The sequence below is a fragment of the Drosophila guanche genome, unplaced genomic scaffold (assembly GCF_900245975.1).
Source record: "Drosophila guanche unplaced genomic scaffold, DGUA_6, whole genome shotgun sequence".
NCBI classification, from domain to species: domain Eukaryota; kingdom Metazoa; phylum Arthropoda; class Insecta; order Diptera; family Drosophilidae; genus Drosophila; species Drosophila guanche.
Genome location: NW_022995747.1, coordinates 3219843 through 3342233, shown reverse-complemented (window position 1 = coordinate 3342233; position 122391 = coordinate 3219843). Strand labels below are relative to the sequence as shown.

General features: G+C 45.4%; 13 protein-coding genes across 19 annotated transcripts; 7 read left to right on the top strand and 6 right to left on the bottom strand.

Moving 5' to 3' along the window:
• Positions 1–14637: 14637 nt before the first annotated feature.
• Positions 14638–16789, bottom strand: LOC117583336 (ubiquitin-conjugating enzyme E2 J2). Its single transcript, XM_034271597.1, has 4 exons — positions 16290–16789; positions 15775–16125; positions 15643–15713; positions 14638–15577 (listed from the first exon to the last, which is right to left on the bottom strand). The coding sequence occupies exons 2-4, from the start codon at positions 16073–16075 to the stop codon at positions 15083–15085; spliced, it is 867 nt and encodes a 288-aa protein (XP_034127488.1). The 5' UTR covers positions 16076–16125; positions 16290–16789; the 3' UTR covers positions 14638–15082.
• An 880-nt stretch (positions 16790–17669) lies between these two features.
• Positions 17670–18758, top strand: LOC117583052 (pyrroline-5-carboxylate reductase 1, mitochondrial). The gene is made up of 3 exons (XM_034271214.1): positions 17670–17808; positions 17867–18532; positions 18609–18758. Exons 1-3 carry the CDS (start codon positions 17730–17732, stop codon positions 18683–18685), a joined length of 822 nt encoding a protein of 273 aa, XP_034127105.1. The 5' UTR covers positions 17670–17729; the 3' UTR covers positions 18686–18758.
• On the bottom strand, positions 18687–21513 carry LOC117583051 (nucleolar protein 14 homolog). The gene is made up of 3 exons (XM_034271213.1): positions 20934–21513; positions 18942–20874; positions 18687–18876 (listed from the first exon to the last, which is right to left on the bottom strand). Exons 1-3 carry the CDS (start codon positions 21433–21435, stop codon positions 18774–18776), a joined length of 2538 nt encoding a protein of 845 aa, XP_034127104.1. The 5' UTR covers positions 21436–21513; the 3' UTR covers positions 18687–18773.
• A 245-nt stretch (positions 21514–21758) lies between these two features.
• Positions 21759–43723, top strand: LOC117583556 (serine/threonine-protein phosphatase 2A 56 kDa regulatory subunit epsilon isoform). 3 transcript variants are annotated; one of them, XR_004573801.1, is made up of 10 exons: positions 21759–21982; positions 37269–37582; positions 37650–38514; positions 38586–38785; positions 38851–39045; positions 39112–39302; positions 39368–39701; positions 39768–39997; positions 40064–40547; positions 42586–43723. XR_004573801.1 is itself a non-coding variant. In XM_034271919.1 (7 exons), the coding sequence occupies exons 1-7, from the start codon at positions 38373–38375 to the stop codon at positions 40380–40382; spliced, it is 1611 nt and encodes a 536-aa protein (XP_034127810.1). In that variant the 5' UTR covers positions 37650–38372; the 3' UTR covers positions 40383–41654. The 3 variants fall into 3 exon arrangements, 1 of the variants encoding a protein (XP_034127810.1); XR_004573800.1 differs by lacking the exons at positions 21759–21982; positions 37269–37582 and having other exon boundaries at positions 37650–37910; positions 37983–38514; XM_034271919.1 differs by lacking the exons at positions 21759–21982; positions 37269–37582; positions 42586–43723 and having other exon boundaries at positions 40064–41654.
• A 1289-nt stretch (positions 43724–45012) lies between these two features.
• Positions 45013–46623, top strand: LOC117583557 (solute carrier family 25 member 45). 2 transcript variants are annotated; one of them, XM_034271920.1, is made up of 5 exons: positions 45013–45161; positions 45497–45609; positions 45660–45900; positions 45960–46074; positions 46129–46623. In XM_034271920.1, exons 1-5 carry the CDS (start codon positions 45116–45118, stop codon positions 46535–46537), a joined length of 924 nt encoding a protein of 307 aa, XP_034127811.1. In that variant the 5' UTR covers positions 45013–45115; the 3' UTR covers positions 46538–46623. The 2 variants fall into 2 exon arrangements, with proteins under 2 accessions (XP_034127811.1, XP_034127813.1); XM_034271922.1 differs by lacking the exon at positions 45013–45161 and having other exon boundaries at positions 45677–45900.
• Positions 46624–47365: 742 nt separating this feature from the next.
• LOC117583554 (kinesin-like protein Klp98A) lies at positions 47366–58216 on the top strand. 4 transcript variants are annotated; one of them, XM_034271916.1, is made up of 12 exons: positions 47368–48163; positions 50963–51186; positions 53356–53669; positions 53738–53907; positions 53984–54413; positions 54466–55197; positions 55260–55433; positions 55630–55752; positions 55871–55984; positions 56042–57095; positions 57169–57344; positions 57408–58216. In XM_034271916.1, exons 1-12 carry the CDS (start codon positions 48117–48119, stop codon positions 57648–57650), a joined length of 3801 nt encoding a protein of 1266 aa, XP_034127807.1. In that variant the 5' UTR covers positions 47368–48116; the 3' UTR covers positions 57651–58216. The 4 variants fall into 4 exon arrangements, with proteins under 4 accessions (XP_034127809.1, XP_034127808.1, XP_034127807.1 ...); XM_034271915.1 differs by having other exon boundaries at positions 57166–57344; XM_034271918.1 differs by lacking the exon at positions 55630–55752 and having other exon boundaries at positions 47366–48163.
• Positions 58217–58867: 651 nt separating this feature from the next.
• LOC117583164 (putative gustatory receptor 98b) lies at positions 58868–60876 on the bottom strand. Its single transcript, XM_034271359.1, has 5 exons — positions 60816–60876; positions 59405–60295; positions 59270–59346; positions 59043–59210; positions 58868–58984 (listed from the first exon to the last, which is right to left on the bottom strand). The coding sequence occupies exons 1-5, from the start codon at positions 60874–60876 to the stop codon at positions 58868–58870; spliced, it is 1314 nt and encodes a 437-aa protein (XP_034127250.1).
• A 7157-nt stretch (positions 60877–68033) lies between these two features.
• LOC117583503 (ecdysone-induced protein 74EF) lies at positions 68034–71870 on the bottom strand. The gene is made up of 4 exons (XM_034271845.1): positions 71732–71870; positions 71493–71555; positions 71235–71397; positions 68034–71147 (listed from the first exon to the last, which is right to left on the bottom strand). Exons 1-4 carry the CDS (start codon positions 71800–71802, stop codon positions 68457–68459), a joined length of 2988 nt encoding a protein of 995 aa, XP_034127736.1. The 5' UTR covers positions 71803–71870; the 3' UTR covers positions 68034–68456.
• Positions 71871–75104: 3234 nt separating this feature from the next.
• Positions 75105–76383, top strand: LOC117583163 (dynein regulatory complex protein 9). Its single transcript, XM_034271358.1, has one exon. The coding sequence runs from the start codon at positions 75105–75107 to the stop codon at positions 76224–76226; it is 1122 nt and encodes a 373-aa protein (XP_034127249.1). The 3' UTR covers positions 76227–76383.
• Positions 76384–89282: 12899 nt separating this feature from the next.
• Positions 89283–90131, top strand: LOC117582924. Its single transcript, XM_034271022.1, has 2 exons — positions 89283–89626; positions 89699–90131. The coding sequence occupies exons 1-2, from the start codon at positions 89330–89332 to the stop codon at positions 90011–90013; spliced, it is 612 nt and encodes a 203-aa protein (XP_034126913.1). The 5' UTR covers positions 89283–89329; the 3' UTR covers positions 90014–90131.
• An 80-nt stretch (positions 90132–90211) lies between these two features.
• LOC117582925 lies at positions 90212–90800 on the top strand. Its single transcript, XM_034271023.1, has 2 exons — positions 90212–90475; positions 90529–90800. Exons 1-2 carry the CDS (start codon positions 90274–90276, stop codon positions 90663–90665), a joined length of 339 nt encoding a protein of 112 aa, XP_034126914.1. The 5' UTR covers positions 90212–90273; the 3' UTR covers positions 90666–90800.
• Positions 90801–102281: 11481 nt separating this feature from the next.
• On the bottom strand, positions 102282–103559 carry LOC117583162 (putative gustatory receptor 98a). The gene is made up of 3 exons (XM_034271357.1): positions 102743–103559; positions 102446–102681; positions 102282–102392 (listed from the first exon to the last, which is right to left on the bottom strand). Exons 1-3 carry the CDS (start codon positions 103557–103559, stop codon positions 102282–102284), a joined length of 1164 nt encoding a protein of 387 aa, XP_034127248.1.
• Positions 103560–117908: 14349 nt separating this feature from the next.
• LOC117583161 (kelch repeat and BTB domain-containing protein 8-like) lies at positions 117909–119006 on the bottom strand. Its single transcript, XM_034271356.1, has one exon. The coding sequence runs from the start codon at positions 119004–119006 to the stop codon at positions 117909–117911; it is 1098 nt and encodes a 365-aa protein (XP_034127247.1).
• Between the last annotated feature and the right edge of the window lie 3385 nt (positions 119007–122391).

The following is a 122391-nucleotide window of genomic DNA, read 5'->3' as shown; positions in this document are numbered from 1 at the left end:
GCTAATACAAGCTCCGCCTCTTGGGTGATTATCCTCCGCTCCTCTCTCTGGGGCCGAGAGCCATGGATACCCTGAACTTTCTCTAGCCGCAACAACTGCAACAACAATAACTATAAGAGCAGCAGCAGCCGGAACAGCAGAGGAGCACAGCAGGCGGAGGAAAAAGTGTTTGGCAGTACACGAAAAGTTTTCACAGAGGTTGCAAGGGTGTGAGAGAGGAGCCCTGGGTGGCAGGTCTGCAATGCTTGTTGAGTGGTGCAGACCGCAACACTCTGGCCCCCAAAGAGGGCGACGGTGATGGTGCCGATGATGATGCCAGTCCCCGGTCTCTGGCCTGCCGGTGCCGGTGCTGCTGGTGCCAACAAAAAGCCATAACAAGACCGCATCATTATCATGAAGGCAAGAAATAGAGCAACGGTGCCAGCAGCCAGCAGCCAGCAGGAGCCAACAGCCAACTGCCAGATGAAGAACGAATCGGAAGCGTGGTGCTGCTGTGGCAAACCCTGGGCAGCAATTTTGTGGCTGGGACTTTTGCTCAGCTTGTTATAGCAGCGGCAAAATTTAATAAGCGTTTTATTATATTACAACAGCAGCAACAACAACCATAGTCAGTCTGGCAGTCAGTAGGGTAGCCAGTGGGTGAATCATAGGGCAAAGTTCGCTGAAAATCTGGCCCAGAAGCAACACTTTGCTTTGGCGCTAACTCTACGCCCATTGGGCGAATCTGTAAATTTTTGAACTCACCAACGATTAATGTATTAGTGATTCTAAACTCGTAAATAGTCGATAAAATTTGTCATCAATTTCATGGCCAGCGTATATCCTGTGCTTGGGTCAGAGAAAACTTTTACTGGGCTTGAAAAGTTTTTAGCAGCTTCTCCTTCATCTATTGTAATATTAATAGTTTTTGGCAGATTCTGTGGGTTCGTTGAGTTGGATAATTGTGCGGCGTTTTGGCAAAAACCAGGAGAACAACTCCATTGCGGCTTGTGGATGGTTGGATGCTGCTGGTGGCTCTGGTTCGCCATCATCACGCCTCATCGCCCCATCTTAGGCAATGGCAATCGAGGTTCATTTGCCACACTTCATTGGGTTTTATTTAAGCACTGAAAATACGAGTGTTGCGGCCGGCTATTATTTTACTTACCTGTGCGCATTGATAAGTGGGTGGCAAATTGTTTAAGCCATAAATCATTTAAGCCAACGTTTAATATGAGACCCAGCCAGACAGGGGATTAATTAAATGGCCATCGAGTCAAGAGCGGGCTTGGCCAGAGTTCGTCCGAAAAATGTTTGTTAATGAAAGTGCAATAATTTATGCATGCCCTCGGATTTTAATGCATTTTTGTGGCATTTAAATTACTTGACTACAGCATGAATGCAGCTGCAGTGGTTACGCATACGCAACGTTCGCCCCGTCTGGTTTGGCCTGGGCCTGGCAATTATTGACATCGACTTGTTGGCGGCATGCAATTTCCGTTGATGCGTGGCAATGCAATTATGAAAATTATGCGGCAGTCAACTCTTCCGTCGTCTCTCCCTCAACTTCCCAGGCAAATCACTCAGTGTCCGTAGATAATGTCAATCTCCCAGGCTTGCGAGGAAGCGAGCAAAATCCCTATAGTCGGTATGCCAAGTGAAAAATACTCAGCAGAGGCGATGCAACATTACACGTGGTAGTAAAAAAATGTCTCTCCGCCTGGCCATCGTAAATATTTCATTATTCCGTGATGTGTGCATCTTCATAATTGATTTTGCAAACGTTTTTGGGTGTTCAACAATAAGCTCGAATAAGTGAATTTGTTCGAGTTCGTTATACCCTTGTGGCGTTCGAATACCTCGCATAAAAAGATAGAAAATTTCACCGCACACACCCGGCCACAAGTCTGCTATACATAGGCGGGGCAGACTCGAAGCGAGCTGTCAGCGTCTACTGACAGGGCTTTTGTGTAGTTGACTTAAGTTCATCCTCAGCGCCCATACCCATTTGCTCGTATGTGTGTGTGGGTTTGACAGAGAGAAAGACACAGAGAGAGAGAGAAAGAGAGAAAGAGTGTAGGGAAAGAGAAAGAGAGTAGTGCGGGCACGGGTCTGTTGCGCCAGCATTACTTGTCAAGTGAGCTTCAATTTCAATGACATTTAAGTGTGCCGTCGACTTCTTGGTCGTCCTGCCCCCCAGCTTCTATTTCTGCCACTGCCACTGTCATTGTGGCTGCTGCTGCTGCTACTGCTGCTGCGGCTGTGTTGCATTTGACACATAAGTGGCCTTTAATGATATCAAACTTCATGTTTCTGCTGTTTCCACTGCCTGCGTCGTCCTTAGTTTGCATGCCTAACTTTTTCATTGAGTTGTCATTGCGACCCTTTCATTTGTCGAGTTATACGCCAGATAAGGATGCTCCAGGGTACTGGTTACTGGGATTGGGGCAAGCCAAAGCAAGCAGACAGCACAGCCACTGTCGTTGTCCTTGTCGTTGTCGCTGCCAGCAGCTTGGGGGTTCCGCTGATGAGGGCTCCTCATGGATCAAGTGTCATCAGTGACAAATTTCCTCAGAGCTCCGAGATGACTTACAACAACGAGTCGCAAGGTTGTAACGATTTACGGGCTACATTCTTGAGCAGCACTGGGCGTCAGCATTAACTAAAATCAAAGTGGAAATAATATTATTATAAAAGTTAATGTAAACCAGAGGAACGGATACAAAATACAGGCTAAAAATGTAATCTTTTTTGGTACAATGTAGACAGACTTCTGTGTTGTACTTCCTTCCCCATGTGCCACTGAAAATCTATGGTCGAAACACTCCTTCTAGGCCTATCATTCTTACTTGTCCTTCCATGTAAATTCTCGCACCTTAATTCTGTAGATTGTACAATCATTAGCCTCTGGCCAGCTGTGTTTTAGGTGACGCCTCCGAATGTTCGTTTTCTTGCAATTATAATGATACAACTTTACAGCCCAACCTCCAGAGAGTTGCTCACAGCCATGAAAACCATCGAAATCAAATGAAAAAAAAGAGAAGAAAAACGAAAGACGAAACGAAACGGAAGCTCGTCCGCGGTTTGTGGTCTGTGGCTCCGAGGACAGGGACAGGGACAGCGGCTGACGGTGGTGTTGGCGTTGGCGGCGACCCTTGTGAATGTGGAAAGTGCTTAGCCGTGACAAAACCTTTTTTCCATTTAGAAGACGCGAGGCGGGATGTTGCTGGCCAGGACCGGACTGGACAGGACAGCACCGGAATGAGTGCGGGTAGCCGGCAGAGCGTGGCAGTTCGCGCCCCCCAATCGCATTATGGCATAGAGCCCCGCCTGGCAGCTACTTTCTATGGCACTTTCATGCGCTCGTCTCAACTTTTCCTTTTGGTGCTGCTCGCTCGCCTTTTCAATAATGAAAGCAAAAAAATACGAGCTTTGAATTTCCAAATGATACACGAGTCCAGCAAAAGAGGAGTGTTCGGGGGGAGTGCCAGACAGACAGACAGTTGGATGGCGGGGCAGGGTTTGAGGAGGCGGACAACTAAAGTCGCAAAGGAAGTGGCGAAAGCAAAGTTTGAAAAGTGGACGTCGAAGTGGAAAAGGCAAATTAAATTATTTCTCATGAAAATGCAAGACGCGGACAACGGTTGAGGGGGAGTCGGAGGGCCAGCTGCTGGCTGGCTGGAGGGAAAATTGAAAAAAGCGTTAACGGAAATAAAACTAAAATGCGTGGCGCGTCGAAAATTACAATTAAATTGACTTTGCAGGCGAAGCGATAAAAGTAAATTAGCATAATTCAAAGTCCCGCCAATCGAGTTTGAAAGGAAGCAAAGCGAGGAACCAAAACTGAGCAAAAAAGAATAAGAGAAAATACGGCACACTTTCAGGTGCGCTGCTCGGCTGCTTATCCCTATCTGAGATGGCTTTTGTTATTAATGCCACTCGACAGGTTTTGCACTGTCCACTTCAATCCCTGAAGTGGCAAAGTCGTCCGCAGCACCTCCACCCACTGGGTTGCATCTTACACTTTTGTAGGGATAATAAAGTGCAGCGGCAGCAGCAGCAGCAGGAGCAGGCAGTCAGGTCAGGCAGGGCCAGGCCACGACTGTTTTGGGGCAGCAACAAAGCGTAAAATGTGAATAGACTGAAGAACTGTACAACTGTCGCTGTAGAGTCGAGTGCAGTGGAGTGGCATGGCATGGAGAGCAGAGCGGAGAGCGGAGAGCGGTCTGGGACGCTTTGGGGGCGTGACGGGCATGCAAAAAACAAAAGGCAGCCAGCGTGTCCTGACTGGGTAATTGAAAGCAACTTTGCGACGTTGCCCGCATGGAATTGGCTACAGTTTTTTTTTTTTTGCTGCTCCTGCTGCTTCCCCTTTGTTGCACGCTCTGGGTGCATGCGGAAATTGAAATGTCAAGTGTGCGCTGCCATGTGTGCAGAGGCTGAGGCATGCCCCTCTGCCCGCCTGAACCTGAGCCACCGTCCAACTCGCACTCGCTCTCGCTCTCGCACTCAAACTGAGCTTAATGGTCTTTGGGCTTGCTTAAGCGCATCAGCTGGCGCTGCCATTGATGGGTTTAATTGTTGCAAATAAAAAAGAATGCGAAAGAGAGAGGGCGAACGCTACGGGCCCAGAATCTACCTTCAGCCTGTGGCCATAATGTGCTTGTGGCTATCTGACTGCTGGCCGATGTCTGCCGTTTGCTGTTTGCTTAATGGAAAATACGTGCTTCGACATAATTGGATTTTTTGTGTGTTATTTTTGCAGCCATTCGAACGGTAGTGATAGCACAGGGAAAATAGCACAAAAAAGCAAACGCAAAATGGTGCACTTTCATTTACCAATACATGATTTAAAATGTTTGGCTTGGGCCCACCGCTAATGGTCGTCCATAACAATTATAAAAGTTGTACCCATAAATGCGAATCGAATGAACACCGCCAAACAAACACCCAGCGACAGTTGGCAAAAGTCTAACTATTTCTGACATTCAACAAAAGTATCCCGATGTCACGTAGTGGCTGATAATTCAATTGTAACGCTTTGATGGCAAATTAATTCAATTTTATTTTCTAGATACACCGAAAAATAAATTAAAAACGCTCCCAAATTAATGTCAAGCGAAATGGGATGATGAGCGAACGCTGCGCGGGAAAGGAAATTGCCAAGATTAAGATTATCCTTCAGAAATTATTCCACACCCCAAGGCGCTTCTGGGCAGACAACAAACGGTGCTTGACGAATGGAACTCGAGGCCTGGAGTAGTCGCTGAAATTAATGAGACAGCTCTCGTGGCAGGCTCCATTTGATATGCGCACTTTTATTTGATTTGTCGTGAAAAATAAACCGCACGCCGCTGCTCACTTTTCCCTCTCTCTCTTTTCTCCTCCCAAGCCTGTCGTGCACCTACACTTATTGCAATTTACTGACTGCGCACGTGACAAACGAGCCGCACGTTTCCTTCATTGTACGCGACCAGCTCCATATCACACATACGCAGCGTACGCGCAAAGAGAGACAGGGAAGAGCAAGAGCGAGTGTGCGGCTTGTTTTGTGGCAGTGCCAGGCCAGAGCTTAATCAGAAGAAATCACCCATGTCTTATTTCTTGCAGTGTAGTCGCAACATTAATTTTAGGGTCTCGGCAGAGACAAGCGCCGGTCGCTCGGTCATATTCCAAATTGATTTTATCCTACGCATTAATTAAAATCATGTTTCGAGCGAAAACAGAGCCTGCCGCACACACATGGATGGATGGAGATAAATCACAATGGAAATTACTTGGCCTGCTAAGCATATTTGATATTTTGACAGTGCTCGTTGTAGGTCCCTCTACTCATGGCTGTTATGTACTTAGGTACTCGTATATGTACATTTATTTGAGTACATACTGTCAGCTTGTTTGCCGGCTACTCAATTTATTCTCGATTGCTTGGACAGCAGAGCACCGGAATACAGCACACAGCACAGAGAAATGCAAACATGCATCAGCATCTTTTGCTAAGCTGTCATATGATAGGACAAATATGGCAACTTGCTTGTTTGTTTGCCTTGGCATTGACAGTTCCAGTTGTCGCTCCTCTCACTGGCGAGTGAAAATCATTAATTTGTATTACGGATTGCAGCTGCCGAATGCTAACTACGTGCTCGAGCCAGCCTCGGCCAGCTCAAAATACATTACTTGCCCGCCGTCGAGGCAGCTGAAGGCGTTGCTAAATGGCACACTAAATAGTCACGTTGCACGGGGGGAAGGTCTCAACGCCCTTTCTGGCTGCCAGCATGCCCCCAGCATAGCACAAAATAAAATTGTGGCCGTATCCGCGTGTTGGGACAGGGTAAAGCAAGAAATTGGCCCACTATTCCGAACAGAGAACGTGTAAATCGCCGCCAAATAGCAGCGAATACAGACGCAAAAAGTCACGGAGCAGCGGAGGCGCAACGCGGCGGCATGTGTCGGAAATATATTGCCAGAGCGAGCAGCATAGAAACTGTTGGAGCGGCACTGGATAGGAACAAGATGGAATTTGAAAATGAAAATGGCAGATACTATCCACACGAGATTGACAAAAGAAGATATTGAAAAACAAGCCAGCGACGCTTTAAGCAATGGCCAACAGCTTAAGTTAAGAAGAAATGGATTTTGCTTCAGCTTGAGAGCTCACTTTGTGTCCTTTGGCGACTATAAATATTATATTAAACAACTGATTGCAATGCTTTTGATATCCACGACTTGCAGCAGCTATTTACTTTGACTGAAAAATGTTTTTGAGAGAAAAAATAATGAAAAAAAAACATTTAAATATCAAATTTGAACTGTTTGTCTGGAAATAAATTCAAAATCAAGTATAAAAACATTTTAAAAACTTATCCAACTTAAGCCAAAATGCCGCCAAAGAGTAGGAGCGGCAGCCAAGCCAGAAGAAAGCAGAGTCTAGCTCAGAGGCAGTCAGCAAAGAGGAGAGAAAGTCATCATTCCCAGCGTCATTCCCATGAACTTATTCAGCTGATAGTGCAGCAAGTGAAGACAATGCTGACCCAGCAGCAGTGTACGTTGACTCTACGGAACTCCAACAGACTGAGCAAAAGGCTGGAAAACCTGAAGAAACTGTCCCACAAGATGCCTCAGGGCTGGAAGTCTTTCAAGGACACCATGAAGCGCTTGGACATGGCATTTTCTGGGCTGTTGCCACTAGAGTTGGCTCTCAACACCGCACCCAAAGAAAAGAGCGAACCTTTGCCTTTGGAGAGACCAGATCGGTTCTCTTACTTGGCACCGTCGAGAGCTGCTTCAAAGGAAGATCACCGCATGATGCGCTCCATTGAAGCAACTCCGACGTCGTTAATGGTAAAGCGCAGGGGAAGCGGTGGCAAAGAGCAAGATAACAATAGCAAACGAAGCTCAAGATTAAGCAGGACCAAAGCCAAGAAGGACATACCTCAGATCAAAGTGACGAAATTATCAGCCCCTGAAAAGCGGTTGAAGAAAAAGTTTGGCAACAAAAAATCAATCACTTATCCGAGCATTAGCTTTGGTGAAATTTCTCAGTCAAGCTTTTTTTCCTCGAAGTTTTCCCGGATTCGCCCCATGGAAATTGAGCCAAGCAATTCGAAAAGAAAAGAGAATGAAATGTTTGAAGCTGATATTTCCGGCCAGAGGTCATCCATGACATTGAAAAGATCCATTTCTTTCACAGAAAAGTCAAAAGAAGACTCTGTCAATAAAAAGCCGTTTGATCTGTTGAGCAGGGTCAGGTATCCCAGCTACCATCTGTCCATAAGAGAGACAAAGAATGAATCTAAAGAAAGCTTCAACAGACCGTTGGACATAATGGACAGCTTCAGAAATCGTATCACCATCAGCGACTCAAGTTTTATCAGTAAGGCCACATTGAATGCCGCACTCTTTGATGCTGTGAGTGGCGAGGAGGAGAACAGGATTCTGCACGAAAGACAAGAGCGACAATTGCGACTTATTCGCCAAGTACACAAAGCAGAGCCCAAGAAGAGACTTCAGTCATCAGGAGAATCCCTAAACTCGGGGCAGGAACCCGAGCTGTTGCCCGATCTGAATGTGGCAGCGGTGCGTGAAGAGTGGGTGCGATATTTTGCCAAGCTGGAGAAGTCACCCATGGAGCTGTTGCTCGAGCAGCGCCGCAGCGAGAGGGCCGCCCTTGAGCTGCAGCGACAGGAAGCCCAGCAGCAGGCAGCCGAACAGCAGACTCCAGCTGGAAAAGCAAGCATATCCCTGGCGTTATAATAGGCGCCCGAAGAAGGCTCAGGATATGTACACACTCTCTGATCTCTTTCCGCAACCCGAGAAGGTTTATGAAGTGTGTCCAGAGTGCGGAATATGCGTGTGCTGCTCGGATCAACAAAATACCCAAAGCCCGATAATCGTCACTGAAGAAATGATTAGAAAGTTTAGATATTTGCGTGTGGCCAAAAGGTTGTGCAGGTGTGTAAATTAAAAGTACTGAGTTTTGTATGATTGCCATTATCTACACTTCCTTGCACTAGCATCCTCACTGATCGCCAAGAGGCGTTACATCCCTTTTCACACGAAAATGTTTATGTAGATGCAAAGAAAGAACAGTCCGGAAAAGTCTGTAATAAAGATCAATTAAATGTCGTTCAATGATTAGCTTAAATGCCACAAATTCAAGACTTAAAGGTGTTCACAATCGCTGTCTAATATTTCTTTAACTCCAATAGATTTCCGTTTGGCTTGATGCTTAAATCATTCATCACTTATAGCTTGTGCAGCTTCAGTACAGATTTCCATTTTGGTATCGAGCATCTTGTTCCCATGGGAGCTCACATGAAACGAGTAGGCTAAAACAAAAGGAAGTGTGCTGACCATGTCTTCAATCAGCGAGCAGAGCAGAGCATAGGCAGAGCAGTAGCAACGGCGGAAGAGGCTGAGGCAGCGACCCGACGTTTTGCACTAAATTGAAATACTTTTTACGACTTCCGGTGTTTTGCTGAGCTGCAAACAGTTCTTTGTGTCGTGTCGTGTGTGCTTCATGACAAATAACTGCTTATGTATGTACTTCTTCCCTCACTGACACAAACACAGCAACAAACACAGAGAGAGAGAGACTTTTGACCCGCCGCTCTGGGCCACAGCAACAATGTGTCTTCGTTTCCGTCATGGCTGCCATTTCCGGCTAGCGAATTTCAGTTGAGCTTCAAACGCCCCACCCCGGAACGTTTATTAAAAAAAATAGCAGATGGGAAAGGGGAACCAGGCTGAATATAACGCCATGCCATGCCATGCCGTGCCTTGCCATGTGGGGAACTATCAGTCTGTTGTCGTTGCTCATGTGTATTCATGTCTCTGTGTGTGCGTGTGTGTAGCTGTGTGCGAGAGAGTAAATTGATTGAAATGACCAGCGGCGGATGTGCTCGGAGCTCTGGCGCCCAGCGGAAGGAAGGGCCAACAACTTCGGCTTCTGCTTCTGCCTCTGCCCTGCTGCCTCTTGTATCTTGTATCTTGTTTCTTCTGCCTTTGTGCCCCTGTGCCTTGTAGCTCTTTAGCTCATTTTCAGTCGGCTTTTATTTTCATTTGTCAGCCAGTTTATTGCCTTTGCTCGGCCCTGCCCGAATCTGTGTTGATTTTCTCTACGCTTTGTCTGCATTTTCTTGAGCCTCAACGTATATATTTTGCTACTCTTTGCTGTTGCTGTTTCTATTCCTTATTTTCCTTTTGTTACTGTTCCTAAACGTAGCTGTCCAATTTTCATGATTGCCATTGATGTGTGTGTGTTGTTCTCTTGTTGTTTTTCTGTTTCCGGTTGCCTGGTAACTGCCATCATTATCATCATCCCCTGGACAATGGCTGGACCGACTCGGACTTAGCCGACTTTCGACTGCTTAATTTGTTTGGAATTTATGCGCTTTGATTGTTTTCCCCTACCGTCTTGTAGTTGCGGATTTGTTACTTAGGATTTTGTTAGCAAAAATTAATTAACTTTTGCTGTTTCGGTTCGTTGTCGATTTATGCCAACTGCCCCTCCAAAAGCTCAGCTAAGCTGAGCTCAATTAGGCGCTACGGTCACGCCCCCGCAGCTACTGGAGATGGGCGGTGGAACTGTGTTTTATGCATAAACAAGAAAATAAACAAAAATAATGCCAAAACTTTATCGTTGCAGCAGAGGCGGAAAACTCAATTGAAAAGTTTGCTTTTCATTTCCGGGTCCGAGTGCTCGCTCCACAGAGAGAGGGCAGATGCTGGCGCGGGTTCAGGCGGAAGCTCCAGCCGATGCCAATGCCATTGCCGGAAACGGGAGGTGTCGACCGACAGGGAAATGCATTTGAATCTAATATGGCGTTCAGTTTTCCGCTTGCAAAGTTCAGAGCGCATCGGGGACACTTTCCATGTCCTCTGGTCTACATACTCGTTTGTGTCCGCCGCTGCTGTTTCCAGCTGCGCATAAATTAACTTTGTCCCTTTTTATGCGCTTTAAATGCAGAGTTTTTTTTTCGTCTGCGTATCTCCCACAACGGACATCGTTGACGTCATTTAGCTCGTTGCCGGCGCTTTGTTAATTCAAAAAGTTTTAATAATTTTACTTTTCAACAAGGAGCTGCTGTGCTCGTGTGCAACAAGTGTCGTGTAGCCAGCCAGTCTCTGGCTCCAACTCCATCTCCTGCCCCACACTTTGGCGTTGTTTTGCATATTCTAGTGGGGGGCTCAGCTTGTCTGCGACTTCTGTGGGAGTATCTATTAAAGTTGTCGTATCGCAACGAGGAAAACTTTGCCAACTCGAAAGTAAACAGAAGAGGAAAGTGTATCCCAGGGATCTGGCTTCAACGTTGAAGCTGTCTCTCTTTCTATGCTCTCTCTGATCCATCAGTAAATGAAAACACTTGACAAATGTGCTACTACTGACAGGCTGATCCATAAATGCCAACCACTGACCACATGAGCAGCTACCCTCCTCGCCCACTGACCACTCAAGTTAATTCCAGGCGAAGGCCTTCCACACACATGAACCGACATAAAAACGACAATGAAGCACTCGAAAGGGGACGCTCAGGGGCGAAGAAGGAACAAAAGTCAGGGGCTGGAACTGAAACTGAATGTGGATGTGGATGTGGCAGTGGCAGTGCAAATGTAGCATCTGTTCGCCGGAAGTGGCTGCCACTTGTACATGTAAGTGTCGCGTGTTGTAGTTGTGCTCATGCTCATGCTCGTTGCCGCCTCTGTTGCTGTTGCCACTTTTTATTGTGCTCATAATTTGTTAGAGTTAGAGTAGCAGCAACATGACAGTGACAGAAGGAGCCCACACACCATACACACCACACACAACCCACATCCCTGGCTGGTTGGTGTTTACGAAACTCTAGCCAACATCGTTCGTGACCTAATTGGCACTCGGTTTGGGCCGTGCTGTACAATCAGACATTGATTAGTTGATCCAGCAAGCGCCCACCAATCCAGTGCAGAGCTCAACTCAATCAGCAATTAGTCGGCTCGCAAATCCAAAGTTCATAATTCAAAATTGGCACACTCAAAATACACGCAAGTACATCCGCACTAATGGATATTTATGGCGCTGTGGCTGAGTGCTTCGCTGACTCTTTCCAGAGTGGAAAGCTGGAAAGTCATAGAACATTTTGCAAATTTTACAAGGGCATTGCCCAGCACGGGAGCACAATGCTGCTGATGATGATGATGATGATGAAGTGGACAATGCAGTCCATAAAGCACATCGTTTGCCCATAGATTAGCCTCCAAGTGCACGAGTTCCGGCAGTAAACGAGCGCTCCAGATCGTTGACAAGCTGAATTAGGGGGCTACAGCTGGGTCCACAGTGCACACAATTGTCCAGACGAGGTAAAGTGTTGTGCCCCTACAACTCTGCCGCTACATATGTATTTTGCACATGCACAGCCTTCGCTTAAGCTTATGCCATTATCATTAATCGATTTATGCTAATTTTCGACCATAAAACATATTTTTACACACCCTTTTGCCTGCGCAAAATAAGGGCGGTATTCGTTTTGTATTGTTGATTGAACCATAAGCCTAAATACAATTTGCAACATTTATAGGCCAGTGCTGTCATGGCTAAAAGTTAGCTCAGAGAACTCTGAATAAAATATGAATAAAATGTGTTTGATGCTGCATTTTTAATGCTTTTCAATTTAGACTTTCTCTTGCTCTTTTTTAATGCCCACGGGCCATGCATTTCTACTCACATCCGTTCTAAAACGTTGCAATTCCCATGCTTAATATAATATGTTTTTTAAAAGATTTCCTCGCATTTTTGTTGAGTGTTGTATTGCTTACTTTTTCTGCCAATTTGTAAAAATAAACCCATAATCGAAGCTATTTTTCTAGCAACCCAAACTGACATCTCTGTTTAGATGTTTTTTCTCTACATTTTCTGTTCGCTCCCCCATAATCCTTTGCACGCAGCTGATGGCCATTTGTTTATGCATTGATAAAAGCCGAATGCCAGCACACACTCCTCGGTTGTTGCTATTTTTGCGTGGCCTTTGCATATTAAGCTTATGTTTTATCGTTTATTGCGCACACTGACGACACACACGCACAAACGAATATTGTCCACATAATTTAACAAACATTTTCATTTCGTCTCACTTTGGCCATGTGTCTGCGTCTGCATCTGTATCCGTATCCGTATCCGCTTCTGTGCCTGTGCCTGTGCGAAACATTTATTGCCACAGACTGGCCAAGACCCAGCCGGCAGCCATGTGGCTTGGGTCTCGGTCCCTGCGGAAAATGTATAAGAGGGAAAACATGCCCACCAATGAGGCGTACTTAATGATTATTGCATTTGTTATTTTTATTTATTTATATTTATTTATCTCTCGCACTGGCCCCTGGCACTCGCTTTGTTTTTTTGCCATTACTTGTATGCCTCAAACAGAGTCCAAGTACATGGCCGGACTTCCCCCGCATTATTATTACACGTATTTGTCTTTTCCTTTTATTTTTTTTCGTGGAGGTCAGGCTCAGCTAAGCCAGTGCCGCGGGTGCCTCGGGCCTACCAAGCATCGACATTTATGGCTGTCTACTAATGTTGTGTAACCATTTTGTTGGGCATTTAAGCTGCTCCGCCAGTTGGGGGACTGGATTGAATTTGATTGGATTCCTTGTGCTGGCCGAACAATGAACTCCACAGATACGTACTCGCATTAACCCTGCTGACTGACCTCTTTACGTACTATACGAGCAGCTTCCAGCTTATAAATGCTTCGAACAAATGAGCAAAAACTGCATACAAAATGGCTGAGCTTCCGGCTGAGCATCGAAAGGATTTTGCGGGGATATGGCGGTGACAGCTGGCACTGGCCAAACATGTCGCCATCTTGGTGGGCACTCAAAATAAATTTCAACAAAAAGAAAAGCACAGCAAAGCAGAGCAGAGCCACCGAGTTATCTGAGTCATATTTCGGGGTCCCAGCACAACTTTGCTGCTGCTCCCAGGACACCACACCCCACGCCACACATGCCAAACCAGGATGACATGGACATACGAGCGTAAGAAGTGCACAAGTGCAGTCGCACTCGCAGTCGTTGCTCTTCATATAAAATTTCAGTTTGGAGTTTGGTCTCCTTTCGGTTGTGGCTTTTTTTCTTCTCCTCTGCACTCTGCGCACTCGGAATATCATTTAATGTTACATTTTCTGTGTCTGTACGTTTCTTTTGTGCAACCGAAATTGGCTTAAACTGTTGCAAGTTCATAAAACAAACAACTAAATTTGAAAAGTTGCAAGTGGCAGCCACAGCCACAGCCGCACCCACAGCCTCAGTCGCAGTCGCAGTCTCGCAGCAAACTTTCCCAATGCCGACAATGATGTGGCCTGAACTTGAAATTTACGTTATTTGAATTATCAACTTCAACTTCAACTTCGACTTCGCCAGCGCTGTGGCGACGTCTGGCCAAAAACTTTCATAACAAAATGCAATTTTTCGCTGACTTCCAAGGAGTTTTTCCAGTCTCCTTCTGGTCTACTCTTTGGGGAAGACTTGAAGCAAGCTGCTGCTGGGCATATTTATTTTAAGGAGTATTTTTTACATACCTGTTACTCAGGCTCTAAAAAAAGTGTCTTTGTTTGTGGATAAAAAAGATGGAAGAAAGTTCTTTCCATCCTTTGCTTAGTGGCTCGTTCATTCACAATCTTTTCGTAGCTCCCAGTGCCAGCATCCACAGAGTTAGCTTTCAAATCTGCCTACACCCTAGGGGTAAAAACTTTGCGGTTAAAAATTCTTAAAGAAAACTCTCTCAAAACTACTTAAACTACTTACATCCCATTGGTGGCGATTTGTGGCACAAAGTATGCCATAATTCGGCAAAACGAAACACAGCACAAAGTCACGCCAAGGCTCCAGCCTCCAATCATGGCAGCGTCATGTGTGCAATTTCGACTTAAGATGACCCAACAAAGTAGCCGCAAAATATAATTTTGTGTGTGGTGTGGCGGCTGTGTGCTAAGCGGTTTAAATGTGAAACATTGTGGGCAGCCAAGCTTCAATTATTGGATTTTGCTAGTGCCAAGACTGAGGCTAAGGCTGAATTATAGCCAACTGCACGAGATCTAAGCCGCTTAGCAGGCGTGAGCTAAACAGAAATTATTACTTAAAGGTTTAATTAAAGTTAGCGAACAGAGAGAGTGGATAAATGGTTAATTTGTACACGGGCTAATGCTATGTAGCCGGCTCTTATTTATTCATTTACAAACATTTTCCTGGCTTTCATTTATGATGCATTAAACTATAATTTAATAGTACTGAATACATAACAAAAACAATTTATATACTTGTATAAATTGAGTTTAAAAGGTGTTTTTTATGTTATTATTTGTTATTGCCAATAGTTTCAGACCAATAGCGATTAGGGGGCGGGGAACGGGGGTAGGGTATAGTATCGTGTAGGGGGTTGGTAAGCAGCGTCGGTAAATACTTCTGAAGCGGTACTGAATTTCACGAAGACTACTTTTAGAGTAATTCTAGATTAAATATGCACACGGCATAAATAAATGTTTAATCTATAATTCACACGTGAAGTATACATAGATTAGGGGTCTGTGTGTGTGTGTGTTTTTGTGTGAGTGTGTGTGGGGGGTAGTTAATTCTATTCCTGATTCAGGTTTTTGATCACGTAATTAACAATTAGGGCAAATATCGCAAAACAGATGACAATCACCAGGTTCGAATATACCGACTGCCAATTTAGATAGGAATTACGGGGGCTGTCCAGCAATGCGCCTGCCCTTCCGTTGGCCAATTCAGTGGCAGGGGCATTGGTGCCATCGATGCCATCGATTCCATCTGCGGCATCCTGCAAGTAGCCCGCACCGGCAGGCTGATTTGGATCGGCGAGGCCAGCTCCTCCGTTGGCAATGCCATTGGCGTGCTTCGATGCGTCCGATGTGGATGCGCTGCCAGCAGCAGCAGCCGCTGTGGCCGCCTGGCTGCCCTGCAGGCGTTGCTTTATCTCCTCGACAATGTCGGGAAAGAGCTCACAGAAATTTGTGTTGCGGAGGTTAAATGCGAGCGACTTTTGAGCAAGCACTTGCTTGGTATAGTTCGATGACTCAATGGAACCCAAAGTGGGTGTGCTTTCCAGCTGTAGAATATGGAAATATGAAGTGGTTAAGGCTACCAATGAGACGTTTCAATCCACACACTCACCATAAAGCTCAACAGACCAGTCAGAATGGTGCCCACGCACCATGTGGGGTTCCAGGTGTCCGGATGAAAGTCTGCAAGGAGGACAAATCATGACTAAAGAAATCAGAGCTGGATATTTGTTCGTGTAGCTACCTGATATACTCAAGCACAGTCTGGTGTTTGTCTTGAAGCGTCCGTTTGGTGTGGTCATGTAGATCGATGGCGGCTTGAAGGGAAACTCACGGGGAAACAGCAATGTGCCGTGGTAGTAGCCGCCGTAGTACGGCGAGTCCTCGGGCCCCTTGACACAGTAATGCCACTCCAGTATGTTGTTGGGCAGCGGCTCGGCTGTGATGTACGGCAAGGGATCGCGCTTCAAGCGCATATAATCCTGTTTCATTCGCGACACCGCTGTGGGCTGTTTGCGTCCGCCTGGCGTCGACGACGAAGTCATGTTGCTGCCCAAATAAATTGAAAGAATATTCGTATATTCCTGAAATGAAACTGATGCGTCGAACACAAATTTAGAGTTGTCAAACACACAAGCAAAGACGAGTAGATAAGAGCCAACTGAGACCGAAACATACACGTGGCCCCCTCCCTCGCCAACAAAATTTGCCATTGATTCGCATCGAATGCAGTTAGTATTATACAATATGCGTACTTACCCTCCTCCTGAAGCCTACAGCCTACGACGGCAGAGCTGCCCACTCCAGTGCTCGAGTAATGGGGCTCGTCAGGGGGCTTCTGCGGATCTGTTTACTGTTACGCCGTGCATGCAGTCCACTACGACGCTCGTCCCGTCCCGCTGGGGCTTGCCTTGTTGATGTCAGCGTTGCCGTCGCGATCTCGGTGCTGGAAAATGCGATACCCTGTTGTTGTTGCTGCCGTCCGCCTCTGTTTTGTTGCTAATTGCAAAGAATTACAGCTGCTGCTGCCTTAGCGAAAATGTGTGTGTGAGAGAACAGCACACACACACAGACGGGGGCCGTAAATTAAGAGGCTGAATTTTGGTTCTCAAGCGGCCTGAAACTGCGCAGCCGTCTCTTAGTTAGTTTATGATGCCAGAAACTGATTTGTTTGTATGAGTTTTTCGATTTTGAGCGCTTTTGGGTCATTAATTTCTATTATTTTGTTATAAAAAATTTCTCCTGACTTGCTATTGGTGTGACCGTGAATTTATCGATAAGATATACCGACAGAACCTCGGAACCATACCGAAATATATACCTTCTCATTTTAAAAATATACCGTCAATATACCTTAGTCTTAAATCATATTCCTCGATTTTGATGTTCTATTTGATATTGCTGGCTTTCAACGACTTTTAACACGGAAGCAATAATTTAATCCGATTTAAGAATAAATTTGGCCTATTATAAATACTTATTTGTATTGGAGTATACCTTATGACCCTATATTTAACAATATGTATTTCAATTTTTCATAAGATGGTAAGGGAAATTATCTCCTAATTCATTTCCTTTGTTCTTTTTGTATTATAAAACAAAAGGTTTTTCAATATCTTGGTTCGTCCGCAAAAGATTGTAACGAATTTTTCCATTTTGCTGTTGCAAATTTCTCCTTAATTTTATCTTAAATAATTGTGTTAAATCGGATAATTTAAAATTGTACAGTGTTGGGAAGCACGTGTTGCATATTTTTCGACTAATACCGGTTCGGTTATCGCACTTTGCGGTAATTGGCGGTAAATGTTTGAAAATGAATAGAATTTATTTAACTAATTTCGGAATGCCCCCAAATTAGAGCGTAAAACATCTGTTTTGCAGAATGGCCGCGACTTCGTCACACTAGCAAACGGGTGAAAACGCTCGTCTAATCTCTGGCAGTTGGTCTTTCAGCTGATAAAACGCAAAACACACGCACACATGGGAGGGGGGAGGGGCACAAACTCAAACCCCCCGATAAGGCGGCGATCCAATGATTTGTTGTTTGCACTTCCAGAGAGTGGAATCTGGAATGGGGGTAGCTGATTGCCTTATCAATCCCCCAACGACTTGTTTTTGTTAACGCCTCAGGGGCAACGCGCTCTCAGTTGTTGCTCCAAAGGCGCAAAGTGCAGTCCATCCGAGAATTTAGTTCTGAAAATGGCAACGATCGGCAAAATCGGTTTCCTCGGCGGCGGCAACATGGCAAAGGCGCTGGCCAAGGGTTTTCTCTCTGCAGGTGAGTGAGGAATTTCATCACTTGCTGCGATTTTTGCATCAATTCTGCTCCTCCGCAGGTCTGGCCAAGCCCAGCGGCATGATTGCCAGTGTCCATCCCGCGGATAAGATTTCCCTGCAGGGCTTCGAGTCGCTGGGCGTGGAAACTGTCGTGCAGAATGCGCCCGTGGTGGAGCAAGCGGAGGTTGTCTTTGTCTCGGTCAAGCCGCAGGTGGTGCCCGCTGTGCTGCAGGAAATAAAGTCCCTCAGCGCCGGCAAGCTCTTCCTGTCCGTTGCCATGGGCATCACGCTGCAGACCATCGAGTCCAGCCTCTCCCCACAGTCTCGTGTCATCCGCGTCATGCCCAACATTCCGGCTGTCGTGCGCTCCGGCTGCTCCGTGTACGTGCGCGGCAGTCAGGCCAGCGATGCCGATGCACAGCTCACGCAGCGTCTCCTCGAATCGGTGGGCACCTGCGAGCCCGTGGCCGAGTCCCAGCTGGACACGGTCACCGCGCTGAGTGGCAGCGGTCCCGCTTATGTGTTCGTGATGATCGAAGCGCTGGCCGACGGCGCCGTGCACATGGGCATGCCGCGAGATCTGGCCTATCGTTTGGCCGCGCAGACAGTCCTGGGCGCGGGGCACATGGTGCGGGATAGCGGCATGCATCCCGGGCAGCTGAAGGACAGCGTCACCAGCCCCGGGGGCTCAACGGCAGCGGCGCTCAGACAGCTCGAGCTATCGGGTAAGTGTCCAAGTGACGTCGGTCTGCCGCTTATCGCTGAAGCAAAGCTCAACCAAGTCTCTGTTGCTTTTTCTAGGCTTCCGCGCAGCCGTTGCGGGCGCCGTGGAGCAGGCGACGCTGCGCTGCAGACAGATCTCCGGACAGCAGACGTAGATTTGATTTGTTTTCGTTTATATATTATTTATAGGCTAATATAAAATTTCGCATTGATTCTGTACAACAACAATTGAAGGTCGCTCCCCTACTTTTTGCGCTTCTTCGAGCGTGCCAGCTCGTTGAGTTCGCCCTGCTGCATGGAGGCCTCCTGGTAGATGCGCTTGACCTTCTCATGCCGCTCCTTGTCGCTGTGGAAAGCAAAGAAAAATGTTTACGGAAACTGCAGCAGAGGGGAGAAATTGTATGGACAAACCTCTGCAGCTGCTGCTTGAGCTTGAGCTCCTGCACGAACGCTGTGTCCCGTCGTATCTCCCTGATGGCGCCCTTCTTCTCCCGCTTGATCTTGTGCAGCAGCTTGGCGCGCTCCTCCTTCTCCTTGGACATCTTCGGGCGCCGCTTGTCATCGTAGACCGTCTCGAAGCGGGGCTCCAGCATGCGCAGCGCCTTGGGTTTGCGCTCTGCCAGCGCCACGGGCTTCATTTTCTGCTCTGCCAACTGCTGCACGAGCTGCGTGGCCTCCCTGTGGTGCTGCTGCACATGCTCGGGGTACGGCTTGAGGCGCAGGCGGGCGAGCAGGGGAATGAATGGACCCGCCAGATAGCAGGCGCCCGTGTGCTCCCCGACCAGCTGCAGCGCCTCGCGGATCAGGCACAGCGTCGTGTCCAGAGCGCGCACCTTAAAGTCCAGCGTGAGTGTGTGATTGACCAGATCGGCGGCTTGCAGATTCTGCTGCTCCAGCGACTTGCTCTCTGGCGTAGCGGCTATGGCCAGCAGCTTGCTGAAGGGTCCATTCAGCTCGAAGGGCGGCGCTACCTCCAGCTTGTCCCCGTCCCGCTTGGCTATGGAGATGTAGAGGATGCCCTCGAGGAAGTTGAACACGGCGGGCAGAAAACGCTTCGATTTGGAGCCAAACTCCAGGGCAACGGCCACCACAAACAGGCCCATGGCAATGTCCTGCCGCGTGCGCACCCGCGCCCTGGCCAGAATGTGCTCCATGAAGACGTACGTGGGCGTGGCCACGGGATGCCGAAAGTCCGACGTGGAGTACACATTCGAGACGAGCTTGAAGTAGATGAGCGTGTCCAGCGTGGGGTAGGTCTTGGGGTTCTTCTGGTACTCCCCGAACTTCTCCTTGAGCACGTCCAGCAGTGCGCAGGACATGCGCTCGGGATTCAGCTGCGTGAGGCTCTGCAGGTGTGGCATGAGGTGGGAGAGCAGCTGGAAGTTCCCGCGTATATCCTGCTCGCTGGCATCCTCAAACAGATCCTTGATGTACTGCAGCAGAAAGCAGTAGAGCTTCACCACATGCTCCCGGTTCACGCCATCCAGCTTAGGGTCATTGCACTTGATGATGCGCTCCACAATGGTCGCCTGCTGCAGGGCGGCATGACTGGAGAGCAGCTCCGTGAAGTCCTCGTAGGTTTTGGGCATCTTAATGGTGAAGGGTATGCTGGCATCCAGCGTCGTCGTCGCTTGAGGTTTCGCCTTTTTGGGTTTCTTTTGTGTTCTTTGCTCTGTCTCAGACTCCGCTTCAGACTCATTTAGATCGCTGTAGTTCTCCGCCTCGGACACTTCGCTGTCGTCCTCGGACTCCTCCTCTTCCTCACCATCCTCCTCCACCGCTTCATCCCGGCTGTCTTCCTTCGTTTCCGGCTTGCTTGCCAGATGCGTGCCCAAATTCCCCTCCATATCGTACGCCAATGTGTCGTCATCCTCCTCCCCGCCAGCCACAAAGTAGCCATCGTCCAAGGCATCCGCTGAGCGATGCTTGGGCTTTGCATTCTCCGCCTCATCGTCCTCACCATCCGCTCGCATGCGACGCAAACGCTCATTCTCCAGCCGCTCGAGACGCTCCGCCTCCTGCTTGGCCAGCTCCGCGGGATTAATCAGCTTATCCGTAACACTGCCACGCGGCTCGAAGATCATTTCCTTGAGCAGTTTGTCGTAGGCATCCGCCGGTGGCTTGGCCTCCTGCTCATCCTTTGTGGCCTTGGCCACCAGCGGCAGCAGCAGCTTATAGTTGGCATCCAGCTTCTCCGTGAGTTCGTAAACCTCATTCTTCTCCTTGTCAATCTCGTTCTTGCGACGCTTTTGCTCCGCAATCATCTCATCGATGGCCGCCTGACGATCCTGGGGGCTCGTCTCGTTTTCATCGCCACCGAAATGTGCAGCGGATGTGAAGTCAGCTAAGGGGCAAAAGGATTCAATGAGAAAATTCCACCACAAAGGATCTGGTCCCACTTACCATCCAACGCCTCATCGTCCAGCTCCTCATCGTCGGATCGCTCATCGCGATATTGCTCAATCTCCTCCAGCGTCTGTCCCCTGTGCGTCAGCAGTTCGTCGTCGTTGAGATTGAACTTTTGTGCCTTCTGTGTCGTGCGCACTTGGGACATCTTCTCCGCCAGGTAACGAGCATTCATCACGGACTCCGTCAGCTGGTCGCCGCTCAGGTGCCGGCCAATTCGGTTATCCTTAAATTTGTTCGTTTTGTGCTTCACGGCAAACTGTTGGCCCAGCGTCTGTGTGCGCTTCTGCAGCGCCTTGGAGCGTGCCACGCCGGGCATACCCCTGTCATGCTTGCAGATGCGTCCTAAGATCTTGAACTTCTCCTTGTTCACGTGCACATCGAAAGGGTTCTGCCGCTTCGCCGACTGCGCTGTGGCATTGTCAAAGGGATTGGTGGACTTGACCGTCTTCTTTGCATAAACCGCATCCGAGTTGGCCTTTTTGTTCTTCGCACCCATTTTTATTTATGGTTTTTAGAGGAATTTCATTTGGAAAACAGAAAAACAAGCGGCAGTCACACGTGCAACGCGGATTTATCGATAAGCAATACCATCTGACCCTCAAAAATATGCTGAAAATATACTGTCCATGATGGTTATCAATGTAAAAATGTAATTATCAATATAAAAATTAAATTATCAATTTAATTTATAATTTATAATTTTGAATAATTTGATTTTATATTATATTATATTGTTTTAATTTTTAAGTTATATCGATATATTTCTTTGTGCATTTTGCAGCACTCAATCGTTGTCTGAACGTGTACAGGCCGCTATCAAAGATGGCGTCACTTCTACGGGTGTCTGTGTGAACGATTCTAGTTGCCGCTGAAAAAATTGATATTTCTCGCATAAAATACAACTACCGGCCGCGTTAACCGAACGAAAAGCGTTAATACATAATTCCGGTGTGATTTACAATTGAAATTGTGCCAGTGCGTGCGCCAGTCGCTGTTAAATCCCAACGCAAAGGATTGTGTGTGTGCATCCAGATAATTTCGAGGTGTGTGTATTTGCAGCGCTTTTTTTGTGTGTCCCCCCCTCCCACAGTCCCACCGCTCCATCGCATTCTGGTCAGCAGTGAGTGCCCAAACATTGTGCTAAATTATATAAAAATAAATACATAGGCGAAAAAGCCAACAAAAAAAGGAAAAATTCTGCTAGTGGAATGCTATATAGAGAGAGGGAGAGAGCGCAAGAGAGGGAGCGTAAGCGTGAGAGAAATCGATGACGATAGCTTTGTTTGGCAATCGCCCTCGATACATCGCTCTTGTGAGCACTGGCGACGGCGGTAAGGAATCCATTGCAGTATGCCCGTGCTGCGAATCGCCAAATATACCGAACGCCAGAGAGAGACCGAGAGAAAAGAGACGCCGCGCAACAACTCACCACGCTCTCACCCAGAAATCTAGCACAGTGGTAACGAAATGTATGCCTTTTAAAAGAATCTTTCTCCGGTTTCATCGTTAGTTGAAATATGTAAAATGAGTGCTCGGTATATTGGCATGCCACTGCATCCTCTATTTCCGTTTTTCAATAGTGCGGCCAGCGTACATTTCCCCACCGAAGCGTGTGTGACTCGTCGGTGTGTGTGTATGTGACTTTGTGTGTGCAACCCCCCTTAATCTTCACTACAACATTTTTTGCCACTTTTACTATGCCACAACAGCAGCAGCAACAACAAGTTTGTACAACAATAACAATACAAAAAATATTTTCATGTACTACTCGTTTCTCTGTGTGTGCGGTCGGTCGGTCTCTCCCCGTATAGTATATACACACACATATAGCAGAGAGAGCTAGCAGCCCAGCGAAAGAGAGTGGGAGAGAGCGTGAGAGTGAACGGCAGAAGTGAAAAAATATATCGTCTCACTTGCCGTATGCGTATGCCGCCTTCGTTCGTCGGTTTTGTGAAAGATATAGAAATCTTCTATACCTCCACACAGTCCGCACTCTTTCCCCCCGCCGTATAGTAGAGCGCCGCAATCTGTTTAATCGGTTTTAACAGCATAGCTTAAAATCAAGTAAACTCACAAAAATACAAAAGAATACCAAATCATTTCGTGGTGAATGCAAATTTTTCAAGTGCGCAGTATAAGCGGCGAAATTCCAGACGCAATTCGGAGTGTTTCCAAAGTTTTAATAAATAAATAAATATGTAATTACACACTCAAACACTTGCACGCACACACGAGCCCCAAATACGAGAGTGTGGCTACAATTGAGTTGCTTTTTGGATTTTATATATGCATACACACGCATATATGTATGTATATATATATATATAACTGTGTATATTTTTTACTTATATTATTTTTAGAATATCGATTTTGTTGGCTGCTTGCTGTGTGCCGCCTCTAAATGAGTGTGTGCCTGTGTTTGTGTCTCTCCCCTGCCTTCGTGCGCTCGTGTGTGTGTATGAACTATACATATTTGTGATAAGTGTGTGTGTGTGTGTGTGTGTCATCGTCGGACAGTAAAAATGTGTTAAGAATTATGTTCATATAGACATAAGTTACCTAATCTAGTGCAGAAGAACTAAGGGAATCTAAGCGAAATCAAGTAAAGCAAAATTATTGAAAGGAGAAAAATGCCTCATCAAAACAGCTGCGCCGCTCTCTCTCTCTCTTTCATTCTCTGGCTTTCAAATTGTCTCACCTCATGTCTCCCCACACTCGAGTGTCTTCCTCTTTTTTTTCACACACGCACGCACACACTTTAGTGCTTTGTGCTTTTGTGTGTGTGTTTTGCCTTAACGCCACATCGTATTTACATGTGTTGACCCCACTTGGACCCCATCTGTCTCACCGCATCTTCTTCTCCTCCCCATCCCACTACGCGTTGCGTTGTGCAAAAAGAAAAAAAGAAATACTCGCGAAACTACAGTTTTAATTCAATTACAGTGCTCCCAAAACCAACAATAGTTAAATAACTGCTAATAAGAAGAGAGTACTCCACGTTCTCCCGTGACGCCGTATGCCAATAAGTGGGAAAAGCGAGACAGGTATGACATACCGGAATTGATCAATAACGGTTAATAGCGTGCGAAATTGTCAATAAGTAAGGGCAAAGCGAGACGACACAAATCCTATGCAGACTATCTTCACTCTCTACTCTTCAGTTGAATAACGGTACTGTACTGCAATCTACACTCCTCCCATGAAATATTTGAGTAAGGGCAACAACGGAAGTTTACATCCATTTTTTGGTCTCCAATCTCTCGATTTGCACAGAACAAACAGTCGAACAAAGAACTGGTTCTAATTGATTGAGTGATTGAGTCGCTGGTAAGGGGGAATACGTATCTTGAGACCGTGACAACGGACCGCGAGGTGAGGTGGCGGTTCCAGAACCTGCTCGACAAATTAACAAGTTCTCCAATTGACACATACAGTGGCACACGCTGTGTGTGTGTATGCGCCTTAGCGCGAACGTGTTCGTTTCGTCGAGCCTACTGTTCGAAATTAACATAAATGTGTCAAAATGGTAAATAATGTCCAGGGGGCGGAGTGTCCCGGCCATACGCGGATCTTTAGGTTGGACAGGTGACAAGGCCCTTGCGATACCCGAATGTTTGACAATATAATTAAACCATTAACCATAATAAATCGCTGTCCCTCTACACACGGATTAATTATTATAATTCATGATACTCGGACCAGCACGCCCCACGAAAATCTCCCCCCAAATTGAACGTGACTTGCTTGCAATTAAGGTGTTTCTTTCGCGTTCTGCCCGAACAATACAACGAAAAATAACGATAACATTTGTAGAGCGTATGCAATAGTCAGAACCAACGATATTTCGAGTTTATTTTCTAGCTGTTGCGATCGATCCCCGGATCCAAGTGTTTTGGTTGCCCCAGCCCAAGCGAGTTTGTCACTTGGTATTCCGACTGGAGCTGCCTTCCGATGCGACACTACTGCCCCACTGCATGTCTCTCTGTCTGTCTCTGTGTGAGTGTTTATGTGTGCATGTGTGGGTTGTCATTCGCCTCTCTCTCCCGCTCTCTCTTTGCCAGTACCCCAGGCTGAGCTTTGACGTAAAAAGTACACACGTAGGCATTGCCTGTAGGTAAAACATCGATTCTTATTGGAAGATACAGTGTATATACAGCGGAGAACATAAAGATTATTATAATCACTCCTAAGTACTCTCTCTCTCTCTCTCTCTCTCTGCATCATCTCTCGACTGGTTTCTCTGTCTCCCCCACATTCTCGAGGGTTTATATTTCCAAGTTATTTAAATGAATTAACCAAGTCGGTCAACTGTAATAAATGCGACACACACTCTCTTGAAGACAATTTGCTTTTCCATTGGAGTTTTCACTGAAGCGGAATTTGTGTCCATAAATGCCCTGGGAGGCACCACATATGAAAATTGCTCCACATTCTCCTCAGAGGAGCTCTATTAAATCCCTACCCAAACAGCCCGGGGCGACCTGCTTGCCGTCTGTTCACCTTTTGTTGAACGCACATTATCCCCCCTCCCTTCGCTCACCTCTTGCGGATGTTAATTTGGTTGCAACTTCAACATTTTCTGCCTGGCTGCAGCGGTTAAAGAGCGTGTTTAAAGTCAATTGTGGCACAGCACTCCCCATCTCTGGGTCTCTGCTGCTATAACCCCTTAATGGCCAACACATACGAGCATGAACATCTCTTTATTTGTGTGCCTTTCTTTCGCTTGCCGTTGCTGTCTGTTTTGACATAACTGACCTCACTTTTTGCCACTAATTCTGTTGCCTTTGGAAGCCAACTGCAGCACATGGAACATCTCCACCTGCTTCATGTTTCCCCTCATGTTTACATCGTTAAAGAAGGGAAAATGGTGCTCCTCTCGTCTGCTCTAAAAATAAAGCACAAAAATATATACATATTTCTCTCAACTCCATTGAAATTGACTTGATTTACACAGAGTTTTCCACATGTTTTCCTCATCGAAGAGATATCGAATTGTGGCAGCAGCAGCAGCAGGAGGAGCCTTCGAATTGCATTTCGTTGCATTTTCCATTGAATTTTTTCGGCACAAAATGTGTTATTCAATCTGATTGCAGTAGCAGCAGAAGTTTTTCCTTAAATTCGATTCGGCTACACTCTGGGAATATAGAGCGAACCGCTGCTCCTTTCTATATTTGTGTTTTCTTGTTTGTTCTATTGGCAATTCAATCGAAATTATATTTACTTGTTTGTTAGAGAAGCTGAAAAGTACTCGTAATATTGGAATGCAGCTTGGCGGCACTCAGTCGATAGAAAAAGCTAACCATGGAGCAAAATTAACAGCCGCCTGAGCGCAGAGGGCAAATGTTTCTCTCGTTATAATTAGATGATTTCCGCCGCCTGTCCCGCCCACCCACTTTCCGCCAGACAAACGGACGCATGAAGTGGCCCGCCTGACTTTACGGCCAGGCCCCAGATTTTTGCTTTGTTTTATTTTGTTTGCATTTTTCTCTGGCACGCCTCGCTAACGAGTGGAACAATCAGCTGCTGTCTGGCAGCCACCGAGAAGTGGGAGAGACGCCTCAAAAAGTGGACCGATAAAAAGACAATTAGATGCACACCAATGGTGAAAATACCCTACAATCAAACTCACTTTATTTATTGCAGATTCTTGTCATATTTTATTTAGTTTGACCCCCGAGTGGCAGTACTTTACAGTTTCCAGTGTCTCAAGAGTAGACGTGCTAAATGAAACCACAAGAACCCATTAGGAAAAACTATTTGTACATTCATGCCGACTGTTGGCTGCTGCTGTAGAAATATTTTCACATTTTATGCCAAAGACATACTCGTATTTTCAGCTTTTCCTTTCGCTTTTCTCCTCTGCTGCTGCTGTTGCCTTTCTGCCGCAATTAATGACGTTTTTCATCGCTCATAATATAATTTTAGATGCGGGGCAAATTTTTGGGTGCCAGTGAAAAATCTTTTTGCTGATATTTTTACGAACGGTAGATGGGGGAGGGGGCCGTAAATAAATTTCCGTTTTTCGGCGGGGCATCCTGTGGCGCAAAACCCGTGCGTCGTCGTCTCAAGTGCAGTTCAATGTATTTTTGTAATGTTCTTAATTTATTTTCACTGCTTATTTATAGAATATAAATAGTAGATGGAAATTTCGTTGGTGGGGGAAATTCTTCAGCTGTGGATGAAATAATTTGACCTTGAACGGGTAGGATTCAACCGGAGAGGGTTAAATCGTATTTCAATGACTATTCCTCCCCTCGTCCTTCTGGTGTGGCTTCTGTTTCTGTTTTGGACAAGCCTCGAGTCGCGTCATGGCCCATAAATCAATAAAAACAAAAAACACTCGAAGGAACAGTGCGACAGACGGACAGCTGCAGCAATTAAATAGTATCGCACATTGCACAATTAATAATTAACACTTGTGTTTAACCACCACGGACAAGAGAGCGCAAGTGGCCGAGAAGTGGTTTGGTTCTGGCTTTGAAACAAGTGCAATGCCAACCCCAACCCTCGCCTCATATCTATTTTGTCCACAAAGGTGGGGCAAATAACAACAATATCAACGGTGGTCTCTCTGTTGTTTTTCTTTTTATTTTCAGATGGCAAGAACACCTACCTTATGGCCATATCTTATCTTTCACCTGAGATACATTTTTCCTTCTTTTATTGCGTTGCGCCCCCCTGTCCCCTATTTGATTGTCTTTGTAGTCCACTGTTTATGCGACATTTTTGTGTGCTGATTTTTGATTAGGTGGCTGCCACGCCCACACACAGCAGACACACAGAGAACCTCCCTTCTGCTTATCACAGCTCAAAATCTCTTAATTAAAAAAATAGCAACAAAAAAATACAGCAAAATAGATTGCGGAAAGAGAGAGAGAGAAAGAGGGACAGGCAGACTAGAGAGATGTAGGCCGGGAGCTCTTTTCAATAGAAAATTTTCCATGCTTTGGCATTGAATTTGCATTGTGGCATATATTTCACAAAAAGTAGAACGTCCATAAATCTATATAATACCTTCCCATATGTACTACATATTTATTGGTGTGGTTTATATACCCAATAGGTGAGCTGGTGACGCTATAGACGCGATAAGTAAATGAAATCGTTGAACTGAAAGTCGGCGTCTGACGGCTTTCGGCTGCTCGTGCACAGAAAATATAAACTATTGAGGATGATATGACAATTGGGATACCCATGGGCCCTTGAATATTTTGATGTGACACGACTTTGTTAGTTGCAAAAATAACAAACGAACAAACGTAGGGAAAACGGGAAAAATAATTCTCCCAGCACGCTTTGATGCTCGAGCAGACCGCACTCCGTAAGGCTGTTTACACTACAAACTTTTCTGCCGAATGCGTTGACACTCCCCAACCGAAAACCAAGCATAGTGTAAACAAATCTTATGATCTTCCATACAAGATAAGTCGATAACGGTGCTTGCTGGAATCGTCACTGCACTCGCATGCCGTTTGTGTGTGTGTGTGTGTGTGTGTGTGTTTGTATGTGCTCGCGTAAAATAGGGAGAATGAAGATAATGAAGGAATAAAGGGAGCAGCTGGCAGAATAGTCTTGAGTGGAAAATGTTGTTTATTCGCTGATCCACTAATTAAGTTTATTTCAAGTTCTAAATTGGGTGCACATGCAGTCGTATCTTCCTACCACTTGTACAAGAAATTGAATATGCCCCAAAAATTTGCATTCTCCTATTATTTTCAACAATGCCATCCATATTATGTTTCTTTTTCTTGTCTTTCTGTTTAATTAGTCAAAATGTTGTGTCTCTCTCATCCCAGACGCACAGTGTGTGTCGCCTCTGCGCTTAATTATTTAATTAAATTGAGGAAATTGTTGTGACTGCTGTTGTCTCTTGTCTTGTCTCATCTCTCGTTATCCCATGTCTTCCCCTCTGCTGTAGGCTGTGAGTTTTGGTTCGTCTGCTTTCGTGTTTTACGGTTTCGTCATATGTTTTGTGGCTTTAGCTTTTGGCTCTGGCTCTGGGGCCCTGCTTGCTTTTGGGCCCTATTTCAAGTATTACCCATAGGAAAAAGAAAAAGAAATGTTTTTACACCCCCAACCAATGCCAACCGCCACATAACATAACCAGTCGTCGCCTGATGCAATTAGCTTTGTGTTTCATTGTGTCGCCTGTACATCGTCTTCTGTGTACATTTGTCAACTAATTTCGTGGCTTTCTACTTTCCATTGCCACTTGGCATTGCCTCTGCCTCTAATGCTAACACCAACAATAAGTTACATTAGACGTTATGTAAACCCTAGAAGGCATATTGCGTGCGGCACTAGAAGCTATGACAGATGTGTGCCAATCAAATTACTTAACGGCACTCCGAAAAAAGTCTCTCAGATAAGAAGAGAAGCCTGTACTCTCTGTGCAATTAGAGACTAGCTAACGCTTTAAGTTAAGTACCAAAGTAACTCATAGCAATGATAATGATGATGCAAGTTAAATTCGTGCTAGAAAATTTCTCTTAGATGGTTATGCGTATATGATGACGTTGAATTTCTGTACAAAATTGCCTTAAGCGAACGGACACATTCGTTACGAACAACACAAACTAAGAATATTCTACAAACAAAAGCTCAAATTACGTGTATCGGTTTATCATTCACGTGTTTAAGCTTTTAAGAATATGCACAATAGTAATTGGTCATATTAAAATGACTATCTGTTTAACGATCTGAAATTATCTGAAGCATTCAATTGCGACAGGCAAGGGTTTTTTTGTCGGAACGAATACTCCTACAATAAAATTTTCTAAAATGCTCCGAATACTACTCGTGTCTTTAGGCGTGAATCGAATATATCCTAAATCTATGAATACTTTTCCGCAATACCATCTGTAGATCTTAGCTTTTAAGCCCTAATCAGCCTAAATGTATGTGCCATCGAAGGTTACACTCAAATTAACTGAAACTCGTCCATTAGCTACTCGTAATTACACCTGCTCTCTGGCGCTTTGCATCTCATTCATTTTCTTTGGAGTTCTCTGGCTGTGTTAATCATTTACAAGGAAAAACACACACACACATCCAATTGCTGCTTGACCCATTTGTGTGTGCCATGGAGTGGGTTTTCCAAGGAAACTTACTCACAGTTTTCCTCTCTCTCGCTCCGCTCTCTGTATTCAATGCGTGCGGAGCAAAGCTTTCCATTTTCACTCTCGTTGAACGCATTTCACTTTAAATAATTAAACATAAATACGTGTACATGGAAAATCGTTCAGTTTTCAAGTGGAGGCTGCCGCGTTGTTGCATCGCTCTCCTGACGTCAACATCCGCACGTGGATTATAATTGCCCTTTTGTGCGGGTGTTGGAAAATGTGTTGCCAGTCAATGGGTGGGTCCGGTCGGGTTCTCGGATCTGCGTCTGACTTTACCTCTGTTTGTGGCACTCCAAAAATAGAAGTAAAAAGTTCTGCAGTTGTCTGTTCTATTTTTGGTGCCCCATAAATGTCGGCGGCCCACGCTTTTTCACAGCCTTTTCATTGCTTTCTGCCTGTCTTTCATTTTTTGGTTTTGATTATCCTTTCGTGGAGAAGGGTACGATGATTATTTACAGATATTTGCCAGTGCTGTGAATGACGTATTTTGTAGGTTTTTAAGAAAGGAATTTAGAATGCATATCCCGACTTTTTACGAAGAAATCATTACGAAATTTCAGCAACGATATTTCCAGGTTACTTATTCTGTTCTTATTGATTTCTAATCATCAAAGTATTACATTTTTTGTTACCCTTTAATTCATGACTTTGGCATGAGTATGCTAGGGTATCAAATGCTATGAAGCCTAACGCTTTCCCTTTATTACTTTTTTTCTATTTTCAGTTCAATTTGCCTTTGTCTTTGTGTCAATGTCGCATTGCGTGCGTTGGTTACATTTGGATTTTTTTTTTACTGGCAATTGGCTGGTGTGGTGCTTTATTTCAGCCTGGGGCAAGGTGTGGCAAGGGTGGCTGGTGATGGTTCTGGTGCCTCCTTTTTGCTGGCCAGGAGTGGCATGTGGCATGTGGCACCGATGTGTGGCATTCGTAAAGTGGTGGTGCCTATCAATAAATTGAATCCCTCTGCTTGTCAATTGTGAATTACTAAAATGCATTAAGCACTCGGCAGTGGGACAAGTCCTTGAATTGCTTTCTTTTGTTTCATTTGCTTGCTCTGTCCCGCACCCTTTCCCTTTTGTTCTTCTTTTGTTTTACTTTTTTCTCTCCTGCGATCCTTGGATTTCTTTCTTCTTTCTTTGATTCAATTGAATGAATTCTGAACCCCTTTTTATACGTACAAATTTCTCATAAGCGAACCGGTAAACTTTCAAAGCTGTGTTATAAAACAAAGCCTCATTGTTTACTCTCTTCTGCCCCCTTTCTTTCTCTCTATCCCTTTTTCTAATAGTTTTGGCAGGGCATCAATCGATAGTTTGGACGGCTACAAAAATGAGAGATTGTTGGCCTGCCATTTAACTGTGAAAACTGTTACATTTTCCAACGAGTTGCCAACTTTTTCCGACAGTTCCCCCCCTAAAACCCCCTCGCTTGTTGTTATCGACTTGTGTGACTCCTTGAGAGTGCTGTAAATATTTAAAATTCATTTTACTTGCAATATGTTTTTCCCTCCCAGGAGGAGTGACCCAATTCCCATTGAAATTTAGATCTTATAATTTTGTTAGAGGAGGCTTTCGGTGTCTGGGGCCTGCGCAAAAAGTAAAACCAAAAATAAACAAAAAAAAGAAAATAAATAAAAAATGCAGGCACCCCCAGAAACTGTCGAGTGAGGCATGAAAAAAGGAAATAACAGAAGCAGCAGATGACCACCCACCAGATTCAACATCTCCTTCTCTGTCCTCTGGTCTATTCCACCCACATGACATTTACAATGTGTTTTCCCCTCGATGTGTGTGTGTGTGTGGCGTAGCGCCTTGAGGGCAGGCCACACGCAGCAGCCGAGCCGCGAGAGGCACTTTCGTGTGGCGAAAAACTTTCGCTTCTGTTGCAGCTGCTCCTCCATGCAGCCCCCACTTCTGCCTTTATCTTGTGGCTGCCACAAAATCATATAAAACTTATTGTTCCATTTTCCTTTAGCTTTATGTAAATTAAACAAGGCTCATATTTCCCTGGTTTTCCTGGCATATGCATTTTGCAGAGACCAGTCGAAGATGCTGCTGCACGATTCGTTTTTCACCGATGCCTTTTCGAGAGTGAAATTGAAAAAAAAATCCACTTCAGTCAGATACTTTTCTTAATATGGGAATATGGCGTGATCTTCAAACTGAACTTAAACAGGTGTGAAATATTTTACCGACGCGAAAAAAACTAAGCTTGGAAATCCCGCAAAAGCAAAGACCTTCGAGAAAAGATTGTGGCTGGGTTGTGGGATGTGCTACGTGACATGAGATGCACGCAAAACATTTGCATTTTGATTCTCTCAGATGGATATTCCTTCTTCCTCCCGCTCTTCTGTGGCTCTGTCTCTTTATCTACCCCAACTGTTGGCTTTGCTTGCCTCCTGCAATGTATTCATGCATACACACCACTCGCATATGCAAATGTCGATGGGTGGATGCTGATTTGATTGATTTAATGATATCAATACAGCCACAGAGGCACAGCCACATAGAGGAAGCGGAGAGGGATACATCCCACCAAAGGGAGGTCAAGGTTTTGAATTTCCAATGCGCAATGGATGAAAATTTTAATAAGACTGGAGCCCACAATTCGCATTTGGATCGATCGGTAGCTTTCCTCGATAATTGTTGCCCCTGCGTGGAGACGTAAATAAATTTCATGCATGCGGGATTATGGGATGGGATGATGGAGATTGTAGATGCTCTCGCCAGTAGAGATTTCCAAACACGCAACGGAACGCAGCTTGTAATTTTCTCAGAGGAGAGAACTTCCACCTCCCACCCTCCCCCCAAAAAAAAAACTGTGGAAACTGTGTAAGCATTTTCCACTCATTCCAGTCATGCATTGCTGCTCTGCAGCTGACGAGAAATGAAATTCTCATCCGTCCATGAACTCTTTCCTCTGAACGCCTTCCTCTCGTGTGAGGATTTTTGTTTAGGGTGTGAGATTCCATCTCCTACCCACCACCACCACCCTCTCACCCTCGCTCCATGGACAACGAAGATTTTTACTGCGTAGTTTTTCCATGCATTTCCCCCGCATGCAGTTCCTGAGACACGTTTCAAGTACGCGCAGCGAAAGCGAAAATGAAAACAGTGCGCAATTTTTTCCCAACACGCGGCCCCCCATGATGGAACGAAGGGGGTGGCGCCAGCGGATGTCGAGGTAGCGGTAAAGGGACTTTTGTGCTTATCATCTCTCGTGCGACATTATCATTGCTTTTCCTGTGCAAAAAGCTTAGACTTTTCACCTAATAATCGTCACAAATATGATGAAAGCCCCTAGGGGAATTTCATATAAACTCCAGCAAAAATACATGAAATTTTCAATTAGGCTTATCAATTTCTATGAAAAATACTTGATACACGGGAAAATTTAATTTTAACACAAATTTAAATCGTTTTAAATTATATTTTTTTAGCAGCAACACGCTGAATAATCTTTTACCATGGCGAAAAGGAGATTGGAGTTGTGCAATTCATTATTTGTATATTGACGTTGGTATATTGACGTTTATTTGAATAGAAATAGCAAATAGTTGATTCTCAATTGCCACCACAATGTCGAGTCGTCGTGTAAACATGAGCTGCCATTTCCAGATATCAATTGAAACATATTCATTAAATATTTGCACTTGACGCCACTCTATGGATATGTGGTGATATTTTCCCGGAACAGTAAGCGCCACCACAGCAAAGCAAAGCAATTATCAAATGTGTACGTACAAGCATATTTCCTAGGGGTTCCCAATAAAGATTGTGGCACTTAAAAATTGTGATTCCATTTATGAGGAAGAGTCTTTGAGATGCAAGAAAAAATGTTTAAATATCTTCTCTCCAGTAAAAATTTGATACTCAATGTTAGTTAACCCGAACTCATTATTGGCATAAATAATCAAAAATAAAGGAATTAAAAGTAAATTACATTTCATAAGTGCGCCCAGACAATGTTTGATGGCAATAAAATATATCAAAAATTGTTACTAACTATCGATTGGTTGAGTTCTTTGTCAAAGTTCTTAGAAGCAATAAAAACCAATGAATCAATAAAAAAAATACGACCAATAAAAACTATTATAAGCAAAGGAGGAAGAGTGGGTTACGTGTAGGTCAGGGTTTTCGCTTGAATTTAAGCCAAAAGCCAGCGACAATTGACGAAAGTCTGCTGACAGAAATCTTTGGTAGCAATTCCAAGCCTCGAAGCAGTTTTGTGGCTTATTGATTATCTTTAAAAAAGACGAAACGACGCAATAGACATGCGTCAAAAATATATCGTGACAAAGAGAAACCGAAGAAGAGCGGCCAGTGGTGTGGACTTGGACTGTGAGTGTGGAAATGGAATAGAATTTCCCCGGCATTCAGTGGGCGTCTGACCGACAGCTGGGGATGGGCTAGAGGTTGAGGTTCGTGGGTCGAGGCGAGTGGCTTAGTCATTAGATGGCCTGGCCGGGCGACTGGCGAACACGATGAGTGGGGCTGGGCCTCGGCCTCTCGTCGCATTTGTTGGTTGTAAAGCGGCGAAAAATCGTACAAATGCCAACACGAAAACAACAGCGAAACAAAGCAAAACAAAACAAAAGCGAAACATAATGGAATGGAAGAGAAGAATATAAGCTAGAAGCAGAGTGAGAGAGAGAGAGCGCAGAAGAGGCAAAAACTTGTCTCATTATATTTTGTGGGAGTCGCAGCCGCCCTGTCCATTTATTATTATATGCCTATGCAGTGAGTGCTCATTTTTTAAGGGGTATTATGATTGACTGATGAACGTGGATTCTACCCAATAATGCTTGCATGGTGTTTTCGATCAGCTATAATTTACCAAATGGATATAGCCTTGGTTTGTCCATGAATCTATTGATATGCAAAAAATTCCTCAAGGGTATCCAAAAATTCGGTTATTCCCTCTAGTTTATGTTTCTTCTATGGATAATATGTGATGGGCCTGAACTTTTGGCCCTCTCTACAAAGTATTATTGTTTATTTGTTTTTTCGCTGCAGAGTAAATAATGTCATAAGGTCACACACACACACACACACTTAGAAACACCCACCGATTAAAGGGGGAAGGGAATGGGAATGTCCCACTCCCAGGCCTAATGGTCAACCATTCATTGTGCTGCTCTACAGCTGTTGTTTTAGTTGTTTTTGTTGTTGGTCATTTGTCTTGGAATTCTCTTTGGGGTCCCCGCTGATGCTTTCCTTTTATGTGTATATAAAATAGCATAATAAATGAATGGAATGGAATGGAATGGCACAAGCACAGCCCATCCCAAGTTTGTGCCTTAGATTTCGCTATCTCCGCCGATCTATCCGATCTATTAAATGTCACGATGGGGTTCACTGGATGATGTTACTGTTGTTGTTACTGTTTTATGTACACAGGGGCTCGACCTCCCACGGCGAAGGTTATTCAGATAAATTAAACCAAAGACACTGCGAAAAAGCAAACAAAAACTTTGTGTGTAAACAAGCTGATGAGCTGTATATTGTATGTATATTCAGTGGAAAATTCAATTTTATTGCACTGGGAAAAGTGTAAATCAAAAGGTGGGGGACAGTGTGGAACGTTAGATACCTAAGAGTTATCTATGCTTTGTTTTATGGTGCTGATTTATGGCAGATAGGTTGATAGTAGCTTTATAGCTCTGGAAAAAAGGAAAATACGTATTCTTTCAAATTATGGGAACCACATTTCTCAACATACGAGTATTACAAATTGTCTGATTGCACTGAATTCTTGAAAATAGCCAGATAATATTATTATTTATAATGCCACGAAAAAGAAAGAAAATATCTATAAAACTTAAAAAAAAAAACTGAAAAGAAAACAATAATTATGTTAGCTTTATATTGTATAATATAGTCTGTATATATTATAGATATTTATGGGGTAGGTTCCACCGTTTTACATACCCCTTTAGCATACTCCCTTACATACCCTGCAGCTCGTGGTAGCAGCGTATAAAATGTGGCTGGAATAAGAGGCAGCTGTGCAAACTTTTTCACTGTGTGCCACTCTCTCTCTCTTCCAGCCAGTTCCGGTTGGCCAACACGCACACACACTGATACATGCAGGCGTTTGCTTGTTTGTCATAGCGACGCGCCCACGCATCGTTTCCATTACCATCAGGCAGGCAGGCAGCAGCCAGGCAGCTGTTGGCCAAGTTTGATCGCATTTACCTGTTTGTCACTCGTACGCCTTGTGGTTACACAGCCAGTCCCTGTGTGTATCTGTGTGTGGGTGTGTGTGTTGGCCATGTTTAACACGTTTTTTACTTGCCGAGGGAATTGACTGTGGGCCACGGACTTGCCCGCCCGAGGTTTGACTTGCATTTTTGTGTGCAAATTTTTGTGTGTGAAACGAGTTTCTCCTGCCGAGTGAAAACTGCGTGACTTGCCACTGCATTGAAATTGAAGTTCATGCAAATGAATGGGCACCACCATCAGCTCTTATTGCTCCTGGTGCTATGTCCTTCATTTCTGTCTTAATTTCCGCTTTACATTTCCTTCGAGTAGACAGCCAGCCGCCGCCCTATCTGCCGCACCAACTAGTGTTTCCGGTCAATGCCTTTTTCCGGGGGGGAAAAGGACGCGCTTAAATGAGAATCAAAGTGGAATGTGAAAATTTAATTAAACGCTGACTGCGTCCTGCTGCCTGGCATTTGCGTCAAGGATTGTGCGGCTCTGCGGCAAGACGTTTTCCTAGTTTTCAGTCAAATGTTCGCTCCCCTTAGGGGGCATGTAAATTGTTGGCTGCAATGTCCAATCATCTGTCGAATCAATCAAATCAAATCAAATCAATCAGAGGCTTAAGCTTAAGCGACATTTTGCCTGGCAACAACATGTTGGCTTTGCTTTTCCTCGGGGGAAAGTGAATTCCCCCACTGGCTGATACGTCTCTGTGCTCCTATCCTCCTATCAAATATTTCTTATCTGTCCGCACAAAGAAATCACAGTTCCCCACACACACACAAGCACACCTGTAAAAAAGAGCTACGATTAGATATAACCTTCATGTATTTCCCCGCCTCTCTTTTTTTTTTATCAGAGTTTCGTTTTGCGGCTTTGTTTTTGTGGTTTTGTGATGGCAATTTCGTATAGCAATTTCTATGCCTACCCTTGATAAATAGAGCTGGAGCTAACTATCTGAAAAACCTTTTAAATATCAATTCGTTTATTGTATTTTGCAGTGCATGTGATGCCAAAAAACACAAAATAAACCAAGAAGCAACAAGACAGAAGAGAAGAGCTCGCAAAAGCCAGTGTACGCAGAGAGAGAGTGCAGCTAGAGGAATATGTGAAAGATTCAATCGAAAAATTGATGTGCCATTTAGGAGCAGAAGCAGAAGCAGAAGCAGCAACATAGAAGCTAAGCGAGACGCGAGAGTATTATCCACAAATAAAGTCAGAAAGGCGCAACAGTGCAACAATCCCTCCAGCAACAACAAGAACCTGAAAACAACAACAGCAGACAGCAGCAAACAGAACGGAAATCTAGAAACAGGTGAGTTTGGTCATAATTCAATCACTCGATTTTCGTGTTAATTAATTGATTTATAATTGATTTGCAGTGTAAATACAACTGTAACGAATTTAAAGCAAAACTACAGCAGCAGCAGCAGCAGTTGCCAGATACATTTCATGCCACCCGCAGACGTTGGTTGATAAATGTCAAGATAAGTCGCTACCGTTTCAACACCGCCATCAACATAACACAGCAACAGAGGCAGCAACAACTGCAACAGCAACAACAGCAACAGCAGACGGGTATACTGAACAGAGAGAAACATCCAACATCACAGCATTTGTTGCCATTCGAGGAGCAGCAAAGGACAACAGGAACAACAGCAGCAGCAGCAGCAGCTGAAGCTGAACAGGAGAAGCTCTGCATAGGCGTCGGTGGCAGCGGCAGCAGCAGCAGCAGCAGCACCAGCAGCAGCAGTAGCGGCTTAACCAAAGGTCGAGGAAACAACTGCAAGACGCCAAACTCTACTGCAAAAGTCGCCAACATAACACATAAAATTTTCGGTTGGCTACGCAAGTCGCGAAACAAACGACCAGTCGAGATCCTACGAAGCGATTTCGAAGGCGAAGACGGCGACGGAGACGAGGGGGAAGGAGGAGCAGAAGCAGCACCTGGGAGTGCAGCTGCAGGTGGGTCAGGTGCAGGTGGTGCAGCAGCCGATCAATTTTCTGTGGCAAACGTTCGATATAAAGCCGGCAAGCTGAATACCACACAGACAGCCACGGAGACCACCACCGCCATCGATTCAAACGAACCCAAATCTGAAAAGATGTCATCGGGGGGCACGTTTGTGGATCGAATCGACCCGTTCGCCAAACGTTCACTCAAAAAGAAGGGTAAAAAGAGTCAAGGTTCCTCGCGCTACAGAAATTCACAGGATGTTGAGTTGCAGCAATTGCCGCCGCTAAAAGGTAAGCTCGAAAGTTCTTTTATCCCCTGCGAATACCCTTTAATAAATGTCTTATCTTTATTTTGTGCTTAGCCGATTGCTCCAGCCTCGAACAGGAGGAGCTTTTTATACGAAAGTTGCGTCAGTGCTGCGTATCATTTGACTTTATGGATCCCGTCACGGACTTGAAGGGCAAGGAAATCAAGCGGGCGGCACTCAATGATCTATCCACCTATATAACGCATGGGCGCGGTGTGCTTACGGAACCGGTCTATCCGGAAATAATACGCATGGTACGCGAAAAAAGAGAAAATTTCAAACGGAAAAGTCATAATAAAATCTTAAACTTCTTATGCAGATTTCTTGCAACTTATTTCGCACACTGCCGCCCAGCGAGAATCCCGACTTTGATCCCGAGGAGGATGATCCAACATTGGAGGCCTCCTGGCCCCACCTTCAGCTGGTGTATGAGGTGTTCTTACGCTTCCTGGAATCACAGGATTTCCAAGCAACCATTGGCAAGCGTGTGATCGATCAGAAGTTTGTCTTGCAGGTGCGCTGGAGTTGAATGCCTTAATGGAAGGTCTTTCGTATAATATTATGACTTTTATTCTGGTAGCTCTTGGAACTGTTCGACTCTGAGGATCCACGCGAGCGTGACTTTCTCAAGACGGTGTTGCATCGCATCTATGGGAAGTTCTTAGGATTACGCGCTTTTATACGAAAACAAATCAATAACATATTCTTGCGATTCATCTACGAGACGGAGCATTTCAATGGTGTAGGCGAACTATTGGAAATACTCGGCAGGTAAGTCAAACTAGTGAATTTATGCTTTATTCCTTTGCTAATCCATTATGTTCCACCTCTATTAGCATCATCAATGGCTTTGCCTTGCCACTGAAGGCTGAGCATAAACAGTTTTTGGTCAAGGTTCTGTTGCCGCTGCACAAAGTCAAATGCCTATCGCTATATCATGCACAGTTGGCATATTGTATTGTACAATTCCTAGAGAAGGATCCATTCCTTACCGAGCCGGTGGTGCGGGGCCTGCTCAAATTCTGGCCAAAGACGTGTTCCCAAAAGGAGGTCATGTTCTTGGGCGAAATTGAGGAGATACTCGATGTGATCGATCCGCCGCAGTTTGTCAAGATACAGGAGCCGCTCTTCCGGCAGATTGCCAAATGTGTCTCGAGTCCACATTTTCAGGTAAAAGATATTTTTCATTCATTCACAAAATAAATCAATTTATAATTGGTATCCTTTTCCTTTTAGGTTGCTGAACGCGCTCTATATCTGTGGAATAATGAGTATGCCATGTCGCTGATTGAGGAGAACAATGCGGTGATTATGCCCATCATGTTCCCGGCTCTATATCGCATCAGCAAGGAGCACTGGAACCAGACCATTGTGGCGCTCGTCTATAATGTATTGAAAACATTCATGGAAATGAATTCAAAGCTGTTCGATGAGCTCACCTCCAGCTACAAGGCGGAGAGGCAAAAGTATGACTGAAGACATTTCTTTGCATATTTGCATATAAATAATATTTTGTAATTGTTTGCCATTAGGGAAAAGAAACGTGAACGCGATCGCGAGGAACTGTGGAAGAAGCTGCACGAACTCGAATCGAATCGTTCTAATGGGCGCACCGCAGGCGGCAGCGCTGCTGCGAATGCATCGAACAGCGCTTCATCATCAAACGCGGCGGCGTCCACGTCCTCCCAATTGCAGCCACCAACCAGCAGCACAGCCGCCATTAACTCTCATCAGCAGCAGCAGTCGAATAGCAGCAGCAGCGGAAGTCTGTCCAGCGGCGGCGCCGGCGGTGAAAATAATCCTGCGACCACAAATGCAAAAATCAAACAGGATAAGGCGGCGGACAACTAAACAGCCAGCAGCACACGCAAAACGCAAGGCATGCGCCCGAAAAATAACTAACAATAATGAAAAAACACGAGAGCCGTAAAGCGCAGTCCGTTGGCTAACACGTAAAAGCATCTATCGTTCCACATCCCACACGTAACAGATAGACAAGAGACAGACGGATAGACAGTGAGAGAGAGAGAGGCGATAAATAGTTATACTAAAAACAAAAACACATACATATGCTAAACTTTAAACACAAGAAAATATGAAAAAAAAAACAAACAACTAAAATGTATACTCGATTGACGAAGACACCAACCAAGCGGTCGTCAGCGGAGGAGGAGGATGCTTGAGCGGCTGTTGAGAGGCAGGTTGGAAGTATGAGAGTAGGAGTGGAAGCAGAATGGAAAGCGGAATCGGGAGTAAGAGCGATAGCTATAGCGTTTGCAGAAGCCCCTGTCTGTGTGTGTGTTATGTTAGGAGAGCAAAAGCTTCGTCGAGTGCGGCATCAATGGAAATCTATATAAATAATGTATCTTACAGCTACACAAACGACACACCACACCTACACACACAACAGAAACAAACACATACATAAACACCCGCGCACACACACACACACAGACACATATAAATATATATATTAAAAAAAGAAGGAAAATATTATTAATTACGTTTAAGCATTAAAAACAAAAAGGAAAACCCAAGTTGAATAAAGAGAAAATCATGTTAGTAAGTGAAAAAGCAGAAGAGAGCCGATAACTATAACTATGATTGATTGATTGATTGATTGTTGATGTAAAAGAAAGAGCATTGAATATTATTAACTACTAAAACATACTACTGCTAACTAGAAGGCCCTACCTTAGCATATAGATCAGCGCCATCCCCCATACCCCATACCCCATACTCAAAAAACAAAAGAAAAAGGAAAACACTTGCTAAAAGAAATATCACCTAAATGTTCACTGTGTGTAAAATATTTGAAAGCTGCGCTGCTCTAATGATGGATTCGATTGATTTCCCTGGATTTTTTTTTTGTCACACAGCTCCTCCATAGATCGAACAGCGTGTCTTAGTCCCTGAATTGTATATAAAATGCAGCGCATCCATGCAAACGAAACTTTGTTACTTAGCTTTAAGTGTTGCACACACAAACACACACAACATACACACTCCGTGAAGACTTCTCTCAAACATACAGAAAATTCCAAACATTTCGACCCCCTTCAACGCTTAAAACATGTTTTAGCAAGCCGTTTAGAAAGAGAGCAGATAGCAGCTGGCAGAAAAATCTATACATATGATTAAGTACAGAAATATATATACCCCATAACTGATGGATCTATATAGAAATGTATGTACGTAAGGCAGGAGAAGGTAGTGCTGGGGCAGTAACAGAAATTATGAATTGTAAAAACAAAAAACCAAGCAAGCAAATGTGCGTCTGCAGAGAAGAGTAACACGGTTTTGGAAATTAAAAACTGTCATCTACTATATGCGATAACTACATATATCCATCCTATATACACACACACACACACACACACAAAAGATATATCTCTGTGGAAAGCGGTCCAGTTTCAGTTTCCAGAACATTAATTTCGAAACTATTTTCTCTGGTTTATATTTCTTCATAGAAATGCGCACAATTGTCATTCGATTTGCTAAAAAAAAAAACAACAAAACAACAATAATTTCATTTGTAAATAAATGTAGCTAAGGTGGAAAACAACTTGTCGGGGGGGAGGACTGCCAATGGACTGCTTTCCCCAGCCTTTTTCATTCACACACACACACACACACAAACAAAAACCAACACACTCACTTAGCCGCACTCGTATATTATTGAAATAAAAATATATAAAATTTATATATTAACAAAAATATACTATGCATAATGTATGTTTGTTCATTCAACTCTCACGCCCATTACAAAGTATAGAAGCATGCATTATAGTACATATAGGAAAGGAAACTAGGAGAGACGACGAGTTCTACTACTGAAGGGTGGAAGGAATTGCTCTCAATCGCGAAAGAAAAAGTTCATATAATATTAAAGATAATTGTGTCTGTGAATCGTGAGTTAATATACACCATATACTGTATACATATTACATCTTTAATGCAAAAACAAGAGGAAACACTAAGAAAAAAATACAGCGTTAGCGTTATTATTATGGAAAATATGTTTGTAAAACGTCACGGAATATGAAAGCAGCAGCAGAGAGAGAGAGAGAGAGAGAGAGCGGGGAGGCCGACAGGCAGGCATCTACTACAGGAGCAGGAGGAGTCGAAGGGAATACAAAAGAAAAGAATGGAAATTGAGGAAGAACCTATATGGCCTAAATACTAAGCAACGTATGTAAGAAGGTTTTGCATCTTTATATTAGCGTGTAATTAAACGAAATTAAAACCGAAAGCTAAAGATTTAACAGCCAAGGATAGTAATTGCCATTTGATAAGCAATAGACAGACACACACAGATGTTAGGTCTTAACTGCCTCTAAAGACACAAACCACAAAGAAAAACCAAACACCAAGGAACAGGACCGCAGAGAGAGAGAGAGAGAGAGTCGAAGCAACACAGAAATATCTCGTAAAATTCCTAAACCATAAATCACTCCAGTTCACTCGCCACAGATACTAGCACTAGACCCTCCCTCCTCCCCTCCTATAGCATCCATCTCTAGTTAATGTTTGAAGAAGCTCACATAGGATGCCAATCAGAATTTAAACAACAAAAAAACCAGCATTATTATATAGAGCGAATGATGATGGAAATGTAAAAAAAAAACAAATGTTGAAAAGAAGAAAAAATGAACACAAAAATGGATGATATATAGTAGGTATACATTGCATACTCGTTAAAGACGAGCATAAGTGTCCCTTCAAATACGAGTATATATATATATAGGTTACACACACATACAAACAAACAAACAAAAAAAAAACATTTATATAATTTGCGTTCCGTTTTTGTATTCTTGTGATTGTCGTTTTCCGTTGCACCCTGAGTTAATCAATCGGTTTTAGTGTCTGCTTTCAAGAACTTGTATGGGTAAACTTAACTATAGTTTCTATTATTGTATTTATATGTACTATGTATAAACTATAAAACGAGCATGTTAAAATGTAGTAGCCAGTAGCCAGTATGCTTAGGACCCGGGCTAAGCGACAGATGATGAATGATAATGATGGTGTAAGCAAAAATGCAAAAGCAAAACTCGTTAAGTACTTTTAGAGACAAACAACAAACAACCCTGTACTAAAGAAGTGTACTAAAAGAATAAAGTCGCATTAACAACGTTGCAAAAAGTAAATAAATAAATGCATTAAACAAAAACTTAAAGAAGACAAAAACAAAATCACAACCACAATAAGAGCAAAAAAAAAAGAATAGTTAAAGCGCTTAAAAACAATTTAAATACAAAATACTATGGATACTAATGAGGATACTGATGAGAGAGAGGAAGCGTAAAGGATAAAGGATAATGGAAGAAATATATGTGAAGTGAATTATGTATTTTCTTATGTTCTAGACTTGTATAAAAGAAAAGCAAACCTATCGTATATGATGATGATGATGATGATGACACATGCTATTATTATTAAACTTTTAGTTCTGTTCTCCAGGACAGTGTTGTGCGAGAGAGGATATTTCGATATGTTTTCATGGATTGAAGGCACACTGTACTACACACACACGTACACTCACACACACAAACACACATCAAAGTCACTCAATCACACAACTAAACAAAATCTTATGCTGAGAGTAAATATAAAGAAGTAAATTATAATTACACACGAAAATCAATGGGAATAAATATATATAATATATATATATATATATATATATGTAGGTATATATACATAAATATATATAAAAACAAAAATTATATATACAAAAGAGCATTCGAAAAAGAAAAAAACAAAACAAAACAAAGGTTTTTAGTTGATGATTTGCTTTCGTAACTCCAGAAACAGAATGAAAGGCGAATGAAGAATGAAAAGGGAAGAAGGAAAAACAAACCTAAGGGCAAAATAAATGTGCAGCAGAAGAGCAGCAGAAAAGTAAAAAAAAAAAACAATTGCAAAAAACAAATATTAGCTGCAAGCAGAATTAACCAAAAAATAAAAAGAATAAAAAAGTAAAATATAATATGAGAAAAAAAAAACAAAAAACACACAAAATGCATGAGGATGATAGGACATGAACGCGGAGAGAAAAGAAGCAAAGAGATCAATCAACAATAAAAAAATTAATAAATAAAAAATATAACAAATTATTTTGTTTTATTTTGAATGCAATCAGAGTGCTGAGAAGGTTATGTGGCATTCAGCTTTTGTCTTAAGGCCTGAAAGCTTTTCAATACCCTGTACTATTTGTGTAGAGAAAAGGGTATAACGCAGCAGCGTAAGATAAAGATTTTTGATATCCATTACTGTGCTGAAAGGGTTTTTAAAATGACCATAATTTAAATTGTATTTCTTACTGATCGGAAAGCAACAGGAAAATCGTTTTAGAGATCACTTAAGGCCTGTGCTATCCGCTGCGATTGTGTAATAGGTATCCCCCCGTCAAGTCACGTTTTCTGTTGCATTTTGCTACTCACAGCTTTTGAGCTTTGGCAACAACGACACAAAAGCTAGCGAATGCAGTTGGTCGCTGCCGTCGCCAAGTGCAGTCGAACGCAAAGCGAGAAAAATCAATTTTCAAAGTTGCCACCGTCCTTCGGGCATCATCCTCGATGAAGTGGGAAAACTATTGCGATTTCGTGGCTGGATGCTTTGGTGGTAAGTAAAAAAGGATAAACAAAAATTAAATTCCAAAGAGTTGGGAGAGCTGCGAGTTGCACTTGGGAACGGATGACGCAATGGCTGTTTGCCATCTGTGTGCCACTTGTTGGGGAGAGCAGCCGCAGCCGCAGCCGCCGACGGGCGCCATGGTCAAGTTCACGTGCGGCGCCCCTGATCTTCGAGGCTTATTTCTGTGTGCGGTAGTTGAATTATTTGGCACTCGGCAACATGCAACATGTGTTGATAGCCCTCTCCCCCTTATTTCCCATGTGCGCTGGTCATGTGCTCGACATGATGGGAATGTTAATTGACATTTAATCTGATCCACACAGGAGCCTGCGGCGTGTTGGTGGCCCATCCGCTGGACACGATCAAGGTATGGCAGCAGGCATCCAACTCCTCCGTCCAGACGGCCATCCATCAGATCTACAGGCGCAACAATGGGGTAAGTGGTTGGGTGCGCAGAGGACTGGCCGGTCAGCAATCCTTTTTAAGATCAACGGTTTCTACAGGGGCATGTTCTTCCCGTTCATCTCGACGGGCGCCATCAACTCGCTGCTATTTGGGATCTATGGCAACCATTTGCGACAGCTGCGCAAGGTGTGCCACAGCGACTACCAGCGTGAGCAGCTGGAGTACCACAACATGTTCCTTGCTGGATCCGTAGCCGGATTCGTGCAGTCCTTCATCGCCTGTCCCATGGAGCTGATAAAGGTCCGACTGCAGACGCAATGCTGTGAGTGGTGGAGTTCTTCCCTTGCCGAAAGAGTTTGATTAATCTTTTTGCTTCAACAGATTATAATGACTACCTTTATGGCCAGCGACGCACAGCCTTTGGCACATTCAAGAGGATAATCAAGGCTGACGGCCTCTCTGGTCTCTATCGCGGTCTCCTGCCCATGATGTGTCGGTAAGTGGACAGAGTCCTGCGAAAGTACTCCATATAATTCGAGTCTCTCCACAGCGATGTTCTGCCGTATGGCATCTATATGCTGGCCTACCGTCAGGGCGTCGACTACCTGAACAAACGCGACTTTGTGCGCAAGCGGCGCAGTCATCCGGATGGCTCGAATGTGAATCTGCTGATCACCACATTGGCCGGCGCCTGGGCCGGGGTTATCTCTTGGGTTTGTGTCATTCCATTCGATGTCGTGAAGACGCTGATGCAGGCCGACGAGAACCACAAATTCCGCGGCATCTTCCACTGTGTGAAGGTCAATTACAGAGCCTACGGCTGGAGGAGCATCTTCCGCGGCAGCTGGATGCTGGTGGCTCGGGCGGTGCCCTTCAATGCGGCCACCTTCTTGGGGTACGAATACGCTCTGGAGTGGTGTCAGATGTATGATAAAGGGGGCTTAGTTGCAAGTGATTAAGAGCTTTAACTAGTTTTTATACTTACTACTTATAATCATATATTTATTATATATTTATTTTGCTAATAAAACAATTTGAATCGCAACGAGAAATTGGACAACGATAGGCTGTCAATTATACCGATATTTTGGGCATGGATTAACCCATTAACGACCACTAGGATATTGCAGAGAAAAATTACCGTTTGGCCACAAATTGTTAGTTCACAATGGCAAAATGGTGATACCTGTGGATTTTTTTGAAATCTCTGGCTCCAATCTATGCTGAAACAAGTCAATCTGTGTTGGTGAAATATTGCAACCTGTAGATACCGAGAATGTATCTAGATTAGTGGATAGAAATCATATGATAAGGTTAATAGCATGTCAGTCCAAGTTAAAGCTTTTTTTTATGTTTAACAGCAGCTAGTAGAATGGAATATTATTATATTATATTAATTATAGCAATCGTTTGGACAGCCACACACGTAAAGTTTTATGGTATTTTTAATGGTTGACCATTTTAGTTTTAAACCTAATTTGTGAACATTCCAACAAAAGAAAGTCATGAAAACTAGCCAATCTTGTGTAGAATCGATTTTCAAATCGGATAAAATTCTAGTTTTAGCGCTGACATTCCTAACTAGCTTGTAAAATCAAATAGAATGTCAAAATCGAGGAATATGATTCAAGTCTAAAGTATATATTTAAAATGAGAAGGTATATTTTGGTATATTTTAGCCATGGTTCCACTGAAAACTAGGGCTGGGAAACCATCAGTGGCAATCATCGATAGTATCGATGGCACTGTCGATTTTTCTCCCAGCCCTAGTGTTAAGAAATAACAATAAACAACAGAATACAATACATTTTCAACTCAATAACAACGGTTGTACGCGCATTTAACATTAAAAGATTGTGGAAAAAGTATGTGCAAATGTGTAAATAGTGTACGGCTCGTTCTTTTTTGCGCTGCAATGGACGCGTGTGCTTTATATGATGTGTGCTAAGCCATTTAAAACGCAATTTGCATATGCTGGTGTGTGTGTGCCCATCCAAAATGTAACACCAATACAAGCAGATATTAAACGAAATTAACCAAAGAATGATGACTGCGAGAAAGGTGCCAGTGCAAGTGAATTGAAACTAAATTGCGCACAATCATCACGTTTAGTACGAGTATTATGTGCAGTTGTCTGTGCAGGCGCGCAAAGTTCGGCCAAGTCGTGGACAGCGGAGCCCTGCTGCTGTTGCTCGATATAAGGCATAACGGCAGTGCGGCGGTGCACAAGAAAACGAAAAGAAAAACAAACTAAAACAAGGCCAAGAAGTGTACGAGCGGAAAAGAAAACAAAAATATCCACAAAGTGTTGACAATTATCGAAGTGCTTCTCATAGTCCCCCGCCCGCACATTCCCCCCTCTCGAATCAAATTACGTGGCTCGTGGCAGTGGGCAAACCTGCTGCTGCCTGACTGCAACCATCTGAATCTGAATCTGAATCTGGGTCTACTGTACCGTGAAGCCACCCCCAGTTGACGGCGCATAACTTTAGATCCAATAGGAAAAGGACTACAAGAATCCCAGGAACAACCACCGAAATGTCATCGCTCAAGGTTGCTGTGCGGGTTCGCCCCTTTAACACGCGGTAAGCGTTGGGATTTATGGATTAAGAATGGGAATGGAAATGGAAATTTTTGGAGTAGAGTGTTTGTCCAGACCAGCGATTAAGTGGATGTTTATAAACGCCCCTTAATGCGGGGGCGAGCTGTTGCATTTCCTTAGATTAAATTTGGATTTACATATTGCTATAGAACGGAAACGAGTGGAACACCCCTCAATGGAAGCGCCTTTCAGCTGTGCAAGGCCAGCGACTGCTTCGTCGGGATTGCCTTAGTAGAACATGGAAGGTCTTGATTTCATAAATTTGTTTGGTTAGCCAACCAACCTACCAAATAACTGGCAGAATGGCCTGTCTGTGCTGGTGCCGGGGCTTGCCCAATGTGTCTGTCTATCTGTCTGTCTATCTACTGGAAGCCACATTATAGTACCTCTTTTTTTTTATTTGTTCGAGCCGCCAGCGAGCATTAACATTTGAACATTTACCTTTATATTTGTTTGCTCTTTTTTGTGTGTCTTTTCTTTATCTTGTCTATCAGCGGTCATTGCTTTTGGCACAGTTACTTGCGCACAAAGCGAAAGAAAGAAAGAAAAGAAAGACAGCCAAAGGCAGAGAGGCAGCGGCAAAAAGAGAACTGCTGCCAAACAAAGAAAGATGGAACCTGGGTAATGATGTCATTCATCTCCTCGCACATTCGATAAAATAAAATATAAGCTACGTAATTTTTTATAGGTTTACTCTCCGTGTTGTGTGTTAATTGTGCCTGAAACAAAAACTGTAACTATTAAAGCAACAAAAAAGTGGAGCTACAACTCCCTCCGGGGGCTCGCTATGAAGTTGTGACATCATCATCATCATTATCGCAGTAGACTTATGCAAAGCACTTCAACATGCTTGGTTTTGGCCACAAAAAAATATCCATCCATTGGGTACAACTGTTTTTGTTAGCCTCCAAATAGACAGAGTTTTAGCACACATATTTTGCTTGGCTCTCCACACCATCCTCATCATCATCATCATCGTAGTCATGCAAGAGTGCTGCCTGAATGTACGAAAAACAGAAGGAAAAACCTACAATAATTATCCACAAGTATGAGTATGTTTATTGCACCCAAAAAGCTAGAAAAAAAACGATTCAATTTGATTCGTAAAAACGAATATTTAGCACGAATCCGAAACCAAAACAAGTTCCCATATCTCTCTCATAATGTATTGTACGAGTAGTTGCTGCCGCTGCTGCCACATGACTCACGGCTCAGGCAACACACATTTTTGTTCGTTTTTAGCGGCTGGCTGCATGAATGTTTAATTTGAGACATGAATCAACGCAGACTCTCGGAATTGTCAGGGCAACCACAGCAAAGAGAACAAATGCTCATCCACAAATCCCGCTCAAGCAGCAGCTCTCATTCATGTAATCTGTGGCTCTGGTTCAGCCTGCGAATGTCTGCGCTCAACAACAGGCCGAAGATTAACGAATTAAAACCACTCAAACTCAAAACGCACTGAGAACCCAGAGGAGCTCTGTAGCCAGAGCAGGGCAGTGCAGAGAACTGCCAAGTGGAGCAGCGTATAATCATGCCACGCTATGGGGAGAAGAGAGGAATGACCTAAAACTACCGCTTGAAATGGGACAAGAAATTGCAGTAACTTCTGCAGAGAAATGGGCGCAAACCGACACACAAATACCCTTGCTAAGAGTAGAGAATGGAAATTAACTTCTATTTTGTTTTGAATTGAATTGGCGGAGCAGGCAGGCAGCAGTACCACGCCCTCCGCTTAAGAGGAAACACTTGGATCATTAATTTTAAATGCCAGTTATTTTGGTTTTCTCTGCAATTAGTAATGAAAGAGCTCTCACGTCTCTCGAGAGATGTTTGCCTAAGACAAATGATCTTGGGAGTAAAGAGATTATTTGTTTGCAAACAATAAATGAATAAAAATAAAATAAATTTCAAATCCGACAACAGCATAGTTTTACTTTTTTTTATCTGATATATATGACCCCTATAGATAGAGTTCCAAACAGCATTCAGAGACAGCTCCCTGGCTATCATTCCATTGAATTTGCTGGTCTGGCATTCGTGGATGATGATGGGCTCTTCTGTTTATTTTCTTTAATGCACGAGTATATACTGTACGTGTGTGTGTGTGTGTGTGTGTGTGTGTGGGTGCCCCTATGAACTCAAGTCAACCGGTTCCACAATTCCCCGTTTTCCCGGTTCCCCTCTCTCTCTGCCCATCTTTAAACGAACAAATGTTCTATGCCTTGTTTTTGCGTCTCTTTCATTTGCGTCGCTCTTCCTTTTGATGTTGCAATCAAGTTTTCCAGCATTTTATTATGCCCTGCAAACCGGATTTTCATTTATAATTTGTAGTTGTAGTTGTAGTTGTAGCTGTCGCCTGATCACAGAGAGCCGTATTTGGAGCTGTGTTTTGCTGCTGCTGCCAGTGGAATATGTCAATTGGATTGCATGGCATGGCACCAGCTCCCAGCCAATGGGTGGGAAAAGGGGCTGCGCGGGGTGTGGTGGGTTGTCGTCATTTTTCCCATTTGTTCGGGGCATGCAAAAATCGTTATTAGGAATATTTATGAGCAAAAGCTGGAATAAAAATAGCATTATTTCGACACGAAAACTCGTTAACTGAGAGGAGTTGGGAGCTGGGAGCTGGGAGTACCTCTGACTGTTATATAAATCCTAACAATGGGCAGTAGGGTTTATCGACGTCAGACAATCTCCCAAGCCAAGGCCGACAATTATTTTCGACAGCTAATAAATGAAAATGTAATTTGCTCATCAACAATATTTTTACTCGTATTTGCAGTGAGAATGACATGGACGCGCAGCTCATCATGGAGATGGAGGGCAAGAAGACGCGACTGAGTAAGCCAAGACTGCAGTCGATACGCGACGCCGGCAGGGACAGTCATCATGACTTCACCTTCGACTACTCATATTGGTCATTCGATGCCGAGGATCCGCACTTTGCCACCCAGGAGCAGGTGTACAGCGATCTGGGCAACGATGTGGTCGATTGTGCCTACGAAGGTGAGAGAGAGAGACACAGCTCGAACTTTTTTGGGGTCACGGCGCACCCGATCCACACCGCTATGGCTATTACCCAACACCCATTGGGGTGACTGTCTGTCGTGACGCATTAACCTCTTCCCCCCCACCCAACTAATTGCCCATCTTTTTTTTTCACGGGGTCTGTGCCACATGACAGCTAGATTTTCCCATTAGCCACACACAGAGACACCCACAACGGCCGCCAGGCATACAACATCCCACCGGTTCGAGAGTTTTCTCTTTTTTTCGTTTTTCCATTTCTGCTGTTTGCCTGCACTTCCATTTGTTTTGTTTACATTTGCTTTGTGCGTCTGCTTTTGGTACCACCAAAAATCGTTCCTTATGGTAAACAACATTTGTGTCTAAAAATAGAAGCTTCACTGTACACCCAAACCAAAAACTTCGACTCGAATTAACCGACTTGATATAATCATGCAAATTTCCGGGCTGTCTGGAGGAGCCATCATCAGTGGTCCTCTACGGTGGCCTTGGTGGCACTGATGTCACTGGGGGGTTAGATTTGATCGATTGCTTGCCACCGCCAAAGGCGCCTCTGTGTGCCTGGGTGTCACGTGCCTTGCGAAGATTTTCCCTGCAATTAATGCGTAGATTTTTTTTACGCGCTTTCACTTGAGCTTGAGCTCCAGTGGGCGATGGATAGATGGGGAAAAGCAAGCAAAAACTAATTTATTATTTCATTGCAAAATCGCAGAAAAAGGAAGGCAGTCTTTTGATACCCTTGAAACGTTACTCAGCGTATGAGCAAGCTGTAATAAATTCAGAATAAATTCAGTTGTAAAAAACGTTTTATTGTATATGAAGCAATCGTGATGCACATAAGGAAACGACTTCAAACACGTTAAATCTAAATGATTAGACCCCCGGACTTCAAGGGTATCGAAACTAAGCAACAAATACAACTAAAAACAAAAAAAGCCAACCAACAACAGCGAAAATGGCAAGCGAAATGGAACAGCTGTCGGCTGCTTGGCGTCTACTCTGCTGTTTGGCACGCTTTCAATATTGAATTACAAGCAGAGGCCGGCAGATTGGCCAACTGGGAAGTGGATGAGGCATGGGCTTGGGAATGACAAACATTTGAAGGAATTATGCAGTTAGGAAAACAAGCCAAGAAAAACGAGCCATAACCAAAAAAAAAAAAAAAAAACTGCAAGTGGCGTCCCACTGGCTGCGATGACTCGTCTCCAAGTGGATTCACTGCATGAGTCTTTGCCATGTGGAACGAGGGGGGACTGGGACTGGCCTAAACGCTGGACAGATGGCCAATTGTTGTTGCGCCACTTGTGCGGGCTCCGATGACAAGATGGAAAAGAAAAGTTAAGGCAAATCTAATCTTAGCCACACCTGCGGGTGGCTAGTCACAACGATCTGTTGAAGTGTTTAAACCGCCCACTGGGCGTGACATCTGTCTGTCTATGCCGCGACTCATGCCACTCGCTATTCCACTCTCCATTTTACTTGACGGACATTTGATGCGGTTGCAGCAATGAATGAGATGGGGCGCGCTTAGGCGCCACAGATTTTGTCACGACTTTTTGAATGCAACATCTTAGATGGTTTAGTAACATTTGCAGCCATGATTCATGAGTATTATGACATCCACCACCTACCTAATTATGATGCCACTTAAAGTACTTTCATGCACACAAATTGCAAACTTTATTGCTTCATTAAGTGAATAATTGTAGTTTAGAATGTTTGTCTGTCTCACTACACCGAATGTTATATCTTATATACTTGTGTCATAAAAATGACACTAAATTGCTATGGGATCAATGTCAATACAGATAATTCACACTTGACAGCCAAGCAAAGCTCTACACAGAGTGGGGAAATTCGCTTATCTGCCATTTGCACCTTGTTCAAGTTCATTCCTGCTATTACTAGTTGCAGCAGAGATCCAATTATCGATCTATCTGGAAGTTGTATACTCTATGGAGCAGCTACTGAGCTCTCTCCCACATGACTCGAGGCGCACAAGTAACCTCTGCAAAAGAGAATGCTTGGGAATGGCTTGCAAAAGAGCTTGACATGCGCTGACAGACTTAATTCCCATTCTCCTGCCCATTGACACGCTCGACTGCATGGGGCAACCTTTTTAACATTTGCTGCTTTACCTCTTTGCAGGCTACAATGCATGTGTGTTCGCCTACGGACAGACGGGCTCTGGAAAAACCTTCACGATGATGGGCACACCGAACAATCCGGGCTTGATACCGCGCATCTGCGAGGAGTTGTTCAATCGAATGCGCGTGGGCCAGGAATCGGGAACGGGCTATCGCACACATGCCAGCTATCTGGAGATCTATAATGAAAGGGTAAAGGATCTACTGGCAGCACAGAGCACCGGACACGGGCTGAGAGTGCGCGAGCATCGGAGTCTGGGTCCCTATGTGGAGAATCTGTCGCAGCATGCAGTGTCCGATTTCGATGAGATTCAGGTGAGTAAAATGGCTGAATGAATCTTTTAATTATACTAATTATGTACCTCTGTTTTATCCCTTTGCAGGAGTGCATCGCCCGAGGGAATGCGCAACGCACCACGGCCAGCACCAACATGAACGATACGAGCAGTCGCAGTCACGCAATCTTCACGATCACATTTGTGCAGGCGGTCTTCATGAATGACATGCCAAGCGAGACAGTCTCGAAGATCCATTTGGTCGATTTGGCGGGCAGGTGCGTAACCGGAGCATGAAGCTCAAGCTAGAAAGCGCACTAACATGTCTTTTCTCTGCCTCTCTTTTTCCTTTAGTGAGCGTGCCAATGCAACGGGTGCAACGGGTCAGCGTCTCAAGGAGGGTGCACACATCAACAAGTCCCTGGTGACGCTGGGCAGCGTCATATCCGCTCTGGCGGAGCAGACGAGTGCCGCACACAACAATTCCACGTTGGCCACAACCCCGAATAGTGCCAGCAAGCGTGTGCTGTACATACCCTATCGCGACTCCATACTCACGTGGCTGCTGAAGGACAGTTTGGGTGGCAACAGCAAGACAATCATGATTGCTGCACTCTCACCAGCGGATTGCAACTACAGCGAAACGCTGAGCACACTGCGGTATGCCAATCGTGCGAAGAACATCATCAATAAGCCAACAGTCAACGAGGATTCCAATGTGAAGCTGATACGAGAGCTCAGGGAGGAGATCAACAAGCTGAAGTCCATGCTAACGGGTGACATAGTAAGTCGGCGAATGCATTTTCGTACTAGTTCTTATTCCTCTTTTGTTGCAGCAATCATTGCAGCCATCGCTGAAGGTACTCGCTGATCTGCAGAAGAAGGAGGCACAGGAGAAAGTGCTCACCGAAGAGTGGACGGAGAAGTGGAAGGTGGCGCAGTCCATTCTGCAGGAGCAAAAGAGTCTTGGGCTGCGTAAATCCGGTGTGGGAGTGGTCCTCGACTCAGAGATGCCGCATTTGATTGGCATCCACAATGATGTGACCACCGGCGTCACCCTCTACAGCCTCAAAGAGGGAGAGACACGCATAGGCACAGAGGATGCGGAGCTTGCGCAGGACATTGAGCTGGCAGGCGATGGCATACGCGCACAGCACTGCAGCATTGTGCTGAAGGGTGGAGTGGTTACGCTGCATCCCTGGCCCCTGGCCCAGTGCTGGGTGAATGCCCATTTGATTGACGAACCGAAGCAGATCTCGCAGGGCGACATCATACTGCTGGGACGCACGAATATCTTTCGGTTCAACAATCCCGCGGAGGCGGCCAAGCTGCGCAAGGACTTGAGTCGATCACAGTTGGATATGTCGCGACTGTCGCTGATTACCTCATCGAAGGAGAATCTGCTCACGTGCAGCATTTACTCGGATGAGGATGGTGCGTCGCCGTATAAGCGGCCCGAACGTCAGTATTATCCACAGCGTCCCATGTCGCGGGACGATCCAGAGCTGCAGGATGAGAATCGCAAGATACTCGACACGATTGAGAATGCCTTGAAGCAGTTGAATGTGGTAAGTGAATGGGGAGAATGCAAGAGATATCCGAGAGACTTATCACTGTTCTTTCTTTGTAGGAACGCGTTCAGATGCACGACCAATACAAGACGAAGGTGCGGAAGCTGACAGAGGAGCTCATACGCCTGGAGCATGAGGAAATGGATGGCTTGCAGATACTAAACTGCCGAGAGCAGGAGCTGGTTGCACGTAAAGATATGCTGCTGTGGGAGAAAACCAACGAGAAGGTTCAGGTGCGTCTCACGGATCTTTGCCTCTCTTTGCATGCGAGTTGCATGGATTGCATGGAGACTCCTTTGTGTGCTTGTTATGTGCCTGTCTCTCTATTCTTGTTTCTCTTTTTCTCTCTCTCTCTCTCTGTGCTTATCATTTCCTATGTTATGGCTTGTGTTTCTTATGATTTTTACGTTCGTTCCATTTTCGTTTTAGATCGACATTGTGTGTAGACAAATTTCAGCGTTTCAGACGCAGCTCGACTCTAAGAAACGCGATTTCTCAGAGTATGTAGCTAAAGAATTGCAGGAACTGCAAGATTGTGGCAAACTGGATGAGGTTTGTTCTTTGTTTTTTGTTTTAGAATTCGTTTGCCTAGCACTTACAGTAGTTTGTCGTAGAAAAAGTAGCATTAATATAGTCAAAAATGTTAATTTAAATTATTCCATTTCCATAGATGGGCATGAAGATCGAGGAAGGCACTCCTCTCAATGATGAGTTGCTGTTGCAGGTCTCTGACTCGTTGGATCTGTTTGCCGCTCAATTTATCAAGGACACTGTACGGAGAAATGTAAGTTGACAAAATCCAACCAAAACCATTTAAAATATTTTGTGACGCCCTTCACAGAACGAAGAAATCCGCAAGTTGGATGAGGAAATAGCCGAAAAGGAGCGCATACTCAATGCAAGCACCAGCAAAATAGCCAAAGTGGACGAGACCATGCTGGAAATTCAAGCTCAATTGGAACAGTTGCGTGTAGAACGCGCCGAGAGCGAGGCAGAGGCGCAGGCGATGCGTGCCAGGAAGCAAACAATGAAGCTGCAGCTCGGCAACAAGTCCATGTCCATGTCCACATCGACCAGCACAAACGAAGCAGACGATGTGTCCAAATCGGATACTTATGAAACCTGTGATACCTTCCATACCGCCCAATCCAATTTCTCGCTTGTCTCATCGCCAACCATCACGGAGGGCCAACAGACGCCGCTGAGCAATTGTTCCTGCGAGGCAGAGGATGAGGCGGAGGACACACGCAAGGATGATGACATTTCAGGCAGCAGCGAAGATGCCTCACGCACCTGCACTGCCGGCCCAAGCAGCGGCAGTGGCAGCGGTAGTGGCAGTGTCAGCACCGGAATTGGTGCACCCACAGCAACGCCCAGCTCGCAGGCTATCATGAGCGACAGTGGCGTGTGCTTGGACAGTCGAACGCAGGCGCTGCTCCAGAATGGACACCTCAACAATTACAAGCAGAGCGTGCGCACCAGTGATGAGGATACGGGCTCCTGTTCCTCGTGTGAACTGGGCCGACATTCGGATATGTTGCGTCCCTACTGTCCGCTGCACTCGTTGCGCCGTAAAATTGCCGCCCAGAAGGCATTGATAATGAAGAACCTCGAGTCTGACCTGAACAAGACGCAGTTGGATGAGCAGATTGCCGATTTGCAGGATCTGCAGAGACGCTACATTCAAATGGAGCAGGAAATGCTTCAGACTGTGCAGGATTTGGAAGCGCACGCTCAGTGCTGTGCCGATGAGCGGTCTGGCATGGAGCGACAGTACGAGCTGGCCAGCTCCATTATGCGATCGAGTGTGATGAGCCCCACCAGCATGGAGGAGTCAACATCGCAAATCTATCCACCCAGCATGACAAGATCTTGCCCATCCATGCGGGAGTTTCGTAAGTAGTTAAAGTCTGACTCTCCTCTGACGTTTGGTCTTTATTTTGTTCTTTCATCTCTCCCATTCAGCAGCTGAGGGTGATCACTTCATCACGATACCCTCCTTTGTGATGCGTGGAGCTGGCAAGCAGACTCACTACGAGTACGAGGTGCGCATCGCACTGCCCGATGGCAAACTGAACATTCTACGTCGCTACAGTCGCTTCCGTGAGCTGCATTTGTGCATGAAGCACTGCTATGGAGCCAAGGTAACGTGTCATAAAATAAACACTCACACAATTTACTTATTTTATTCCCTATTCCCACTGTAGATCTCTGCATTACCATTTCCACGCCGGGAGCTGTTTGCGTCGAACAGCGAGCCCGTGGCCAAGCATCGTCGACGCCTGTTGGAGCTGTACTTGCGTCGACTTTTTGTGGTCTGCTCAAAGATACCACAATGCCCGATATATGAGGGACCTGGGGGGCCGGGCCTCACGCGTGCCTCCCTCGTACAACTGTCGTCTTTTTTCAAGAAGGGCCTGTTCGAGAACGGGAAGCATGGGACGGGATAATAGTTAACCTACTGCTGAATTATCTCCTGCCTACAGTGTGTCTTTTTATTTATGTGTACTATCTGTTAAGCTATATGAACGACAACATGGACCTGTTTTGAGTAGCTAGCTAGCCCCCAAGGATGTACTAAATAGAGTAATTCTCGAAAGAGCGATTAATGTGTAAGCCCTTAGCTATGTAAGACCACCAGTGTCCTTCCTCACACATACACATGTTTTTTTATATACACATACATATACCAATCGTTATTATGAACTTTAACTGTAATGGAGCTTTATATTAAACACACACAAACACACAATTGAAACTCGAAATGTAACTGCCAGTGGCAATATGTTGCAATCACTGAGATAATTACTAGAACTAAGTGCAAAATATGTCTGTTAAAATAATCGCGTTGAGAATTGTTTAGATTGATTTGTTGGCAAAAGGACTATGTATGGTATGAGATGTTTATGGTTATGGCATGTATTTTGAGTGGCCCAAGCACTCTTTTTGCTGGGGCAATTTTAATTAGTTAATTATATTCCTCAATGATAGTTAAATATACAAAATACTTCCGAAAGTTATTCCAGTTATTTAGTCTGTGATTATATCAATTGAAAGTTATTATCAACACTGAAGCTGAATCTGAATCTGTATCGCATCCAAGCGAACATTTCACAACTTCACACAAATCTAACAACAACTGACAAAACTCTATACAATCTATTAGTACTAAGACTTAATTGTACAAAACGGAGAGCACTGTAGACGGGTCTAGGTAGGCAGATATTTGGCAGTAGGTTTACAGGATTATAGCATGTAAGAGCATTTACTTCTAAGTTGATGGATTGTCGCAATTATTTAAATTAAGTAAACTAAACTAATTATGAGTACAACTTCCCGATGAATTATGAAACAAAACATGAAATGTTCAATGTAAAGAAACGCGTTTAGATATACATACCTACTGTACTTTATATACACACAATTTATGATATTATGATGATTGCAATAAGTGAAACAATAATAGCATACGTAATCCCCCCCTCTCGGTCAGGCCAATCAATAACGATTTACCGATGATGACAGTGGGTGGATGTGTGCTGGCCCCCAAAATATACGTAAATTATACAAAAAAAAGGCTAAGAACTGTTTTAAATTTCACTATTCATGTTCAGTTACAATGTATTATTGTACATGTACTTGACATGTAGTCTACATGGGCGAAGCTTTAAGCGTTATTGGTAGAGCTTTTGTTATTCGGAATGAAACGAACGCTTTGCTCCGCAACGGCCTGAAATTTGAATTGTACGAGAATTATTGTATAGCCCAGAATGGTGACAATTAGCTGTAAGAAAATTGATTACAAGGGGATCTAATAAGAGTTAAATGTTATATTTTAGTACCCCTCCAAAGTTCTTCAGATTGATGTCAAAGAAACCGCCACAAGTGAAGAGCAGTCGGAGGTGTTGCAGCTGCAAGCAGTATTCCCGCAGGCCCATGGATAGTATGGGAAAATTGGTAGCCACAGGCAGGCAACGTATACGATGGAGAGTGCGTGGAAAGCTGTTGTACTGCAAAGGCAAAATATATTTAATGAAGTTAAGCTCAGAATATGGTGGGAATTACTCACAGCATTGATGCAACGCTGACTGAGAGAGCAGGCCACGAGAGGATTGATTAGCAGCAGCATACAGTTTCCGATTCGCACTGTAGAAAGCAGAGATATGTGCATACAGCTGAAGACAGAGCTTAGACAGAGTGTTACCATAGCGACAACAATCATCCGGATTGAATTGGTTGATGTAAGCCCAGTTAAGTACGTGCAGGATGGTGAGACCGTTGAACAGGAACAGAAACATCATGGGCAGCGTAAAGTATCTCTCCAGTTCACCCACCAATCGCCAGACACGGCCGAGTAGCTGCTGATTGCGTCGCAAAGCCACGCACAAAGCCTGCAGCATGTCGCGCTGATTGCAGTCGACCAGCTCCACCTGCAGCTGCCGCAGAGTGTGTCGCAGACGGAGTACCAGCTCATAAACCATCACCACAAACACACAATATTCCAAGCACTTGAGCTGCAACATTATTAGAATGAGCTCAGAGAGAATTTTGTTGGGAAAGGTCACCCAGGGCCCCATGGCCTTTATCGTGAAAGGGGGCATCAAGGCGACCAGCACGACGAGCCACAGGCCGCAGCTGATGGCCAAACGGTAACGAAAACTGTTCGCCCCCGGCTGTCCGCCAAAGCACTGCGAGGCATTATCTATTTTCCTTTCCAGATCTGCAATATCCTCATAGATGTGGCCCAATCGACGGAAGTTGAGCAGCATGTTCAGGTGGTTGGCAATTCCCATGGTGGCGAGCACAAACTTCTGCACTCTGCCCATGGCCTTGGTAAAATCTTCCAGATGAAACTCTCTGATTTCCTCGTTCAAGGCCACCACATTCACATAGGACATGCGTATGACAAAGCCAAGAATTAAGAGTGAATAAAGTGCATAGCCCACTATCAAGTACCGCCTCAGACGTCTATACGTAGCTCTGTCGAAGAAGTTGGGCGGCGGCGTCAGTGCGAACACGGAGAATATTTGCATATAAGGCCGAGCGGCGGACAACAGACAGCGACGACCCTCCATGGCTAAGAACTGAACTCCAACTAAAGTTGTGGCCAATCAGGTAATGTGTGGAACATTTCTTTAATTAGTCAGATAATGTGGGAAGATCTTTATCATCCCAGCAGTGTCTGTTCCATTTCCACATCATAACGCTGGTAATTTCCATTTTCTTTTCAATGCAAATGTGGGTTAAATTGCTCAGCATTGTGTGTGTAGGAGTCCCCCTCTTTAGCTATCCTTTTGCATTGCAATTGCATCTGCATTTCTATCTCCAGTCTTCAGTCCCAACTCCACCTCTTGCTTGTGCTTCAGCTCCATCTCTCGCTTTCAATTGCTCCACTTTCTTACTTCATTTTCCATTTTGTGCACATAATTGCACTTCTTGTGAGCTAAAATGGGCAAACATTACCCACATGCAAAACCCAGGCACTATCCCACCCACACATGGCCCCATTGCTGGGACAAGGCAAATCAAATGAAAACACCCTCAGACCCCATGGCAGGCAGCGGCTAATCCCAGCGCTCGATGGGTCCTCGTTGGGGGTTTGGTGTTTCACTTACCATGCAAGGATGCAACGGCACTGCGACGGTGACGGCGGTGACGGCGGCGGCGGCAAGACATTGACTGGATTAAGTGTCCTTTTTAATTTTTAACTACTTCACCTCATTTTGCACACAGTCAATGTGAGCCGTACTCGTATTCGTTTCGTCCATCTATGGTTTGGGTTGGGGTCGGGGCTGCCCGCTTTTTTGTTTTACTTTGGCTGTGCATGTGGCTCTTTTCGAGTCCTTTTCTTTTAAGCTTGATTAAGCACTTTGTGTAACTCTATGACAGGGACATGCATTTGCATGCTGGACGGATAGGGCGCCGTGCCAATGGCATTTTTAATTTTCTCCAGCTGCATATTCTGATCCAGCACGAAAGTGCACAGAGTGGGTTGGGGTCGTGGTGTGTCTCATTTCACACACACACAAAGACCCTCTGCCTGAAGGACAGAGGAAATAGCTATGCATTAGCATCTGCAGAGTCCAGAGATGTGCCCTTTCAATGTGCACGATTCTCATTTATTATGCACTGCAGGCATGTAACAATGACTTTGGATTATTGTTCCCTACCAGCCGCAACAAACAATTCAACACACAATAAAATTCAATAAAATTAAATAATTTTTAACAAGCCACAGGAAAACGGAAGTCCTTGTCCATGCCACATGCACACACAGCCCAGACCATAATAGGCAATCTCTGGCCGTGGAACACACAGATATTGTAGTCAATATGTGAATAAATATGCGAGTGCGAGTACACTGCCTTTGAATATATAGTTTTTACCATTGACTTTTATCGTTCTTGCTTTAAATGTTGTTGTATATTGTTTAAATTGCATTAAGTCAACAAAAAAAATATCGATATATATTTTATTCGCAAAGGTAAATAAATGCAATATAAAGTCAGTGTGTAAGGGCCGCCGTGTCTGTCTGTCTTTGTCTGTGTGTGTGTGTGTTTCTGCGTGCAATAAACAAATACAATATTATTATTTATGTATTCATGGCCTTTAAACGGATATCCGGAAGGCCATTGCGCATTAAATTGCAATGCAAGCCCATCCATCGCTGCTCAGACTCCAATCCAGAATTTTCCCGGCCAGGCGGCACCCTTCCAAGGCACTCATTGTCATCTCTTCAGGCATCCACAAAAGCGAATCCAATGGCTGTTGCCATGGACACCACGTGTAATGCACATATGCCAGCCCAAACAAGCCTGGAAAACAACAATCAACGAATCGAATGCACTTTTTGTTGAGAACTTAAAGTATTTGCTTACTGTAGGATTTTCTTGGGAATACTTTTATGGCTCTCTGTCTGTCTGGTTTAATGTTGCTAATTAATATATGTACGTATCAATAATCATCTACAACTACAGCTAGCTGAACTCCCGCAAAAAATAAACCCATCTGTGATAAGCTGGCGCCGAGCAACAAACATTTTGTTATCCGTAGGGGAAACACTTGGCCCAAATTCGTTGAAGTTTCAGGAAATATCAATTGACAAGGATAAGCAGCACGGTGGAATGGCATCAGCAGAGGTAGCAGAAGTAGCAGCAACATCCTTGTCTGATAGTATTTTCCGAGTGATTCTCAACTCGGATCTTGGCTTGCGGTTGGTGGTTTCACTTGGTTTGACTTGGCGATGGTGAAGGTTTCAGGTCTCAGGTCTCAGGTCTCAGGTCTCAGGTCTTAGTGCCTGCCATCGCTATCAATATGTAATCAATGCTTTCAAATAACTTTGCCATTCGCAACAAGGCTTTGTTCTGTACAAATCAGAAGATGGAGCATCGAAGAAGCGCGCGCACTTGGAAGCCGAAGCTGGGTGTGAAGCGGTGGGGTAATGGCATCGCCAAAGCCAGATACCAATGGGAAACAATGCAATACTGGAGTCGAGGGCGGGTGAGTGGAGTTAGGATAGGTGCAGGAATCGAGCGTGTGTAGCGGCGTGTGCGGCATGCTCGGGGCGCACAAAAGGGATTTCAATAATACGCGCACAATCTGTGCTGAAAGCTTAAACAATAAAAGTGAAAATTCCACCTAAAGCCGTAGATACAGGGATAAGAATATTATCAGCGTAGGAGTCTATCCATCTGGCTGTTGGCTCCAGGAACTCCATCCGTGAGAGGGTTCCATATCACGCGACCATCTCTGTGCTGCGCTGCGCCTGAAAGGAGCAGGACAATGCGACAAGTGTATCTTCTTCCCTGTTACGAAACGCAGACAATGCAGATTAGCCGGTACACAGATTGAGACTGGGACTGGGACTGGGCCCGGGCACCCACTTGAGACCTCTGGTGCGGACCCGATCCACACAGTACCAGTAGCCAGTCTAGGGCTGAGACAAAAGCACTTGGCCCTGATTTTAATGAATAACAACATGAAGAACAAGTGTGGTTCCGGCCAAGTTAGATGGCAGCGAAGACTGAAAGGCAAGCAAGGCATCCACATCAATTACATTGCGGTTGGCTGCCATTGTCAGGGACACTCGACTGCCAGTAGCACACGTTCTCATATGAATATGAAGCACACACACCCACACATACAGCACACACATACAGCACACACATACAGCACACATACTCACTCGTGTGGAATACATGCATATATCGATGAAAATCAATTTCACTGTCATTTTGGAAATTTCTCAATTGGTTGATGCTGACAACTGAAAGTTCTGTGTTTGTGGCACTGAATTGTCAATATCAGCTCAAGTTGATTTTGTGCCATTATCCCAGCCAAGCAAGCAAGCAACTGTCGGTTCTCCCATACGGTCGTACGGTCTACCTTTCTGACCTCTTCGCCTGCGGCTTATGGGGCAAATTAGTTTTGCCCGATTGCAAATTGTATACCAGGAGCCAGCAGCAGCATGCAGTTGGTGCTCCTTCTACTGGCAGGGCCTAAACGTATAATATATCGTATGTTATGGCTTTATGCTTTTGACATTTTTAAACCCACCCAGTAAGTTGTGCTCCTGCCCATACTCTGCTTACTATAATCAGGCCAAACCTCCTCCCGTCTCACATCCTGTTGATTTATGTTTATGGGCTTGGCAAATATTTGCGCCACTTGAAAAGCATTATGATGATTATTAGCATTGTTTGCCATCGTAGTAAAACTGTCATACGTGTCTGGCTGGGTGTTGCCCAACATTTGCTTGCAATTCAACAATAAAAAAGAAAGAGAGCAGTCAGCAGTCAGCAGTCAGCACTGGTGCCAGCTCCTCCAACTGTAGCTCTAACTGGGTAGCTTTTGCCATATATGTAGCTGTAACGGACCAACGTGAAACGTGACCGACGTGATGTTTATGCGAAAACATTTTTGCCATCATCCGAAATAAGTACGAGATTCGCCCTACCAGTGAAAGCCAGCAGCATTAGCATCTGACAAATAAGAACCCATACAAATATATGTACAGATGTATGTATGATATGTACACATCAAGAGTTCTGGCTTTTGGCAACACAGAAAATTAACTAATCGCAAAACTTAAGCAAATTTTTGAGCTTACCCTTTAAAGCGGAGCTTCTTAAACAACATTCTGTCACTGCCACATGCAGAAGAGATCTGAAAACATTCCCCATAGGGATTGAAACATATAAATATTCTCTCCCACTATAGGCACATACATTTATCATGTACGTACTCGTATATCTGAAGAAAGAGTGCCCAGACAACTGCGTGACAATGTCGGCCCCCGAAGAGTGGCCTGAACAACTTTTTTAACCTCCACGAACTCAACCTAAAAGGCTGAGGCAGCCGCCGCATGGAGCAAAACTTGTCGCGCATATGGCGGCTCCAACAACAATCGCACCCTTGCTGCCGCCATTTTCAATGTAAATATTTAAACAATAATAAGTTGGCGTATAAACGTTGGGAAAACTCCTATGTTGCCAGCACAGGCAAAAGTGTGGCAAACTTTTGTTATCTTTTCACCATGAAAATGGCACGAAATTGAACAGGAAAGCGCTGCCGCTGCCAGGCTGACAGGGTACACAAGGTGCCAGGGGAGTAGATGGAGTCTATGTATGTACATTAGACTGACGGTTGAAAGCATTTGCACGTGCACTAATCAGGAGGGATGGCAGGTATGGAATGCCCATGTCCATGCCCATGCCCATAGGATCTGGCATATCGCATTTCAGTTTTCAATTAGTGTTAATGTCAAATCAACGAACAAAGAACAGGAACCAAAAGGAACTACAACAAAATATTCGTACTATGACTGGTGTGTGGGTGTCCGGACAACGCACCCTTTGCCGCTCAAACAAAGGCTTGTTAGTGCATCAGCAAACAAAGGTGAAACGTATATAAAGTATCGTTGTCTATCCAAACTGTCAGTGCCTAAAAAACACATGTTCTGTCAAATAAAAAATAGTTTACAGACATTTGATGGACGTATGGATGCATATGCACATGATAAATATGAATAATGAAATGGTGGAGGGAAGTGTGAGCTTGAGAACTGCAATATGCGACTTGTTTAAGTAGCTTTTATTGGCCAATAATAAGTCGCACCACCCACAGGGATGACAGGTTATTTTTAACAATTTAATTTTACAATAACTCCCATCCATCAGCGACCTCTCTCTCGCCTTCTTTGGTAGTAAGTTAACTGCTTTATTCATACCATAACTGCTCTATAAATATGATCAGAAAATGCTGGCCCTAACCCAAAAAAAGAGAAGTCATTTGCATAAACGTCAATCATATGCCACGGGTTATGGGTGTGTGTGCTCCACCTTGTTTGTTTCTGCTTCACTGAGTGTACACACATACAATGTACAGTACACAGAAACAGCATATAGCAACACCAACACATATGTACGAACCTCTCCTGAGGGAGTCCTGCCCCAACATATGCTCGATGGCATTGGAAATTCAGCTTCTCGATTTGCGATTTATTTCAAAAATTGAATTTCAGCACTGATTATATTTTTCCTGCTTTTCTTCCCTGTTTGGATTCTGGAGATGGAGATTCTTTGATCAGGGGGTTCTCTTGTTGTTTGCAGAAGATGCTCTCTGGATGCTGCCTGGATGCCAAGGGGTGCATAAATAAGCGCCACTCAATTATGCAGACTGTGGGTTGAAGCCGAACAGCCATAATCCTTTATACCTCTACGTACGTACGTTACTGCGATACGTGTCGATTTGATTTGCTTTGCAATTTACTTTTGAATTATGCTGACAGGAACACACCAACCAACCAACCAACCAACCAACCAACCAACCCATCACACATATGTCCTGGCATGGCGTGGCATCCACATAATATTGCTATTGACAAAACGCTTTATGTTTATGCTAATGGAAGTGGAAGCGCGAGACTTTCGGGTACATAATCGTATGTACTCGTACATCCAACCAATATCGATTTTGATTCGACATTTACCTAGCGACGGACTGCCAATCCAAGTGGCTTGGCTTCAATTTCAAACAGAATCTCTTTTTTTTTTTTTGGGTCTTCTTCATTTGCTGTAAGTTGAGCCCTGCAATTAGCTGCTCGATAAGAAATTTGTTTTCCGCTGCGCACTGCTGCTGCTTTCTTTTTTCCCAGCCATCGTCAGTAGACGGGAATTTAAAACCTTTTTTTCCGATGTCAAACTTTTGGGGTCAATGCAAATATTTCATTTGAAGTGACACGATGCTGTAAATTTGTTTGCGTTTCTCTCCTCGGACGGGGTCTGAGGCGGAGGCTGAGGCTGGTTCGAGTATTTAAACGTGGCCCATTACGTTTTATATTGCCATTTGCCTTTGAGGTTTTGTGTGTTACATTTAATTGCAAATTTCTGTTGAAAAAGTTCCACTCCTGTCCTGTACCGGTTTCTTTTACTCGTTTACATTTTGCTCCCTCATTTCATTTCGTTTCATTTCATTTCGTTTTGGTTTACATTTTCCGTTTGTGCTGCTTCAAATGTTCAACTCATTAAAAAGTAAAAGAAAAACAAAAAAATAAACCTGCCTTGGAGAAGAAGTGAGAAGGTATCTCTGCGGCATCCCCCAATTATTGGTTCTCTTTAAATATGGAAAATACCTGTTGGGAAATTCGCAAATAGTTGGGAGAAGCGAATGTCAGTTAAGTAAATAAATATTTAATGCGCCAAACCACAAATATAAATTGACATTTGATTTGCTTGCTTGATGAGCGCCACCCTCACGACAGGCCAATTATGTGTATTAATTACATTTTTATTGTTGTCCTTTCCACACAGAAATTAATTTAAATTAAGAGGAAACGAGACAGAGTGAACCCAACGAACAGTTGAAAAAATTACTTCGAGTGTAATTAAAAAAAAACTCCAAACAATTATTCAAAAAATATGGAGGGAAAACACTTCACTTCAGTGCATGAACAGTGAACAGCGAACAGTGGACAGCGGAATGGAAATGTCATAAAAAAAATGCATGCCAATGGGATTGTCGATCGAAGGCCGCCCTGATGACGCGGGAATTTGCTCGGCAATTGTAAATCGAAAACGAAATTTTCTTCGGCCACTCAAATTGATGGAAAAATGTCAGCAACAGTTGCGCTGCTGATAGTCGAAAATGGAAATTTTTAACGCATTCACTGCCTTAACTGTGAATCAAATTAAAATGGCGAACGAACTGGAAAATATCAAGTGCTGCGCACAGTCTGCAGTCTTTACATATAGGAGTGCTCGTATGTAGGGTACGCACATTGTACTTCTGATGGCATAATTTCAATTAAGTTCGCAATTGTTGGTCAAGTAAGCATCAGCAGGCACTGCCAGCCCAGTCTGCTGGGCATTCTGCTGGCCAGCGTATCAGGAATCAGCATATTTTTGTTGGCCACGGCTTTAACCGCCTGGCCGCACATAATTAGTGTCATTGGCAGCCAGAGCAAAGCCAGCGAAAAGGTAATTTGGCTGCTCCGCTGCAAAGACAATTGCACTTTTGATAAATTGCGGCATGGCAGCAACAGCTGCTGATCTTATTACCGATGTCGTTAATGAAATATTTCCCAGGCCATTGCTTGTGTATGTGTCAAGTATTAAACAAGTACAGTAGCTAAGGATAACGACTAAAAGATACCCTGGAAGCGGAGTAACTTGGCCTCCTTTATGCCTGTAGCTGTACTCTATAGCTCCACAAATACCGTGTTTAATATGCACTTTGCCTATACGCACTGTCAACGCTGTCCTGCTCCTTCCTCGAGCGAATAAATTTGACTCAATTGACTAAATATTAATTGTTTGCTTTTATTTATTTTCATTTTTCAAGCATCTAAGATAATTGAATTAAGCAACTGTCGAATATTCGTTTGAAACTTTTGTGCTGCCGCCTGCTGCGCACAGCAGCAACTTTTGTGTTGATTGAGTTTCTTCCATTTCCATTTCCGTTTCCGCTGGCCCACTATTATTTTTTGTTAGCATTTTCGCCCACACCTCACTCGGTTCGCTCTTTTGTTGGCTTTGAAGCTTCTTTCTCTCTCTGTCTCGTTGATTTGCAGCTTTTCTCTCTGTGTTTCTTTTTGCTCTTGCGGAAGTGAAGTGAAAAATGCATTGGCTATAAATCGTGGCGTGGCGTGGCGAGGCGAGGCGTTCGTTCGTTCACATTGAATGGGTCGCGCGATTGGGCGCTCATTGGTTAACCCAAATGGCAACAAATTAGAGCTTCAACTGTTTTTGCAGCTTGTTCTAATTCTTCGCCTCGCTGCCCGTTGAAAAATCGAAATCACTCTCGCTGCCGCCAGCGGCTGTGGTTGCGGCAATGGCTCCTCCACCAGCTCCAGTTTCTGCTGCTCCTGCCGGAGGTGGTCCAGAAGTTGGGCCCAGAGACAGGGCAGGCGCCGATGCCGAAGCTGAAGCTGAAGCTGCGGCTGCGGCTGCGGATGGTTTCGCGCTTGAGCTATCATCCGTTTCGCTGCTGTCAACGAAATTAACGCGCTTCTTCTTCTTCTGCTGCTGCTGCTGCTGTTGCGCATCATTAGGCGCCGCTTGTTTGTCTGTCGTCGAGAGTATCGACGTGGGTTTGACAGGCTTTGAGGCTGGCACGGGCGTGGTGGCGGCGGTTGGTTCCACTTTCGCCTCGACGGGCGGTGTAGCGGCCAGTGCGGCGCTTTGCTCCACTTCCATCGCATTCTGGCCATTGTCATTGTCCATGGGATACGCTTCCTGTTGTTCCTGTTGTCCCTGCTCCTGTGACTGCATCTGTTGCAGTTCTTGCTGCTGCTGCTGCTGCTGTTGTTCCTGTTCGGCATAAGACCCATAGTCGTAGTTGGCGGCATTGGCATCGTACTCCTGCCCGGCGTAGCTGCCATCCGGCGCGTACTGGGCAGCATTGGGATCGGCTATGTACTGGCCAGTGGCCTCATCGTATATGTAGCCCGGATAGGCATTGGGATCATAGCCAGCCGAGTACTGTCCGGCCTCGTAGTTGCCGTAATCAATATTGGAGTACTCCTGTTGCATTGCGCCTCCTGCCTCGCCACTTTCAGTCCCACCAGCAGCAGCTGCAGTTGCATCAGTTTCTGTCCCTGCTGCAGCTCCAGCTCCAACCTCTGCACTCGCATCCGTTGCATACTGCTGATAGTCTGTGGGATTTCCGATTTCGCTATAAAGCGGCTCTCCCGTTGCCCCTTGTTGTTGCTGGTGCTGCTGCTGGCTGGTGGAATCGATGCTGGCGTATATGGGCTCGCTGGTCTCGCCGTAACTGCTGGCATCGTATTGGCCATAATCGGTAACCTCTGGCTCCGGCTGCCTCTCCCTCTGCACCTCCTGTTGGTGCTGTTGGTCCGCCAGTTCTTGCGGAGATGTATTGGTTACCAAATTCTCGAAAAATCCCTGCGTTGGTGCTTCTATCGCTGCTTCTGCTGCTGGGGCTGGGGTCGCTGCTGCTGTCGCAGTTCCTGTCAAACGTTCGCCGTAAATGGCATTTTCAATATTCTCAATCGACACTCCGGGCCTAGGGTTCCACGAACTACTGCTGAAGGACGCAGCAGGGGTGGCCGTGTTGCCCCGTTCGTTGTTGCCGCCTGGCGGCGACAATTGATTACCTCTTGCTAGCTGCTCATCAACCGCAGCCGCTGCTTTTGCCAGTGCCGCACGACTGGCTATGACTTCGTCCAGCAAATCGTTGCTGAGGCAAACTTTAGCTCCCACGGATATGCCCTCACCTTCATCGCCGTTCGTATTCGCGCCCTCGCCGGGACGCACGTTTAGTTGGCGTTTGTCTCCGGCCGTGCTGGCTGCACGTCCCATGGATTGTGATGCTGTTGGTGAGGGTGTTGCTCCTGGCTGCCAGGGCTCATCGATTTTCAGCTCACCAAAGTACGCTTCAAAACTGTGTTGCTGCTGCTGCTGCTGCTGCTGAGGCTGTCTCTGGCCTGGCTCATTATGGCCAACGACAGTTGGTGATTTTTCATACTCGACTTTAGTCACGCGTGAATTTGTCCAGGCAGCCATTTCAGGCACCTCCTGCTCGTGATACTGCTCTCGACTCCAGCTCCTACGCATCTCTTGGTCTCTCTGTGTTGCTCCTGCTCGTCCTGCCATTTGCGGTTGCCCACCAACGTCATCGACAGCAGTGGATGCAGCAGCAGCAGCAGTAGTCGTCAGTGGATGTGGATGTGGATGTGGCTGAGGCGGTGCCAGTGGCATCTCCGTTAACGTCATCGAGGAGGACGTCTTTGGCAATTTATCAAATGTCAACGAGGATGTTGCCAGTGTCGAGGATGTGCTGCTCAGTTGCCGCGCACCTTTGTCTTGGCCTGCCAACGAAATGGATGTTGTCGTGGATGCCACTCCATCGTCTGCACGTCCTCCTGCTGCTGCTCCTCCTCCTCCTCCTCCTCGTGCTGCTGGCGATGCTGAAGCCGGTGTGGCCCTGCCACTTACCTCTGCCTGATAATCACCTGTCAGTGCAGCCTGGCTGGCCGTGGCTGCGGCTGTGGCTGCGTTGAAGTGAGTCATGCGCTCCGGCAAATCGGCATTCTCATTATCAAAGGCGCGCAATGTGGCGCGCAGATCGAGCAAGTTTGAGGTGCCAAGTGGAGCGTTACCCGTGGCCCCATACAGCTCTGGATAGTACAGGCCCTGCGGAGTAGCGGGCATAGGGATCGGACCTGGATCAACTGGAGCATTTGGTGCTGCAAACTGGGGCGTTAGCAGCATGCCTCCCCCTGGTGTGGGTGTGGCCATGGCAAGTGTCCATTGTGGAGGCGCAGCTGCAGCAGTTGCCTGGGGTGGCACCAGCACTTGGATGGGCATGCCCGCACCACCACCCGCTGCCGCAACTCCAGCTCCGCCAGCTGCCTGCCCCGTCTGCTGTTGTATGCAACGCAATGTTTGATTCTGGACCAATTTTGCAAAGTACATTTGATATTGCAGCTGCACATGGACATGTCAAAGGGATGCATAGAGAGGGGGATTATTGAGTGACTTTTGCACTGAAGCTCATTGAGGCTTTATGCGTACCTTCATCATCTTAAGCCGTTCGCTGCGTTGCGACATGGCAACGGTTTGCTCATCAATCCGCTCCAGCATGTGGACGAGCTGCTTGTTCCGCTCGTTGCGAATGGTCTGCTCCTCGAGAAACTCCTGGTACTTCTGACGGCTCTTGTGGCGCACAGACTTGTCGCTATGGTAGATGGAAGATGCCAGTTGGCAGTTGTTAGATGCGGTTCGGTTTGGGTTTTGGCACAATATCAGGGAGACTGACAAAAGGCTACTTACAGGTCGCTGCGCTTTTGAAGTATTTTGTCCAACTTGTGCTCCAACTGTTGTCGATTATCCTCACTATGCAAAAGGGAAGAATAGTCAGGGAATATTCAATACATAGAGGGGCATAGTTGAAGGCACACACACACGTGGAAGCTTAGGGTAAAGGCAGACTTCTCAAAGGAGGGGATTGCCTGTGACTTTGCTGCAGGACATATTGTATTCCCCTTTGAGTGGAGTTCTGCTGTAATTACCTGCGTTGCAGCTTCTCCTGCAGCAACTCCACCTGCAGCTTGTAGTTCTCCAGCTCTGCCTGCGGAAACATGGTAATTCTGGATTCTAGATGGAATTATTTGTACACTCTCTGGCCTCGAACCGATACCTTTGGTGGCCACGACTCGACTGTGGCCGTAGCCACACTCTCCCTCATTTGACACAGTTCGTTGGGCATACCATAAATGCGACAGTGTGGATTCTATTTTTGTAAGGAGAAAGAACCCTATTTGAATAGCCGCATTACACTCGCACTCACACTCACACTCGTGGGTACACCTGTGCTTTCGCTTTGTTGAGGCACGTTGTCATGGCTGCCATCGTTTCTTGTTTCTTGATGGTTTTGCTTCCTTTATTTAGTTTATTTTTGGTGGTTGCTTGGCATTGGCCAGAGGTCCCAAGCACTTTCTATTGATTTCCCAGCACCAGTAGGTGGGTTCGGTGTTCGCCCAATGTGCGACGCATTGCGAAGGGAGAACTTTCGATTTTTCGCCTCATGAATTCCACATTCCAGCGGGGTGCGGTTCCACTAATTACACAGCCAGCAAGTAGGTCAGTTACAGTTACAATTCTTCGCTTTTGGCTGCGCTTTTTTTCCTGCTTTTTTCCACCGAAAAGGAAACGCAGGCATGGCCTGTCATGGCATTTATAATGCATTGCCTGCACGAGCGACCGCAGCTTCCTTCATTTTTTGCAGGAACATCCAGCTACACCCCAACCCCCCGCCTGCCAGGATGAGTGTAAACACATGTTGTTGTCGCACCAAGCCAGACCAGACCAAACACTACCAAAATTTGTGCGGCCAAGCGTGCGGCACCTGAATGTGAATTAATGGTAGCGGCGTCTATCACTCCCCCGGCCGCAGACAGCAGCAGCAGCAGCAGCAGAGCAAGGACTTGCACACTAACACACCACTGGCAGGCATCACCATCTCCTGCACAGCGACAGCACTGACCACTCTCTCTCTCTCTCTGTGCCTGTACCTGTGCCTGCCACACAGTTCCGTGTGTCCTGCTTGACTTGCCCTGCCACTGGCACTGGCTTTACCTCTGGCCCCTGCTCTGGCTTGGCATATGCCGGGCGCTGTCACGGTGTCGTGGTTGCGAGCCGCAATGTAACATTTTTGGTTATTTACATGTGCCAGGATAACAAACGTAGGCCTTAAGGGGTTGAGAGACAGGCAAAGAGAAAAAGAGAGGGTGGGATCCGTTATCTCCGCGGTTCCACGTAGCAAAGCAGAGTGGCGCAGAGTCGTCGCTGTTGGGGGGGGGGGGGGGGGCTTCAAGCTTAAATCCCAACAAAATACGCGTGTCAGCAATTGGGGAATTAAATTGATTGATGGATTCATCATTCACAGAAATTACCTCTCATTCTGTGAAACATCTTTAGGTTCACACCCAAAAATCCTGTCCACGTGCTGGCCAACAGCCCTGACCTTCCGCGCGGTGGGAGCGAAGCTTGAAAGGAAAATGAACATGTTGCCAGGTCGACAAGGCCACAGGGCTCAGGCGCAGTGCTCTCCACTCCCACTGCACACGCTAAGCGGCGGCTAAAACTACGGAAAATGCATGCAGCGGAAAAAGGTTTTTCCATTTCGCCTTTTTGGCGACGCCGAGCGATTGATTTTCCATTGGATGGCACTGCCATGTTGGCCAATATTTGCATATTTATTATTTAGCGGAAGCAATTTGCGGCAAGAACTCGGCGCTATTAAAACTGCACCAAGTTTCGCACAGAGAAGATATTCGAATGGAACGAAAAGTTTGACATAATGGAACATTTGCATTGGCGTTGGGATTGGGATTGGCTCGGGGCGGCGCGATGCGAAGTCTAAGTGGAAAATGAAAACTCTTCCATCGGTTCAATTTTTCCAGCATCCAAATTTATGTGTATGACTTTATGCTGCTGCAACCTCTGGGTACTTGCACATGTGTGTCAGTGTGTGTTTTCGAGGGTACGCTTATCAGGCGCTGCACAGCGTCCTATTTTTTTCGGGTGGCACTTAATTTTGGCTGGCATCTTCAGCGAGCGGGACGCAGAAGAAGGACTGCGGCAATGGCTTGGGAATTTCGCGACCCAAGAGCTTCTTCCTTTCCCGATTTGCAGTCAATGAAGTAGAAAACTGAAAACTTTTCTTTCCGAGTCTATTAAAAATAATGGCAGCTAAAGGCAGAAGAAACGCGTTCGCCAAAGTGCGAAATGCGCCCCATGCTGTCGCGACGGTCTCGTCCCATGTGTGTATGACTCTCTCTCTCTCGGTCTCTCTTTTACTCTTGCGTGTGTGTGCGAGACAGTGGCGGGCATTAAATTAATGTCGGCCCTGCAATTTCTCACAGCGGCCGGGTCGCAGACCTTGCCGGTGCATTGACCACCACTTGCGGCTGCCTTTAAAATGCTCTATTAGTCATGGGATATATTGGGGCTGCGTGGACTCAAGTCAGCCAATCATTTATAATACAATCTCTTGGTCGAAGTTGCTGTTGAACTGATGAACAGATCGACGCGCAGCTCAAAATAACAAAGGTCTGAGGGAGTATATTGCTTTGCCATCTTCCAGGGTATCCATTGGCCCATACCCTACCTTCTATGCCAAACAGGTCCCTGCACTTGTACTTGTTTTTGTTCTTTTCCGTTGAAACAGTCGCTGCGGGCATGCTGTGTAAAGAGAGTCCCTGGCCCGAGCAGCGATTCGATGAAGCGGCGGTGCGAGCAGTGCCGTCGCGCAGGTTTTTGCGGTTAATGCGATAATTTAATTGTAATGCGGGTCTGGCAGTCCTGTGCGCCAATAATTTAACTTGCAATCAGCGCGGCATTTATTGGGTTAAACATATAAACCGACCCTGGGCACGGGCACCGGCACCGGCACCCATGGCGGGGTTAAGGCGCGGCCAGGACAGGACACATACTTACATGTGCCCCGAGAGTGAACGAACCCCAAGACGACTGCAGAGCCAAGGATAACCAAGACAGGGAGCTCGAGAGCAGGAGGATACGAATGAGAGGAGATGGAGATGGAGACAGAGCTGGGAAAATAAATTCAACGATTTCTGTGCAATAACGGGAACGCAGTCGGTGTGGCATTTTCGCACGTAAGCAACGAGTACGATGACAGCAATGAAATATGCAAGCCGACGCCTGAGCTCATCCCCCTCCCTGCTGGCATTCTCGCTGGGATCACCATGAGCCAGTGGCAGTGGCACAGGGATGTATTCGAATCGAAAGGCAAAAGCAAACACTTACCGAGCGTAAACTGCATCTCCTAGCAACAGTTGCCGGGCCAACTGTCGTGAGTGACTCATATTGAGTGGCTCTTTGGGACACACTCATGGATAAAGCATATCCGCTTCAGTTGCAATGCCAAACGAATGCACCGAGGAGCAAGCGGAAGAGCTGCGGCGACTGCTGCTGCTGTCCAGCTACAAGGACACGCTGGACAAGCTGGTGCTCCAGCAGCGTGCGCAGCGACTGACGGGTGCGAAGCCTCTGTCGCTACCTGCCTCGCTGCGTAGACGGCGCAGCTCTGCAATGGACACAAAGCCACCGCCGGAGCGGGTGCTGATCACCGGCAAAACGCTGCCACGCCTGGAGGAGCTGCTGGGCAAGCCGGAGGACAATACCGAACAGCTGGATGAGAGCCTGCTGGATGCCCTGAAGTTTGAGCGGGATATGGATGCACTTCGCACGGTCTTCGAGGCGGCCATGGATCAGCTGAGGACAGAGAAGGAGAAGACCGAAAGTGGGGAGGAAGCCAGAGAGGAAAAGACTTTGGATCAAGCCATCAGTGCGCTGAGTGGCAACAACAGCGAGGAGTCGCAGGCATCCAAGCAGCTGCAGGAGTCGAAAGACGAACTAAAGCAGCTCAAGGAGGAGCTGGAGAAGCAGAAGAACGACTGCCAGGCACGGCTGAAGGACATCGAAGAGCGTACCGCCGAGACCAAGTACAATCTCCGCTGTGTGTCGCGGGTCAATGATCTCGAGTACAATCTGGTGCAGCGTTGGGAGGCAGGTCGCATCACCCAGGCCACAATATGGGGCGAGAATGCCGAGCGGGCCTACCTCCGCGACATTCTCGACTACAAGCAGCGCCTGGCAAGGGAGGAGCGGGTCAGCGGTGAGCTGCGTGCCTTCCGGCAGCAGGAGATCGTGGAGCTGCGGCAGCGCATCAAGGACTGGCAGGTGCGGTACACCAGCGATATGCGCCGTGTGGAGCGTGAGGGAGAGGCCTGGGAGCTGCGGATACTCGAACAGGAGAAGCTGCTGCAGCGGCATCGCGAGATTTACGCAGAGAGAGTGGAGTTCGTGCAGGAGTATCAGGCCAAGAAGGACGAGGAGCAGCGGCTGCACGATCTGCAGGTACATCGCATGGAGTGCGCCATTAAGCTGCAGGCCTGGTGGCGAGGCACGATGGTGCGGCGCGGTCTGGGACCGTTTAAGAAGAAGCCCAAGCGAGGCAAACGCGGCAAAGGCAAGAAGTAATAATTACACTGAACGAAAGCTAGGAAATTTATGTAATTAAAATGCACTTAAATTGCGTTTGAATGAGGCATTTTGAAACGATGAATTCTCATGGCAAAATGTCTCAAGTGGGGCACAAATCTTAATGAATTTGTCGGGGAATGCATTTCATAAACTACTCTCCACTCATTTCTCTCTGTGCACTTTGAGTGGTAATTTTTCTTGCAGCACTTTCTGTACGCTTTATGGAAATTAACTTGTGACTTAAAACCAATTAAAAGTTGGACGCTCTGCAGTTAACACGTCAGCGGTCAGCTACTGACGTCCTCCTTAATGACATGCCGCCATTGTCAACGGTATCTGGGTTGGATCCGGGGTCCAGGTCCAACTACGAGCATTGTTTTCACGCGAAGGCGATAATAATGGTCAGATGGGTGAAAGCCTGGACGGGTGGCCTCGGTGGCTCTTCGGGGATGTTGTCCGAGAAGTGGCAGAGACGTGGTTGAAGTTGGAGTTGCATCTGGAGCTATTTTATTTTTTCCCTTTTATTCCGTGTCTGTTTTCGCTTTCCTTGTCTTCACTCCAGTGTATTTATTTATCTTTTATGCCAGGAAATGGCCAAAGTGGTTTATTTGTTGGGGCCGCTTTCATGGCCAGCGGAATTGTTGTGGGAATTGGGTAGTACACCAGGAGGGCGGGGCAGGGGCAGGGGCAGGGGCAGGGTCGACGGTGCTTGTTTTCCCGGTGCGTACGGAGATAAACTGCGACAATTTGCCCGCTGAATGAGTGGAACTTTTTCGCCATCAGCACAAGAAACAAAAGCAAAACTTTTCCCAGCGGATTTCGCTCGCAGGACTCTCTCTCTCTCTCTCTCTCTCTCTCTCTGTGTGTGCGTGTGGACATTGCAATTTAAAATATAATTAATGGTCGTTGCCGTAATTTATTGAATTTGCATGGCACCAAGGCTGCGATGCTGTCATTTCTTGTTTGCCGTTTGCCAGTTGCCGTTTGCCATTTGCAGCTCCAAGTCCTCCTGCCAGCTGCCCCCTCCCGGCGAGTGTCTGCACATGCACTCACTTTTGTTTTAATACACACTGGCCATACAGTGTGCCGGTGCCTGGACCTGGGACAGTGCCTGCAACTGCACCTACTCCGACTCCTTCGTGTAGCTGTCGCCTGGATGCCTGAATGCCTGGATGCCTGGGAACGAAACAACAGAAACAACCCAATAATGACTGGGCGAAAGTCCATTTGGTGTGTGGCGAGGCCTTTTGTTTGCTTGGCGGCGGATGAATTAATGGAAGATGGGCCCTGGCCAGCGACTGCGAGCGACTGGCCAAGGCGAGAATGAGGGCAACAGGCAAACAATCTTTCTCGCTTTTTTTCCTCCATCATTTTTCTTTTCTCTTATTCCTGGCTATCTCTTCCTCTCCCTGTCTTCCATCCCTGAGATACAGCCGCTTTGTGTGTTGTGGTGGTGGTGCCTGGGCCTTCGCCAACTCATTCCTGCTTCCTGCACTTTGCATGTGCCCCAAACACCCAACACTGTTCTATTTTGCAAAACTTGAAGAAGGCAACGCTCCTTAATGGCTATGGAGCACTTTCCCCCCGTCGACCATTCCGTTGTTGCCCCATCCTGTGTGTCATGTGCGTTACTTAAAACATACAAAATGGCGTTTTGGCCGGGAAATCCTTTAAAAAGCGCCACACAAGTGCTTGGCCTTTGGGCTGCCGCGGGCTGTAAGGTGGATCCGTGCGGAGCACCAAAAGGGCCAACTGGGGTGCCCAAAAATTTACATACAAATTAGGGTTAATGAGCAGTGAAATTGTTATTTAACTTCAGTTGGACCGTTAAGCGCTTTAAAGTGCTGCAGCACTCAGCACTCAGCACTCGGCACTTGAGCGGGTAGCGACTTGCTTCGAAAATATCTAAATATCGGAGCCACTTTGCGACACGTTTCGGAAATTCTCCTTAGCTCCTGGATAACCAAATGACCTTTCACTATGTCTGTCGTGTCGTTCAAAGACACCCACACAGGGAGCAAGAACAAAATTTAATTAATAATTGTGCGCACAATTCATAAATTGAATATTGCGCATACGCCACGCAATGCCACGCAATGCCACGCCATGCCACGTGTTCTGAAATTAATTTTCATTTCCATTTTTATATTCATTTTGCACTTTTTTACTGCAGCAATGGGAAAATGAGGCAGGGCTGAACCATTGCGAGTTGTTTTATTTAAAATTTAATCAAACACTTTAATTTGATTAACAACGCACGTCTTTCGATATAAATTTATGGCCGCACGACGCATAATCAGAGGCCAGCAAGAGCATTGGAGTAACCGGAGACGGGAGACCGGACAGCCGGAGAACTGGAGAACCGGAGACCAGAGCCCAGAGACCGAATGCCAGAGTGCTCCACACTGACCAGCAGCCGTAAAAAAGGGTTGACTGTCTGCTACGCTTTTTCCACTTGCCCCACACACACCCACACACACACACTCGCACTTTTCTACACTCGTTTTCAACTCCCGTCTGGGCTTTCAACACATCAACGCCGTCATTTGATATGCGTGCGTGTGATGGGCCATGGGCGCCTCTAATAGCAGCACGTACGTTTGATAAAATATTTTATTGGCATGTATGGAGAGGGTGGTTGGGTGTATGGCGTCTCCTGGCGGCCTGACGGGTCCAACGATTTTATAGATTTTTCTAATGCCCCGAAGATGAAGGGGTTGGGTTTCCGTCAGCAGGTCTGCAGCCTGAAAACGAATGAATAGTCTGCGTACAGCCTCCAATCGCCATTCGAGCAGTCAGCAAGAATTTGTTCATTAAAAAATGATTGCAAAATTCGATACCCAAAGGCAAGCAGGCAGTGCCTGCTGAGACAGTGGTCGAGGTTTCTTTTCAGTTATTGAATATGCTCTTTATTTTTATGCGTCTGCTTTCTGCATTTTTCATGAAATTTGTGCAACACATAAATCATTTTAATACACATCTTCCGCTGTGGAACGAAGAAGTTTTTATTTGCCTACGTGTCTTTTGTGCTCCCGAGATCCCAGACGGGGCTGTTGCTTTTTCCACAAACCTATCTCGTCAGGCGAATCTGAAATAAATCTTCGAATTCATTTCTGGTGCACGGAAGTCACGGCCGCCGGTCAGCAAGTTTCGAATTTCGGCTCTCGGCTGGCTGTGGATATGTGTACGACAAATGACAAATAGTTGAATGCTTCTGCAGCAGCTTTTCCTTGAGCACATTCTCTCTCGATTTGCTGTCAAAATGCTGTGGACTCTGATCCATCCATTCGTTCCGCATGCCTCTTCTGCTTGGCATAATTCCACAATTAGTGTGAGTCCCGGCAAGCATCAAATTTATGCGCATTTGAGGAATCCGTGGGGAATGAGCTCTCTCGTTCATTGAACCTGTCCACGGAGCTTCCAGAAATCAACGCACGGCCCACTAAATTGAATTCTTTGTTTTGGCAGAGGCAGTGCCACTGGCAGTGTGGCAGTGTGGCACCATGGCAGAATGGGCGAAAAATAACTTCAAAAAGCAAAGCAAAAGTTTTTAGCAAACGGCAATTTTCTGTTATTTCATTTGTTTGTTTGCTTATATTGCTGCTGCTCGCTGTACACTCTGATAAAAGATGGGATATATTTTTGTCTTAATTAAAAATTAATAATATAATACGAGTATGTAATGGGATATCCTTTGGATATTCCGAACAACAATTACATAATGTAAAATTGATTTTTGTTTATCTCGAAGGGAGTTTTTCTTTTGGTGTAGCTGCCTGATGTTGTTCTTGTTGGAATTGGCTGCCCGTTTGGAATTTTAAATACGGCGTCTGCTTTGTTTGAAACCGGAAACGAGTGTCTGTCAGTTTATTTGCTTGCTGCTGCTGCTATTGCTGCTGCTGCTGATGATGATGTTGTTGTTGTCGTCTCCGTTGTGTCGGCCGCCCCGAAATGAAGTCAAGCAACTTTGCCAAAGGAAATGCCGCCTAATGTGTTCGTTTGTGTTTGTGTAACTGTATTTGCAATTGCCATTTGACAGCGGCGCTGGAAAATGGGGACTACGGATATTACATTTACAATAGGTTTGATTTTGCTTAAGTGAAACTGCTGCGACACGAAATGTTCTCCATCGATGCCAAATAATGCCATTCACACTATTGCTGTTATGGCTGTATTTTCCCGATGGTAGAACCGTATTGAATGGTATGTTCAGGATAACCTGAAGGATTTGTTGTGTAACCATAGCTACCCCCTCTTCATTTGCTGCTCTCCACAGCTCTGTTCGCTTAATGGAGCAATAGTGGAGGCCTAAATCCCTGTCACACTCAGGCAGCCAGAAATATTTGTACATACAAATGACACAAATTTCTTTGGAGCTAATAAAGTTGTGTTAAAATTTTAAATGGTTCATACTTTTCGGCACATTAGTTTTAATGCTTATGACGCTGCTGTTTGGAATGCAAAGTGTAGTGTGCAAAATGGGCACTGGGAGTACTGAGTGGAGTGACAGCTTCCTGGACACATCCAGTTGGCCGACTTCCTTCCCCTTTTTGGCCAACTACCTGACATGGTTGCCAAAAACTAGATTTGCCACTCATTATGCCAGGCACAATAAATATTTGCCTATCATTTTGGTATTTGCATTTATTTGCAAACAAAATTGATGAGAATATGGGTTGCGGAGCACTCGGGAGTGCTGCCACAAATTGAATTGGGCCAAGCAGTGGGCCATTAACAAAACGGAATATTGCTTATCGCCGTTCGCAATGGGTTTTTGGGCCTATACACATCAGAACACGGAGCGAACCCTTCAGGACATGCCACAATACACACACACACACATCTACATTTGATATTTATGCAGATTTTTGTTGCTGTGGTAGTTTCAGCTGCTGCTGCCTCGTAATGAGTAGCAGATAAACATGGCGATAAATTACTGCATTTTTGGGCATTCATTATTAACTATGTGCCATACACAGACGCGCACACACGAACAAATCGAATGCCATAATGTCATATCTACACTTGGAAAAAATAGAAATAATTTCCAGCTAATAAAGAGGTCTACAATTACATATTGAAATCCATTAAAACATGCAAATAAAATTCATATAAAAACGACATTTAAAGTAAGATAAGTGCATGGAATATTCCTTTTTTTTATTCTCTGTGTAAATATGTACGCACTTAAATCAGAATCGTCCTTGCGGCTGTCATAGGGCTGCTTTATGGCCGCATTTCCCGGCGATTCTAGCATTGCCTCGCACAACAAATTTTAATTAAATACAATGTGCAGCAAGCAATGTGCATATGTAAATGCAAATGGCTTGAATGCTTGCGGGGTAGAAAGCAAAAACAACTACAACAACAACAACAACAAAAACACAATGCAAAGAGCGGGGAAAAAGCAGAAAAAACGGGGCATAAAAAAGACGTCAAAGTATTTAGCGCACAATGCAACGGAATGTCGACCAGAGCGCTGAAATAAATGAAGAACAAAATTAAACGACATGGCCACACCATTAAGCGGCACTTGCTCTCTTTATCCTCCTCCCCCTCTCTCTTTTTCTGTGTCTATATTCCACTGCAATTTAATAATTCTCACTGACAATGAATGCACTTGCTCATTTGCCATTTGCCGCGCATTCAAATTTGTTTCTTATTTCTGGCAAAAATGTGTGTGTAAAACCTGCCTGGGGGGGAGTGGGATGGAAAAACGCATTTGACAACCTGAAAACAAACAGAGTACAGCTCTGGGAAAGCGGGAATAAAAACTGCAACTGGAAATCGTACAAATTGCTGTATGTTTGGAGGAGAAAAAAAAGTAAGTTTTTGAATGCTTGTTGCTGATGCCAGCCCGCCCGCTGGCGTAGAGTTGTTTCTGCCTGCCGTGACAGATGGGTGGACATTTTGTCAGCGTGCATGAGGAAGAGCTGGCGAAAAAAATGGCAAGAAACATTAAGTTTAGCAGCCAAAACGATGCTCGAATACCCTCTCTAGAAAGATGTGCAAAAAATACAATAAACATGCACGAAAAAACTCAATCTAAGAGCATACATGGATAGGTGCCACACGAGTGGCTTTGTTTATGGAAAAAACTGATTCTGCCACCTTTGAAACCATTTTTTATCTGGTTGCCACATACAGAAAGTAGCTTATTTTATTAAATGTCATTCGATAACTGACAATGTACACCCATACAGCCCACATAAATGGTTGGTATTCATCTGGATGGCAAACCATATCCCATAGTTAAAAATACTCCATCATAAGGCTCTTACGAGCAGCACAAAAAACAAATTGTTGACGCCAGATACAAACAATTTGCAATTCAACAGCTAAAGGGATCAGCAGGGACAAGCGCATTTGCAGCTGGGTGTGGAGGCTGCTGAATGCTTGGGGATGGATTGCCAAGGGTCCGGGGGTACAGCTGGAGTCAGAGGATTTGGCAATCCTACACATGTTAATGTCGAAGAGAGAGTTCTGTTGGGTTTTGGTTGTGTTTGGTTTTGGTTTTGGTTTTGGTTTTGGTTCTGCTTCTGGTTTTGGGTTGGGCTGTCTCTGGGCGTTATCAACAGCTGTCTATCTATGCGTTCCACTTCAGTTGTTTGCGTGTCTGAAGAGTTTTTTGTTCGCCTGTTGGTTCTTACAATTTGCATTGCACTTAAAACACATTTGTTTTTGTGTCGATTCATCGATTGGTTGCTGCTGATGCCTGGGGTCTGCCTCCGTTTTTGCTGAAATTAATGAATTTGTTTGCATGGGAATTTGGCCGAGTCCCGATGCTCACACTCACAGGCTTCGGAGCTTGTCCTTAATTCTAGGGAAAAGCCAGCAGGAACAATTCAGAGGAAAACCGACCAACCAACCATCTTCATTTAGTCCTAATTAGCCGAAGCCGAAGTGATTGTTTCTTCTGTGTTAATTGGCCCAGACTTTGTGTTCCCTTTGGCATTGGTCGTTGAGAGCACGCTCAATTAATGCCACATGTGGCAAACACCTGGTCCAATACCCAAGCCCATGTCCATGCCCCGCAGAGGTCATAATTAATTGCTTATTAATTTATATTGTTGCGTTTGCGTAACTTGCGGACTCATTATGGTCAATCAGCAGGCGCCGCCTTGCTCTTGTGTGCTCCTTGGCAACGCCCAGCCATTTAACATTTCATTAACAATTTAGAGTACTTAAGCAGTGGATGCGAGCAGTGTTTGAGGTCTCAGCGGGTGGCCAACGTGGCCAAAATGACTGAAAAGAAAACACTTAATGAAAATATAACTCGAGTGCGAGTGCGAGTGGGAGTAAATTGAAAGCCAAATGCATTTTAATGCCGCATTTTCAACTAAAATGAAGCACAAACATCCACATCCGCATCCGCATCCTGCAGCCGGAAGCCGCAATGTGCAATAAAGATTGCAAAAGGGGCCACGGCGCGTGAGTGTTGGTGAGCAGTGGGTGGTGGTGCTCATGCTCCTGCTGCTAGCAGGTCGGATGCTGAACCAGAAACTTTGAGGCAGCAGCACGTAAAGATCGTTGCCATTGATTTATGCGCCGCGTGCCACTGCGAGCGTGAAGCGTGCAACAAGCCCCGCAAGCTGGGGCACGAAGAGACGAACGACAAGAATGGAGTGCGCTGGCACAAAGCGATGACCATGGTGCTGTGTGCTGTGTATGTGCTCCAGCACCTGCTGTGCTCCGAGGCCAGCTGGTAAATAAGTGTGTCAACGTTGGCCCTGGCCTCTACTTAGCTCGTTTCGCTAGCAGCCACTCGGCAGCAAGCAGCAGCCAAATGAAGCGCGCCCAAAAGTATGCAACGATGTTTGTGCGTTTCTTGTCACAGGAAAACGTGCCCGTGCCCGGAATGCTACTCGCCACTCGCGAAATTTGATTAAGTCCACGTTGGCGATGAGTTCATTGCGCGCACAAAATGATTCGCTTTACTCCGAGAATCTGCATAATGGGTGGAACACGGCACAGGCCCATAGCGAAAGCCATTGCCATGGCGCACCCATCACGAATCCATCGAAAGCCACGAACATGGTAATTAACGCACAGCTCGAACCTGCTGGAACAGTACAGTGCAGTACAGTTCCTGTATCCCCCCAAAAACCTAAACCAATTACAATTGCTGGCCTGCCCAAAGTTGTGTCTGTCAATGGCATCAATGTTCGATTTTTGTCACCCATGACATGCATTCCAGTTGGCAGTTGGCTCAATGGTGTGGCTGTGGCGCCTCGTGGCCTGGCCATGCCCCTCGCACATTGTCAGGAGTGCCACAACTAGAGCGTTGATTGCTGAGCTCACTTATGTATGTCGCTGCATGCCGCACGAACGAGGCATGGACAAGGCAGCAAAACCAAATATAAAATGCAGCCCGTGTAGCTCCTCGAACTTATACCGAACACATATTGAATGTTGTGGCAGCGAACGTGCCGGATACTTCGATGTCCTTGTGCCGCGACGAGCTCTTGCAGAGCGGCTTCGAATGTGTTTCAATTAGCCTCGATAGCGAGTTTGCTGCACTTTAATTATTCATATCTGCCGCAGTGGCCTGGTATAATCTTATAATGAGCCCAAATAAATGATAAATTATGCAGAGGCGAGTGGCGTGGGGCAGTAACCATGAATGCCAAGACATCTTGTAAGCCAGTAGAGCAATTTGGCCAAGATTTGCAGCTGTTGTCGCCGCTGCATGATTTGCATTAGCCACACCCAGCACCGCCCTCGAGAAGAAAGCCGCTCCTTCGATTTGCTTGCCACACTCTCGCTCTTTTTTTGTGTGGCCCATGTGATGGCGTTGAATTTTTTTGGTGCTGCTGCTGGTGCTGGTGCATGTTGCACGTCATGTTGGCCATGTTGCGGCTGAGCACACAATGCGCCCACTGATTTATGAGCTCTGAGTGTTTATTTGCTGCCTGTGTCCAAAAGTTGCCTCGCGCAGATTTATGTGCACCGAAAGACAAACCGCATGCAGCATCTTAAGGCAAATAAAGTGCACTAATAAGTGGTGGAGTGTCCAGAAACGGAGAGTGGTAAGTGGCAGGAGTACAAGGCAATAGACAAAACAAATGTTGGCAAAAGTTCACAAAGTTTCGGGTTGGCCAGTGGCAGCATAAATCGTTTTATTGAGCGCGTCAAGCAAAAACTTGCAACAACCCGTCCAGAGAGTCAAAGCCAGCAGAAGAAGGACTTAGGGCTCAACTAACAAGGCCAATAAAGCGTAAAACTTTTGCAAAACCCCAGCCCGAAATTGGCAACAGAAGGCACCGCTCAAAAGTGTTGGACAGTCTGGGCCTGGCCAATTGTTAATGGCTAATTATTTGTAGCTAACGCTTTTCCAATGTTGCGCCTATAAAAACCAGAGACAAAAACCAAACATTTCTTGGCAAGCAGTGAGACATTTCCCAACACATTTCACACACAAACAGAGTAAAGTCCACCGAGTGGACACGCAAAAAGGAGACACCACCGAAAAAAAAGAATGCACATAAATTTTACTTAGTTTTGAAAGAGTTTCGGCTGCCAAGTGGCAAGGAAAGAAGTCAAAAGAAGTGCAAAGAGCGATAACAACAATAAGTTGCACGGATTCCTCCAATGCACAATGCACAAGAGGCACGATAGTTGGCCATAGTTTTTCCCATTGCCAATGCAGCGCAGACGAACACCATCCCAAAATGGGATCCCCCCAACCCATGGCTCTCTGATGAAACGCTCTCAATAGTTGGAGCCCGTTTACTGTCAGCCTCGAACGGGGTGCGGGGTGGCTGGTGGTGGAAATTTATGCCAGTTTAACAAGCAGCTAGGCAACAGCCAGGTTCCGTTACAGTTTCTTGCAGCAAATAGGCATAAATTTGCATTTAATGTAGTCGACAAAAAGGCCACACGAGGCCCGGGACAAGAGCCCGGGTCCAGGGTGAAGGGAAAAAATGAGCAGCACAAATGCCAAAAATTATTCTGCTATTTAGTATATAATTTCCTGGAATAGTCTTGGTCTGGTGTTGTCTAGGGGTCGGGTTGGGGCTCGGGGTTTCTGCTGGGGTATGGTTAGGTCCTGTCCGGTCCGTTCTGGTTGCAGTCGCCAGGTGCCATTAAAGCCGCATAAATTTTTTAAACTTTTGCAAATTTGCAATGCAAATGCCTCAAACACACGCACACACACACACACAAACACACGTATACATATGCAGGAGGCGTCGTTTGTATTTTCGCTTTCTGCATGTGGTGCCCGCAAAAGTGTTTGGGTCAGTCTATTAAAATGCAAAGAGCCGCCACTCTATACCTTTCTCTCCCTTTCGCTCACTCTCTCCCTCTTCTGTTCTCTATGGCGCTCTCTTTCTTGCCGGCCGGAAGTCCATTTTGTCTTTTCGTTCACATCATAAATATAGCCGGGCAAATGGCGGCTCTGTTTATGGCTTAGCCCTGTCCCTTTGTGTGTGTGTGTGTGTGTGCTGCCGCTTTTAATGACAATTTGTTGAGTTTTTGCATACAGTTTGAACGAATTTCATTTGACACATATTCCCGACTCCTTTCAGTCTTCGTTCGCCCTCGTGGCCGTCATCGTGTGGCTCTTCGTTTTTACCCAATTTTTCTTAGCATACATTTAAATAATTTTCCCTTTTGACGCTGAAATGGAGTGGAGTGTGCGGTTTATGACACGTTCGCCCGACAGTGGCGTGGCCGGACTCAAGAAGGGGGGCAGTGTGTCTGACAGTCCTCCTGACACGAGTAGCTTTCAGGGCCTAAGCTCATCACTCAACCATCGAATTTTCAATCAATCTAATCGGTGCGAAGACCCCTCCCACTCATTGGCCAGGCCAGGCCGCTGTCCTTACATGTCATTTGACGCACCAGCCATGAGCCAGACCAGCCAACAACGCGAATGTCTTATTTATGCGCCTGGCCTGGCGTTATGCAATGATAAATTTATGACCAATCCCCCAGTCTGCCAGTCACCACAATGGACTTCCTTCCTGAACAAAAGTATTGCTACATTATATTGAAAATCAAAGTTGGTCCATCAAATATGCTAAAGTTTTAGTTGTAGCAACATTTTACACACTCAAAAAAACACACAAATTAACGCACATTTCAACAGAAAATGGAGAGTAAATTTACATACATTTAAATACGAATTGTATATGGTAATGTTTTATCTTTAAATAGAATATTTAAATGGGTTTTTTCAATTGAAAAAATATAATTTTTTCGCTGCATGCATAGACGTAAGCGCTGACACACTTTCATTTTCATTGTGGTCGTTTTTCTCTTTTTGGTTTATTATTTTCCACACGAATGCTTCGATATGACGAAAATTTACTAGTCGAAAAAGACACAACAAATAAATAATAGGAGAAACAAAAGAAAGGACTACGACTAGGACTAGGAAGACGTCGACAAAGTTGTCGACGCTTCGCCCTCGCTGCTTGTCACTTAAAGCGAAAAACAATTTTTCTCTAGCTGGAGAGTGTGTTGTGTGTGTGTGTGTGTGAAAGCTATCTGAAAACCAATTTTCGTTGCTAAATTGATGTTTATAGCTATGTACGATGACGACAACGACAACGATGAGAATGAGAATGAGAATGACGATGATGCGCCCGTCGATGGCTATGATGGGCTTGTTGTGGCCACCGTTCGTCGCTCTTGATGAAGACAAAGTGGCAATGCGAGCAAACTAAACGCCAAGGCAAGCCGAAAGCAAGCCAAGTAGCTAGCTGCTGCAAGGCCCCAGTCTGCCTCCCAGAAAGTGGCAATGAAAATCCTTTTCGAAGCGACGCGACGAGACGCGTCTCGAATCAACTCAACTCAACTCTATTCGACGCGAGACGAGACGAGACGAGGCAAGGCGAGACGAGACAACTCGAGTAGACTATCTAGGAGCTCGGTTTGACAGCATTTTGATGCTTCCGCTTGTAATTTATGTGACACTTGCAGTGCCATAGATCAAGCTGGCTGCAGAGGGTGGGGAGCGGAGGGCGCAAGGAGCCATGACACTGCTGTTTAGTGTGGTCCTCGTTTTTATGAGGTCCTTTGTGCCAGTGCTTGATTTCCTTGAGCAAATTTGATCAATTGAAATAAGCGATAAGTGAGTGCCAACGACAGGTATTCATGCGCCACTCAATGGACTATTCAGTTAATTAGACGACAAAGGAAATGGCTGCGACATACACATATATGTATGTACATAATTACATCGTCATTTTGTTTGTATGTCTGGCTAATGCTTGCCATGTTCAACAATCACTCTGCTGACGCGTGATGTTGCACTTGCCGCGCACAATTCGAGTTGCATATTAATTGAAGCGCACTCCCACACCCACACACATTCGATGTGGGGTTAAGGGGGTTAGCTTTTCAAGTCACGCCTCAGCTCCTGCTCTTAACCGACTGAGTCATCAGCTACTTGCCAGTCGCCTGCTGCCTCATGCCCGCTGCCACTTTCCACTCTGCATTGTGAGTAATTTAAAACGTTTGGCTGCTCTCCCTTTCCCACCCTCCATCCACCCTCCACCTCCCCTCTACTACGATTTCCACTTGCCATGAATGCATTTGAAATGCTTTTCTCCTGCTCACAGCCCGATGCGCTCGAGACGCACCCCAAGTTGAGTGCAGCCACTGGCATTGCCATTATCTTGGGCATATGTCTAAGTCAGATCAAAGCCATAATGCTGGCTGTGCTGCGAGTGGGGCATAAGTGCAAGTGACAGCGATATTAGGGGGCAATTAGATGTCAGCATCGCCACTGCGGAGGTATATCATGGGCCAAATTAATTGTTTTTAAGCGAGATGGCTGGCGAATCTGATTTTTGCGGTGATCAAAGTGGGAAATATCCAATCGCAAAGCCACCTGTTTTGGTATTATTTAGAACAAAACAATTGTATGCGTCATCGGCAGACATCAACCAAAAGAATGATGTCAAGACTTTAAGTCTGTCAGCTGCTTAAACAGCCGTTTCTTTCAATTTGATTCAGTGTCACTGACTATTAGAATCAAGAGCACGAGTGGGCTGCCCCCCAGACAAAACCGAAATGTATCCGTCGCTCGTTAGACATTTGATCGGATCCGCTTGCAGCTGGCGGATAGAAGCAAAAGTACGAGTACTCCAATGAATCTGCTAATATTCTCTACGCTGCTGTGCTTGGCCAGCTTCGGTTCCATTGCTCCTGTGTGTGGCAGGTTCTTTGAGCTGTCGGACAGTAAGGACGATGATTTCATGGGCGGCATAAAGCAATACTTTGGCAGCCTGACGGCAGCGCCTGCCACTCCAGACACGAACGCCAGCCACAACAAAACAGCCGGGCTGCCGGTGGAGGCATCATCATCAGACTTTTACGATGAAGTGGACACGGCACTCGAACATGCAACAGATACCGTGGACGGTCTCTGGCAGCAATTTAGAAAGGTAAAATGCAAAAGGCAAACAGTAGTAGCTTAGTGGATGAGGCATAAACATCGAGCTTTTCGTGCTTTACAGGGTCTGCTTAGCCTAATGGGCAGTTTCAGTGGCGGTGATTATGGTAGCGATGTGCCAACGACTACTCCCAGTTTGCAGCAAACGAAGCCAATTTCTAGTGAAACGTCTGATATTTCGGCGACTACAACAACGCGGGCTCCAGCAATAATACAAATAGTAACAAATAAAGTAATACCAGATGCAGATATTCCAGCCACAGAGGCAGCAACAACTATTGCTCCAGCAGCAACAACAACAACAGGAAGTTCATCGACAGTACCCAAAACTACAGTTGCTCCACCCACCGGCAGCACCGCCAGTTCTGGACCAATGTGAGTCTAGTCTGGGTTTGGAAATATATATTCTCCCGCTTGGCCTTCACATCGGATATTGCTCGTCATTGTTTGCTATCTCCACAAAGGTACGACGAGTATTTGTACATGAGTAGAGTAAATATATGACATTTGTGGAATTAATGCCGCTGCTGTGTTCTTTCTTTATTTATTTGCGCAAATGTCGCGAGGCTCCCCTCAATGCCAACTCCAACGCCACCGCCAACGCACTGGTCTGTCCGTGTCATCATTCGCTGATCAGTCATGATTCGGTATCGAGGGTGCTGCTTGTCTGCTTTTCTTGTAATGTTCCTAGCCATGGAGAATGTCCTATCTGCTCCTATCGGTTCGCCGCTGGATATGTCCGATCGTTATGTGACCTTCGATTTAGTATTTGAGCGGCAGTCCAATGATTTACCACGAGAACTGGACCTTCAACTGCTGCAGAAGCTACAGAGTCAGAATGGTGAATTTTTCGATTCAATTTTAAATTTCTTACTTACGCAAAATGTCTTTCAGGTTTGGATGTAGTCCGCATGCAGCTGCTGCAGCTGAATTTGATGAAACTCTTGGTCGTCTTGGATATCTTCATCTTACTTTGTGTTTATTTCTATGCCAGAGACAGCAGTCACCATCAAATTCAAATTGTAAGCTAAATATCGTAGATTTTTATAGATTTAATAATCAGCATGTAAATGTAAGTAACTATCTGCATTTTGCTCATGTTTTTGTGTCAGTATTTTAGAATATTTTATAAGGAACATCTTCTAAATACACTGGGAAATCATATTTAGGATTAAAATAAATATTTTCCAAATTGATTTTTTGGCTCTCGATATACATACACACAGGATAATAATAAGCCATGAATTTATTCTCAAATTTAGTTTCATTTAATTGCCTAAAAATGTAATAAATTGCATTCATAGCAATATTTTATGTTTTTTTATATCACTTATAATTTTCAAAAATTATATGCTAAATACCAATTTAAATCTTTCATTGTTCTCTCTGTGCGAAAAATCATTCTCGCATTTATACGCATTGAACTGTGTTTACCATAGTGCGCACATAATCAATGAGGAGGCCATTATGTCCTCTGCCTATTTAAAATAAACAGTTTTTGGATAATTATGGCCCCATTCACAGCTGGTCGGTTACAGATTGCATAAAACCTGGACCGGCTGCTCCCTACAGCAAAATGCATTGCTAAATATCGACAGCAGTTGGCTCTATTCGTTTGTTTGTTTGTTTGCCATCTGAACTTTTTGGTTCATAAATATTAACGGCTATTAAAACACTCTAAAAATAGTCGTCGGACGGTGGGCTGGCTGGAGGCCAGGAATTAGTTTTAAATTTTAAAACTAACTGCATGCAATTTACGCGCAGTTTTGTCCTGGCTCTGGCGATCGTGCTGGCCAAAAAGCGATGGCAATTCCAGCCCTATCATCAGGTGGTTGGTGGTGGTGGTTGGTCCGGGTAAAGGGCCAAGTGTAAGTCGTCTCGGCCTAATGTTCGTTTAATTAAATGCGGAAATTGAGCAAGTGAGCAGGGTGCTGGGAGGGGGGTTAGTCAGGGAGTCAGGAGCCACTGAGTAAGTGGAACACCAGTGAGCAGGCAAGCGTCGAGCCGTGGCCAAGTGTCCAGAGTGGACCCGGCAGCAACTTTTTACCAAGTTGTACGAAATATTAAAAACGGAAAACACTTTGGGGCAACTAATTCTCTCTGGCTTGCTTTCGCCTGCCCGTTCTTTCAGCACACTCTTTTGCCCCGTATTCCCATTATTTTGTGTGCGCTTTTTTTCCCTTCTTTTTGGCAGCTTTCTTAAGCTCAAGTCGGTGCTGTCTGGGGCACTTTAGAAGTGAAGAGTGGAGTGGCGTGGCGTGGCATGGCATGGCATGGTGTGGCGTGGCATAGAGTGCCAAAGGAAAAAGGAAGCAAGGCGGCGCAATTAGCAAGTTTACTGCATGAAATTATGAAACGCTTAATAAAAGCATGCTAGAAAGAGAGAAAGGATCAGGAGAAAAAGGTTGCAGGGTATTCGCACAATATATTAAAACACACTTCCCCATACAAGTGCCGGGCAAGTTAATTAAAAGGCTCGCATATTTGAAAAGTTTCCCCCATCACTTGCCATCGCCATCGTTCTGGCCATCAGCATCATCCAGCATCGCCATCGCCATCGCCATCGTCCCATCCTGGCCATCATCATCCCCATCATCAGTGTCAGCATCAACATCAGCATCAGCGATGGCTTCGGGATCGGGGCTGCAATTTAATCATGTAAGTGCTGGCAAATTGTTGGCTAAAATTAGAGCCAGACAAATATGGCGCATACGCCTAGTATCCGCGTTAAAAGGATGTGTAGCTTTGTAGCTTCCGCCTCCGGATTTCGCTCGCTACCATTCCGCTGTGCTGTTGCTGCTGCTGCTACTGCTGTTGCCAAGTTTTATGCTAATGGTTTTCGTTTAAAGCCAAAAGTAATTTATTGTTGTCAGCGGGCGCCATCAAAAATGTTGCTGCACATTCATTATGGCCAAAATGTACATATGTATGTGTACATACGAGTATCTATGTATTTGCCCCTCTCTGTGTGTATTTTTCGGATGTATCTGAGTGTTTTGCGGCCTGGCATGCATTAAAATTTCAGGCGAGAAACAATGCCCCTGCCGCTGCTGCTGCGAGCCGAAAAACTTGCATAGAAATGAAGTTAGCCAAGGGGAAAAATGCTCACAAAGTGAAACAAAATATTTTGTTGCAAACAGTCTTATATCCATTGTTTTTTCTCCCATTTGTTATTTGTTGAATACGTTTTTTTTAAGACGAAAATAAAGCCTGGCTGGGATTGTTTTAATCATAGCAAATGCTGATCCCAAGTTCCTTGCTTCAAAGGTTGCTTTAAATGAATGCTCGGCTTGTTTATACAGCAACTAAATTTAAATATTTTACTTTTTCCTTTAGTTGAGATTTTCTCATGCTCTCTCTCTCCACCCTCTCTACGCCCTCCATTTCTCTGTATATCCAATGTAACACGTTCTCGACGTTTTTGCCCTGGCTCGCCCAACTGGCCCACAACTATGCCACAAGATAAAACAGCCGCGAACTTTGCAACATGTTTACGGTAAAAACGTGATTTTCGGCACAAAAACCGACGCGGACCAAGCCGCTTGACCAAATGTGGCCCAGAGGCGAACTCCGGCTCGAACCGAAACCCTTTGCCAACTGTAAATAAGTTGAGTTAAGCGGAGAGGCACGCGCGCGGCACCACCACCACCACCAGCCCCCGGACCAAGGCGAATGCCCAACCACAGCCATAAAAATTAAACATTTGTAGCTTTGTCACGTTTGTGTTGACACTTTCTTATCACTGCGGAGCGGGGGTGGCATAAGGGGTCGGATCCCCGCCCCGCACCCGCCTAAATATGTGCGTGTGCGTGTCAGCTTTGACTGCCACAGCGACCCCCACTTGACCCCAGCCGAAAGAAAACTTCAGGTGTGTGAGAGCCCCAATGACACGCACTCGCATTTGCCTCACTGACACACATATAGCACCATATGCTGTGCGTTTTCATTAATATTGGGCAAGTACGGCAACGTGTTGGCTGCGGCATAATTCGAGTTTTATAATTAACTGGAATGGGAGAATCAGACTCGGCATGATCTTTGATTTGAAGTAGGTTTTTCGCTTGCCTTAATCGGGGTTTGCCCAGCCTAAGACGCCTTTCTATTGCCTCTCTATTGAGTGTGATTTTTGCTGTGCTTGCGCTGTCACATTTGGTTAGGAGCTCTTGGGCGAAGGCAGCTTTGACATTGCCACACCACTGGCATCTCAGTTTTCTGTTCCTCTCTTTTGTGGTACCGCACTTGACACATGCGGCCGAGTGCCTGACCATACACACTCGTATTCCTCGTAGTCTGAGACACAGGCACAGGCACAGGGCACTGGCAGCACTCTATTCTGACCAGCTCTCTCTCTCTCTCTCTTGGCCAGCATCTAATGGGTTGCTCTTGGCCCAAACTGGGGTTCGATAATGTAATTTGCATTTTGTATCCCGGATACTCTAGTTCGCATGCTGAGATACATTTTGGTGCTTGAATTTATGACATGCCATTTGGGTTTGAGTTTGAGTTTCAGTTTCAGTTTCAGCTTCAGTTTCGAGTGAAGGAGGAGCGCCCAAGTGGGAGCTGGAGCTGAAGCACCAGGCGACAAGTTGTTGGCAACTTTGTTGCCATGCAACTTTAATGAGTTGACGCACGAGACCACAGAACTTGACACCCAAAGGCCTTAAATTGAAAAAGTTTAATGAGCATGTGTATTTGATTAAGCCAGAAAGACACTCTCCCACTCCAGGAGCACGAAGAGCGTCTCACATCTCTCGTAGGTGCATGGTTGCTGTGGCTTCCTTTGTGCCCGGAGGCCATAATGAAAGTTGCAGGGTGCACATTTATTGACAATTTCGACTTGGATGTGACACCACTGCCTGCCTTTGACATCTGTGTCTGCCGATGGAAAAAGTGTCCTGCCCAGAAGAACCAAAAAAATCATATATCTTTCAATATTCTCTACGGCATCGGCCGATGGTTAAGGCAAGGCAAGGCAAGTCATGTTCTCCCCTTTCTCTTCCAGGTTGGGAAGTTTCTAAAAGTGCCAATGGAAGCTGCAGGGTGACAAAAGTCCTGTGGCGTGGCATTGCTTATTGCTGGCAATTCAATTAAATGCAGAGCTCCATGAAATACACTTTGAAGGCAACGCAAGGATGAGATGTGTACTTGCTGCCGGGCAGGAAAGTTCCTTTTCCAGGGGATTTTTTCTGGTTGCGAATAGGAAATCCATAAAATGCATCACATGCCATCAAAGGCTCAAAAGTTTTTTTCACCCTAACTTGGCATAGGAATACGAATTGCAGGACGAGTATAGGTGCCAGGACATTTATTATTTGGCAGGCGTAGTGCAGATTTTCGGGTCTCGCCCTGTGCCACGAGTATTTGTCTCAATTGCAATCAAACTTTCTGGTTCTTTCCATTTTGTTCAGTTTCGTTTTGCTGTCTTACTGCAGTCTGCTTCTACTGCTTTATTTTTTGTCACGCAAATTGCACCAAAGTTGGATTGACTTGGGAGGGAAATTAAGTTGATGGTTGCCTCTTTGCCAGTCTCTAGTCTCAAGTGCTGGGACTCGGGACTCGGGGTCCTGTCCTCCCTTTGTCAGTTTGCTTGAGTGTTTGTTTTATCCGTGCAACTGCTGCTGCAGCTCCTGAAGCTCCTGATGCTCCTGATGCTCCTTCTGCTCCTCCTGTTGAGTTTCCAGTCAGCTTCGTCGCCTTCCCAGACTTCTCATCCTCTGCCTCTGCCAGTGCCTTGTACTTACTTATTTAACTTGCAATTTTGTCAAAATTTCGCAAGCATATTAAAAAGTTTTCGGATAGCTTGTAAGTGGCGCACTTGCCTGAAATAATAGCAGACTCCTGGCAAGGATGCACTCTTTAATTGTCGGAGCTTAAGGAAATCAAGAGTGCACACAAAACACAGAACACAGAACACAGAACAGAGCAGAGCTGAACAGAACAGAACAGGGAAGAATATAATAGAACAGCACAGAACAGAACACAGATAAAGCTGGGCTACAATGCACTCAAGCGCATTGACTTTCAACCAGCTTTGACTTGTGCCAAGCCAAGCGGAGACAGGGCCAAAGTAGCTCTCATTTGACAACGCCAAGCCAAAAGGAGGTTCGGTACCGAACCCATTCCATGAAAATCAATTGGGCAATGTGCAAGATGCCTCTGCATCTGCATCTGCATTCTGCCCTTGGGCTTTGGCTCTGGCTCTGGCCCTGTCCCCGCTGAGCTGGGCTGAGGTCTCTTAGGGTGCCTGTTTGTCTGAGATGCGGGCCGCAAACCACTCTGAGAGCTGCCTTTCGCATTCTGTTTGGCTCACTCTTTCGCGTGGCATTATGCATTATGCGTTTGTGCCTGCAAATACTCGCCGTATCATGGGGGGGGGGGGGGGGAANGAAACTGCATGGCAACTTTGATGAGCCCTCTCGGTGCAGCTTAAAAGTATATTGTATCGACAGGCAGACTAATTGCCAAAATGCTGCACGTTGCGTATGCCATTGTCTCATGGAATGCGCCATTTGTGGCGCTCAATGATTGAATGAGTGTGGAGTTTGTCTGTGTGTTTGTTGTTATAGGGCGATTAAATTACGTTTTGTTTGACTGGTGGGCATTCCCGGTAGGTGGGGAATCGGTGGCTGTGTGTCTGTCTGGCAGTGAGGGCGGGCGGAATGTTGCCATAACACACACAATGTAGAGATGATGCCAGAGATGAGGTGCGGTGTGCTGTGCTGCGGCTGGTTGCATTTACCATTTGCATTTTCCCCGTAACAGTTTGTTAAGCTTTGAACTTTTGCAAATTACATGAGTCCTGCCACAGGATGTGTGCTGTTTACTACTGCCCCCAACCCCACCGCTTGTTCGTTACGGCTGCCAGTAGGAGTATCTGTGCAGCGTGCAGGTGTTTGTCTGTGTTAATGTGTCACAATCTGCAGTGGCGTTTAAACCTCTGCCAAAGCCCAGCCTTTGGTCACTCCTGAGGGCAGGGCAGGATCGAGTTTGGGCTGGCCAAATGCATTTGGGATTCGTCTACTGTTTTGGTCCTTTGAAATTGAATTTGTTATCAAATTAGTTGCATCAAATTACCATTAGGTGGCAATTTGATGACGCCACTGCCACCGGATTCTTCTCCTGTTCTATTTCTGAGGCATACTTAATGTGTGCCTGTGCGGCAAAAAGATTTGCTGAAAAAATGCCATGCCTTGGCTCCATTACAGCGCCACATCGCTCCATCCAGACGATGCCAAACATATTGCGGCAGCTGTCCATGGACTCAGCCCATCTCCCACTCCCAGTGCAGGGTAAATAGGGTGCGCGCCTGGCGAGACAAGTGCATTACAACATGCTAGGTTATTGATGTATGTTTGCATAATGTTTGCAGACGGAACTATACCAAAAGGAAAGGACAGGAACCGCTGCTGCTGCTGCTGCTGCTGCTGCTTCTAGTGGCCTCGGGGGCCACAAGACCAACACAGGACATGACAGAAGGACGGGCTTGTAGACAAGGAGTATGCTAATAATGTTTGTGCTTCAATCACATGGAAAAACAATATTGAAAAATACAACTTGTGTGTGGCATCCACGAGCAATCGTTTAGGGGCAAAGCTCTACTTCCATTGTTTATATTGCCAGACCGCTTGTACTGCTGCCACTGCCGCTGCTGCTGCTTCCTTCCTTCCTTCCTTCCGTGCTGCTTTCAGACATATAAAGAGTTATGACAATGTTGTGTCAAAGTGTTATTTGCCCTATTTTGTTGCGGCCCAAAGTAGCAGAAGTGGCAGGAAACAATAGGAGGAGGAGCGCGTTTAGATAGCTGGCAAATGATCCAATTCGTTTGGGGTTAAGCGGCCTTGCGCTGGAAGATGGAGCGGTTTCTGCTAGCTGCGGTTGATTGAGCAGTTGTCAAGGTCCTTGAGAGCAGCCCCCACCGAACCACCGAAAGGGAGAAGATGGAACACGAGGCGCTCCCTTCAATTTGTTGTTTGTAAATGCTTCCCAAAAATTAGTCCGCTTTGGCTTTTGGCGTTGCTTGTTGTGGCTTTAATATCCTTGCGGAAAATCTTAATCTTAATCTTTGCCAAAAGCTCTTTTCAAATTAGTCTCAAAGAAGTTCAAGTCTGCAATTTATTTAGATAAAAGCCGAAACATGTGCGTGTGTGTGGCAGGAGCCAGTCAAAGAGAAATTTCAAACAACTTAAAGTTTCGGAGTGTGCGGGGAGGCGGGTCAAAACTATTTGCACTCTATATGAACATAAATAAATCTAAGGAAGCCTCCCAATCAGACAGGATATTGTACGGTTCGGGCGTATCTTTTTGTGTGTCTGTTGCTGCTGCTTCATTTGGGTTTCCTGTTCATTTTTGATTGGGGCAAATTCATCAGAAAGAGGGGAGAAACATAAACAAATTGCATGCGAAAATGAATTGCTATTCATATCTGTCTATGCATAGATTCAAATCAAATGCAATCGGAATATTGAAATTTAATTGAAACCCCAAAACAAATCGCCAAAGAGCTGCCTTCCCTTCCGCATCTTAAATTGGGATAAAAACTGCTCTCAGGAGCATTTAAAAATGTTTTTGGCAGTGGGTGCTGTCTGGAATCTGGCCAAAATTTCTATTTAGTGGTGCTAATGCTAATGGCTCTTGGCCAACATCGAAGGAAATTAAAGGCTAGGAAAGCTGGTGCGAAAATTTCATAGTGTTTCTTCGATGCTTCTTCCCATTTTCCATGTCGAGTTGCCCATTTTCCTATCACAGCTCAGCACTTGCTGCATTGTGTAATACCCGACCCAGTGGTGGGCGGAGCAGCTGCACTTTACGTGCACCGAGCCCCAGCACAAAGATCAGCCAGCGATTTGCCTTACAAATGCATTTGGGGTGACAAGTTGCTCCGGCTCGAAGCACACAAGCCAAGCCAAAGTCTGGCGAAATGCAGGTGGCTTGTGACAGCACAATGGCAATGCTGGAGATGGCTAAGAGAAAGCCCAGTGAGTACCACAGAGTGTCAGGACAATGGTTGTATGTCGTGCGTTGTCCTTTGGCCAGCAGATACTGAAAATGAATTGTTGGCTCTCAAAGCACTAGCTGTATGCCGAGTATTTTGATGCAAACGAAAGACAACCGAGCACCGAGCACCGAGCACCGAAAATATGGCAATCTGTGCCTTACTGGCAGCAACAAAATTGCCACCAGATAATTAAGTACGTGCAGTGCTCTCTCGTCTCGTCTCGACTCGACTCGTTTTGTTGAAATTTTTGCATCACTTTGTGGCAAATATTTACACAGCAATTAAATGTTTAGTTCAGGTGTTTGACTGCATGTGTTGATGTTTGTGCCAAGCAAATACTATGACATTTCAATGGATTGAAATCGACTTTGGATGGGAGATTCAAATAGCATTTGCTAAGCTTTCAGAGACTAATTGAGGAGCCCATATGGCGCCACGGGTTGTGCGGCATGTGCGTTGTCGCAAAATGTGAGAAATGTGTGCCACAAATAAACAAATCAGGTGCCGGACTGTTCTCTCACCTCCGCACGGGCCATTCGCCTTATAATTTATGACAAGCCGGAAGGGTAGGAAAGCCGAAGTAAACCCCGGAAAAGTCTCTGGGAACTGAAATATTGGTCAACATATTTTTCCCTTTTCTTTCTGTTTATTATTTTAGTCCCCCACTTTGGCTGGCAGTCGTCCAAGGCGGGCAGCAGGTTCTGGAGAGTTTTTGGAGAGGCAGCAGCAGCAGCAGCAGCACAAATCCCACAAACAAAATGCTCAAAAGCAGGCCCAAGCAGAAGACTCTTGGGGGGCATACGCCGGGAGTTCTAGTGTATCCAGCGTCCATAAATATGCCAAATCACTTGTGTGGCCAATTGGCATGGCTCAATTTGCTGTTGACCTGGTTCGGCCAGTTTCGCTTAGAGCATTGGCTGGATTATTGTTTTAATTACAGCTTATTCCACAAATAAACAGATTATATAAAAAAGCTGCCGTCTATTTTTTCTACTCCTGCTCTTGCCGCGGCTGTTGCTGTTGTTGTTTGCGATAGTTGAGTAAAGTAATTAAAGTTGAATAGCCCGAGGGCTTTGCGCATCATCGAGGGGTTAACTGATATTTGTTTGGCCATTCATCTGCGAGAATTAATTTCAATTTTTTTTGCGCCATGATTTTATCGTTTGTGGGTGGTAATTCTATTCAAATTACTGCAGCTGGATGGCGGGTGATGCATTACCATAATATAATGTAATGACAGTTGATAAAAAATTGACACATCAGTTTTTTATGGTGAGATTTGTAGATATTATTGTGATTAATTTGATAACTTTGTTATGGCACGAGAGTTTCCATTGGATTCTCCCTTGGTTAATTGTAATGTCAGTCATCGTGAGTGCATTCATTGAATGGGTTGCTGAATGCATATTCATGTCAAGTCCTGCAGCTATTATGCCACTTGTCCTCTGCCTCTCACTTGACTGCACCACCTGTCTCCCTGTCTCCCTGTCTGTCTGTCTGTCTGTCTGTATGTATCTCTCTCCATCTGAACAAACAGATGGCAGCGGCCAAGCGGACAAATATTATGGCAACTGCTTTCATTTAAAGGCAAAGCTCGGCAACCCATTATACATTGGGATCTATTGAATGTCTCTGATGATGCTGCTGCTGCTGCTCCGTTATCTATTGCTTATCGGTCACTCCACGGCATAAACGAGCGGCAATCCATCGAACCGGGGATGAGTGTGCACTGCTGCCAGGTTGGACTGCCCGATTGTGGGAATATTTGTCTTTAATATGCAAACAGTTAAACTGCAGACGCAACTCATCGTAGAGTCCACCCTGTTTGCATGGCTTACCGGTGGTCCTGCCCTTTGCCGGGGCTCAATCATAACCGGAAGCGGAAGTTAATTGTGCACATGTTTAATGCAGTCAATGGCGCATGGCACTGGCTCTGGCTCTGGCTATGCTGATGGCTTAAGCGCTTTCCGAATGACAACAACAATTAGCGAATGCAAATACACATCGCTTGCCACACGTTTAGCGACTTACAGCTTGTCCCTGCCCCAAAAAAAAAGCCAAACCCAGAGGCAAAACAGCAGGCGGCTCTGGCTTTGGGAGGAGATGAAAAAAAAAGTGAAAAAAAAGTAATTTGTCGCTAACCAAGTGTGTACTAACCTCATTTTACTAAAAGCATTAAAAATAAAATGTAATCACATGCTTCATAAAAGTAATAACTACGCATACAGGCACACACAAGCACACACACACACATACAGGGGCACATACACATACCGATACTCTCTCTATCATAGACAGACATGGAGCGCTTCCTGCACTTCAGAACTCACTACGTGTCGCCATAAAAGTGTGCGGGCATGAGCATGTGTGTGTGTGCTCTACATACGAGCATCTCTGTGGATGTGTTTGTGTGATTGTCTGTCACTGCCAAGAAACATGGAAGCCATGCCATTGTCTATGTCACAGGACTCAGGACAGTGGCAGNNNNCATCCCATGCATTAATGTGCGTGAGAGCACATCTGATTTTTATGAGACGATTATGAGTTGCTTTTTATTATTTGCCATTCGCTGCAAAGTGTTGTGGCAAGAACATTTGCCGTTAGATTGTGATTCGATCTAGAAGAACACACAGGCAAGCCCCTGGCCCTTGCCCCTGAGTCCTTGTCTCTCACAAGTCCTTGCAAAATCCTCAAGCATTAATTAGTGTGAAACCCGAAGCTGCCATTGCAGGTGTGTCAACAGAAGGGCCTTTCTTCTGGTGTTGCAGCTGCAAAAAGGGAAGGTCCCCAATGATGCTGCAATCTGTCTGGGAAATGCTGACAAATGCAGATTCGATGAATGCAAGTCTCCGGGGCCAGTAGTACCAAATTTGCCTGATTACAAAAGTGTCAAGTGTCAGAGAGTCAACAGAAAATAGATAGATGAATGCAAAGAGAGGACCCTGTCATGTTGCATATGACTTCAACCCCTGGGCTCTGGGCGATTGAGAATTCTGTTTTTCTCAATTTTAAAGTAGTCGAAGCCCAGTGAAAAATTGCTACTGATTAATGAAGTGCCCCTACTACAAGTGGGGGATTTGCCGCATGACCTGAGTTACGTTTCGTTTCGATTTATCATCATGTTGGTGGGGGACTCGGACTCGGGCAGGGCCTACTCGTGCGGACATATGAAGAAAGTTGAAGGCATTATGCATGCCCACTTGCGCAGGAATCTGTGCGTGGCAACAATTGCCAGAGGGGCAAATTTCAAACACACACCCACCATCCAGCAACCACCCACTCATATCGTCTAACTAGGCCCATGACAGATTGTTCATGCGTGGCGAGCAAACCCAAAACATGGACTCGGACTAGGGATGGAGCCCTCCCTAAGAGTAGGTTGTGTACTCCTCCATCTTTCGACAACGGTCAGTGGCCGTCGGACGAACTTTATAATAGAATTTTTAAGCATGAATAATTATGTGAAGAAGACTTTTAGCCAGCTGGTGCTGCTTCTGCTCTTGTTCTGACTTTGATTGGCCGTTGTCCTTTTCCCTTTTTGATTATGCACGAGCAGCCATCAAATTTGCTAATTAAGTTAATTGACTTTAATTTAATAAGCACACGGCTAGACTGGCAAACAGTTTGTTGCCCCCTGCCCCCCACAATCGATTCAAACTGGGGCATCCGTTGCCAGAGTGTGCTTTCCTGCCAGTTTGCTGGCATTTAAGTTCTGGTTAAACTGAATGCCAATCACAATGTAGCTGATGACGCCAAACAGGAACTATAAATATAAGTATTAGTAGAGAAAATATATTAAAGGAAATCCCTGCTTACAGTTCCCAACATTTCTGTGCTGATGTAAGCAAATCCTCCGACACTAAACTGGTACTTCTCCTGCCCCAGCTGTATGCACATGCGGATGAGTGCGGCATTCAACTGTCCGTTGCGTCGACCCGTGGCCAGACTATAGAATATTGAGCGGAACTTTCGCTGCATTAGGTCACAGCGGGAGCAGAGCCAGCAGGGCACAATGATCTCCATCAGCTTACAGAACTCCTCAACGGCGCAATCTGCAAAAGACACAGAAGTTGCTGGCAAAAACGTGGATCTAATACTGATAATGATACCAACAGTATTGGATGGACACCTTTGTGTGCTGAATCTTGCTGAGGTAAAGCCAGTAGGGCAGGCAAGCTGTATCCACAAAGAACTTCAGCAACATAATGGACAGACTCCGCTGAAAGTTGCGTTCCATGAGGCGAATCGTTTGCCAGAGGCGGCCGTGAATGCGCTGCAGCCGGGAGAGCTTCTCCAGTGTGAAGCGGCGCAGGGGCCACAGTTCGAAGCGGGTGAGGTGCAGCTCCAGCAGCAGACTAGAGCCAGATGAGCAAAGCTCCTGGTAGAGCACCAACACCACGCAGCTGTAGAGACTGAATTCCGAGAAGCGCAGCAGTATTACCAGCTCCGAGTACTGTGCAGAGTAGACCAGGCCCTCGTTGTTGTACACAGCCGCAGCGAAGAGCAGCAGGTAGCGGCAGAGCAACGAGCCGTAGATGGCCATCGAGTAGCGGCGTATCCGCTTCAGGCTCACCTCTCTGCTCAGGTGGACTCGCAGGTCGTGCAGGATCTGCTCCATTTGCCGCTGGATGTCAGCACTCAAATTTCCCCAGAGTATCTCCATGACGATGATGAAATGAGCGCACATCAACTCCACAAAGTTGCTCAAATCGATAACTCGGGACATGTGATCGTTGAGGAAGTCGTAGCCGAACTCATACTTGAAGCTAAAGCGCCACAGGACGGCAATGCTGATCACGACCACCATCAGCAGGTTGCACAGAATCTTCAGGTAAAAGTGCTGTCCGAGGGGAACTATTCCCAGGCACTTCATTGCCCGATGCATGTGGCGCAGAGAGCAGGAGTACAGTTCACTCGACATTTTCCTCATGACTGGGGGTCTCGAGTGTTGAGTTCTGGAGTGCACTCGTCTCATTGGTCGAGTATTTAATTCGCTAATTGATTAAATTTCAATTGCTGCGAGTATCAGCGACATCTGAGCACTATTTCCATTAAAAATATGAATTTGCTGTATCCGATTATGACATTAATTTAGAAATGTAAATGTTTCGCGTATGCAATTTCTCATTCCCCCCTGAACTCTGTTTTGCTTCTTTGAAACTTCCTCCCCCAAGCTGTGCCTCCTGCCTGCCTGCCTGCCTGTCTGTGTGTCTGCTGATAAGCTGCGGTTGTAATCACTTCAAATGACACAATTCCCATTCAAATTAGCATCAAAGCGCTGCCAGAAATAAGTGGAAGCAGATGCCCCTGTGCTCATAAGTGAAATGATTTGTTAATTTCATTACAGAAGGAGTGGGAGAGCCAAGGCACAATTACTCCCCTTGACTGACACACACAAACGCACACAAAATCCCACAAAGGACGATGAAAATTGCTTATCAAAAATATGGCAGGATGAAATGGGGGGAGCAGGAGGCGCACATAAATTTGCATGCCTTTATTGCAACCACAACAAAATGCGAGGGCACGGAGAGAGCAGAGCCGGGTGACGGCAGCACTGAGGCTCAAACAAACAAACGGGGAAGCAACACCCACACACACACACAGACACGTACATTCATGGCATACACTTACATCCGCTTTACTGGTTTTTATGCAACCGCCGTGGCACTTTGTTTGCACACTTGTAAAACACCTGCAAAACGAACGCCTTCAGCTGCCACATACATACATTCTCGTATATGAAGTAATGACTTAATTGCCTCGCCCTTGCCACAAACAAGCTCCACACACCCATCCACCATCCACCATCCACCATCCACCATCCAGCATCCCCCATCCGATTGATCCAACCGCGACTCTTTCGGGACGACTCTCTTTGGCGTAGGAGTGCCAGTGCCCGCCTGCAAGTGGGCTTCATAATTCCGTGCAGGTGTCGAGGGCGCTTTGTCTTTGATTGTTCGTCTCGAGCGACTCTAATCTCTGCCAGCCACAGCCCACCATCATCATCAAAAGCAGCAGCAGCACCATCTTTAGCCTTGCTTGCCACTTAAGGCAGGATCTGTAACTGGAACTGGGACTACGTCTGGGTCTGGGTTCAATTGAAGCAATTGTGCGGCGTTGATTTGTATAATTTCGTAATTTGTATACCAAATTGTGGCCACACATGTGTGTTCGTGTGTGTGTGTCAAGAGAAGCCATTTTGAGGGTAAAAATGTATAAATAAATTAAAATGTATACGTAAATAGAACTGCTGCTGTTACCAGGGGAGTTTCAAAAGTATGCACCACAGTGCAGAAATCCAAAATAATTCCAAATTAAAATTGTTCATCATTAAGCTGGAATTTCGCTGCTAAAAACATTAAATTTTCATTAATATTTTTGGCCGAAACACATCTTTTTTTTCGTACTCCTGAAACGCACCAAAAAACGAAAGCAGTTGCAAAATGTAATTATCGAAATACTTGCCACAAATATGCCATGCCACATATATGTATACATTTGTAGATATGTGTAGGTACTTGTGGACCTATGGACCTTAAGTGGCTTGCACGTGGCCACAAGGATGATGCTGAATTGGAGTTTCTACGGAGTAATCGTTGGAGTGTGATGTGCTTATATAACTCTGGTTTTGTAATGCTGATGGCCAAATATCAGACACGCGCCTCTGGCACAGATGCTGGTGACGACTAACCTGGGCTTGGGTTCTTGCCCCGTTCCTAGCTCTCTCCCTCTTTCGTCTGAGTCTCTAATGTAAGTCATTTCGTGTTATCTGATTTTAATTTGGCGCAATTTCCCTTTCGCACCTGTTGTGACCTGAGTATTCCCTCCCTCCCCCGACATAGCCCCATTAAAAATATGCAAATATAAATATGCTAATTTGCTTAAAATTGATTTTGCAATTTAATTGAAAATTCCAGAGACTGTGTCTTGTTTTTGTTACTGTTGCTGCTGCTGTGGTTGTAAATGTTTGTGTATGTGCTACATGTGGTAGAGTTGTCGCTGCGGTTGTTCGAGCAGCTGCCACAAATTGCATAAATACGAACAATACTCGAAACGTTTCCATCTTTCGCACATCATTTGCAACTTTTTGATGCTAGGCTGCTTTTAATGGCATTAAAATTGCCAAAATTACAGCACGAGCACAGCACACACACATGGCGAAAGCCCTCTTAAAAATCAATAGGAACAAAGTTCAATAAGAGTCGTTGTTCGAATGGCAATGGCAAATGCCCCAAGTTCGGCAACGGTCCCTTCCTGACAAATGCTGCGTCTGATCTATGGCCCCGGCCCCAGACGGTCTCAATAAATTCCGTTTCGACTTGCAAATGTGTCGTGTGTGTAGGGAGGGGTGGTACGGTACGGGGCGGGGCGGGACGGGACGGGACGCTGCAAGCATGTGTGATAAATGTGCGGCATTTTTTGAGAGCAATGCAAACATGACACCTTAAACTACAATCAAAAATAATTGCATTTTTCACAATCCCTCCACACATAATCATTATGAGATATATGTCAGCAAAGATGAACGCAAAAAATATAGAAAAAATACACGAAAGGCGACAAGGAAAAGTCAGAAGCCAAAAGTCAGGACAATCCCCGACCAGACAATTGCAAAAAGTCAGCGGAATGGCAGCTAACATGGTCAGCCAAGTGATAACAACATACAGGCGAACACGAGTATGTCAGTGTAGAGTGTGTGTATGTGTGTGTGTGTGTGTGTGTGGCACAGTTTGGCAACATCATTTATCTTGTCTTGGCCCGGGCACACCCAAAGATTCCGCAGTCAGAGTCGCCTGCAGTCTTCTGCTTGGACCAGGACCGGCTGCTGCTGCTGCTGGATTGCTGCTTGTGTAAAAAAGAAAAAATAACAAAAAAAAATAAACACAGATATTTTTTCTATTGCTATTTATTGCTGAATTCACTTATTTTCGTATGTCCCTCGAAGCCAAGAAGTGGAATGTCTGACTCTATTTCTCACATTAATTGGCATAGGTTGAGCGTGGGAATGTAGATGGAAGTTCATTGAAATCGTCTGAAAATTCACTTGATAGTTGATCGCAAAGGTCACGGCTACAATTATCGCAACAACATCCAAAATTATCACCATTTTTTATATGCAGCAGACGAAGGCAATAACGTGGGATTTGAAGCGTAATGACAGCTCTTGGGTTCGTGTTTGCGTTTTGGTTTTTGGTTTTTATGTTGGCCAACTGGCAGACGGCGCAATTAGGCCGGCAAATGTGGCGAGCAAGGGACAGCGACTCTTTATGGATGTCGACAAAGGGCAATCCTCTCCTTTTAGCACTCACCAATATGTATATCCCGCACTCAGACACGGAGCACGGGTGCCTTTTGGGGCGCAAACAATCGATGATTTATTGTCCCTTGGCGGATTCTTTGGCAGTGTGCGAATTTGCAAAATATACCCTCAGATATATTCCTCTGCCGAAAAGTTATGTGTAGGCGACGCACATAAGTATGCTATACTTTTGCCACAAATCATAATCGATTCAGTGACAGGCGGCCTTTCATTGTCCCATTGCCTCTCTGACCCGGTCCTAGTTCCAGTTCCTGCGGTGGCTTTAAGCCAGGAACATTGTCACAGAGGTTACCAGGCGCTGCCTCCATTGTTCACAAAATTTCCTTTCAATTCATTCCAAAATCTTATTCATAGATACACAGAAAAGTCCTGTGAAGTCCGGGGCAGATTTCTCGGTAATTACACAATTTGCAGGCTTTGCTCGATTTTGCTTTACAAGCACGAAACAATTTACGCAGACAGGATTAGCCGACTTAGGAATTGCCTGCTCAGTGTTTTCGTCAATTGTTCTCCTCGATGTCCTGGATGTTGATGTTGATGTCGATGTCGATGTCGATGGTGTTGCCTCGAGGCCAAGGACGAGTCAAGCAAGCTTTTAAGCCGATTTTTATACAGGCTTTATTCTTTCTACCTTTGCCACCTGTCCATGGCTGCCAATACTTGCACGAGTGCGTATATGTGTGATATTAATACAGAGATACGTTGAGAAAACAAACAGCTCAGATGACAGCCAAGGTGACGGCATTATATGTGGGTGCTAAAGATTTTTGCATGAACTCGCATCAACGGATGCAGTGGGAGGGGGCACACACAGAGAGAGAGAGAGAGAGAGAGAGAGAGAGAGAGAGCAAGAAATACGTATCCCATAACTTCAGTTCATTTCATTTCTGTTCGCTCTTTTTGAAGCAATGCAGAGCAGAGAAGAGCTGCTTATTGCTGTTTACCATATTTGTGCTTATTTGTTTGTCGAATGTGGCAAATATTTGAATTTGAATTCAAACGTGCTTGACACATAATACTCCGCCCGGAGCCTTAGCCTTCGTAGCCCATTTCGCTGTGCAAATATTTTATGAATTTCAATGCGCCACAAGCATTGTGGAGCAATGCAGGATTGACGGGGTGCTGTGCACTCTCTGGCATTGGAAACTGGCACTGATTCAGACACTGAATCTGATTTAGCGTCTGGTTTTACTGGCTCTGATTCTGATTCTGGGTCTGGGTCTGGGTCTGCCACGGGCAGGTGACACAAATGCGTCAGCAAATAAAAGGCAACAAAATGTGAAATTAGTTTGACACGTGTACCAAAAAGAAGCAGAGAAAAACTCGTAAAGAATACAAGTAGAACATCATCTGGGCTCAGACAGCTCCATGTATTTCTTTGGGCTAGAATCATGTCATGTCTAATTCGGAAATGTGCAGATTTTGCGTAAATAATATTTGAAATGCTGACGGAAAAGTCTACTGTAAATCGGACATTACGGCATTGCCCAAAGAATTAATTCTGTGGGATCGAAAGCCGAAAGATGCTCTCGCAACTCCATTGCTGCAAATATTCGCGGAATCTCCTGTTCGCGAGTTCTCGATTCGTTATTTTTGCAGCTGAATTGTTCTTTTACCTTTCGAACTTAATGGATATTTTCACGTGTATATATCAGTCTGATTCCATTTAACTTAAGGTGCTTGTCGAAAAAGCTCTTTGCCCATCACCCACACACACACCTACATATGTACATACGTGTGCGAGTATAAGCCTCCGTCTTTGTGTGGGCTGCTGTAGCTGTTTGCAAGGAAATTGCTAGAAGGAAAGTCGAGGGCGTGACGGCCTCGTGCGCTCGAGTTTTCTCCGTGGCCGCTGTTGGTGCCGGAAATGTGTGTGTCTGCTATATGCGGACTGACAAACGAATAGTCTCGTATGTAAACGGATCGTGCATGCATACACATTTCACCACAAATCTACTTAAAACGCAATTAAGTTGAATGCAAATACTGTTGCCGAATGCCGCTCGTGCCAAGGATGGGCAGGGATGGGCAAGGACGCGCCGTGCCGGTTTCCGGACCCAGGCGTTGCTGGCGAAAATGAAACGAAAGCCGGCAGTTAAACAATGAAGGACAGAATAAAGATGCAGTTGCAGCTGAATAAGTCCTGCCCGCACGTTTTCCCTCTCCCTCTCCCCTCTGTGCAGCAACCGACTAACGTAATTTTCACAATTTTCACAATGAAAAAAAAATTCCCTGCTGAAAAGAAAATAATAGCAAAGAAGCTGCGGTACTTGATAAACAGCGAGGGGTGTCGTATCGTTAAGAGGAGTTGACTTGACTACGGATTGGGTTCGTGGGTCGCCTCGAATGCAAAGTTCTCCGTGAAGCATATGGCAGTTTACCTTTACCTGGAGGTACCAGCCGTATCCTTCCACTTTCCATTGCTGTTGCTCCTGGTGCTGCTGCTGCCACTCGTAGTACTACTGCTCCTGCTGCTGATGACTTAAAAGTTAAATTTGTTTTTGAATAAACTTGAATCAACTTTTGTTGAGAACGAGAGAGAGAGAGAGAAAGAGAGCGCGAGAAATGAAACAGGATGCAGCATGTGGATGTGGATGTGGATGTGGATGGGTGACTGGTTGGAAGTTTCGGAGAAGCGCAACACTTCAAGGTTGTTTGGCAATTTGAGAAACATGCCCGGGTAATTGATACAGCTTTCAAAAAAATAAGCAGAAGCCTCGCTCTCTCTCTCTGGAAAAATATGGTGGAAATGCATATGGCAAATGGTTTGGTGAGGGCGTGTCTGTGCGTGAGGTTCCAACAAATTAATTGTGCGTGCTCTCAGGCCAAGCCATGCCTAGGCTGCGACCCAACACTCCAGCCTGGCACATGTCAAACTTTTGGCTTTCAATTGCGAAAATTCTAGCACACGTCGTTGTCGGGGCTCATTAGGTACTCCTACTCGTCGTACTCACTTCTTCCCAGGGGTCGTTGTGGGAGTGCGAATTTGAGTTGGATATGGAGTGCATTACGCCTGAAGTTTATAAAGCCAAAAACACACACACACACAGGCAGAACACACACCAAGTGGTTGTAGGTCGAAGAGCCGCAGTTGGAGGCCTGAGGAGTCACAGGACCAAGACATAAACAAACGACCAGCAGTGCAGCCGCCACACTCTTCGAGCGGCAGAAGCGAAAGGAATTTCCTTGCCATAAATTCACTAAAAGCTTTTGCAACGAGAATTTGTTGCTGCCTTCCGCTGACAACATGGCTCACCTGTACAGGTGCCAAAGGGATGCGGTGTGTGGCATGGCACGGGCCATGTGGCAATGGAGCCACAGTATCTTGCCGCCGCGGGGTGCCCGTGCCTGTGCCCGGTTCGTTGCAGTCAGACCATTTTTCTCGCCCCAACAGCCTCCGGTTGGGTCGCTTCCAGCTTCCAGCTTGCAGCTTTCAGCCTCCAGCCAAACGCCAAAGCTAAATTTACGCCTCTACCTTCATTATTATTGCACTTTGCCCACAAACAATTGTTGTACGAGTAGTAGTTGGGCTCTATGGTGGAGGAGGGGCAGTGAGGAACGCTCCTTGGCTGGCTTTTTCGCCACCGCAGACAATTTGGCAAACGTGCAAAAGAAGTTCCTAAATAAAAGTGCAAACTAAATGAGCATTTAGTGTGTGCGCGAGTCGTAAATTCCTGTTGAAATATTTCTGTCGTCTTACAATTTAGCTGCTAGCCGTGCTTCTGTTAGTCTTAGAGGAGGAGCTCCCCTCCCCCCTAACTCACTCGAGGCCAAGGCCGGATGGATGGAGGAAGTTAGTTTAAAGCTTTAAGGCTTTTTATGGCCACACGGCGTTGTGTATGCGTTGTGCGGAGCCATTCCACGGCATGAATATGTTTGCATTTTGCATTAATTATGTGCCAGAGCGAAAGGCTTTGACAATGTTGTGTCGCCTTCAACACAGGGACTAGGCACAATAAAATGGGGTAATGAGGCGCAGCTGCCATTGCTAAATGTACACACACTCGCCCACACATACTCTTGTATATTTGTACACCTTTTTATGTGTCTGACAGTCGCTGGGCCCGGGATCTGGACCTCAACTGGTCCACTCACACATCCATATGTATGTGTACATGCCACACAGTGGCGCATGACTTCATTAGTGTAATGAAAACAGAAACTGGCAGCAAAAATGTCAAGGTTGATGCCCCTTCCCCTTCCCCTTCTCCCCTACCCATACCCATCCATCGGCCTGTTTCGTGCAAATCGTCGCCAATCCAACGGCTGGTCCATTTTCGAAGGCTTAACGCCGGCCGGGTCGTGGCAACGGAGCCGGGAAAAAAGGTTAACACTTGCAAAATGGCTAGCAAGGACGTGCCCGAGTTTCGTTTTGAATAACAAATTTAATTAGAATTAATACATGCGGGCTTGAGCTACAGCCCAGCAGAAAGGAATACCAGCAAGCTGTACAGGAGTAGCAGAAGGAGGAGATGGTTCCAGTAATTGGTAACTGCTGCTGAGCCCAGCAATAAGGAGAAAAATGTTCTTGGAATATGCCATTGCCAGTGGGCGGCTGCTTCATTAATTCTGCCCAAAAGCATACTCGCCGGAGATTCAATAGGAATTTTGCTAAAATTGTGGCATACATTGAAAAAGGGGAATGCCAAACGAATTACGCACTCATCGTATGATAATGAAACAGCATTTTTGTACGTGTTAATTGGTAATATTTATGGACAGCATTCCAAGAATGGGTATCCTAATGTCGAGTTGCTTGACAGCTTCATTCTTATTTACTTTCTTCTGAATTTTATGGAAATTCAATTCAAATGAAATTCAAATGTAAAATACAAAAAACAACTAGTAAAGTGAAACCTCAAACCTCATCGTGTCTTAAATTTAATTGTTGGCTTCTTCGGCTTCAACTGCTGCTGCTGCTGCCAGCTGCGGACATTTGTCAAAGCAACGCCAACAAGACAAATACACAAAATTAAAGTAAACATGTTAAAACCATAAAAATCCAGCGCCACAGCAGAAGCAGCAGCACCAGCAGCACCAGCAGCAGCAACAACAGCAAGCTGCAGTAGAAAAAGTGTGTCTAAGTGCAGCCAAGTCCGACAAAAACTCTGTCCGGGCTTTTGGCTTCGTCTAGATGTGCTCTCTCCCATAGAGACCACACAAACACACATACTCCCATGGAAAAGCAATATTTTTTGTGCTGCCAGCGTCCAACAATGGCGGTCGGTGTGGGTTGTGCGGAGCAAAATATGTGAAATCATGAATAAACTGCCATGTGCACAACATTCAACATTTTCCATGGCCGCTGCTGCTGCAGCACTCATTTCTCCTTTGCGCCTCGCTTTTAGCCTGCATCGCAGGACTTGCTCTTTGTGGCAGCTCCTGCTGATGCGCTCCTCTCCCCTTTGGCCATGCCTTTTGTGCTGGCTCGTCTTTGTCGTGAGGGCGTGTTGCGTGTATGTAAGCAAACGCAGAGTAATCCCAATTGCCGAGCAGAGCTGGAGCAGGAGCAGCCCATTGTACGCGGCAAATGCAGCGAAGAACTTGACTTTGCCGCCGCGGCTGTGGAAGATTCTTGGCTGTCTGACTGCAGGGTACTATAATTGATGGAAAACCTTTACATTTCTTTTGTTTAGCCGAATAGAGCGTATTGCACATCCCTTACACACACACACACATCAATATTGATGCCTACTGCCATCATACAAAGGGGTTTTTTTGGCCTTTCTTATGGTCGAGAACTTATTGACGCCCTGTCGGCTGTCGTCTGTCGGCAACACATGCCACTGCCAAGACAAGCGGCGTGGCGGTCCCTTTGACAGCCTCATTTCACTTGCAGTTTGACGTTAAATCATCCACACGCTAATACACAAAAACGCACACACACACACACACAATCATGCAAATATGTGTTGGGGGGAAAAACATTGCAGAAGCACACACAGAGACGCCCTCACACACGAACACGCACCCGCCCGAACATAGAGAAGATGCAGTACAGTGCCTGTGCAGCATTTTGCGTTTGTTCAGCAGTCTGCCATTTTCCGGTCCTGACTTTTTCTTTCTCGCTGCTCTTTTTATAGCTTCTCTAGCTGCTTTTCTTTTTGCCTCTGCTGTTGCTCTTGCTTCTGGGTGCTGCTGCTGCTGCTGCTGCTGCTCCTGCTGAGCTTTGGTGATGAAGGGTGCAGCTTAAAAATGAATCATTTGACTTTTTCTTATTAAATAATTTATAAGAATTAGTTGAGATTTGCATTTTTTGCTTCCCTCTTGTCGGGTTGGTATCTGCCGGCTGGCTGCCCATTCTACCCCCTCCTCTGGCATCCTTCCTCTCCCAGCAGTTGACTCTGCAAATTTATATTTAATTCGAAATTTATTGCATGCAATTTTCTCTGCTTTTTTTTTTGCTTTTTGGATGGATTTTTATGCCTGGCCTTAAAGTGGCCTTCGTGCCTTGTGTCTGCAATTGAATTGCACTTTTGTGTCTTTGCCAGTTGAAAGTTGTCGAAACATTTCGGTTGCCTGGCTGCCTGGTGGCCTGCTGCAGCTGGGGCTCTGATTTGCTTCATTAGCCATGCGGAGCGTGGCAGGAACAGCAACAGCAACAACAACAGCAACAGAAATAACTATAAGGCAGCACAAGAAACCAGAGCACAATCCCCTCTTAAATTGTATACCCAAATTGTTTTTCATGCTGTTGCATTTTGTGTGGACCGTCTCGGGGGTTGGGTGGCGTTGGAGCGACGGATTTTCTATGCAAACGAAATGCGCGTTAATTTTCATTTTCATTTGAATTTCCACAACGGCTGACGAGCTGCTGCTGCTGCGGCATTGTGGGCGACCAGTCATTCGTAGGCGTGGCAGCGACTCCAAAGGGCATCATTTATATTTGATATGCTTGCTATTGTTGCATCTGAAGGCAGCTTAAGTTGCCATTAAGGTCGACACAGAGGTGGCGCGTGGAGTGAGGAGAGCAGCCCAGTCAGCCAGCCAGCTCCGCTCTGCTCTTTTCCATTGCCGCATCCTTCAGTTGGTTGAGTAAGTTTTCAAGTGAGTTGAAGCGCAAGTACTTAAATCATTGTAATTTCATACCAGACCAAACGCCAGACACCAGGCAGCACAATAACTATTTATAACCCACTCTCCCTCTCTGTCTCCTGGTTTGTCTTGTGCTAAGTCTTAGCTGTAATTAATTAACTTTGCTTGCCTAAGAAATTAAATACAAATAACTTTGATATTTGTTTGCCAAAATGGATTACACATCTCATTTTGCCGTAAATGATGTTTAAAATTCCTCTCAAACTTTGCATATCAAGCCTCTCATATTCTCGACAGAGCCCGGGCCTATCCTCTGATTGTGTGGCTTGCCCCGACACTACGGTAAAGTGTAATTGCACACAAAACTGTCTCAGGGTAAGTAATGTTTGCGGCAGGTCTCTCTGCCATTTGGATATTCAATATTTTAATGATTGAAAAATATTTGAGCTCGTCTTGACGGCTTATCCCCAGCAGCAGTAGCAGCAGCAGCAATAACGCCATCAAGTTTGAGTATCTGATAAATTAAACCTATGAGCTGTTGGGTTGAGGTCAGTTCATTAAGGTTCAAAATGCGGTCAGGAACTTAATATTTGCTGCTGCATTTCCATCATTACTTTTGAATGCGCAGGGTGGACTCTGCCCCCAAAATATTGATAAATCTTTGGGCACACACAACCAATCCATTCCATTCCTTGAGCTGATCCCTACTCCTGATGCTGCTGCTGCTGCTGCTGCTGCTCTTTCTTTATGCACAACTTTTCGCCAGGCACTTTGCACAACAAAAGGCAACAAAAACTGAAGAGTCTGCTGGCAGATCCCAAGCTAAGGAGGGATAAGGATGAGGACCTCCTTCTGGACAGACCATTCTCCTGTTTTTGTTGTTGTTTATGGCTTACTTTCTATTCATTTCATTTCAATATGCATTTTATTTGCTGAAAATGTTTAATCGATTTTATGCAAATCATTTCCATTTCTATGCTGCCATTCCTGCTGCTGTTGTGCCACAGCAAACACTCGAAAAGCATTACAAAATAATAATAATAAAAATGGTCCTCGTGCTGGCCACAAATAAATTATTTCTGATGTAAAGCCAGAGACGCAGAAGCTGGGAGAGGAAGAGCAGATCGGCAGAGCACAGAGAAAGACATGCAAATGTATGCAAACAAAGAAAACTTCCTAATGGAATTTTCCACATGTCGGACATATGCATAAAACCCTCTAAACAAACCCGGTCTGGGTCCACATCAGACCAGGGCTGTCAGGGCTGTGGGCACTTTGCCGTGACCATTTTGTTTGAAAGCACTTCTCACCCGCTTGTCAAAAAGTGTGTCCGAGAAACGCCTCGGCCGGGCAGCTCTGCCGAAAGAAATTTGGCCTGAAAGACGGCGTCAAGCTGTGCAATTTGGTCAACGATTCGATTTCGTTTTTGGGTTTCGGTCAGAAGCGGTTTTAAGATTTTGCCTCGCTTGAATTCGAGTCGAGTGGCTTTTCATTATGATCCAGAAATCCACTCTCACATCCCCACAGTCGTACACGATGGGGCATGCTCTCACACTCGCACTCACACCCTCGAATGTGTGTAAGTAATTTTCGTTGTTGCTGTTGCTGTTGCTGCTGCTGTTGCTGCTGCTGATGTTGTGGGGGTTATATGCTGCATTGCGGTTTTGGTGCAACAAGCTAATGAGTTTGTGGTTGCCAGGACACTGAGCATAATTGCTTTTAATTGCAATCAGCAAATTATGCATACTTGTAGCTGTGGTCGACTCCACTCAGGTTTATAAAAAAATACCACCCGAAAATTCCTATGCGCCCACAATAACTCTCTAATAGAGCTCTGGTTGCTAATCCGTTGGGGGTTCTGGTACTTTATAAGCTTGTCTGGGTTCTCCATAAAGGTAAAAGTGTATTACATTTTTAACCCAAAACCCATGTTGCCGCATGTCACGTTCCCCAATGTTTGCCATGCTTCGTCCTTCGTTTTATTAATGACATTTCCGGTGATCTTATCGGCAAAGACTTTAATTGAAATCCCGACAAATCAAATTAGACAAACGCAATTAGCTAATCAGACTTAAAGTGTGGCGGGACTTGAGCCTGGGAAGCACTTAAAATTTGACAGTCGGCCAGCGGCAGTATTGGCGAACTTTTTGCCAGCCTGAACAATTGAAACAATGTGCCAGCCATAAAGTTTGCCACCAAATAGTTTGCCAACCCCAACCCAGTCCCCTTGTCTGCTCTCTTTCATTCACCGTTCAGCCGTTCAGCCGTTCATCCGTTTAGGGGTTTGAGTAATGGAACTTCAAAAACGCAGCCGCCGCAAAACATGGAAAGTAAAGCCGCTTTTGTTTGTCATGGATGTACATACATACATATTCTCTAATGTGTGTGCTGGGTGTCTGTGTGGCTGTGTGTCTGTGAGCTGGCTGTCTGAGGATGGTGTGATGGCAATTAAGGGGGTACAAACACAACCACAATAGGATTATCAGTTTGTTGCAACTGGCAATAAGCGGCAATGAGTAATCAAATGGGATTTCCTGCTCTAATTGTTATGGTGCTGAAGAGGCGAATAGGAGACACAAGAGGCTCTGTGGATGTAAAGCTGGAGCTCCAGAAATTTGATATTAAGTTGGGGATATGTTATGGGATAAGACTCTTTCCCTCGAGACGTTGTCAGGGATGTCTTTCTGTGTATCACAGAGGACTGTTTAAATGTAAGAAACGGTTTATTATGATGCACTTAAAGCTTTCCCCACTTCGATGTTGCATTGTGGGGTGCCCCTCTGGCCTCATTAATCGTCTTCTGATTCGTTTCGCTCAGTTTGTAATTGGCACTCATTCATCATATTCAGCGTCAATTATTCCGCACAGTGCAACTGCCAGATGCATCTATCTTCATTTGCATTTACGGGGCTCCAGTGGCAACGGACGCTGCCCCTTAGGATGCTGAAAGGGGAACCTACAAAAAGTACACACAAAAACCTCCTTCATAATCTGAGGCATAATCTACAGTAATTGATTTATCGCATGGCGCCTCAACAGCAGACAATTAAATTACATGGCCGAAAAAAATCAGGGTAATTTCGTTACTTTCATTTTGGTTTTTCGGAGTGCGGTAACGAGAGCGAGAGGCAAATCAATTGCATTTGTGTTATTGTTTTAATTCACCCGGTCGAAATTTATGAATGCTGGATAATGGTAAAGCAAAGGTACACAAAAAGCCGTACAAACATTTGCATTGAAATCCGGCAAAATCCTCGAATAAGTCCATGAAAAATGCAGTTGAAATAACACACACACATGCACACGGAACGCATATGAATGCATTTTATTTTTTGTTGCTTCCTGATTTCTGCTGTTAATTGTGTTGTATTTTTTAACAAAATATTTTGATTATGGATGTCTGTCCGTCTGTCTGTCTGTTTGTACGTTGCTCTGTGTCGGGTTTTGGTGGTGTGTAAACATATTTTTTCATATTCCCCGTAGATGTGTACAATGTATATTTTTTGTTGGTTTTCGCCAAAGGGAGTGCCTGACAGCCCGGGGCATTGATATTTGCATGTGTGATTATTGTTTGTTTGCTTGTCTTTGCATTGCAATGCGCGAGTGTTGAGCAAACACGTACAAATACGTACCACGGCTAACCACACAGATACCAACACACAAATGCTTAGTTCATAAACGTTGACAATTAATTCCAGCAAAATGGCAGCCATTCAACTAATTGGAAACGCTTAATGCGAATTCGAATGCGAAACCAAAGCCCAAACGGCCGTAGCGAACTAATGAAATTATTTGTAGCAATTATATGGCACCCCAGGGTGTGTTTCATACACCAAAACGCACACAAACACATGCTCGAAAATGTATGTATATAAGAGGAGGCCCCTTGTGTGCCACTTGAATGTGCTCCGATTTATTTTCTCAAGATTTTCTCAGCAATGCACTTCGACAGCAGGGCATCGTGTAGCCGCTTCGCAAGTACCTTAGACACTGGGAATAGTTCGGGCCAGTCGCTATGATTAGCTCCAAATACCGGTCGAACCCCGCCAGGTCAAGGCACTGCCACTTGGAACAAACGGAGCTGTGATGGTGGGGGATTTTCCAATCGTAGACCCATTGACGCAGACTCGCTGCCTGCCGGGTTCTTTCTCTAGCCAGTTCGTCATTGATCAGGCTCTGAACTTCGGGTATGTTGTGCAGCTCCGGCAGCTGCTCTCTGATCGAATTTAGGCACTGATTTGGCAGTAGGTGGAAGTGGACCACCGCCATGATCTGCGGGGCATGCGTCTTGCGCTGTGACCAATCGTGATGGAGCCATCGAACCGCACTGTAGTAGATCTCCAGCTCAGAGTTGACACACATATTGCTGTGCGCAAGCATTTCGGATACATTTTCAAGCTCCAGATGCAGGTACTCCTCTGTGGTGACGGCCATGAGGAAGAAGCGATGCACGCGGCTCAGCATCAAGTCCTGCAACATGCTCCTCCTGTGGGGCAGGCACTCCAGAAAAATCTGGAAGGCTATGGCATCATTGACAAGTTTCTTCTCGTTAAAAAGATCCCACACATGATCCAACAGCTCCGGCACATTCATGTACTCCGCTGCCAAGTACAGCTCGACAATATCTTTGCGCTTCAGCGTAGAGTCCTTGTGGATCATCCATTCGTAGGCTAGCTGGAAACCCGTAGGTGTGACATCCTCATGTGCTATAATCAAACTATTCGGAAAGTGCAAGTTCTTGGCAAACTCCGTACAGGTCTTAAGCACGCAAAGGTGGCACAGGAATTTGTGTCCTCGAACATAGACCTCGATGTCTGTTTTCTTTTGCTTGCTAATTATCCGATCCATGCCACGAATTATGTGCTCCTTGTACTCATTTTTGCAACACAATTTCTGGTCAATTCCTTCTTCTGGTTCACGGTAGCCCATGTCCTTCAGCGAAAAGGCGGGAATGGGCGTGGAATGATCAGGTTCCCTTTCCTGCACTGACTCTGTACTCAATTCATTATCATCATTCATCTTTGGAAGACTTGAAAACAAAACTATTTTGATGTATGTCAAAGTTGGGGAGTGAAAAATCATGGCACATTTATGTTTGGTTGGCAGTGGATTTGCGGCATTAAAAGGATAATTTGCGGCTGCCAAAAGCCGCAGGTAAACAACACTTAAACTGCATTTAAGGATTGCCCCGGACATGCCGCATTTAGGATTCTAATTCCTGGCAGGCCAACTTTGGGGTTTAAGTGCCCTGAGGCTGAAGCTGTGCGCCGGCTGAATGGCTTAGTTTGGGCTTCCGAGTGCGGCTGTGTTTATCTACGGAGCGGCCAGGGCCAGCAGCTTGCAGCTTGGAGCCTGGAGTACCCGGGTACTCATCCGCCTGTGCGCTCCTCACGTCCTCAGAATCCTCAGCACTCCATCACCTTGGCTCATATTGGAGCCACCGCAAATTCCAGTCATTACATGCAACGATTGTGAGCTGGCCAAGATTTTATGTACCAGCAACAAACAAACAAGTCGAGCAGACGGCTCAAACATACAGACAGATAGGTCGGACAGGCAGTGGAACAAGACTTCTGAGGATTGGCAGATGGTTGGGTTTGTGGGTGGTAACAGGAAAATTGAGCTTAAGTTGCAATTAAGCAATTGCCTGGCCGACTGGACCGATACGAATGCTGATGTTGCTGCTGCTTGTGGAGGTTCTGCCGGTGGTCGGAGCACTCCTGCCGCTGCCACTGAGGAGGGCTAATGGGAGCAAGCAACTCAAGTGGCTGCTAACTCGGATTTCAATGGATCGCCGACTCCGATTCAGGCTCTCTCTCGTTCTCTCTAAGGGCTGCCCTTCCCCCCAGCTGAATATAATGCAAAACTGCAATGAAATGCGGCCAGCTGTTGGGGTTTTTGTGGCATGAGTTGCATGCCTTGCTGCTGGGAATTTTGTTCTTCTCTTTTCAATTTATGTGCAGTTGCTTTCCAATCACCAGCCAGCAAACTTAATACAATATTTAAACCACAAACGTAGCACAATGTAAACCAAAGTAATCTCGAACTCGGCTCCAGCTCCGGCTCCGGCTCCGACTATGGCTTGGCTTTCTCTGTGGCAAGTGGCACGGCTTGCGGCCAACTGGAGAGGGAGAGTGAAAAAAAAGAAGGGAAAACAATTTCAGGATTGAGGCAACTTCGCGTTTTTTTAAGTAGAAAACTTTTTCCCTTACATTTGGCCATGGGGCGTGGCCGTGGCTGCAATGAAGCTTAGAGTCGAGTGTGCCTCAAATGCAGCTCAAATGTGTGTCCGGCAGGGAATTGTGCAGGGATTGTGTGTGACTGGGACCTGACCTATAATGGAATATCCGCCATATCACACTCGCCCACCACAAATCAATTTTGATTGAATTTAAGCTTTAATGCGCTGTCTGCAGTGCCATCAAATGGTGAGGACTGCCGTCCAATGAATTTCAAATTACCATAAACAATTGAATGAGTTCCAAAAAGTATACTCGCATGAGCATCCTGCCACACACACACACACACACACACATGCAGCCATGCACACGCACAAGCACTCGCACTCACACACACAGAAATGCTAATCAGCGCTGCTCTCTGAGCTTTATGCTCGTCGGTTTATTTGTGTTGCTCATACGCAGCGTGGGTCGCCGACGCCACCGCCACCGCTGCCGCTGGCGCTGCTGCCGTCGCCTCATCGCTAATCCCGGCACGCAGCATCAATAAGTCAAACACGTCAATGGCAAGCAGTGCAAACGAAGGAATCCCAAGCAGTGAAACAATAAACGGCGAATAACGGGGAGAGCGACAGAGAGAGAGAAAAAGAGTGCGTGGTTGGGGGTGAGAGACAATAGAAGAGACAAAGGCCAACAATTTATTGTTGCTCAATGTCGCATTTATCATCACTTTATGCCACTTAATCGAGTCCTCTCGGTGCGTCCCGTTCTGGTTTTCGGGCTGTTTCCGCTCCACCCCGCCAGAAGATGATTTCAATGTTTACTTTACCCTCATCTCAGTCCGGAGGGAACTTTGCTGTTTGCTTATTGTTTTTCGACACACATCCGCACACACACACAAACTCACAGAGACAGACGCACACTCGAGAACTTTTCAGCGTCTTTTTATGGTTTATGGCGCCATTGAATTTTTCGTTTGCTTTCTTATTAAATTATAATTTATATGTGTAGTCGCATCAGACGACAAGGCCCACAACAGGAGTGCTCACACAGACGTAGACCCAGACACACACACGCACAGGCACTTTGTCAATTGTTTAATAGAAAACAAAAGGAGATCTGTTTGCCCCGAAACAGAGGACATATTTGGTTATTTATACATGCGCACGGCGTACTCCATTACGACTTTGAGTGTTTGTGTGCAGGTCGGGACATGGTGGGAACTGCGATAGTAATATATTAAAGATGGCAGATATCGATTGTCTGCTGGAAAACCATCACTTAAAGTCCTTCCATTTGATGCTGAAATATCGCATGACGCTCTCACGCTCTACCCACAATTATATTCACAGATAAACTGTTTCAAACAGTTGTACCTTTGCATATCTACATTTTGCTGTTTGCAAATTGACTAATGCTGCCGAGAGAATTATTTGCAGATTAGAAGCATTCATTGCTAATCCAGTTTGATAATGCAATTGAATTATACAGCCACTTCTCTCCGCTCCATGTCACTGGCAACTGCCGAGTTGCTGCTGCTCCCCATATCGATGATATGCCCTAAACAATTATTTCATTTTCACTACATTCAACTAAATGCACACGAATGGAATGGTGCGAGTATGCCTGCAGTTGGCAAAACAAAACTCGACTAAATGGGCACCAGAAATATTCTGACAATAATTAATTGAACAGCAGTTGGTTATTGATTTTATTTTGTCGGTTTTTCAATTCATATTTTATTTAGACCGTTGGAGGGACTTGGCCGTTAAATCGACAAAAAAAGGCAGACCCAAACACCCACACACAGATTATTCTAACTCATTACATTTTGCATATACATTTTAGGCATATTTAATATATATTTTGTACGGCACACACATATGATTCATTGATAGGCAACATTCTAACGGCAATTAAATTGCCGTCAGGCAGCGCATAATTTGCGCTCAAAAAAAAACAATAGACAGAAAATGGGTTTCAACGCTTTACTGGCAGAATGATACTTTAGGATGCCCGATATAGAAGCGCTCGCTGCTGAAAAGTTCATTCAAAAGTGTATACCCTCTGGAAGGGTAAACTATGCCACATCAGCAACAGCTGGCAATTTTCGGTTGGCATTTTGTAGAATTATCGAATATAAACACAATAAATGCAAAATAGAAACCTGATAAAAAACAATTTTCTAAATGGTAAATATTTGTAAAATCTATTCAATTTTTGTT

Bases quoted from the DNA above. Each gene is read 5' to 3' on its own strand.
- LOC117583336 (XM_034271597.1), bottom strand. From the start codon at position 16,075: ATGACTTCGTCGTCGACGCCAGGCGGACGCAAACAGCCCACAGCGGTG. The intron at 15,714-15,774 runs GTAGCTACACGA...TCCTCCTTGCAG, and splicing joins ACTGTGCTTGAGTATATCAG to ACTTTCATCCGGACACCTGG. The intron at 15,578-15,642 runs GTGAGTGTGTGG...CATATTCTACAG, and splicing joins CTGGTCTGTTGAGCTTTATG to CTGGAAAGCACACCCACTTT.
- LOC117583052 (XM_034271214.1), top strand. From the start codon at position 17,730: ATGGCAACGATCGGCAAAATCGGTTTCCTCGGCGGCGGCAACATGGCA. The intron at 17,809-17,866 runs GTGAGTGAGGAA...GCTCCTCCGCAG, and splicing joins CAAGGGTTTTCTCTCTGCAG to GTCTGGCCAAGCCCAGCGGC. The intron at 18,533-18,608 runs GTAAGTGTCCAA...TGCTTTTTCTAG, and splicing joins CAGACAGCTCGAGCTATCGG to GCTTCCGCGCAGCCGTTGCG.
- LOC117583051 (XM_034271213.1), bottom strand. From the start codon at position 21,435: ATGGGTGCGAAGAACAAAAAGGCCAACTCGGATGCGGTTTATGCAAAG. The intron at 20,875-20,933 runs GTAAGTGGGACC...TTTGCCCCTTAG, and splicing joins GGACGATGAGGCGTTGGATG to CTGACTTCACATCCGCTGCA. The intron at 18,877-18,941 runs GTTTGTCCATAC...TGCTTTCCACAG, and splicing joins CTCAAGCAGCAGCTGCAGAG to CGACAAGGAGCGGCATGAGA.
- LOC117583556 (XM_034271919.1), top strand. From the start codon at position 38,373: ATGTCATCGGGGGGCACGTTTGTGGATCGAATCGACCCGTTCGCCAAA. The intron at 38,786-38,850 runs GTACGCGAAAAA...CTTCTTATGCAG, and splicing joins ATCCGGAAATAATACGCATG to ATTTCTTGCAACTTATTTCG. The intron at 39,998-40,063 runs GTATGACTGAAG...GTTTGCCATTAG, and splicing joins TACAAGGCGGAGAGGCAAAA to GGAAAAGAAACGTGAACGCG.
- LOC117583557 (XM_034271920.1), top strand. From the start codon at position 45,116: ATGAAGTGGGAAAACTATTGCGATTTCGTGGCTGGATGCTTTGGTG. The intron at 45,610-45,659 runs GTAAGTGGTTGG...ATCCTTTTTAAG, and splicing joins TCTACAGGCGCAACAATGGG to ATCAACGGTTTCTACAGGGG. The intron at 46,075-46,128 runs GTAAGTGGACAG...GTCTCTCCACAG, and splicing joins CTCCTGCCCATGATGTGTCG to CGATGTTCTGCCGTATGGCA.
- LOC117583554 (XM_034271915.1), top strand. From the start codon at position 48,117: ATGTCATCGCTCAAGGTTGCTGTGCGGGTTCGCCCCTTTAACACGCG. The intron at 51,187-53,355 runs GTGAGAGAGAGA...ACCTCTTTGCAG, and splicing joins GGTCGATTGTGCCTACGAAG to GCTACAATGCATGTGTGTTC. The intron at 54,414-54,465 runs GTAAGTCGGCGA...CTTTTGTTGCAG, and splicing joins CCATGCTAACGGGTGACATA to CAATCATTGCAGCCATCGCT.
- LOC117583164 (XM_034271359.1), bottom strand. From the start codon at position 60,876: ATGTCTTGCCGCCGCCGCCGTCACCGCCGTCACCGTCGCAGTGCCGTT. The intron at 59,211-59,269 runs GTGAGTAATTCC...TTGCCTTTGCAG, and splicing joins GTCAGCGTTGCATCAATGCT to TACAACAGCTTTCCACGCAC. The intron at 58,985-59,042 runs GTACTAAAATAT...ATTTTCTTACAG, and splicing joins ATCTGAAGAACTTTGGAGGG to CTAATTGTCACCATTCTGGG.
- LOC117583503 (XM_034271845.1), bottom strand. From the start codon at position 71,802: ATGTTTCCGCAGGCAGAGCTGGAGAACTACAAGCTGCAGGTGGAGTTG. The intron at 71,556-71,731 runs GTAATTACAGCA...CCTTTTGCATAG, and splicing joins CAGGAGAAGCTGCAACGCAG to TGAGGATAATCGACAACAGT. The intron at 71,148-71,234 runs GTACGCATAAAG...GTCCATGTGCAG, and splicing joins AACGGCTTAAGATGATGAAG to CTGCAATATCAAATGTACTT.
- LOC117583163 (XM_034271358.1), top strand. From the start codon at position 75,105: ATGCCAAACGAATGCACCGAGGAGCAAGCGGAAGAGCTGCGGCGACTG.
- LOC117582924 (XM_034271022.1), top strand. From the start codon at position 89,330: ATGAATCTGCTAATATTCTCTACGCTGCTGTGCTTGGCCAGCTTCGGT. The intron at 89,627-89,698 runs GTAAAATGCAAA...CGTGCTTTACAG, and splicing joins TCTGGCAGCAATTTAGAAAG to GGTCTGCTTAGCCTAATGGG.
- LOC117582925 (XM_034271023.1), top strand. From the start codon at position 90,274: ATGATTCGGTATCGAGGGTGCTGCTTGTCTGCTTTTCTTGTAATGTTC. The intron at 90,476-90,528 runs GTGAATTTTTCG...AATGTCTTTCAG, and splicing joins GAAGCTACAGAGTCAGAATG to GTTTGGATGTAGTCCGCATG.
- LOC117583162 (XM_034271357.1), bottom strand. From the start codon at position 103,559: ATGAGGAAAATGTCGAGTGAACTGTACTCCTGCTCTCTGCGCCACATG. The intron at 102,682-102,742 runs GTTGGTATCATT...TGTCTTTTGCAG, and splicing joins AAAGGTGTCCATCCAATACT to ATTGCGCCGTTGAGGAGTTC. The intron at 102,393-102,445 runs GTAAGCAGGGAT...TTATATTTATAG, and splicing joins GCACAGAAATGTTGGGAACT to TTCCTGTTTGGCGTCATCAG.
- LOC117583161 (XM_034271356.1), bottom strand. From the start codon at position 119,006: ATGAATGATGATAATGAATTGAGTACAGAGTCAGTGCAGGAAAGGGAA.